We start from the raw sequence: 143,138 nt of genomic DNA, 5'->3' as shown, positions 1-143,138 counted from the left end.
CTCCACTCCCTCACTGAGGGATCTTGGGCAACTCGCCTCACTCTCTGCACCTGTTTTCACCCCTGGACAACAAGACAATAACACCTACTCACAGGGCTGTCATGAGCATTAAATAGGAAAACACACTTCCCAAACTTCAGTCCCTCAATTTCCCAACACCGCTTTTCCCATATGCGCACATCACCTGCCCCAGCTTTCACTTGGTGTTTGTCACTAAATCAACTTGAAATCATCTCACTTGGTTAAAGATACACTTTGCTAGAGAACACGGAGCCCATGCAACAGATTAACGTATGCAGCCTTTTTCCTTTCAACGGATCCATTTTAAAAAATTCCTGTCTCCAAATCTTACTGTTCTTGGTCAGGCCAGACCTCTTTTGAGCTAGCTATATTCTTTGCTAATACTCATTGTCAGAAACGCTTACCTATTAACACACTACATCCTCGGGGGAAGGGACAAGCAGGCTTTAGGAGACCCCAAGGTAACAGATGGGCAGCCCCGAGCTGGCACCCTAGGCAGGTGGCGGTGGCTGGTGGGTCTGGGGAAGCCTCTGCCTGGGGGAGTTGCTGGGCACCTGGAGAGCCAGGACCACAGCCCTCCGGCCCCAGGCAGGGAGACAGAAGTGCACAGGGGACAAGAGCCCTAGGGCCTGGCTGAAGTGAGATGTCAGCTCATCCTGGGAGTCCCACCTTCAGGCCGTTGTTCGAGCGCATGCCTCCTGCCAGCCGGGGCCTGAGGACCAGGTGCCCGGGAGGCTGAGACCAGGCAGGGGATGAGGGAAGATTAAGCCTTCATTAAGCTCAGGTCTCTAAAGCTGGAGGAGGGTGGCAGCCAGGGCCTGACTCCATGAGCTCAGAGTGGCCTGTCACAGCGAGGATGTAAGAGTGTGGGAACTGGAGCTTTACCTCTTCAAAAACAAGTCAATTAAATGGTGCACGGGGCGTGCACATAACAACTCATAATCGTGCTCAGCACCATCAACATAGAAAGCACTTTCGCATGCTCTGCCCGGTACCTCACTCTAGGAGGTAGTCAGGGCAACTCTGGGACGGTTACCCCCATTCATAGGTGGGGAAGCCGGGGGCCGGAGAGGCTGAGATGTGAACTCCCAAGACAGTATGGAGTGGGAGGCGGTGGGGATACTTACTGGGCACCTCTCATGAGCTGGTGTGTTTCCATAGCTTACCGCATTTAATCCTTGGAACAGCCCTGGGAGGTATGGACTATTAGGCAAATAAGCAAAGTTAAGACTTCTCTCCAAGATGTAGCAGATTGGAATTTGTTGATTACAAGCACCTCCCATATTCCAACAAGGTTATATTCCAAGATGTGGTCAAAAGACACTTTCCCACCGAAACAGGGTTGCTGTGGTATGTCGGCACTCGGGCTAGTCCAAGGAGGGCCAGTTAACCCACGATACTCCGGGATTCTTGAACGTGGGCAGTGGACACTAGAAAAACATTATTCTAACACCAGCAGTCAAAACAGAAAAGCAATAGTATTTGGTAAGAAATGACTTTTTATCTTGAATGCTTGCCTGAAAATCTGAGGCCAGACAGACAAACGGACATAATGTCCCTGGCCCTCCTATTTTAGAATTTAAAGAAGCAAAGACCAAGTGGTATAGGGGGTGGAGCACATAGCACCCAGTGGGGAGAAGCTGGAGAAAAAAAGGACCTTGAAAGGAGGAAGCAGGTCCCCAGAAGCCAGTCTGGGGTGAGGGGCCAGCAGGATGGCCAGGACCCCACATTCTCTCCCATTTAAGAGGCTGCTTCCCATAAGAGCAAGAGTTCCAGCCTCCACGGAAAGATGACAGAAGGGCCTGGATCTGCCAGCTGCTGGGAGTCAGAGGGACTCCGAGGCTTGAGAACGAGAAGGGAAAGGCAGCTCTCCCAGGGCATTTTCTAGGGAAATGTGTTTCCAATGGGTAGACCCAGAAGTGGATTTAAACCCCTGCCATCAATACAAAATTCTGGAAGTGGGGGCAGGAGAGGGGTCTGACAGCAGCTAGAAAACCCCTCGGTCCTGGGAAAAGCAGCCTGGGGCTCTGGCTGCTTTCAGCTCGGATGCGAAGACCACCGGTTTGGATCCTGGAGCCGCACTGCCCTGCTTGCGCCCCACGGCAGGTGCGCTGCTTCTCGGAGCCTCCGCTCCTCCTCCCCGAGGCAAGGCGGTAAAGTCCCAGCCAGGGCTGCGGCCGAGAATAACCCCTGCAGAAGAGCTGACACAGAGAGTCCGGCACAGGGCGTGGGGACACGACCTGTAATCAACGCGTGTTACCTGCCGGCCTGGCTGGTTCTCTCACTTCCTTTGAGGCCATTGGGGCAGCTGCCTTGGCCTCCCCACCTTTGATCCAGGTCATACGGCTGCCACTGAAGGGTGGAAGAGACCTTTCACGATTCAAAGCGTTTGTGAAGAGATGAGAGGCGTGATTCTAACTTGAGATCAGAACCTGACAGCTGGTCCGGCTGAGGGAGGCCACTATCTCCCAGGTGAGGAGCACTGCAGGAGAGGGGTCTGCGTGGGGCGGGCACAGCCCCATGGGGCAAAGCAGAGCACCCCAGCCGTGCCAGTTAAAGTATCTATAACCCCCTAGTCCTCAGGCAAAGGGGCTGGAATGAACCACTGATCTTCTGGTTCTACACTCCCCTTGCACAGATGAGGGAAGGGGCTTCCAGACAGGAAGGGCTTTTCCTAGTCACACAGAGGAAGCCCTGGGCCTAGAAATCGGGGGTCTGGACACCCAGAGAGCCAGCCAGAATCCCCCTCATTAGCAAACACTTGTGCATCTACCATGGGCATTTGATGACATTGCTTCCAGCCTTTTAAATACAAAAATGCAACAAATTATATTTAAAATAGTGTGACTTAGGAGTTCCCGTCGTGGCACAGTGGTTAAGGAATCCGACTAGGAACCGTGAGGTTGCAGGTTCAACCCCTGGCCTTGCTCAGTGGGTTAACAATCCGGCGTTGCCGTGAGCTGTGGTGTAGGTCACAGATGTGGCTTGGATCCCACATTGCTGTGGCTGTGGTGTAGGCCAGCAGCTACAGCTCCAATTAGACCCCTAGCCTGGGAACTCCATATGCCACGGGAGTGGCCCTAGGAAAGGTAAAAAGACAAAAAAAAAAAATAGTATGACTTAAATAATACAGCATAATTTTAAATGAAATTATGCATGAACACATTCTCTTTTTTTTTTTGGTCATGCCCATGGCATGCAGAAGTTGCCGGGGCAGGGATAAAACCACACCACAGCTATAACCAGAGTCGCAGCAGTGACATCAGATCCTTAACCTGCTAAGCCACCAGGGAACTCCAACACATTCTTTTTAAAATTAATTTTATTACCTCCTGGATATGTTGTGGTTATTCAGTGTTTCTTGAATGAATGAATGAATGGATGGATGGATTTTTATTCCCACCATCACAGTCCAGGCCTGTCTTTTCATCAGCTTCTCCCTGGATGACAGGAACAAGCCTTTGATTGGTCCCCTCCTCTGGATGCGCCTTCCCTCAGTGTCCTTCCTCTCCACACCCACCCAGTCCTGTCACACTTACAGAAGGGACCTCTCATTTGCAAGGAGGGCAAACGAGGCGGCTCAGAGGATTTCTCCTGCTCCTCTCACGATCAAGGCTGGCCTCGGAACACACAGCTGCCCTCTCCCCTGGGTCCAGACCCCGGCGCCCTGCTCAGTGCTTCCTCATTCTAACAAGTGCTTCTCTCATTCAATGGCTGCCTTTGCCTTTGCTTTTTCTCTCCTTTCCCCCTGCTGCTGGGTCTTGGAAAGGTCTCGAGTCTCTGATGGGAGGTCAAGGGAATCATTCAGTTAGAAAATTGAGGCCATTTCGATGGGGGAATCTTTTCACAGCATCTACATACAGCAAATCATCATGCTCTATATCTTAAAGATCTTACAATTTTATTTGTCAGTTATGCCCTAATAAAGCTGAAGAAAGGAATATTAAGGCCAAAGGCTAAGACACCAGCAGGGTCTGAGGGCCAGAAGATAGACTGGAGGACGCTGAGTGAGTTCCCCAAGAGGGGCATATCCCAAGGATGGGGCTTGGGGGATTTTGCAGCAGGAGGTGAGAGAAAGACAGACGTCTGTCTGATCCTTGAGCTTGAGGTAGAGAGAGAGTTCAACAAAGAGGGTGAGGCCAGCAGCAGGAATGCCGCTGAGGATGGAGGAACCACGAGTCGCCTTCCGTGGCTGAGGTGGACGTGCTCCACGGCCCCTGGGAGCAGGGCTTGGGGCCTGGCTGTGACCAGAGGCCCTTAGGCTGGATCTGGTGCTGCGGAACCTCCTGGTGAGGCTGGACGGTGAACCTGGAAGGGTGTGGACCCTCCATCAAACCCCAGGGACAAGTGCCCGAGACCCCACTGAGCAGAAACAGGGTGGGACGGAAACCAAACAAAATGCTCCTTTAAAGCCACCTGAAATCCATGTTTCAGGAATGTTTGATTTGGGGCTTCTCTTTCCTGCCGCCGGATATGTAAAGAAAACAAATCTTTAAAGCTTCAACTCCAAAGAAAGAGCCCTCTGTGTGCCTAGTTATGGCCCCTGCTTCAGGAACAAGCCTCTTTTCCTCTTTGGCCGGGACTGTATCCAAGGCAGATAATGCCCCTGGGTGCAGCCCCAGTGTCTGCCAAGAGTTCAGAGGAGAGCTGGCACAACCAGACCTCGAGGCCTTCCAGAGGCTTCCGCACCAGGGGCCTGAGGTGGCTGACAGATGGGGATACCTCTGGGGAGTTGAGAGGGCCACACCCCTGCCCCAACCCAGGTCTGGCTGCTCTTCCCCTAGAGACAGATACTTGGTGGGGGAAAGAGGGAGCTGAGACATCACCCCCTCCTCATCCCTGGCCACTTCCACATGATCTAAATCAGAGCCTGCAAAAAGGGCAGGGGAATGGAGCCAGAGGGACAGGGACTTGCTCATGCCAGGCTTCCCAAGCCCGAGTCCGGCCCTCCCACTGCGCCCTTTACAGCAGCCCCGCACCCACGGGGCTGCGGCCGGTGTGAAGAAGTGAGAGTCTGGAGCGCCTTCCCTTCGTGCACTGTGTCATCACACAAGCACCCAAGTTTCCCTTCTGCAGATGTGGCTCGGAGAGACTAGGGACTTTTCTGGAGCCACAGCCCCAGGAAGCAACCACGGCTGCTTTGCAAACCGGGCCTCCTAATGCCCAGTCTTGGCATCCCACTGCCTGGCCAGGAAAAGGGCAGGCAGGAGAGTGTCTTTCCATGTCGTGTTTGTCAGGGCTGAGGAACAGATATCTGGGAACTCCTGGGCAGGGTCTTTCCCAGCCCAGGCGGCCAAGGGTCCTGCCCAGGGGTCGGTACTCTTGTTTGATGACCTAATGTCCCCTCTGCTACTACAGGACAGACGAGGTTCAGGCAAAGGACGCTAATGATTCATCAAATAAGCCCTGCCTGGGGCCCGGTCTACCTCAGGGCTTGCGTCCAGACCAGGGACCCTCCCCTTTCGCCACTAAGAAATGGACTCCCAGGAGGGCAGGGCAGGAATAGCCCTGAGGACCCTCTGGAAAACTTGGTCGTTGCAGAGAGGGAGATGAAGGCTGGAGGGCTGTCTAAGGGCACGTCCACAAAAGTAAGAGCAGCACCTTCCCCGCAAACCATTTTGAAGATTAAATGAGATAAGACAAGGGATTTCCTGTTGTGGCAAAATGGAATCGGCAGCGTTTCTGGAGCACCGGGACGCAGGTTCGATCCCTGGCCCGGCACAGTGGGTTAAGAATCCGGCATTGCTGCAGCTGCAGCATAGGTCGCAACCGTGTATCAGATCTGATCCCTGTCCAGGAACTCCGTATGCCAAGGGCGCAGCCCCCCACCCTCAAATAAGTATAAATGAGATAATAAAAGCCCAGCACTTAGCCCACAGTTAGCATTCAAACCAGTCCTGGTATTGTCATCACTTTTGTGATTTTGCCCACGGAAGCCAAGTTCCCAGGCCTCCAGGAGAAGAAAGAGTGCACTCCCTGCTCCAGCCCAGGCCTCCGATCCACCTGGCGCCTCACCGTGGGGTGGAAAGGGCCGAGAAGCAGGAGGCTGAGGACCCAGCCTGCCTGGCCTCTCCTTGGCTACCTGACCCTGGAGACAAGCCCAGCCGAACCTCTCCCCCAGCATCTGTGCCTTGATGCTCTTCTCACTGAGAAATAAGCTAGATATTCAGTGTGGGAATTTCCAATTTCAGCAGCAAAACTGTCCCGACCCGAAGCAGCTGGGGAAAAGCGTGTGCCTGGCGCAGAGGGGGAAGCCCCGGTCAGAGACAGACAAAGGCAGCCTGTGCCAGCCCTGCCTCTGTCCTGGCCCAGAGTTCTAGAAGGTTCCATGCCCAGGCCCAAGGGCTTCCAAGAATCACAGTTGAAAGTTATTACTTGAAAGCTGTCAGACAGTCTACTTGGTGTTCCTGGAAGCTGTGGTCCGGGGAAGGTGATGAGGGATGGGCCGAGAGGGCCGGGGCGAGTGAGCAAAGCAGAGCATGGAAGACGCTGCAATGAGGAAGAAGAGGCGGAGGAACAAGCGAGAGGGGAGACCGAGAGGAAAGGGGGGAGCAGGTGAGGCAGAGACAGCCGCAGACAGACGGGGACACACAGGGAGGCCACAGAGAGAGGATGGCTCCAAGCAAGGCCAGTTCACAGGGCTCAGATGATCACAGCTTTGGCTACTTTTAGCCTGGGACACTGCCAGGCCTAGAAACAGACGCGACAAGGTGCTTTCTTAACAGGAAACTCCCTCACCCGCGTGGGAGGGCAGAGCCGTTGGGTGGTTATCTTGCTGCTCCCTTGAACAGGCTCAGCCCTCACCCCCAGGCCCCCTCGCCTGGGGGACACAGACTTGCTTGCGTCTCTGTGAAACTCCACTGCTCAGGGCCCCTCCGAAGACGCACCCTGCCCCTTGGCTGCCCAGCCACCAGGAAACCCCAAAACGCAGGAGTGGGACTGCTGTGGCCACAGTGACTGGCACCCCGAAGGCCCCAGCAGGTCCCAGAGTTCGGGCCCTGGCATCCCCGGGATCCTCTTATGGGGACAAATGCAACCCTTGGTTAAGCACCTGCCACGTGCCAGCACTGGGCCAAGCTCTCCACGTGCGCTGCATAACAAATCCTCAGAAGGGCACAAGGAGAAGTGACGATTTGTCTCACTGGACAGCAGGAACCCAGGCAGGCAGGCTGGCTGCAGAGCCCACCACCACCCTCAGCTGAAATCGTCTGTAAATGCCTAAGAAGCCCAGTGTCATGACAACGGTTAAAGTTTTGGCTCTGTCGCCTAGAAGCAGGGTGACCTCGGGCAAGCGGCTTGTTTTCTCAGTTCTGGTTTCCTCATCTCTAAGACGAGAATAACAACTTCAGTGGGGGGGGGGGGTTATTGTGAGGATTAAAGGAGATTGTGTGACCCATAGAGCCCAGGCCCCACTGGGTGGGGCTCAGTAAAGGTTCATTACCCGGGATGGGCCTGCAAACCTTCAGCCTGGCCCCTTCCCTCCACCGCGCTCTGGGTGCAGGAACTAGCGGCAGATGTGGGCATCGCTGGAGCATCACTTGGGTGCTGGGTGCTGTGCCCACATGCCCAGGAGAGTCAGCCAAGGTGGGGCCTGTGCTCTGGGAGGTGTTAGCATTCTGGCCCCTGGTCCCATGCTGCAGCTACCTCCTCTGCCCTATCTGCCCCTGCCTTGCCCCATCCTCGAGCCACTGGCAGGGCCCCCTTGGGTGGGGCGGGCAGGGCAGGGCAGGGCTGAGCACAAGGCAGCAGGGCGGCATTATCGCTCCCAGCAGAGCTGGAGTCAGAGTTAAGCCTGTCTTTTTATCATGTCCCCAGGCCTGTGCTGACATGCATGGCCTGGCTCTGTGGGGGTGGGTGGGGGGCCCTATGGTGGTTGCCCAAGGCCTTCCTCCTCTGAAATGGTTCCCAGAGCAGGAATGGGAGAGGAAAGCTGGCTTGGACACCGTGTCATCCTAGGCAATCCCTTCCCTCTCTTGAGAAAAATCTATAAATTGAGGGTGGAGGGGCAGCTGAATAAGGTGGCCTCTAAGGCGCTTCCAGCTCTAAAGAGTTAGGATGCTGTGGCCACCTGTAAGCTAGCCATGTGGCCACCTGTGAGCTAGCCATGATGGTCAACCTGTTTACAGACGAGGGACCTGCGGCCAAGCAAAGGGAAGAGACTCGAGCCCACAGCACACTAGCTCATAGCAGAGCTGAGTGACACCCAGGCCACCTGACTCCCAGCCCAATGCTCTTCCCACCCTACACATCCCGACCTTCTAGAAGGAAAGGTCTGGAGAGGATGGGGTGGGGGTGGGGCTGCCTCCTCCAGGCTCCCTCTCCTTCCATCAGGTTCCAGGAATGGGCTGCGGCTGAGGTCCAGACATGTGGGCACCTGGGAGCCCTGGAGGGTTTGGGGTCACTCCTTGGCTCCTGTCCAAGGGACAGCAGGGCTTCCAGAGTGTGTGGAGAGCTGGCCCCATTTTCAGGCCTTGATAACAGCCCTTCCCATATCAGGGGACCAAGGACTGGGAGGGGTGTGCCTGGGAATCAAGGGCAGGTTGGGCCGAAATGAGGAGGCAGAAAGGGAAGTAGGGGAGTGCCCATTGTGGTGCAGCAGAAATGAATCCAACTAGGATCCCTGAAGATGTGGTTCTGATCCCTGACCTCACTCAGTGGGTTGGGGGTCCCGCATTGCTGTGGCTGTAGTGTAGGCTGGCAGCTGCAGCTCTGATTCAACACCTCGCCTGGGAACTTGCATATGCTGCAAGTGCAGCCCTAAAAAGCAAAAAAAAAAAAAAAAAAAAGGGAAGGTGGTGGGAGGCCTCCAGCCTGGCAGGAAAGAGTCTCTGAGGGGTGCCCAAGGCTTTGGTGAGAGAGTGTTGAGGGGAATCAAAGCAAGAGCCAGGTCCCACCTACCCCTTGAAGAGCAGAGCAGCCTGAACCAAGAGGCTTTCCTAAAGAAACTCTAGAAATCTCAGGCTGGGAAGAACCTGAGAGACCCAGAACCTACATGCCAGAGCAGGGGCTGGGGAGGGGTGGGGTTGGATCGGGGGAGAGCATCGCCATTTCTGAGAAGCCAGGGAAAGGCAAGGCTGCTTCCACTTGGCTTGTAAACTTGGGCCCTACGGATTTTAAATGTGGCCATGGAATCGATCTACGACCAAGCCAGAACTGGGCTGCCTGTAGTATGCCTGCCCCCCTCCCAGAACCCAGGGTGAATCCTGAGAAAGCTGAGAAAAGGCTTGAACCCCAAGGGGGCTTGTTATGGGGGAAGATGCTGGGACTCAGAAAGAATTGGAGCCCCTGTGTTGAACGAGGCTGGCCAGGAGCCCAAGAGCCAGAGCCAGAGCCAGAGAGGTGGGTGAGGCTGGGCCTGAGGCTGCCACAGACAGGGTGAGAGGAAGAGGGAAGGATGGCCTCAAAGGGGACTCAACGTAGAAAGGACCGGAGCCATGTCCCCGGCTGGGCTGACACCTCGGGCAGATGAGCTCCTGTGCCCCCCCACCACTCTGCACACCAGCAGGGGATGTCCTTCCCTCTCCCCTTCACCACGCCCACTTCATCTGGATACAAGGGGGGTGGGAAGCAGTGGGGTCAGTGCCAGCCCTCACTTCCTAAGGCAGCAGTTCTGGAACTTCGGGGTGGCAGGACCCCAGGGGGCACTTAATAGTTCAGATGCAGATTCCTGCCCTCCCCTCAGCCCGAGATTCTGGGCCGCAGTCTGGGGCCCAAGTGATTCTAAGGTGGTCCTTGGAGGGATGCTGGGTTGAGGTGGGGAAAATAATCACAGTCATAGTGGCTGCATCCACTGTGTCCCTGGTGTTTTATATGAACCACCTCATTTCATCCTCAGGCAGCTTCCTGGGAGGTGCCATTATTTCCATTCCCAGGGTCACACGCTGGTCACTAGAGGAGTCACAGTTTCACTTGGTTCCTTCCCAATACCTGCACCCCAACACACACACACACAAACACACACACGCACGGTCCTGCAGAGTCACACCAGCTGGGACACACACACACGGTCCTGCAGAGTCTCTCTCTCACACACACACACACAGAGTCCTGCAGGGTCACACCGGCTGGGACCCACCCCAGGGACAGGACCAGAAGGAGCATCTGACTCCCCCACGGGGGTGGGCGGTGGGCGTGCCCAGGGTGAGACCACTTGCAGGGAAGATGCAGAGTTAAGACTGTAAGAGAAAGATGTGCAGTAATTAAACATTTCGTTTAAAGTTAAAAAAAATGGCTGTGATGGAGAACACTCTCGCCACCTCCACCTCCCAGGATGAAGCTGGGGAGGGCCCAGAACCAGGCTGAGGGCCACGCCCAACCGACCCAGGGGCTCCAGCGCCCACAGCAGGACGAGGCTAGGCTTGGTGAATTCCCAGGCAGCGGGCGCCCCCTGCAGCCAGACACGGGTGCGGCGAGGTGGAGGCCGGGACTTTCTGGCGGCTGACAACCTGCAGCCGCTCAGAGCCCGCCTCGTCCACACTCCCTGGCACCCAGGACAGACAGCACAGCAGGGCAGTTTAGGGGGGCAGGCAAAGACTATTTAATGGGCTTCGGGAAGTGTGGAGGGCGAGGTCTCAGCACTCCCGCCAGGGGAGTGGCAAGGGCAGGCCATAGAGGTCTCTACGAAGGGCTCAGGAGGGGAGGTTCGGGTTCAGGGGCTCCTGGCATCACCCCGTGCGAAAGGGCGAGAGGTGGACGGAGCCTCGTCTGGAGGCCTCCCTCAGCAGGGGCAGCACCGGGCCTGCGTGGAACTAAACAGAGTGGGGGCGTGGGGGCTCTCCCCAAACACCGCCCAGCAGCCCACCCACTGGGGAGCAAGAAACTGTCCAAGCGGTCACCCCCCAACAGGCAGAGCAGAAGGAATGGGCTGGCCTCCTGGGAGGTCCATGCAGGGGCCCTGGGGTGGGGGTGGAGGGCTGTGGGTTACCCACCCCCATTTCATTCCTAATGCTCCGCCTCCATATGGTTCCTAGACAGCTTCAGAGCAAAAGTTGCCTTTAAATAAAGGAATCCACGAGTTCCCGTCGTGGCGCAGTGGTTAACGAATCTGACTAGGAACCATGAGGTTGCAGGTTCGATCCCTGCCCTTGCTCAGCGGGTTAACGATCCGGTGTTGCTGTGAGCTGTGGTGTAGGCTGCAGGCGGCTAGGATCCTGCGTTGCTATGGCTCTGGCATAGGCCAGTGGCTACAGCTCCGATTCGACCCCTAGCCTGGGAACCTCCATATGCCGAGGGAGCGGCCCAAAGAAATGGCAAAAAGACAAAAAAATTTAAAAAATAAAGGAATCCAACCTGTCGACCCTCCCCACCCCCTGCAATTATAAATCCCGGACTAGACTCAGTCCTCATAAACAGCAGAGGAAACTGAGGCCCAGAAAGGGTGAGTGACTGGCCCAAGGCCACCCAGTGAGTGAGTGGTTTGGCCTTTGTCCTTTGGGTCTCCAGGGACTCCTGGTCTTTTCTGGAGGCCTGGGACTCTACTGCCAGCGCTCCTTCCACCTACAATCCCCCTCCCTCCGGCTCGGAGTCCTCCAGCTTCAGGGCCAGCCCAGTGTTCATTGGAGGTCTTCCCCCAATGCCTGTACAATCCGAAGGCACGGTCTCCAAACACACACAAGCACACTTGCACACGCACACACACACACACACACCTCACCTCCTGCAGGGCTGCGGCCTCACCACTCCCGGGGGCACCCTTCCCTGGTTTGTAGAGACCCAGAGATTGGGGCTGGGGGCTAGACTCAGGCCCAGGGAGGGCTGGGAGACTGAGCGCCGAGGGGGACGTCGGGAAGTGCGGGTTCTGGGTGGGCACCTGGTCAGGCCCCACCACTCTCTGCAGCCAGACGGCTTCGGCCATGTACCTGGGGAGCAACAAGCAGGATGCCAGGGGTCATGGCCCTCCTGACCTGGCCCCCTCAGCCTAGAGAGCACACGGCCCAGGGGCTGGCCCGGCTGCGAGCTGAGCCCAGTTTTCGCAGTGCCCGTCCATGGAGACAAGGGGTCTATTTCTCAGGGCAAGAACCCACAGAGACAAGGAAGGAGAAGCTCCACAAAGCCCTGAAGAAAACCCCCAAAGAACCCAAGGAGCTGGGAGTTGTGCTAAGGGGCCAGGGAGATGACCCAACTCCACTCCACCCCACCAGCCCCAGGGGCCAGCACTCAGGCCTCTGGTCTGCCAACTCACTTGGGTCCCAGCGGTGCACAGATTGTTAAATACCAGTTGCTGGCACAGCCGTAGTCGAAGGGGTTGTATCCCTGCAGGTATCGGCACTGGAGGGGGGGTGAGGACCAGAAGAGGAGCTCAGATCCAGCAGAGGGCTGTGCAGGCCACCCCCACAGGCCCTCCCTGAGCTGGCCAGCTCAGTCTAGGGCTGCACCTAGCGTCCAAGGACAGAGAAGCCAAGGCCTCCCCCAGCCCACTTCTGAGGTCCCTCCCCCATCAGCCAGTAGCCCCTCCCCTAGTCTCCTCCCTCTCTTACTCCACCGGAGGCCACAGCCTCCTGCTGCCTCCTTCCAAATATACTTTCAGATCTTCCAACCTAAGTTGCTCCAAAGACAGTTCCACCCCTGCTCCCTCAACTTCTCTACTTTCCCACATCTCACTTTTTCTAGAATTGTACCTTCACTGAATTTTAATATCTAGAAAGGCAGTTGCATGGGGCCCAATCATACTTCCATGACCAAAATCCCTTGGCCCTGGAAATCTGGCCCGAGTTTCCTGAGCCGCTAATTCTTCACCAATGTCAAGGTCAAGTCCTTCCCTGGACACTCTTGCTCATGTTCTCCTCCCCGCTTCCTTCTACTCATCAGCCATGCCCCCCACCTCCTCCCTGGCACAGGCTGAGTCTCACTGCACCTTCCAGAGCCTTAGCTCCAAAATGTCTGTCATGGCCTAAAGTGGCCCAGGTGCCCCTCTGCCCACCACTAGCTCCCCTGTGTCCCTTTCCCCTGTCACAGAGATCATGATCTTTGCCACTCTTCTCCACCTAAAGGAACCAGGACTCCATGCAGGGCAGCTGACCTCTGGGGGAGCAAAAGTCCAGATTCTGGGAGGTCCCCTCCTTGCCCAAAAGCAACACGAATCATTGTGATAGGTTGAGTTGTGCCTACTCCTAGGTGTTAAAGCATTCCAGAGAAACTGGTAGTCTAGGCTCAATTTTAATTAAATGGTTAGAAGAGTTTGATTAAATTTATGACCAGAATTTGAAATCTAGAGAAATTAATTTTGACTTATTAGAGGTACGTGAGGTATAGAAAAGGTTGATTGCTCATTGCTTAAAGGAATAATGAGTTATTACATTCATAAGAACAGATAATAAAGTAGAGCACCTTCCTCTCCCTGCACTGGACCTGCAGACATGAATGAGTCCAACAGCTCAGAAGCTCCCAGACTATCCTCTCTCACTGGCTCCAGGTCTCCTGCTCCAAGTCTGTGTCTCAGATGATCTCACACCCACAGGACCCAAACCAAGGTGGGCATCTACTGGTCCCAGTCCCCTGCTGCCTCTGCTCACTGGTCTTCTTCCCCGGGGATCAGGGCGACGGCTTCTCTCTCTCTTTCTCTCTTTCCTTCTCTCCCAAAGCACTATGGATTCTTTTGTTTGTAGGTTCTCTCCTTTGTTCATAAATATTGGGGGACCTCAACCCTGTTCCAGGCATTGCACCAGGGAATGAGGACACATCACAGACAACGAAGCCAGCCTTAACTTTCAGGGCAGGTGGGGGCGGCTGGGGAGGAGTCAGGGCAGCATGGATTGGGGATTGGGGAGAAGAGCAGGCAGCTCAGGCCAAGACTCCAAGGTGCAGACAGGGGAGCAGCAGCCCAGGACAGCAGGGACAGCTGCGCCCCGAGAGGCTGGAGAAGGGCCACCACAGGTACGTTCTGTTTCAGACGCTGCTGTGCACAGCCTGGATGACTAATCTAGAGGGGGGTATAGCTGGTAGAGTGAAGGCCTGCGACATCAAGGGATGTTTGCTTTGTATTTAAGATGCAAGAGACATGAACATGTGTGATGATGATGGGAAGGAATGGTAATAATGATAGTGTAGAGGTACTTACTTGTACCAGCCACTGTTCTATGTATCTTACACACACTAACCCATACTGTCCCCTTGTACAGATGGAGAAACTGAGGCACCACATGGCTAAGTAACACAGCCAAGATCTCCTTGCTGGTATGTGGCGGAACTGTGATTTGGCTCCAGAGCCCTTATGATCTGAGCAAGTGGCCCCAGCAGAAGTCATGGCCAGGGGATGGAGGTAGGAAGGGAATGCAGTTGAAGTGTGTGAAGAATGCCTGACATGGGTTCTGGTAATGGGAAAGAGCCTGCCTGTGAATCACAGAGGGCAGACCACATTTAGGTTTCTTTCTTTTTTTGTCTTTTTAGGACCGCACCTGCGGCATATGGAGGGTCCCAGGCTAGGGGTCGAATCAGAGCTGTAGCCGCCGGCCTATGCCAGAGCCACAGCAATGCTAGATCCAAACCGTGTCTGCAACCCACACGACAGCTCTCGGCAACGCCAGATCCTTAACCCACTGAGAGAGGCCAGGGATCGAACTTGCAACCTCATAGTTCCCAGTCGGATTCGTTTCCACTGCGCCACAACAGGAGCTCCGCATTTAGGTTTCTTAAGGCTGGAGATTCTGGATTGGGACAGCCCCACGAGGTAAGGCCTGACCTGGGCTGGAGGAACCACAGGAGGTGGGAAAGGAGAATGCTGCCCAGGAGAGGCCGAAATGAGGGACTGAGGCTGGAGACCAAAGACATGCAGACCACAGGGGGCGGATGAGGAGTAAGGGCTGAGCAGAGGAGTCACAGATGGGCTGAGAACCAGGTCAAGGTGGGGTGGAGGGATTAATGGTGACTGGAAAGACGGGAAATGGTGGGCAAAGAGGGCTCCTCTGTCCTTTCAACTATTTCAAGGTCTCCAGCCCCTCCCTCATCGACGCAGCCCACTACAGTCTTCCGAAAACAGCCTTTCGTAAAGTCATTGCCAAGTAGAAGGAATTCCATGACAAGGAAGTTCAATTTTATCACTCAACACAGTACTGGTGTCAAAGAAAATACAGTTAAAAAAAGAAAAATAAATAAAGCCACACAGGTTGGAAAGAAGTGAAACTGTATCTTTTACAGATGACATGATTTTCTATGCAGAATCAACAAAAAAGCTATTAGAATAAGCGAATCTTAAAAAATTGCAAGATTCAAGACTAATAGACAAAAATCCATTGTGTTTTCTTATAATAAACAGAAATGAAATTTTTAAAAATAATAATAGCACAAAAAGTAAAATGCTTGGAAAAAAATTCTAACATGATGTAGGCAAGATCTACATGTAGAAAATTGTAAGGCACAAATGAAAGAAATCAAAGAAGACCTAAATTAATAGAGAGGTATACTATATTCATAGACTCAAAACCTCAATATTGTTAAAATGTTAATTTTCAAAATTGATCTATAGGTTCAACACAATCTAATGAAATTCTCAGCAAACTTTTTTTACAGAAATTGGCAAGCTGATTCTAAAATTTATACAGAGGAGTTCCCGCTGTGGCTCAGTGGAAATGAATCTGACTAGTATCCATGAAGATGCAGGTTTGATCCCTGGCCTCTCTCAGTGGGTTAAGGATCCGGCATTGCTGTGAGCTGTGGTGTAGGTTGCAGATGTGGCTCGGATCCAACGTTGCTGTGGCTCTGGCTGTGGCATAGGCCAGGGGCTACAGCTCCGATTGGACCCCTAGACTGGGAACCTCCATATGCCGTGGGTGCAGCCCTAAAAAAAAAAAGACAAACAAAATAAAATTCATACAGAAAGGCAATGTAATCAGGATAGTCAAAAGAACTCTGAAAAAGAACAAAGTTGGAGACTTCATATTGCATGATTTCAAGACTTAATATAAAGCTACTACTCAAGATAGTATGATACTGACAAAGGAATAGTCTAGAAATATACCCACACCCATTTAGTCAACTGATTTTTGACAAATGTGTAAAGGCAACTCAATGGAAGGATAGTTTTCAAAAAAATGGTGCTAGAGGAATTCCCCCATGGTGCAGTGTGTTGAGTCTGACTGCAGGAGTTCCTGTTGTGGTGCAGTGGAAACCAATCTGACTAGTATCCACAAGGATGTGGGCTCAATCCCTGGCCTCACTCAGTGGGTTAAGGATCTGGCATTGCCATGAGCTATGGGGTAGGTCACAGACAAGGCTCGGATCTGGTTTTGCTATGGCTGTGGTGAAGGCTGGCAGTTACAGCTCTGATGAACATCCATATGCCTGTAGTGAGGCCCTAAAAAGCAAAAAAAAGAAAAAAAAGTCTGACTTGAAGCAGTTCAGTTTGCTGCAGAGACATGGGTTTGATCCCCAGCCTAGTGCAGTAGGTTAAAGGATCCAGCATCGCTGCAACTGCAGCAGAGTTCACAGCTATGGCTCAGATTCAGTCCCTGACCAAGGAAATTCCATGTGCCATGGATGTGGCCACTAAAAAAAAAAAAAAAAAAAAAAAAAAAAAAAAAATGGTGCTTGGACAACTATATGAGAAAAAAAAAAAAAAAAAGCTTGACCTATACTTTGCATCATATACAAAATTTAACTCCCAATGAATCATGCTCCTAAATATAAAACCTGAAGTTATAAAACTTCTTGAAGAAAACATATGAGAAAATCTTTGTGACCTTGGGTTAGGCACAGATTGCTTAGTTACACATCAAAAGCACAATCCATAAAAGAAAAAACTGATAACACACTTCATCAAAATTTAAAACTTCTGAGCTTTGAAAGACACTGTTGAGAAAATGAGATGACAAGCCACAGACTCAGAAAAAATAGTTGCAAAACACATATCTGAATCCTAAATATTTAAAGAACTCTTAAAACTCAATATTAAAAACACAACCCAATTTTTTTAATGAGCAAAAGATTAGAACATTTAATCAAAGATACATGCTGTCAAATAAGACCATGAAAAGAATTCAAAATCATTAGTCACTAGGAAAATGCAAAGTAAAACCACAAAGAGATATCACTACACATTTATTAGACTGGCTAAAAAAACAAAACAAAACAAAACAAAACCCTGAAAATGCCAAATGTTAATTATGAAGAGCAACTGAAATTCTCATGAGAATGCAAAACGGAACAGCCATTTTGGAAGACAATCTGGCAGTTTCTTACAAGTAAGCATACAGTTACCATATGACTCAGCAATGCCACCCTTAAGTATATACCCCTCCTAAGATGAAATGTATTCACATGCCTGTACACCGTTTATAGCGGCTTTATTAATAATCACCAAAAGCTGCAAACAACCCAAATATCCTTCAACTGGCAAATGAGTAAACAAGCCGTAGCACATTCATATGATGGCATACCACGCAGCAATAAAAAGGAGGAAACTACTGACGTGGGCACAGATGAATCTCAAAAGCATTATACTATGCGAAAGAAACCAGACTCAAAGCCTATGGTTACATTTATATGAGATTCTGGGAAAGGAAAAATTACCGGGGTCAAAAATAGACAGAGGTTGCCAGAGGCTACAGTTAGGGAGAGAAACTGACTGCAAAAGGCCATGGGGGAATTTGAGGGGGTGATGGAAAGGTATTTTTGTTTGTGTTTTAGGGCCTCACCCGCGGCATACGGAGGTTCCCAGGCTAGGGGTCAAATTGCAGCTGCCGACCACAGCCGCAGCCACAGCCACAGCAACGCAGTATCCGGGCCGCGGCTGTGACCTATACCACATCTCACCGCAATGCCGGATCCTTAACCCACTGAGAGAGGCCAGGGATCGAACCCACAACTTCATGGTTCCTATTCGGATTCGTTTCTGCTATGCCACGAGAGAAACTCCCTGTCCTAAATCTTAAATATGGCAGTGGTTATAGGACCGCATGTGTTTGTCAAAACTCATACAACTGTGCACTAGATAAGGTTGAATTTTATTGTATGTAAAGAAATAAATCTATCAAGGTTCCCAGGTTTCTGCTGCTCCAAAGTTAAATTGGATCATTTAATACACCTGACTTTTTTGCCTTTTAAATCTACCACTTGATTGCCTGCCCGTGCCACCACCTGATCCAATTAGAACGGTTTCCTCATCATCCTATCAACATTCCACAGACTTTCAGCCTTCCTCGCTTGTTTGCAAGCTTTGCCCCTCAGTGCAATGCCCTCCCCTCGACTTCTGCCGTCCAAAACCACTAGTGGCCCTTCCTACCCTGCACTGCGGCCCTCAGTAAACTCTCAATACCTCGAGTCTGCACTACGTAGTTAGCACAGGCCCCTCTCTCTGGCTTCGCGAGTATTCTGGCGGGGGTTACCCTGATTTCAGGTTCCTTGTCAACCAACACAAGCGGAGGATGCAAGCTTACGCACCTCAACGCCCATCGCTCAAAATAATGCGCACATAGCCTAGCACAAAGCAGGTCCTCCACACAGTACACTTAGGAAGGAGAATGCCCACCGAGCTCCAGCAGGAGGTGAGATGTGAACTGAATCTGGTCTGGAATAGCTAACGAGGCACCTTCAAGAGGTCAGGGCATCAAGGACCAAGGCGATGGAGAAAGCGGAAAGTGCGGAAGTCTCGGAGGGGGAAGGTGACCACCCACAGCCGGATATCTTGGTGCCCTGCTGGTCCCCACATACCTTGCCCTCGTAGGAGCGCTCAGCCGCGCTCACGGACATGGCCTGGATCAGCAGCAGCAGGAAGAGTGGCACCATGAAGCCGGCGGCGGGTACAGCCACCACAATGCTGCGCACCAGCTAAGGAGCAGCGGCCCTGAGACCATCCTCCTTGCCCCGGCCCCTCGCAGGCCCCTCCTCCAAATAACCCCGCCCACAACCAGCCCGGCCCATCTTCTCCCAGCGCTCTTCCCCAGTGTAAGCCTCACCCTGCTCTCCAGACCCCCGTGCCCCCTCTACCACTCCCCATCCTTGACCCTGCTGGATGCTCAACCCTTCGCGGTTCCTCCAATCCCCACCCACCTCCCTGACCCTTCCCACCCTCACCGGGCGCCAAACTTATCCTCCCGAGAGGCTTCACGGTCTAACCCCGCCCTTCTTTAGCTCTGTCCCTGTGACCCCGCCCCTCCACCATCCCGGCCCCTCTGCTGACCCCGCCCCTCCGCTGTCCCCGCCCTCCCCACTGCTACCCTGTGCGTCCCACAGCCCCGCGGATACGCGATAGCCTTGTCCATGGAGAAAGGCAGATGGGTCGTGCGCACCAGGAAGATCAGGCAGGTGACCAGTATGGCGCCCGAGTAGAGGCACAGGGACAGGACGAGCAGCATGAAGAAGCGGAAGTTGCGGTGACCGATGCAGTTATTGACCCACTTGCAGTGGTGGTCAAAGTCCTGGGCGAGAGGGAGAGGGGGCAGGCCCCGAGGACCCAACCTCTGACCCAAGCTCCCATGCCCCCAAATCTGAGGTTTTACTTACCCCACCCTTTAAGCCACCTGCCCTTGGCCCCACTCTCTGGCTTCCATTCCTAGGGAGAAACTGAGCCACTAAGTCCTAAGGCTGCTGGTATTTCCAAGCTTAGAGCTCTGTAGGGCACCCTGGCTCACATAGTCGCATGTCAGTAGGCCTTTAGAGACAGGGCCTGCCTAGTCTTCCATGGGACACACATTCTAGTATAACTTTGGGCAGGAAATAGACTATCTCGGGGCCTCTGTTTTCTTACCCACTGGATGAGCATAACAACAACACCCTTGCCCAGTCAGCCTCCCAGGGTTGTAAGGACCAGTTAGGACAGCACTTTGGTAAATTCATGCAGGCTGTGTTCTCATAACCCAGAAGACCAGGAGACCATCTGCCCGGACATCTAGAAGAGGACAGGCAAATTCCCCTGGCCAGGCCTGCAGCCTGCCCGAGGGTCTTGAGCATCTAGTGTCAGTGAGCCCTGGGTAAGAGGGGGGTATTTCCTCCCCTGGGCTGACCAGACCCAGCATAGATGCAGATGCACCCCTGCATGTCAGCACCAGTGCAGGAAAGGGCCAGCCTCCCAAGGCAGGTGCAGGCACAGAGGCACTGACCTGTGTGAGTGACCAAGAATGGCTGGGAATTACTGCCACTCTTGATCTTTAGCAGTCCTGGAAGTGGTCTCATTCCCACCGCTGGTCCCTGTGTGAATGGGCCTCCTGGTCCCAGGCAGGAGGAGGGAAGGTAGATGGGCAGGTGAGAGGGGCACTCACCTCCACACAAATGTTGCACGAAGGGCAGTGGTGGGTCCGGGGTGGGCAGTGGAAGCAGCACTTCTGGCACCACTGCAGGCGGAAGGCCCTGTGGTTCACCCATACCACATGTACCACCATGGGGCCCTGTTCGTTGGAGCCTGGCACAGGAAAAGTATTGAGCAGCAGCAAAAGGCCCTTCTATCAATCTGCTGTGGCAGAAGGGCATAGGCAAGCAGCCCCACAGCCTCACTGGACTCCAGGGAGGGTGGGAACCAGGTGAGCAGGGAATCCTTAGTCCCCACTGAGCAAACTGACCAAGTTTAGAGAGGCTGACGGTCAAAGGAAAGACGGGTTCCCAGCCCCAGGATTTATTTGAGAACTCAGGTCTTTGGCCCTGTGATTGTGCTTGAAGGAGTTTGTGCAGTAGGAAGGAAGAAAAGAAAATGGAATGGTTAGGAATTCCCTTTGTGGCTCAGCAGTTAACAAACCCAACTAGGATCAGCAAGGATGCAGGCTCAATCCCTGGCCCTGCTCAGTGGGTTGGTTAAGGATCCGGCATTGCTGTGAGCTGTGGTGTAGGTCGCAGACATGGCTCGGATCCTGCTTTGCTGTGGCTGTGGTATAGGCCAGCAGCTGTAGCTCCAATTGGACCCCTAGCCTGGGAACCTCCATATGCCCAGGGTATGGCCCTAATGAGGAAAAAGAAAAAAGAAAAAAAGGAAAGAAAGAAAGAAAAAAGAAAAGTGGTTTTGAAGAATTGGCTTCTCTCCTCTGCTGGCCCTCCCCTCCAAGGCAACTGGAAGACCTCCAAAATTCTGCTTTTCCACCTCTCCATGGCTCAAGAAAATGAAGTGCCAGATGCAGGTCCTAAGGGAATGAGGACATGGGGTGAAGGGATCCTGAGGCCCCAGGTGGGGAGACGGGAGGAGCACTTTAGGAATTATCCTTGCTGGCAGGATCCCTTGAGGCGCTACCTCCTTCTTTCAGGGGGCCAGTGTCTCACCTCGATGCAAGATGCCAGGGTCTGAGAAGTTGAGTGAAATGAGACTGAAGAAGGTGAGGACAAAGAGGAGGCCTGTGACGATGGGAAAGGCCCATTCCCCCTTCTGGGCCAGCCACCTGCACCTGAGACCAGAGGAGGATTCAGCCATGATCTGGGGTGACCTAAAGCTCCCCCCAGGACCCAGTTAGCCTGGTCAGAACCCTCAGACCTTAAATCCTGCTCTAAATATCCAGGCTAGTGACAAATGCATAGAGATTCCACCAAAGATCACCCAGTGTTACCAGCCACCTGCAGCTCCCAAGGCACTCTACACCTCTGTGCTTTGCACATTCGGTTCCCTCTGCCTTGAATATCCTCCCTTCCCTGACCCCTCTTCAGCGCTCCCCCTGCGTCCATACTGCCATGATCTGTTTTCCTTTCTGTTGCTCTGTAAGGATCCTCGCTGCCAGTTTGTATGGGAGACTCACGGGAATGCGAAGAAGAGGCCACTGAAAGTGATCAGCAGCACCACGTTGAAAGCGGCAAACAAGCTTGGGAGCAGCCAGGGGAGGGGGGCCTGAGGTGGGGAGTGGGGCTCCTTCACAAGGGGCATGGCATCCTTCACGAGCGGCATGGCTGGACCTCCCGTGCACCCAGGGGAGATCAGAGACAGTAGGCTCCTTCCCCTCTGCCGGTTCCAGGAGCTCCATGCCACAGCAGCCTCGGAAGCACAGCCCAGGGTGGAAAGAAAGAAGCCCCAGTGTGACATCACAGAGGCCGAGGAGAATGGGGGCGAGGGGCTCTCCAGTAGAACCGTCTGCAGCCTGTGACTGTCACTTCCAACAGCAACCCCCACACATACTGGTACTAGGGCCTGAGAGGTCCTGTCGCTGGGAGGTCAGTTTGGAGAACACATGACATTAGAGAAACACATGGTGGGGAGAGAGTAGCTGATTCTACTCGCCGTTTAGGTTTGGTGCTAATTGAAGAAAACGGTGTTCGTTATTCTAGCTTCATTTTTTCCATTTCGTCATTACAAAATCGCACTTTGCAGGAGGAGGCAGCTAAATTGTCCCTCGTTTCCAGGGTTGGCTTCATGATACAATTCTGGTCAATGAGACATAAGTGGATGTTTCTAGAAAGGCTTTTGCTTTCCTGATAAAAGGGAAAAGGACACAGTTGGTACAGCTCTGTCCCTTTCTTCCTGTTTTGAACCTAAACATGCTGGCGGGGTCCACCTTGACCCATTAGGCAATAAGTCGACATGGGGCACAGACAGAATGACACTGATGATACTGAGTCACTGCCCCAGCCTTGAACTCTCTCCCTCTGAGTTGCTTATTATGTGAGAAAATAACTGGGGTTTCTGTTACATATAGCTGATGTTTGTCATTTGTTTTAGCTAGTGAGCGTCAGAACCACTCTGTATTTGGAGGATTCCCACACTATAAGCTTTTTGTTTGTCTGTCTGTCTGTTTTGGCTGTACCCACGGCATATGGAAGTTCCCGGGCCAGGGATCAAATCTGAGCTGCAGCTGTGACCTATGCCACAGCTGTGGAGACACGGGATTCTTAACCCACTGCATCACAAGGGAAATTCCTTGTTTGTTTTTGTTTTGTTTATTTATTTGGGGTTTTGAAGGGTTTTGTATAGAATAGCATTTAAATGGCCCCAAAATCATCAACCAACAAGCAGTAGTCTAGAACAGCTTAAAACTGAAGGGGAAATCAATAAGTTTGACAAAATGGTAGACTCTTCAAAAAATAATGGCCTAAGAGTTCCCACTGTGGTACAGTGGGTTAATGACCTGGCTTGACTCTGTGGAGGTACTGGTATGATGCCCAGCCTGGTGCAGTGGGTGAAGAATCCAGTGTTGCTGCAGCTGTGGCATTGGTCACAGCTCTGGCTTGGATTTGATCCCTGGCCTGGGAACTTCCATATGCTGTGGTTGTCGCTGAAAAAGGAAAAAAAAAAAAAAAGAATGGCCTAGCCAAATGATATTTTAAAATATAATATAGTGCCAAAAAATTAACGACTTCATTTTACTTCAAGGACTTATAGCACATACTTCATCAACTATTTCCCTGATGATTTATCACAGTTGGCTCTTCCTATGGCTAAAAACTACCTTTTAGACTGGAACATATCCTTCATGATGCAAAGATATTATTTGACTCTGATTATTTTATCTTTCTGTGATATTCTAGAGATTAGTCTGATGGACTATTGAGACATATGTGGACTATATCGATGGAACTTGTGTGTGGGAAAAAAAATGTTAAATCAAAAATTTAAAAGCTGGACCCAAAAGAAAATCTGCACATTGATTACAACTATGTAAAAGTATTATATACATTAGCAAAGAATAAAAATAAATTTGGAAGGTAATTATCTAGTGTTCATTAGGAGTGTGTGTGTGTGTGTGTGTGTGTGTGTAAAGTTTGATTTATAATACTTAAAAATAAAAAGTATCCTAGAAGGAAAAGTGCCCAGACCAAAAAAAAAAAAAAGAATGGCCTATGCCTTCACTGGTAAATTATACTCAAAGTTAACCAGGGAACGCCAGCCCTTCTCAAAAAAGAAGAAAGAGCACTTCCTAACTCATTATATGAAGTTAATATTACCATATCAAATCCAGATGAAGACATTAAACACACAAACACACACACAAAACAGACCAATATCCTTCATGAATATAGATACAAAAATCCTCAGCAAAATACTAGCAAGCTGAATCCTGCATCACATTAAAAGAATTACATGCCATGACCAACTGAGATTTAGTCCAAGAATGCAAGATTGCCTCAACATACAAAAATCAATGTCTGCTTCATATTAATAGAATGAAGGGAAAAAAACAACAACACAATCATCTCAATGCAGAAAATACATCTGGCAGAACCCTTTTATGATTCCTCAGCAGACTAGGAATAGAAGAGAACTTCCTCAACTTGATGAAGGGAATTAATGAAAAACCCACAGCTAGCATACTTAATAGTGAAAGACTAAAAACTTTCCCTGTTAGATGAGAAAGAAAATAAGTACACTTGCTTCTGCCACGTCTATTTAACATTGTTCTAGAAGTTCTAGCTAGAAAAATTAGGCAAGAAAAAGAATAAGAGCATCCACATTGGAAAGAAAGAAGTAAAACTATCTCCATTTGCAGATGACATGACCTTGTATATAGAAAACCCTAAAGAATACACACACACTCACACACACACATGCACACACACACACTCAGAGTTAATAAATGAGTTCAGCAAAATGGCAGCCAAAAAATGGAAACAACTCAAATGTCCATTAGCTGATAAATAAATGAGTTAGCTGATAAAACAAAAATTGTATGTCCATACAATGGAATATTACTCATCCATAAAAGGAGGTAGTGAGACATGCTACAATATGGATAAACCTTGAAAACATTACGCTAGATGAAAGAAGTCCAATATAAAAGGCCACACACTGTATGATTTTATATAGATGAAATGTCCAGAACAGACAAATCCTTAGAGATAGAAAGTAGATTAATGGTTGCCAGGGGATGGGAGGAAAGAGGAATTGGGAAGTATGAGTTTTCTTTGGGGGTATGAAAATATTGTGCAATTAGATTAATGGTTTGCAGCACTATTTACAATAGCCAAAACATGGAAACAACCTAAATGTCCATCGACAGAGGAGTGGATCCAGAAGATGTGGTACATATACACAATGGAATATTACTCAGCCATCAAAAAGAACGAAATACCAGCATTTTTAGCAACATGGATGGACCTAGAAACGATCATGCTAAGTCAGCCATACAATGAGACACCAACATCAAATGCTTTCACTGACATGTGGAATCTGAAAAAAGGACAGATGAAACTTCTTTGCAGAACAGATGCTGACTCACAGACATTGAAAAATTTATGGTCTCCGGAGGAGACAGTTTGGGGGGTGGGGGGATGTGCTTGGGCTGTGGAGTGGAAATCCTGTGAAATCAGATTGTTATGATCATTATACAACTACAGATGTGATAAATTCTTTTGAGTAATAAAAAAAAAGAAAAAAATTAGATTAATGGTGATGGTTGCACAACATTATGAATGTACTAAAAACCATTGAATTATACACTTATGTGTTATGTGAATGTTACATTACATGAATTTTATCTCAATAAGAAATTTTATAAAAGAGAGAGGACCTTTAAATATCAAATGATGGAGGACCCCTGAGGAAAGCTGATGAAATTCATGGTTTGTTTATTTTTTCTTTCAAAAATGACCCTTAGGAGTTCCCGTTGTGACTCAGTGGTGACAAACCCGAATAGTATCTATAAGAATGCAGGTTCCATCCCTAGCCCTGCTCAGTGGGTTAAGGATCCGGCATTGCTGTGAGCTGTGGTATGGGTCACAGATGTGGCTCAGATCTGGCTTGCTACGCTGTGGTGTAGGCCGGCAGCTACAGCTCAGATTGGACCCCTAGCCTGGGAATTTCCATATGCTGCAAGTGTGGCCCTAAAAAGACAAAAAGAAAAAAAAAATGATCCTTACACTGAGAAAGTCAAAACTGAAGGAATAGATGTCTTATGTTATCAAATGAATTTGGGGGGAAATTTAAACCAAAAAGATGAAATGAAGTATTTGTTCCTCTTGAGTCTAAAAATCAGCGTTTGACAGGTAGCAGTCCAAAATTAGCAAGAGAAGCATCTGATTGGCTGGTCCAGCTCATCCCCTTGCCATGCCTGAGCTATGGATAGCCTGGCCTTAACTCATCCATGGGTCACGCTTTACAGGAAGTGGCCACTTAGGGACTTCAGTGAGGCAGAAGTACCACATCGGAGCTAAAGCCCACTCTTCTCACCAACACCCTGCCATTTTTTCCCTCCATCACCATCCATCCTGAGGATTAGCCGGCTCTCCCCTGGGCCTCCCAGCCACTACCGCCCAGCTGCAGGAACATGAGCATCAGCTAGCAGCCTTCCCTTTCCGACTCCCTCTAGCCCATCGGCCCTCCTCCCCTGCCTCCCCGACCCCCACTTCTGGCCAGAAGTTTTGGAGAACACCCTCAGCTCCCTGTGTTCTGCTCTAGGGAAGTCTAAAGTTCAAGGCTCTGGGCGATTAAACGCAAGGCCTCTCACCAGGCCAGAGATGAATGACCTGGGGAGTGTTCCTGTGGAAATGGTTTGAGGAAGCTGAGTCAGCCTATGTCTTCGCTAGGGCAGGACCCAGGCGACTGACCCCCTGGAGGTTAGTGCCCTTGTCTTACTCGTTGCACCCTCACCTCCACCTTAGGAGGTCATTGACCCCCTGAGATTCCTGGGTCACTCTCCTGGGTCTCTCCTTCCCAGAGAACTGTACTTTAGGAGGGGGGAGATAGTTTGAGGTGCTTTGGGACAGGAGTATGGAGTCCCCTTGGTACCAGTAACTCCGTAACTGCTCCCTCTGACTGTATTTACTCACCAACCCAGAACCGGGCAAACTCCTCTGCCTTCCCAGAACTTCTCCCTTGACTCTCTCATGGGCCCTTTTTAAATTTTTTTTCCATTTTTTCATGGGCCCTTAAAAAAAAAAAAACAAACAAACCCAAACTATTAGAAACTTCATCTGAACCTCCACAGATCTCCTAACCCAGGTCCCTTCTGCTTCTGTTCACACCTCCATGGCTTTCTATTCAACCTGGTGTCATAACTTCTCTGAGCCTCAGTTTCCTTATCTGTAACATGGAAATAAAGATAGCATCTACCTTCTAAGAGTAGTTGTAAGGTTTAAATGAGATAAGAGGCAGACGGCATTTCCTACAGCACCTGGGGCACCATAAACTCAATAGATATTAGCTGCTGTGGCTGTGAGTTTATTATTGTATCAGTCATGCAACCAATTCTAAGAAGCATTTAGTATGTGTGAGGTCCTGTGCTGGGAACCTAGGGGTACCATGCTTGGCCTCAAATAGGTTTAAATCTATTTGGAGAGAGAAGAGAAAGCATCAGTCAATACAATCGTTCGTAAGCATACAGTGTGTCTTTTTCAGAATCTATCAAAATGCCCAGCAATCTCACTCAGCAACTCTGCCTCTTAAATACAATACGTCTCCCCCCACCCCCGGACCCCTACCCCATTTGCTGCATCTTTGGGGGCTGTTGGGCTGGATAAGCCTGTCATCAGGACGTTGTGAGCCGGGGTTTGGGAAACCTCCATGGACCTCGTCTGGATTATCCAGCTGGACCTCCCTTCCACACATCAAGCCAACAGCACCAGTACAGTCAAGGCTTCGGCCTCGACTCATCCATCTCCTGGGGGACAGAGCCTGAGTTCCAGCCAGGTTCTGAGGGGAGGGGGTTGCTAACCAAGTGGGGACTGCGGGAAGGATCAAGGATTTTGCCTCTACCACCGCCCTAGAAGGTTCCTCGTGGGGGGATGAAGAATGAGGGTGGGCTGGGGGCAAGGGGCGGCCAAAGGCATGCGTAGGAGGGAGGAGGCGGAGCCACACCTAAGGACAGGGAGGAGTCAGGAGCCAGGGAACCTAGCCAGCTGAGGGGATCAAATTCCTCTAGGGTGAACTCTGAGATAGGAACTTGTGGGCACGGGAGGCCAGAGGTGGGACGGAGCCAGAAGGAAAGACCCAGCCACTCCACCTTCCCACAGCCCAGTCCCGCCGGCAGCAGGGCCGGCAGAGCTGCCTCCCTCAGGGGCCCGACCTGCCCGCCCCTCCTTCACTCTTGGTGCCTGCCTGGAAAGCCAGAGAGGGAACGAAGACAATGGATCCAGACAGGACTCAGATAAAGCTTGACCCCAGGTGAGTGAGGGTGGCAGGCTCTGAGCCAGGAGCCTGTTGCTAAGCAGCGGGGGCCCCTATCCCTCTGGCCTGGCCCTCCCCGCCTCCCAGGGCCCTTTGGCTGCCAGCACACAGAATGAGACAGGACTGATAATGGTCTAGCTGTCCCGGAAGGCCAGTGTGTGACCCCTCAGAACCTTGGCTTTGTCCCCCAACCAGGGAGAAAAAGATCTCAGAGGTGGGGGTGATGGGGGGGCATGCCCAGAGCCCTGACCATCTGGGGACCCATTCCTGGTAGTATTTCTGAGCACTAGTTCTCTGGGACCCTGCTCTTTCTCCTTAGCAAATCCTTGGGCTGCTACCCCAGTGGCAGTGGAGAAAATGGTCTGTGGGCTTTCTGAGGACTGCAGCCAGGCCTGTTCTTGGCCCAGGCGGCAGCCTGCCTTATACATCATCCTGGGCTGATTCTCCATTCCCTCCAAGAATCAGGGACTTGAGGGGAAATGGACAAGTTCCCTGAACCCAGGAGTGTTTGAGGGACTGTCATTTTGTGTCTCCTCCGCTACCTTCCCCTCTCCCCCAGTCCCCACATTCTGAACACAGGCTGGTGTCTCTCCAGGTACACGGCGGATCTTCTGAAGATATTGGAAGTCAATTACAGCATCCCCTCCGTCTGCTTCACTTACCCTCCCACTGCATATCAGCTTCTGAGAGGTGAGTCAGGGACCCTCCCCAGAGGGAACTGAAAGGAGGAAAAACGGAGCATCCCAGTGGAGAGTCAGGATAGCTGAGAAGACCTGAGGAGAGCTGGTCCTGAGCGGGCCAGCCGGGAGGGCCTGGGAGGATGGCTGGCCCAGTGTCTGTCTATCATGATAAAAACCTGGGAGAAGAACAACTCCTCAAGGAGCAAAAGGCCAAAAGAGGGCCGTGACATCCTGGCCTGGAGACAAACCTGCACGTGGAGCATCCCCAGTTCAAATTGGAGACACTGGCCTGTAATATTTTTCAGACCTCAGGGGCACCCAGGGACTTGAGTTGACGCCCAAATGATCCAAGCCTCATAGAATCCTCTTGGAGCCCACACAACAGCCACCTTAGGAAAGGATCTATGTCATTTTATAGGGGTTATTATGGGCACTGTCCTGAAAACGAAGGTGAACCCGTAACATGATTGACCGTGTTGGCCACTAGATCTTGTTACTGTTGAAAGTGAAAGGCAGAGGAAGGCACTCTGCTTATTCCCTGGACACCTAAAACTTGACAATCCAATGAGCCTGGCTTCTTGATAGCAAATGTAGCTCGTGTTCACAGTTCGTATTGTTTTCCTACTGCATGACTACCTACCTCCTAGACGTTGATGATAAGAGTCAGTCTCTGTGGTACCCTTAACGCTCTACCCAGCCTCCTTCCTGATGTGATCACCTCTTCCTGGACAGCAGGATGTGGTCAGTGTGCACTAGGAGGGAGACATGGCTATGTCCTTGGCTAGTATTCAGCCTCATTTCAGACGCTCTGAACCAGAGGGTGTCCAGAGAGGCTTTATAACGGCTCGGTGGTTCATGCCAGTAGGCAGATGCTAGATCCAGCAGGGACCTCTAGCTCAGAGAGTGCAGCTGGTGGTACAAGTCTTCCCTCACACCAGTGTTGCCAGCCAGAGGGAGTTTTGTCCCAAGGAGACTTTTGGCAATGCCTGGAAGCCGTTTCACTTGGCACCACTAGAGGGTGCCACTGGTATATAGTGGGTAGAAGTCAGGACCGTTGCCTTGGAAACAGAAGAAAGTCCCCACAACAGAGAATTATTTGGGCCAAAGTGTCAATAGTGCTGAGATTGAGAAACCTTGCCTTAAACAGTAGAAATGAATCTCACATTTATTTGCTACAAAATATGCAAATAGAAGCACCAAGGATGTTCAAAGCAAGGAGACCCTTCTGGGTCTGGCGGTCTGGGGAGCTGCCTTGTTGCCTAGTGGAGGGTAGTAGTTAGCGTGGGGAACAGGTGGTGGGCGCTCCTGGGGTTGGGGTGGAGATAGAATGAGTAGGATAGTTCAACAGACACTGAGGAGGTGGATCTGGCAGGATTCAAGATTATTGATGGGGAGGCAGGGGACAATTGAGAGGGCTGGGCAGGTAAGGTGGGGCCTGATGTGTGTTGGGCAGAGCAGCTGTACTTTATCCTGCAGGCAGAAGGAGCCTCTGAGGGTTCTGAGATTGGGAGGGGCTGGATAGTCCCTCAGGACCATTAATCAGTAATCCAGATGGACTTTGGGGGAAGAAGAGCCTTGAAAGGCAGGGGTATAAATTGGAGGTTATTGCCCCAGCCTAGCATGAGGCACAAGCGTCTGAGCCAGAGCAGTGTCAGGGAAAGGAAGGGAAGAATAGAAAATACAGGCAATCTTAAGAAAGAGCAGGCAATCTGGTAAATATTTAAACAAGGTAAGTGAAGGAAAAGAAGACTGATGTTGACTCTGAGAATCTGGACAGTGGTGATGACGCTGACGGGAACTGGGAGAGTCAGGGAGAGGCGCCCATGGGAGGATGTGGCAAAACTTCTTCCTTCAATCATAAACTCGGTTGTTCCTGAAGTTAAATGCCATTGAAGAAAGATTTATTCTGGAAGAACTATTGAACCTTTCAGTAATATTTGTTTTTTGAAATGCCCGTGATATGATTGCAAAGGTAAGCCCTACAGGAATTTTTTTTTAATGGACTCATCCAAACATGTACATGGAGGAGTAAAGGGCTAAGAAAGGCCAAGGCAATTTTGAAAAATAGTAAGGAGAGTATGTGCCCTCCCAGATATTAAGACTTAGATATAGTAAGACTAGAGTAATTAAAGCAATTAATGAACTGCAAGGGACCCGACATCAGAAAAATGAAATAGAATAAAGCGTCCAGAAATAGACGCATGCCCACTTAGGGACTTGCTGTACACATCAGTAGTGCAGGATGGATTTTTCAAGAAATGACGCTTGACCATTGCCTGTCCTCATGGCAAATAAATAAGCATGAAAATAGCTCCAACATAGCCTAACCCAGATAGATTAAGTACCTAAATGTAAAATGCAAACATTTTTACAAAATAAAGTATGGAAAGATATCTTTATGTTTAGAAGCAAAGAATAAGTTCTTAAAACACAAGAAAGCACAAATGATCATGAAGACTGATTACATGCAAACTTCCATGCAAGTGAAAACACAAACTTCTGTGCAAGTGAAAACACTGGAAACATGTTCAAAGCCAAACCAAATCTGGGAGAAAATATGTTCAAGCCTTAAAACCAACATAGGATGATTGATCAGTATAAGAAAAATTACCTGATAAAAATTGGAAAAAAATAGATGATCAGACAATTCATACTAGAAGAGGAAACTCACATGGCCATGAAATGTACAAAAAGGTCATCTGTTTTGTAGGAAATTGGGGAACCTCAAATTAAACAATGAAATATCATTTCACTACTTTCTCAAAGGCAAAAAATTAGAAGTCCCACGTGCTGGTGAGTTTGAGGCAAAATGAACTCTCAGCAACTGCTGGTGGGATTATAAATTGGTACAACCACTTTGAGGAGTGATTAGATACCTTTAACACTGAAGAGTCTACCTCCTACAACCGAGCAATTCCAAGTGTTTGAATAGAGAACTCTTCCACACGTGCCAAGGTGACACATCTAAGAATGCCTATGGTGGCATTTGTTTGTCACAATGAAAATAATAACCATGAAAACAATGTTGAGTGGAAAAGCATTTCACAGCGTAATGCCATTGATACAGATTTTTTTAAAAAAATGCAAAGCAGGAGTTCCCACATGGCTCAGTGGGTTAAGGATCCAGCAACTGCAGTGGCACCACTTCAATCTCTGGAACTTCTGCATGCTGTGAGTGTGACCGAAAAAAAAAAAAAAAACCAAAACAATATAATATATTGAGTATGTACATATGCTATAAAAAATTAGACCATACAGGAAAAGGTACACACTAACTTCAGATGGTAGTTCGCCATGGCACATGAGGAAGCAAAGGGAAAAGGATCCAGGATGTAAATACAGGGGCCATCAAATACATCTGTAATGTTTTATTTTTCCAAGAATATGCTTTTAAGCAAAATTGGCAATATAGTAACACTCTCTAAAATGGATTATGGGTGTATTAATATTTGTTCTATTATTCTCTTTATTTTTGAAAACTTTATAATTTTAAAAATAATTATAAAAATTATTTTTGATGGGCTGTGAGAAAATGTTAGATAATAAAAACAGAATACAACATTTTTACAGCATGATTCCAGTAATACAATATGAGTACACTTTAACCAGAATGTTTTTATTTATCTTTTTTAAATTATTTATTTATTTAGCTTTTTAGGGCTGCACTGGCTGCATATGGAGTTTCCCAGGCTAGGGGTCAAATTGGAGCTGTAGCCGTCGGCTGACGCCACAGCCACAGCAACACCAGATCTGAGCCACATCTGGGACCTACACCACAACTCACGGCAACACCAGATCCTTAACCCACTGAGCAAGGCCAGGAATTGAACCCGAATTCTCATGGATCCTAGTCGGGATCATTAACCTCTGAGCCACGAAGGGAACTCCAACCAGGAGGTTTTTAAAAGCTACTTTTTATTGAGCGAATATTGCATACCATGCTAAGAAGTTTACTTGGAGGATAAATAACCTGTACAAGATTAGAGGGCAAGCAATAAATGGAGTTTTACTTTGCACTCAGAGCCTATGCTCTTAACCTCCATGGAAATAAATATGCAAGAATGAAAATAACTTTTGGTTAGGAACAAGCTAGGATTATGGGTGATATCCTTTTTGCAAAGTTTTAATGTTCTTATATTGTTTTCATTATTTAAAGAAGTAATCTTCACTATTACAGATAGAGTGAGAAATTTGCCTTGTTGCCAAAGGTATAATTGTATTCCAACAGGTCAGTTAGATAAGCATTTCCCGAAGTGTGTTCCTTGGAATACTAATCCCAAGGAGTGCTCCATGAAAAGAGCCTGTAGAAAAAATAAGTCTGGGGAGTTCCCGTAGTGGCTCAGTGGAAACGAATCTGACTAGTATTCATGAGCACTCAGGTTCAATCCCTGGCCTCGCTCAGCGGGTTAAGGGTCTGGCATTGCCGTGAACTGTGGTGTAGGTCCCAGACGTGGCTCAGATCTGGTGTTGATGTGGCTGTGGTGTAGGCCAGTGGCTACAGCTCCAATTCATCCCCTAGCCTGGGAACCTCTGTATGCCAAGTGCATGGCCCTAAAAAGACAAAAAGGAAGGAAGGAGGGAAGGAAGGAAGAAAAAGAAGTTTTGTAAAAGCTATATTCTATAACCTCCTTTTGGAAAGTAACAATATAAATCAGATTTAAAACTTGGTATACTTTGCAGGAAAGACACGTGTTTCACTTTGCTTAAAGTATTTCTGAATACCCTTGAGCCATAGAATACTTTTGTTCCATTAAGATGCAGGAAAAAAAGAAGACATGAGTTTGGTGTAGAGTAGATGTGTCAGGCTACGGATGTGAAGGGATTTCTCTTTCTCAGCTTCTGCGCTGTGGAAGTGCATACAAGAGCCTGTAGAAACTGCAAGAATGAGAAAGAGTAGAGCCCCAAAGTCAGCAGATACAAGAAACTGCAAAGACATTTCTGTATTGAATGGTCGGAATATGTCTCACTCCCTCTTTCTCATAAACTTAAGCAACAATTTAGGGTTGCATTTGATTGTTTATATCATTCCACATTTCCTCCCCTATCTCTGTGAACACACACCAAGAGTCAGCAAGGGTTAGGAATGCCTGGGTTTAAATCCCATCTCTGGGCTCTGTGACTGTGGGGCAAGGTACTTGGCTCTCTAAGCCTTGTTTCTTGAAAAAGCCTAAAAATGGAGATGACAGTGAGAATTCTCATTTCTTTCATTTAATAAATAATTACAGTTACGTTCCATGCACTTGAAATAGAAAAGAAAACAATCCTGACAAAGTCCCAATCGCTCCCATGGGGACAGACAATAAACAAGTAAATAAGTATGTAAATAACCTCACTGTGGGGCAGTTGGGGCTGGGTAGGGGGCATAACACCACACTGGGCACCCAGGGCAGGCTGGCCGAGGTGGGCATTTGAGCGGAGAGCTCAGTGATGAGAAGGAGCCAGGCACAGGGAGCTCAGGGAGAAAAGCTGAACAAGCAGAAGCCAAGTGCAATAAAGTCCTGGAGGTGGAAGTGGCTCGGGTGGTTGTTGGGAGGCTGAGGAGTGGTAGGGAAATCCCAAACCTCAATAACAGAGAAAGGGCGAGGTGACGTGATTGAGTTTGGAGGTCACAGGGTGTGGGAGAGGATAAGGAATCAGTAGAGGAGACCAAGGGCCAGAGGCCAGGAGGAGAACTAGGAGGACTCTGGTTCTGGGAATCATGGGGAGGGAGGTTTTCAAGGAGGAAAGAAGAGTCAAGGACAGGGATGACTGGGAAAGGCTTTGACTAGACGGCTTTGTGAAGTGCTGTTTCCCCTCTCAGCTCACGGTAAGCTGGTGAGGACAAGCGTCATGCAGGGCCTGGGGGAATCTCACAAGGAGAGGCCGCCAGCGGTACTCCCCTTCCCAACGATGGACAGTGGTTTTTAGAAATTCCCACTGTGGTACAGTGGGTTAATGACCTGACTTGACTTGGTGGATGGACCGGTCTGACCCAGGCCTGGCACAGTGAGTTAAGGATCCACTGTGGCTGGGTATAGGTCGAAGTTCTACCTGATTCAATCCCTGGCCCAGGAGCTTCCATATGCCATGGGTACAGCCAATAAAAGGAAAAAAAAGAGAGAGAGAGAGAGAGGGAAGGAGAGAGAAAGAAAGAAAGAAAGAAAGAAAGAAAGAAAGAAAGAAAGAAAGAAAGAAAGAAAGAAAGAAAGAAAGAAAGAAAGAAAGAAAGAAAGAAAGAAAGAAAAGAGAAGGAAGGAAGGGAGAAAGAAGGAAGGAAATTACTGACTTAATTTTGGTTTCTGCCTATCTGGACTTTATTGTGTGTGTGTGTGTGTGTGTTTTCTGCTGCCCCACAGCATATGGGATTCCTGGGCCAGGGATCAGATCTGAGACAAAACTGCAGCAATGCCAGGGGTCCTTAATCTACTGTGCAGCTCCGGGACTGAACCTGCATCCCAGAATAGTTGGTTATCTTTATGGCTGTATATATATCTATGTATAATTTCTTTCTTATTCTGCCAACTATGGACAGTACTTCTCCACCTTCCATTTTGTAAGGTAAAGGTAGTAGTGTCTCAGTCCTTCCTTCAACTCCTTTCTACCTTTCTCTCCGGTCAAATCCTTTAAACGTGGTTATAATTTTATTGTGTTAATCTTGCATTCTGCTTTGTTCACATAAAGGTTTGTTTGTTTCAGGTATAAATTATACATAGTAAAGGGCAATGATTTTAAGTATATAATTTGATAGATTTTTACCTAAATATACATCTGTGAAACCACCACCCAGATCAAGAAATAGAACATTTCCAGCACCCAGTAGAGCCTCTCTTACTCCCTCTAGTTAATATTTGTCCAAAGACCATTCTTTTTTTTTTTTTTTTTTTTTTTTTTGTCATTTCTTGGGCCGCTGCAGCGGCATATGGAGGTTCCCAGGCTAGGGGTCTAATCAGAGCTGTAGCTACGCCAGAGCCATAGCAACGCAGGATCCGAGCCGCATCTGCAACCTACGCCACAGCTCACCGCAACGCCAGATCGTTAACCCACTGAGCAAGGGCAGGGACCGAACCCGCAACCTCATGGTTCCTAGTCGGATTCGTTAACCACTGAGCCACGACGGGAACCCCACCTTTTTATAATTCTTAACATTTGGATTGCCTTCTTTTAAAAATGTACTGTTTAGGTTTTCTTTTTTCATTTAAAAAAATTGTGTTCTTTTTGATAGGAATTCTTTATATATTATGGCTATGAGTCTTTTGTTGCATATTTGTATTGCAGATATCTTCTCTCAGTCTGAGCTTGCCTTTTCATTCTCTTAATGGTTTCCTTTGACAAATGGAAATTCTTAATTTTAAGGAAATGTAGTTTATCAATTTTTTCTTTATAATTAGTGCTTTTGTGTCCTTTTTTTTTTTTCTTTTTAGGGCCACACCTGTGGCATATGAAAGTTCCCAGTGGTCTAACTGTAGCTGCAGCTACAGTCCTACACCACAGCCACAGCAACACCAGATCCAAGCAGCATCTGTAACCTATGCGACACTTTATGGCAACACCGAATCCCTAACCCACCGAGCACTGCCAGGAATCACACCCGCATCCTCATGACATTAGTTGGGATCTTAACCTGCTGAGACACAACAGGAACTCCTTGTGTCCTAAGATCTTTGCCTATCTCAAAGTCATTAAAGTATATTTCTCTGCTGTCTTCCAAAATCTTTATTGTTTTAACTTTCACATTTAGGTGCTTTTGTATGATGTGAGGGAGGAATCAATGTTCTTTTTTATCCCTCAAATGATATGCAGTTAACCTAGTACTTTCTTGATGAATTCTTGTTTTGTTTTTTTTGCTTCTTAGGGCTGCACCCGAGGCATATGGAGGCTCCCAGGCTAGGGGTTAAATGGGAACTACAGCTGCTGTCCTATGTCACAGTTCGAGGTGACACCAGATTCAAACCGCATCTGCAAACTACACCACAGCTCACAGCAACACCGGATCCCTAACCCACTGGGCAAGGCCAGGAATCGAACCCTCAACCTCATGGTTCCTAGTTGGATTCGTTTCTGCTATGCCATGACGAGAACTCCTAACCTAGTACTTTCTTGAAAAAAATCTTTTCCCCCTATAACCTATAAGGGAGAAAAACTGAAAAGAATATAGATATAAAACTGAATCACTTTGCTATGCATCTGAAATTAATACATTGTAAATCAACTATACTTCAATAAAACAAATCAAACAAAAAACAACCAAAAAATCCTTTCCTTCTGAATTGTAGTGAAGCCTTTGTTATAAATCAAATCACCATATGTATGTGGATCTGTTAATAAGTTTTTCCTTTTTTTTTAAAGTGAGTGTTAATAAGTTTAAATATTATAGTGTTTGCAAAGATTTTTTTATGATGGGCACACAAGTAGTTTACATAATTTTAATATTGTTAGACATTTAAGTTCTTTTCAATTTAGGGCTATTAAACATGATCTTTTAATAGAACAAAAATAACATATTAGTGTTATTTTGTTCTTTGACTACTAGGCAGGTTGAATATTTTCCCATATGTCCTAAACTGTGTTAATATCTTTTTCCCATTTGTGAGAGCCTTCTGTTTTGTTTTGTTTTTTTTCCCCTTGGGCGGCACCCGTGGCATATGGAGGTTCCCAGGCTAGGGGTAAAATTGGAGCTACAGCTGCTGGCCTACGCCACAGCCACAGCAACTCAGGATCTGAGCTGAGTCTGTGACCTGCACCATCTATACTCATGGCAGAGCCAGACCCCTGTCCCACTGAGCAAGGCCAGGGATCAAACCTGAGTCCTCCTGGATACCAGTCAGTTCATTTTTGCTATGCCACAACAGGAACTCCTGTTTTGTTTTGTTTTTTAATGTAATAAAGTTCTTAAACTTTACGCATTTATTAAAAATGCTTTCCCCTAGTCCATTTGCTTTTTTTTTTTTTTTTAACATTCAGGAGTTTAAACTTTTTATCAGATTTGACCGTATTTGTGATTTCTTAGATTACATCTAAGCTGAGGAAGGTCGTCCCTCTCCAGAGCTTTAATGAAAATACAGTTCTCTCTCTTTTTTCTTCTCTCAGTTTTCCCTGTTTGACTTTTAAAGCCTTTTCATTTTAATCTATTTGGAGTTATTTTGATATACAGCAGGCTTTATATGTATCTCGTGATAAAACAATCATGATTTTTTAAAATCCACATATTTCTTGTGTAAGGGTAAAACTGTGTTTAAAAAAATCCTCTGTGATGCTTATATTTTCAAAGTTTCAAGGAAAAAAAAGTAAATTTTTTTTTTTTTTTTTTTTTTTTTTGCTTTTTAGGGTCACACCACAGCATATGGAAGCACTCAGGCTAGGGGATGAATCAGAGCTGCAGCTGCCGGCTTACACCACAACCATAGCAACTCTGGATCTGAGCTACATCTACGACCTACACCACAGTTCATGACAATGCCGGATCCTTAATGCACTGAGCAGGGCCAGGGATGGAACCTGCATCCTCATGGATACTATTCGGGTTCATTTCCACTGAGCCACGACAGGAGCTCTGGTAAAGCATCTTTTTAATAAAGGACTGCAGCCTCATTTTTTTAATGTTTAAACCTGCAGGGCCTCCTTGAACAACATCTGTGGAGGTAATTGAGAAAGAGGCAACACAGCTCAACAGCAATAGCCATGCCAAGCCAGGAATTTAGTCACCCAGAGGGCTGTATCCTAACTAAGTGGGAGGGGGTAGAGAAAGGGATGGAGAGGAAGGAAGAAAAATCGAACTGTCCTATCTTTTGTGGCTTGTGATAGAAAGGAAAAGCTTACCACTGACTCAAAAGTGCAGCTTGGGAGCCGGAATTCAAGGCGCAGGTCCTCTGGATGGACCACAAACCTAACTGCAGTCAGGGGTAAAGGGCCTCTTGGAAAAAGTAAATTGAAACAGAGAGAAGAACATGTGCCCTGAGATAAGAACCACCAGAATCAACATATTTTTTTGGGCAAATTCTCCTTTGTCCTGGTTGCTCCCTGTGGTGCCACCGGGTACGACTGACCCAGAGGCCACCTCAGGTCTTTACTGTGGTATGGTCTCCTTCCTCCCTGTTCTGGTGTCAGCTGTGATCTGGCTGAGCTGCCCTCAGTCACCAAAACACTGGGCAGACCAGTCAATACCGTCTTCACACTTTACTCCCAAGGCAATAGGACCCTGGACTGGACTCTGAGCATCTTCCTCCACTTCTCTGTCATCCAGCCAGTTAGGAGATGGAAACAAGAGTCTGCCATCTAGGGAGGAGATAAATGAGGGTCTGGGCTTAGTCACTGAGGACACAGAAACTTTTGTTTGTTACATTGGTGAATCAATGTTCAGCAACACATATTGTGATTGTATTAATGTTTTCCTATTAGCAATGGTGAAGCCCGAGGAGCTTCACTGGTGTTTGTTAAAATGTTTGATATTCTCTGACCAGTATGGGGTGAGCTTGTTTTAAATGTAGCTTACCAGATCTATCCCAGATCTATCGAAACAGCACCTCTGAGGATAGGACCTGGGCAGCTACTTTTTAACAGCTCCTCAAATGATCTCAAGAAACACTAAAGAGAGCTCCTGGAACACATTTAATGTTAGGTTACGTGTGAGCCCAACATGGGTCAGATGTCCTTGGAGTCTCTACTTGTATCCATTTCTTTCACTAAAGTCCCTTTCTAATGTCCCAGTTTGGTGACATAATTTTTGAAGTCAAATTTAAACAGCTCTAAAGTACAGCATGAATTACATTCTGCCTCAATTATAATGTTAATTGGTCCCTGTCTGCCAGCTTGGCACCTGACATTGAGGTAGAAAATACCTAGAATTATCTAGGTCTAGTCTCCCATTCATGCAGAAGAGTGACAATTTCTAAGTCAGGTGTTGGATACTCTAGGTCAAAGAAAAATCCCATCTTCTGCCTAGAGGGGAGCCTAAACCAGGTCCTTCTCCATGTGGTAAAGCAATTTAGATCAAGTGAGGAAGCCCACAGGTTCTGCGCCTCCGTCCTGTTCTTCAGCTCACTGGAGTCTGCCTCTCTTTCCACTCTAGCATTGGGCCCCATGGAAATTTCCCTCACGGGCATCATGACCTTGCTTACCCTGGGCTCGGTCACCATCTTCCTGGAGTCTGCTGTCTACCTGTACAAGAACACTCGCTGCCCCATCAAGAGGAAGACTCTGCTCTGGAGCAGCTCTGCCCCCACGGTGAGGGCCCTGTAGCTGCTCTTTGGAAGGGACTGGAGAGGAGGCAGTGTCCATCCTAAGGATTCCTTTAAGCTCAACCATTCAAGCTGCCTTCCTCTACAGCCTTAGGTGGTGGGGCTTTTGGTTTGATCTCTGTTTACAGTCAGGACCCCATGCCTAGAAGGTCAACGGCAGTGGGGTGGAGTATTTGAAATCTTAGAGCCACAGAGACAGCTGGAGAATTTGCTCAGCCCACCAGCAGCCCCACTCACTCCTCCTCGGCTATAGTATTGCTGTAAAAAGCAAGCCTCCTTCCTGTACAGAAAAGCAGTGATTCTTTAGAAGGAAAGAAGGAGTTCCCATTGTGGCTTAGTGGCTGTAGAACCTGACTAGTGTCTGTGAGGATGTAGGTTCCATCCCTGGCCTTGTTCACTGGGTTAAGGATCTGGCATTGCCTCAAGCTTTGGTGTAGATTGCACATGTGACTTGGATCTGGCGTTGCTGTGGTTATGGCATAGGCCACAGCTCTGATTCCGCCTCTAGCCTGTGAATTTCCACATGCCATATGTGTGGCCCTAAAAAGAAAAGAAAGAAAGAGGAAAAAAAAGGAAGGAAGGAGGAAAAGAATTTTTCTTTCTGGGGTCATGCTCACTGTACCCTTACATTGCAGGTCTTTTTTAACTCACTCCCACCACCACTGGATAGGCCTTTGGCTTGCTCCCAGGCCGTAAGATGGGACTTCTCTTTACTCGTGCCGACCTCTGAGTCTGTTTAGGGTGAAGAACAAAGCCCTTGAGGTCCTTTCCTGCCAGATGGCACCTGCCTGTGCCATCTCAAGTCATCAGAGATGCTTTAATAACATGGGATGTTGAAAAGGAAGGGTTGGATCTTGATCCATTTACCCTTAAAGATGAAATGACCTACTCCTACCCAGGGATATAGGTTGAGATAGCCCCTGACTCAAGGCGACCTGCTGTCTCCAACCCTAGATAAGGAATGAACTGACCGCTAAATTAAAAAGAAGTTTTTTGGAGTTCCCGTCGTGGCTCAGTGGTTAACGAATCTGACTAGGAACCATGAGGTTGCAGGTTCAATCCCTGGCCTTGCTCAGTGGGTGAAGGATCCGGCGTTGCTGTAAGCTGTGGTGTAGGTTGCAGATGCGTCTTGGGTCCCGCGTTGCTGTGGCTGTGGCTGTGGTGTAGGCCAGTGGCTACAGGTCCGATTCGACCCTCAGCCTGGGAACCTCCATATGCCATGGGAGCAGCCCTAGAAAAGGCAAAAAGACAAAAAAATAAAAAAAATTTTTTAAATTAGTTGATTTAACTAGTTATCTTCCTAGCTGGTCACTTTTAAGTAAGGGTGCCTCAAATGTTTAGGTTTTGCTTCCTTGAGCCCTTGCTGCAAAAGGTGGGCTTGAAGTCTCCCCCCTTTCTTTCCCTAACCAGCTCCTTGCTTCTCTCCAAGCAGATAGTGTGTGTGTTCTGCTGCTTTGGTCTCTGGATTCCTCGTGCCCTGATGCTCGTGGAAATGGCCGTAGCCTCGTGAGTGTCCTGCCCCGCCCCCAGCTGGACTGGATATCATTCTGTAGTCCCCCTTCTGTTCCCTCAATCCCAGGAGTCCAGAGTCCATGTCCTCTTTTATCTCCTCCCTCTTCCAGAAATCACTGCAAACCAACTGATCATGAATCTAGCTCTTTCCTACTTGTGCTAATCCGGGTCTCTGGAACTTCTAGTTCATCCTCAGGCATCACTTCATCCCCATAGCTTGAAAGTGCCCTCTTCCCACCCTGTCCTCTCTCTCACTCCTCTTGGGTCACACATCAGAACACCTAGTCCATACCGTGATCCCCTCAGGGAGCCCCACCTCTCCCTGCACCCTTTGTGGTCTGATTTTCTTTGGCAGCAAAGGGGCATCCCCTTGGCTGCTGCCGCCTCCCCTTCTGTGTTGAGAGTACACAGGCCCACCTCTCCCCTGACTGCAGGTTTTTCGCGATGTGCATTTACCTGCTGATGAAGGTCATGGTGCAAGGCTTTGGTGGGCAGGAGGCAGTGCTGAGGACACTGAAGGACACCCCGATGAGAGTCCACACAGGCCCCTGCTGCTGCTGCTGCCCCTGCTGCCCAAAACTCATACTCACCAGGTAAGGCAGGAGGGAGAGGGGGAGAGGCCGCCTGGAGGAGCAGGTTAGCCTCTGCCAGTTCTCTCCCAAGAGCCTCTGCTGGTGCTCTCAGCCCTGCTTCAAGCCTCTTGGAATTAGGCTTATAGGGAACACATCCAGTGATGAAAGGGTGGGCATCCCTCAGCCGGGCCCCCACACTGGGCACCCACTGAGGGGGCGGGGAAGCGAGGAAGGAAAACACCAACATTCCCACACTTAAGCTCGCTGCCCCCTGCAGATTTTACCACGCAGAGCAAACTGGCCTTTGGGCTACTGGCTTTCCCCTTCTGTCCATTTTGGTTAATGAGGTTGGGGTCAACACTCAGTTCTTGCTCAAAAGGCTGTATTCTGGTTTGAGGGTGAGTGGGAGGCAAGAAGGGTTTTCAATGCTCTCAACATTCTAGCTTCTTAAGTCCTCATCCATTTAACTGTCTTGATGTCTATGATGGTGGCCAAGCCTCAGCCCAGAAGCCTAGAGAAGGTCTTGAACAGGAAGGTCTTCTTGGGGTGGGGAGTTTGTGGGTTCATGCTCCTAACCCTTCCCCGCTCAGGAAGAAGCTTCAGCTGCTGATGTTGGGCCCCTTCCAGTATGCCTTCTTGAAGATAGCACTGACCCTGGTGGGCCTGTTTCTCATCCCTGACGGCATCTATATCCCAGCAGACGTAAGTCAGGAGTAAGGGGCGGCAGCATTCATTTAATACCTTTGAGCTCTGGAAGGAATAGCTGGAGCCAATATGCCTTGATTAGGGCTCCAGGGATGGGGTAGCCCCGGGGACAGGGTGGCTGTAGAAAAGTAGCTGCTCAGGGACTTCGATGGGGAGAGAGGAGATGGGAAGAGACCAAGGCTTTGGAGCTTTTTTACCTTCCCCACCATGGGAAAGTGGAAATAAAAGGAGGAGAAAAGGGCTTGCCTCCCTCACTGACTACTTTCTGGTCTGCCGCCAGATTTCTGAGGAGAGCGCTGCTCTATGGATCAACACTTTCCTCGCTGTGTCCACCCTCTTGGCTCTGTGGGCCCTGGGCATCATTTTCCGTCAAGCCAAGCTGCACCTGGGTGAGCAGAACATAGGAGCCAAGTTTGCTCTATTCCAGGTAACTATACCCTGAGAGAGAAAAGATGGTTAATCATGAGCCGCAAATAATAGGGATTAGGAGCTGATACTAATAAAAGCTAAAAGCGAGTCTGGGAGTCTTCTGAAGCCTTAGGTTTCCTGTGAGTTGGTAAATAATCCCTGCCCTTTGCCAGTTTTTGCTTTTCTGTACTGTAATAGATTCCTAGGGCTGCTGTAGTGAAATACTGCAAACTGGGTGGCTTAAAACAACAGAAATTTATTGTCCCACAATTCTGGAGGCTAGATGTCCAAAATCAAGCTGTCACCTGGCCCATACTCCCTCTGAAACCTGTTGGGGAGAATCCTTCCTTGACTATTTCTAGTTCCTGGCATCTCGCAGCAATCCTTGGCATCCTTGGCTCATGGCTGTGTCACTCCAGTTTCTTTTTCTATCGTCATGTGGCATTCTCCTCTCATGTGTCTGCATCTTATGTCTCTTTTCTTCTTCTTGTAAGGGCATCAGTCTTATTGGAATAAAGACCCACCCTATTCCAGTATGAGTTCATCTCAACTAATTACATCTAATTAGTTAACCAAAACAGCGATGCTGTTTTCAAATAATGTCACTTTCAGAGCTACTGAGGGTTAAGACTACAGCATATTTAGGGGGACACAATGTAACTCATGACATATTATCAAATTTTAAATTCTTAAACCTTTGCTTTTTTTTTTCTTTTCTAGCCATGACTTCTAAAAACCCCATAATTCCTCACCACCAGAAACATCAGTATTATCACAGCTACAAGTATAAATTACCTATACCATGTACTAGGCACTTTTCATACATTAATTACATTTAAGTTCTCACTATAATCTTAAGAGCTACTGTTATTTCTATTTTACAAATGAGGAAACTGAGCTATTATTGGGGCTTGCTCAAAGGCACATAAGGGATGGGGCTAGAATTTAAGCCTAGATCTGCCTACTCCCAAGCCCACTTCCCTTCTTTTCATCGCATTGTCTTTTCATCTTCACACTTTTTCTGAAAATTCTCTAAGCCACATTTGTTCATATTTTACACTTCTCATTCTCTAAGCCCAGAGATAACCTTTCCACCAAATGCAATGACTTCCAGCAATATTTTTTTCTTTCTCTCTCCATTCTTTCTGTCTCCTTGCTGGGCTTTTCTCCTACTCCCAGGGCATAATGACTCCTTTATAGTTAACAAAGCGATTTCACATAAATTCTCATTTCATCTAAGAAGCAGGTGCCACTGAAATGTGAATTTACAGGCACAATAGTGGGCAGAACTGGAGGGTCTGTAGGAAGAGAGAGGACAGAGAGGAAGTGAGGAACTTAAGGAACCTAGAAAAGAATGTGGGCCCCAGAAGCACTTAGGTTCAGGCCCCAGGAAGAAAGCCCTGTGATAGCCAAGCCTGCCCAGGATGATGATGGAGAAGCCTGGACAAGCCAAGTCTTCCCTGAAGAGGCTGTGCCTCAGGAAAGTGTACTTAGAGGGGGCAAGGACTACGACGCATTTCAGATACAGCGGTGGGCCAGCCAGCCTCAGTGTCCTAGCTGCTGGCCCCCTGCCCTCACTTCTCCCTTCTTTCTCCAGGTGCTCCTTATTCTGACTGCCCTGCAGCCAGCCATCTTCTCAGTTTTGGCCAATGGCGGGCAGATTGCTTGTTCGCCTCCCTTTTCCTCTAAAATCAGATCTCAAGGTGAGCACACAGGGGCTCCTTATCCAGTTCCAGGATGGGCAAGAGGGGGAGGTCAGAGAGGAGAGGACCTTAGAACAGAAGTTGGGCCAGCCAACCTCAGAACACTCAGAATATTCTGCTCAGAGTACTCAGAAAGGAAATCTAGCAGAAGCTCTACTAAGGAGGATATGATCTCTCTGATCACACAAGAAAAAGCTCCATTTCCACAGCTTTCGGTCAGCCCTGATGGCCAACCCAGGAAGCCGTGGGCTCAACCCTCAGCTCCTAGTAGAGAATGGGTGAGGTTAGGAAGCAGAAGGTCATGCTGATACAACATAAGAAAGAAATGGGGTTTAATGCTAAACTCAAATGGCAGGAGGTAGAGAGCCAAGTTCTAGTTCAGGCTCTATTACCTGCTATGCTACTTGTGACAACTTATTGTCTCTCCGTCCTGGCTTAAGGATAAAATGGAGAAAATATTGTTCAACTCATATGCCAGGCCAGCTGGTGAGCTAACACCTCTATAAGTTAGCATAACCTACATTATATTTTGCCCCCCTCGCTGCAGTGATGAACTGCCACCTCCTCATCCTGGAGACTTTTCTGTTAACCGTGCTGACACGAATGTACTACCGAAAGAAAGATGACAAGGTTGGATATGAAACTTTCTCTTCTCCAGACCTGGATATGAACCTCAAAGCCTGAGGTGGATGGCTTGGGCAGTGAAAGACACATAGTACTCATTAGACGGGTACAAGATTTCCTTATAGTCCTTCAATCTTGACCAACTGGGGATGGATTCCATTGTCAGCATGAGCTGGCAGATTATGGATACTGGATCATAGAGATGAAGGTGAACTATGCAATAGGATGAAATTGTTTAGGATCTTGTCTGGGGAATGTACATTAAGTTTTATAATAAACATACAGGATGGAGTTTGATATTCTATACTGAGCACATTCTTCTTTGGGTACCACTACTAGCCCTTAAAAGTTTGTATATTCAAAGGTCACCCTCAGCTTTCCCAAAGCAAATGAAGGGGGAAGAATATATGGCAGTTTTCCTGGTATAATAACAAGAACAGAACGCAGACAGGCAAAATAGAGACCAAAGCCTCAAAGAAATCAGGCTTCTGAAGAACAGCTGAAAGATGTTCTTGGCCTTACAGATGTGTCATTTGGGCACTGATGACATTAGATGTGGAAGATCTGGATGAGCTTTTTTGATGCAGATCCAGTAGCTTTTTGAGTCTTCTGTACCTAGCTGCAAAAGAGATCCCCTGATAATACAGTCATGGAGAGATTTGAGGAGACAAATTAGGATGCAAAAGCAAAGTGGATGGTACAGGTGAAAGCTCTGAACAGATAAAACATATGCATTTGGTTTTTTTGGTTTGGTTTTTTTTGTTTGTTTGTTTGTTTTTTTGGTTTTTGTCTTTTTAGGGCCGCTCTCACGGCATATGGAAGTTCCCAGGCTAGGGACTGAATCAGAGCTACAGCTGCCGGCCTACACCAGAGCCACAGCAATGCCAGATCCAAGCCTCATCTGCGACCTTCACCACAGCTCCAGGCAACGCTGGATCCTTAACCCACTGAGCGAAGTCACGGATGGAACCCGCATCCTCATGGATCCTAGTTGGGTTGGTTAACCGCTAAGCCACTATGGGAACTCCAACATATGCATTTGAATACAAGGTCAAAAACACAGAAAATGGAACATTAGGTAAAACCACTTTGCCTTTATTTGGCTAATGACAAAAGCCAAAATAACTGAGCAATTTAATAACACTCAGACAGGAAAACAATACATTGAACACCAACTGAGGAAAATGTCCTTACAGACGCTGGCACTGGTGATGGGGCCCACATTCATGCCAAGGCCAGCATTTCTTTCCAACCCTCTTTTCAAGATCCTCAACACAAAACAATCCAACCAATCAAGACTTTGTGTTCAAAACAGTCAGTGCCTCCCTAAAGAAGGGCGGGAAAACCCACTTAAAATCTAAAAAACACAACCGGGGTCATTCTAATGTTAAACCAAGTACTTATGTTTTCTACCCCAATCCGAGAACTAACATTATTAAACTTTGGCAGACAAGGTATCTTTCTTCTTTCTTAAAGAAAATTAACTTTTAATAAAGTATTATCCTAAGAACATGTTCTACTTGTTTGGAAAAATAAAAGCTAGGGACCACTCTTTATCCCGTGACAATCTATATTCTATGAGAGAAAACAAGAGCAATCATTGTATGACCTTGAAAAATAGAACTTTAAAAATACTTATATTGGTAAGCTTAAAAAAAATACCATTAGTTAAAAACATTGTTAAGGGAGCTTTTTTTCCTACCTGTATTGGTTCAACTTCTGGCTTTAGTTTGTGCAGACAGAAAGTGTGAAAGCTATGGCTTTTAGGGAATTAAACAAAAGCAGCAAAATACAGTTGATCTGGAAAGCTTTTAGATATGAGGTCTGGAACAGGATTTAAAAGGCAATGAGCTCCAGAAAAAAACAACAGCTACCCCCAAATCAAGAAAGAGAATAAAAAGCACTGTGAAGAACCATTGAAGAGGGACTATTCAAAGACTGCCTGTGTGGTCAAAGTAAGAAAAATGTAACTCAGGGGCTGCCTAGAAAGTTATCGGTGATCAGAAAAGGTCAAAAGTTCTCTTGACCTCCCTCAACTTTTTTCTCTCATTCAGAATTTTCAGCCTCCTCACATCCCCAACCTTCTTACCTGAGCCTCAGCAACAGTTTTCTTTGGCTCTAGCTATCAGAAGCAGCTGCAACGGTACAAATGATCCACTTCTAATCATCTAAAATTTCAACCTGTATCCTTCGGTGCTAGTGAGTCTGGTGTATGAGAAGAGTAAAATTTCTGCCCAGCCCATCTCAAAGTAACTGCTGATATGCCACCTCCTCAGCACCAGCTACAGGGCTTCTGTCCCCACTCTCCCTCTATCTTACAGACAGAGGCTCTGAGGCCAACCAACGTTTAAGATTCTCCATTTCTGCCACATTTGGCCTATTCAGCCTGACTGCTTTGTGTGTGAGATTTAGGGAAATAGCTAATTCACATTAAAATTACTGTTAGAATTTAATATTAACAATAATATTTAAAGATTTACAGATCACACGCATGGTTGTGGAATGTGAACCTCTAACCTCATTTAATTAGGCACAAATGATTGAAGAATGTGTCATGCCAACAGTTTCCTCCAACCACCTGCCCTTGTCCAGCACATAGGATCACATTTGTGCCAAAGTATCTGGCATGCCACGCCATACAATTTTTTGCTTTCAGTCCAAATTATCTGAAGATACGCCAGTGTTGCCAGACTGAGGCCAAACAGATTCACCAGAAGGGGTAAGCACATGTGCACAGGCAGGCACGAGCACTCTCACAGAGCCTGTCAGCCTAGAGGTCATATTCCAGGGGTAGGACATGCCAAAAGCAGCCCACTGACAGCCAGAGGAAGAGGGCCAAATGTCTGGCAATACACGTGAGAGGATTGAGTGCAGGGAGGAAAACCACGTTCTGGGCACCTCCCTTTCCAAATACACTTGATAATAACACATGTACTTGAGGGAACAAGTAGGGGGGCTTCAGTGGTGATTTCCCCACTTTTCTATCGATAGAAATGGCCAAAATTTCTAAAAAAGGACAATGGAAGCCAAAAAGTTAAGATATGTGATCATATGAAGCTGGGTAATGCAGGAAAACATTAATTTCAACGGTTCCAAAAAAAGGATTCCAAGCCAAAGCTTGCGTAAACCAGATTTGACAGTAAAAATAGCACTTCATGAGAAGAGTTAGAAATGTAGTTTTCATAGGCCATCAGGACAATAAGAGGTCCTCTTTGTCCCTTCTCTCTGCCATGCCCTCCCACTCTGGGTGATCTGAGTTTTAAGAGCCTGGGTAGTTCTGCTGTGCAGGCAGGCAGTGATTCCAACCACTGACCCTCAGGCAGAAGAGTAGGTTTTAACCAGAAAGTGTTCAGGGAGGGGACTGTGAGATGCTCACAGCCCTAGCAGAGGAGCAAGAAAAGATACAATGTGGTTTTCTTAGCTGAAAACACTAAAACTCCACCCCCACAAGGGGTATTTATGAGTGATGGAGGGGGGCGCCTGGACATAAGCAATTTTTCCCTGAACCCAGCTACAGGATCACTGGTGATGATCTGCTAGGTCTCGGACTGCAGGATGCTAGGGGTCTAAAAAGTGCCGGTGCTCAACAGCAAGTGTCAAGCTTCAGCAGTCTCTGATGTGAGATTTAGGCGGTGAATCCCCTGGGCAACCTAACAGGTGAGGTGGAACCAGGCAGAAGGGGAGGGAGGGAAGCCACCACACCCCGGTAATGTGCCCCTGCTTAGTGGCCCGGCCAGCTGCAACTTCCAGAGGAAAGGAAACACCTGGGGAAGCACAGGTTTCCGTCAAGGACACTCTTAAGAGGGGAAGAGGTCAGGATAAGGCTTTAAAAAGGGGAAATGTTTCCTTATGCTTTTGTGCCACACATTTTGAGCAAATCTCTCTGAATATGACTATGGGCAACATGGAGTAACAGCTCATGTTCAAACTGCAGATGTTAACAAAGTATTCTTTGTAAAACTCTCGATAATAAGATTGAAATAGGAGTCGCAGGGCCAGGGACTTACTCTCAGGAGGAAAATTAATCTAAACTGACTCTGTATAGCATTGAATATTGTCCCACTCTCCTTCTCAATCAGACTAAACCTGAAGTGATCTTCCCTTTACAGACAGATTGCAGGAAAGAGATTGACAAGAGCTCCCAAATAACTAGGCAACAGAGCTTTCTGAGAAGATGAACACAGCAGGAAAAATTGCAGCTGATGCCATGTAGTCTGGTTCCTTCCCCATCAGTTCTTCATGGACCCCATTGGGTCCAACAAGAAACTCCTTAGGGAGTAAGAAAAGTTAGGCTCAGATCTCCTTCTTCCCACAGCCACAGTGACATGTGTGCCAGCAGTACACTTAGGGGATTTGTGACTCTTACTCAGCTTTGAGGTTTTTTTTAAAGGAAACAAAAATTATGATATTCCCCCCACCAAATCACCCATCAGCATGGCTCATTGCTTGAAGGACTTGGCAAGACAGTCTGCCTCAGAACAGAAGGCAAACAGTATAGTGTCTCAGGAAGAAAGGCCTCTGGGTATCACAACACTTCCTTCTGCCCACTCCTCGGAGGCAAAAAATTAGTTCTACTTACTACATTTGAAAGACTAATTTTTAAAAAATTAATAAAAATGACAATTTCCCTGTCAAGATCACATGAAACATAAACAGTAAAGCAAAGTCCATGGGGAGGGTACATGGATGCAGAACAGGCTTCTAAGCTGTAGTCAGCCTCCTTCTTAGTGTGAGTGGGTGACGTCTCTTGGAGTATAGGCTGTCTGGTCCCCCCATCCTAGGTCCTCTTGCCCCACTTGTCTTTCCTTTGTAGCTGTCCTTAGGTTTAGTGTTGGGATCACCATTTGGAATTCAACACAGAACTTCTGAAGGTGATGGGACAGAGGGAGGGGAGAGGAAAGGAGAGATGAAAAATTAGTCTTCTTCATCCTCACTGATATCATAGGCTGCAGCCTTGTGCCTGGAGAGATTTGTTGGGGAGGAAGGCGGGGAGGTCTTTCCAGAGAAGGGCCACCGGAAAGAGGGAGAGGGGGAGCGTTCACGAGTGGGGCTGCTGCTGGGACTCTGCTTTGGACTGATGGCCTGCAGCATCCGGCCTTTCCCCTCTTTCAGCATATGTTTCTGGGGAGACCAAAAGGAAGAGTTAGAAGAAATCTATGGATCTTACTAATCACCACTGGAGGATCTGAGACTTCAAATGATCATGCATGCCCTCTGTAATGTCAAAAGTGATCAAGTAAGCCGGAGGGAGAAACACAGCTCCAATCCTGAGCAATTTCCTCCCCAAAGAGGTCTATGCTATACTGTGTATCTGAGAGTTCCCACCTGCTATTCTACAGTCACCCAATCCTTGACCTCTATGTCAAAGGAATTCTTAAAAAGCTACTTGGTCTACAGTCTAGGCTCTAGACAAAAACAAAGGCATTACCTCAGACAAAGGGTACCTCTCCTAGTTTTAGAGTTCTCTGAAAAGGAAATTCCATATTCTGCGAATATTCTCTTCTGGCATCCAAACACCCTCACAGTCAGATGGTTCCTGATATCCTAGGGCTCACTTGCTAAGAATTAAGCATAGCTATTTGGCCCGAAAAGACCTCGATTCTCCTCAAGGACAGACTTCCCACCTTACCTGGCAATCCTGCAGCAACTATTTGTAGTGAAGGCAGCTTTCTTTTTACCATTCTTTGCTTGCCTTCTATCTAAAACTACAATGTAGAAACAAGCTGGGCAAGGCTACTCACTTGTCACCAGATTTAGAGGTTGATAGAGAGCTGATAAAATTATTTAAAAGAATGTATAACCTCCTTCTGTAAAGATTTAAAAAAACTTTCTGGGGAGAGTCGAAATATAATTCTGCCCAATAAGGGGAACAGATTAGCTAACTTCTTAATGTCGATGTCCCTTTCTGCTCAAGGATTCTAGAATTCATTTCACAGTGTTAGAATTCCCTGGATTTCCCTGAAATTCCCTAAACTGTCTGGCAGGAAAGAACATACCAGTGCTCCTTCTGGACCAAACATTTCCAGGAAACTTCCAATGAATTCTCGGGATTTCTCTTCCCACTTCTGAATGAGGTCAATGCTTTTTTCTTCTACCTTCTGAACAAATTCTTTTGACTTTTCCTCCACATCTTTCACTTTCTTCTTTACTTTGTCAACTCGCTCCTGCAAGTGGTATTTCTTCTCCTAGATAGAGAAATAACTGTTTTGAGAAACAATACTCCCTCTGACCTTCCATTCCAAGGGGAAGGCAAAGACTTGGTTTGCATTCTACTGACACTCCTTTCAGTCTTGAGAATTTCACTTTGCTTTAATCTATCCCACACTTATCTAGCACAATAACAGATAAGATATACTCTGGATGGTCATCTTATACAAAAGTGTAACAATTCTAAGATTGCAGAGCCCAGGACTAAACTAAATATATAGGGTAAGCCCAGTAACAGACAGGCATAAACCAACAAAGTCAGATTTATTTTTAAGACAAAACATAAATTTGGAAGATAAACATGCCCAACAAAACCCAAACTTTATTCCAGACATAGATGTATAGGGAGGGAGCAATAAGATCACTGCCCCATATTGTCAAGAATAGCCAACTGCATCAGGTTGAAAGTGGAAATAGTGGATTTTTACTTAAGTACTTAATTTATTGTACTGAATTTCCCCCCTCCATCACTGGTTTATTTAATGATTACAGAGGAGGCTTTTGTTTTCTGTTTTTTGTTTTTTTTTTTTTTAATATTTGGAGGTCTGCCTGCTCATTCACAAAATGAGGATAATACTCTTTGCTCCTATCAGCTTCCCTAGAGATAAGGGAAAATGGTATGAACCCTCCTAAGAGGAGGAGAAGAGAGGAGTCTTTGGCCAAAGAAAAGTATTCTCGTAATTTCCAGATCATAACATAAAGAGGGAAGGGGCTATGTTCAAGATTTTTTTTTCTTCTTAGGGCTGTACATGCAGCGTATGGAAGTTCCCAGACTAGGGGTCAAACTGGAGCTGCAGCTGCCAGCCTACGCCACAGCCACAGCCACACGGGATCCAAGCTGCATCTTGGACCTACACCGCAGCTCACTGCAATGCTGGATCCTTAAACCACTGAGCGAAGCCAGGGATCAAACCCACATTATAACCCGCTGAGCTACAACTCCTGTTTAGGATTTTTAAACACCTGGAAATAGATTCTATGGTATATAATTAACAACAACTAGGGTTTATGTGCATAGGTAAATCATATTTAGATGAAGCCATTTCATCCACACATAATTCACAGAGCTGGGAGCAGGTGAGGGAGCATGGCAAACTATTTACATAGAAGATAGAGTTAGTAGCTTTCTTTTTTTTTTTTTTTTTTTTTTTTTTTAATCTTTTCTAGGCCGCTCCCATGGCATATGGAGGTTCCCAGGCTAGGGGTCTAATTGGAGCTGTAGCCACCGGCCTACGCCACAGCCACAGCAACAAAGGATCTGAGCCATGTCTGCGACCTACACCACAGCTCACGGCAATGCCAGATCCTTAACCACTCAGCAAGGGCAGGGATCGAACCCGAAACCTCATGTGTCCTAGTCAGATTTGTTAACCACTGAGCCACGACGGGAACTCCAGCAGCTTTCTTCTTTTTAAATCAACTTCACTGAGGTACAATTTATATACAAAATGTATAGTAGTTTTTCAAAGTGCCATATTAAGCTCTTAACTCTGGGATGAGGCTGGAACTCACATTGATAAAGCTGACATTGAGCTCCTTTGCGGTGTAGCCCCTCTGTAGGTTCCGTCTGGCGTATACATCATAGTCGCGGACAATTCGGGTGATGATGTCTGACGTGGAGATACCTTCCGTCCTTTGCGTTGGAGCAAACATGCCTGATCCAAGAACACATACAAACACTGTGACATTCTGGTTAGCTCGGGCAGTAGGACTAGATGGAAAAAGGGAGCAACATTCCCCTCCTTTCCTCAAAAAGCAGAATCTGCTATTACTAAGTAGAATCTGAAGATAGGGACATTCAGGTGGAGGACTGACTCAAAGGCTAGGGGTGAGGAAAGGCCCTAACATTAAGAAAAATATGGGACTGGAGATGGGGTTTCCTGAAATTAAAAGAGATATCAAAAGTAGTTGTTCAGAGTGAGAACGGATGGATATGGTGCTATGCTCACCTTCGCCTCTTACCCAAAGTGTGACCTGAAAGTGGATGCTGAATTTCTCAGTGTATAAACTCCTCTGTCAGGTAGCAATGTGGCTGAATCTCTGTCATTTCCCCTGAGATTCCATAAAGCAAGCAGGCCCATCAACTTACTCACCTGCTTCCTTGATGTGCTTATAAACATCATCACTCCCAGCAGAAGAATACGGGATGTCATCATGGGCTACAAAGTCAATCTGAAAATCAGGAAACACCACGATAACTGCCATTCAGAAAGAACCAGTAACTACTCTCAGGCTTAGAAAAGGGAGTACGAGGAGAGGCCAGGCCTCCAATGGACTTTTTGTCTCTCTTTGCTTTACTCATAAATTCTGCAATTCATTTACAAGCCACCCAACCTGTCTATGGTTCATAAACATGAAGCTAGTCAGTTTCTTTTTTAGCTATTCCTCCCACCCTGCTGGAACAGCGATCCTCATACTGCACACCAGTCACCATGCTGTGGTAAACAGGGCTGGAGGGTTTGCTGTTATGCTAGTTAGTAGGTGGAACCGAGGAAAGAAGAAAGGAAACTCCTTATCATCCTGGGTCTACCAGGATTGGTCAAATAGGGTTTCTAAAAATATGAGAAAGAGGTCACTTCTTTATCAACCAGTTTCTCTCTCAGTCCATGAGATGAGTGGAAATGTAAAAATAGCAACAAGAGCCCTTTAACTAGAATAGATACACTGTACTCCTGTGAGATGAAAAACCTGAGGCCATAAAAGACCTTTAGGTCTCAGATCTATTATTTTCCTACTGTCAATATCTCTTGCACTGGAATCAATAATCTTTCTAAATTTCACTTATTTACTCCCTCCTGAATAGGCCATATGCCCTCTACTAACATAATTGCTAACACCACCACACCCAGCTCCGGAGGTAATGTGCTGTATGCTCATCAGGACTGTGACTCTTTGCTAATATCTCAATTACCCACGAACAACTTGTCAGGGATTCATAGGCAGCAAGGTGAAAATAAGAATGGTGAGCAAGCTAGATTTGTGGCTGAGGATACAATGCTAACAAGGAGAAAAGGGAATCTGGACGTTCCTGTAACCTCTTCTGCCTGGACCTCCCAGGCTATTGGGCAGAGAATAATTCTGCTCATCACCTTTGGTACCATGGGCTGCTAAATGTTGATGGAGCAAAGCTAGAGAAGTATAAAAGGTCTGTCCGAATCCTAAACAAATACCTCTTAGCTTCAGGCCTACCCAAATACTGCCTTTGAAGCATTCTGGTTACTTCTGTTCTTTCCTGCCTCATTGAACAATTCACCTTCAACATTCTACACAGTCCTGTAGAGAAATGACAATACGCTTGCTGGTTCCTCAAGCCTGAGGGCCTCCAACCTGACTAATGAATTCATCTTGGCATTCATACCCACTTTTTTTTATTTTCTTCGATGTGGGAGAATAAAAAGGAAATAGGGATTTTATAATACCAACTCACTAAGTAAAAATGAAAAACCTCCCTGGTTTCTGATTCCACATAATTTCTAGCCCAAAATCAAAGTCTTGAAACTAAATTTAAATTAATACTAGAGAAGTTGGTCAGATGTTAATATATCTTATTTCCGGGAATATGAATTCCTTGAGAGCATGGCTGCGGCGATGTATATTCTAAAGAGACTGGTAGGGAGTTCCCCTTGTGGCTCAGTGGTAATGTATCTGACTAGTATCCATCAGGATGCAGGTTCGATCCCTGGCCTCACTCACTGGGTAAAGGACCCGGCATTGCCACGAGCTGCAGCGTAGGTCACAGACTAGACTCAGATCCCGTGTTGCTATGGCTGTGGTGTAGGCCGGCAGCTACACCTCTGATTCGACCCCTAGCCTGGGAACTTCCATATGCCAAGGGCGTGACCCTAAAAAGACAAAGAAAAAATAAATAAAATAAAGAGACTGGTAGGCCAAGAGGATGGACACATCTGTACTGGGGGGGAGGGTAGAATCACATAACTGAAGAGTTCAATTTCTAACCCTGCTGGAGTGTGACCTGGATCAGGGTATCTGGCCTCTCTGGCCCTGTCCTCATATTTAAAGGGGAAATAATAACTACCCAACAGGATTTTTGTGGGGAACAAATGAAATATAATGGATGTAGAAGTGCTTGTAAACCATCAAACCTGATAGAAATTTCAGGGATGACTCTTATTGGAATAATACACTGTCATCTCTTCTATGTGAAATTTACATAGAGGACAGATGTAAAATAAGGCTAGTGGAAAACCAGTCCAAGTACTAGAGGCCTTGAAAGTTGAGGGAATTCCAGACCAGGGAATGGGGACATGTGCTCAGTTTCTTACCCGGTGTTCTGCGAGAAACTCTGGTGTCAGGGTCCAGGGGGCATTCCTCACCACCTCATCCACATAGCGGCAGTGCTGCACAGCATCGTAGCGCTCATTTTCATTCATCACTGTGAAGCCTTTGAAGTTGTGCGTGAGCTCATCACTGCAAACTGAGTTCACCACATCACAAAGTTATAAGTCAAAATCTCCTCTACTTAACCACTTCTCAGTCATCAACCTCTCCCATTTCCTAGGAAGGTAACCAATCTCCCCACCTGGCTAAGAGTCTTCTAGACGTAGCTCAGTCTGGATAACGATGCTTTTCCTAATCCAAGATACATCTTCAGGAGCAAAACTCACTAAATATGTTCATACTTCGGGAAGGAAAGGATACAACAGAGGACTAAGATATTTGGCCTTGAAATGAACCTGCTGTGCATTTCTGTGTCAACTAAAATTTTTTTCAAACGTTTTCGTATTATCCTTTTATAAGACTGGACAGGACCACATAACATTTGCTTAGCAGACTTTTATACTTCAGTTGACTCAAAATGATGAACTGAAATCTAAAGTAAATGCTATTTTTAAGTAGGCAATATAGGTCAGACTGCAGAAACCCAGCTAAAAACAGTGAGATAAATCCTGGACATTTCATGTCAATGAGCTTAGAGTTTCTCTCTTCAGGTTTATATGCTTTATGTTTTATATACTTCACATACTTCATATACTTCACATTTTAGAAAGGCTGTACTATATCCCTCATTTAAAAACCAAAATAAGGAGTTCCCATCATGGCTCAGCGGTCACGGGTTGGATCCCTGGCCTCACTCAGTGGGTTAAGGATCTGGTGTTGCCGTGAGCTGTGGTGTAGGTCGCAGACGCGGCTCGGATCCCGAGTTGCTGTGGCTGTTGTGTAGGCCGGCAGCTACAGCTCCGATTAGACCCCTAGCCTGGGAACCTCCATATGCGGGTGTGGCCCTAGAAAAGACAAAAAGACAAAAAAATTAAAAATAAATAAATAAGAGCCAGTGATATAATTGGGTCACTTGGCTGTATAGCAGAAAATGACATAACTAAACTTTAATAAAATTTTTTTTTAAAAAAAGGAAGAAAAAAGAACCAATGTACTCAGGTTATAAAGACAGGAGAAAAATGGCTCCTATAATTATTTGCTAAACTGCATCTCAAGTCATCAGATGTTTTCTTACCTCCCACAATGAGGTATGTATTAGGGAAAAGGTTCTTTGCTTGCATCAGAGCCCGGGCATGACCAGAATGAAATAAGTCAAATATTCCATCTGCATAAACTCTCACAGGCCGTTCACCTAAATCCAAAGGAAAAGAATTTATCACAGAAATACCCCTTGACTCAATTCCTCATATTTAATAAATGGAAATGGCACTGGGTGGCTGCTCCATCCCTGCAAACCCCTCTTTTAAGGTGTTCTCTGGATATTCACCTTAATTTGGGGTGTCTGGGGATTGTGAGGAACAACATCACAGACTTCCCTGATTACAAAGACTCTCTTGACATCATATCCACTAACACTCTTTGTTAGCCTGGTTGTATCAAACCGCTCAGGTAATTGGATTTCATGATTGCTTTTACCTTAAAGTCATTTTAGAAGTGAAAAGAAAGAGTTACACAAGAGATACTTCTTAAATTTCAGAATCTTCACCTTAGTTTTACATTTAAAGTTATGTTTAAACAGAGTATAATTAGGGAGTTCCCACTGTGATGAAGTAGAGATGAATCTGACTAGTGTCCATGAGGATGCAGGTTTGATCCCTGGCCTTGCTCAGTGGGTTAAAGGTCTGGCGTCGCTGAATGAGCTGTGGCGCAGGTCACAGACTAGGCTTGGATCCCATGTTGCTGTGGCTGTGGCGTAGGCCAGCAGCTGTAGCTCTGATTCGACCCCTAGGGACCTCTGGGAACTTCCATATGCCTCAGGTGAGGCCCTAAAACAAAACAAAACAAAACAAACAACAGAGTATAATTAAACTATACTCTGACTGCCTGCTCTTCATATTCAAGCTGCCTTGATTACTAATTACTAATGCTTTGCTTTGAAAATAAAATTCTTTGCTTTGAAAGAAAAGAGTGATCCTAAGGAGTGAGAATGAAAAAGAGGCCAGGTAAGTACCAGTTATCAATTTATTGCTTCTCAGTTCCAGATTCACCCTGAATACTTGCTCTGTGATAACATGGAATTCCTTAAGGCACTTCTTCTTGATAGTGACCATGATGGTATACTTTATCAACAGAGGGTGATATATCAAGTATGTGAAAATCCATTATAAATATTTTAGGGCTTCATATTAGTTTTTCCTTTTCTCTCCATTAGTGGGAATAATAGAAAACTGATTGCCAATTTATTTGTAGTGGAATGGACTAAGAAAGAAAAGGCAAGAAATGATCTCTTCGGGTATAAGACTAAATCCAAAGCCAAAAAAATACATGGAAAATGAAATTGATTTCATTTCAATTTCATGAAGCATGGTTTATCATGCTTCAAATGACAAATCTAATGAGTTCTAATAACATATTTCCACTGTGTGATTAAAGGAAAGGCTCTGGGAGTTCCTGTCATGGCGCAGTGGTTAACGAATCCGACCAGGAACCATGAGGTTGTGGATTTGATCCCTGCCCTTGCTCAGTGGGTTAAGGATCTGGCGTTGCCGTGAGCTGTGGTGTAGGTTGTAGACGGGGCTCGGATCCCAAGTTGCTGTGGCTCTGGCGGCTCTGGCGTAGGCCCGCGGCTACAGCTCCGATTGGACCCCTAGCCTGGGAACCTCCTTATGCCGCGGGGGTGCGGCCCAAGAAATGGCAAAAAGAGAAAAAATAAATAAATAAATAAATAAATAAATAAAAATAAAATAAAAAATAAAGGAAAGGCTCTTTCACTGTAGCAGCATAAGATAACAGTAGAGCATGTACATTATTCTGGGTGAGAAGGGCCAGGGGCTCATCAGATACACCATACTGAAGGTGGGAATAAGATATATCTCCCCCCTGCCTTGAGGGGAGTGAATCAAGCAGGAGGAAACTGGTGGTTGGGAAGTTTATGGACTTTTCTTTCTAGATAGCTTTATCCACAAACAATTAGTTTTAAACTGAGAAATCATACATTGCTGATTGAAGTAGAAACTGGTTCAACTTTCAAGAAAGGCAACTAAGCAATATTTATCGAAAGACAAATGACAAATGTTTACACCCTTTAGCCCAGCTACTCCAATTCTAGGAATTTACCTCATAGATATATTTGTAAATATGTATGTTATTCACTGCAGCAATGTTTGCAATAGCAAAAGTTTGGAAACAACCTAAATTTCAGTGGAAGACTGACTATGACATGATCTACCCTTTAGAAAGCTAGGAAGACTCATACATTATTTGCTTATATATCCCACAAGAAACTGGTAATACTGGTTGCCTGTAAAAGGGATAGTAGGTGGCTGTGAGTCAGTGGTGAGAGGAAGACACTTCACTCTGAATTCTCTTTGTACTTTACAAGTGTTAGGCCATGGGAATATACTGATTTTATAATATAGGAAACACAATTTTTAAATAAAATAAATATACCAATACAATGAAAATCTAAGAAATAATATGATAGATTTAAGAGTCAGAAAAGTTAGAGTTTCTGTCGCGGCTCAGCAGGTTAAGAACCTGACTTGTATCCATGAGGATGTGGGTTTGATCACTGGCCTTTCTAAGTGGGTTAAGCATCTGGCATTGCCACAAGCTGCAGTGTAGACTGCAGATGTGGCTCGGATCTGGTGTTGCTGTGCCTGTGGCATAGGCTGGCAGCTGCAGCTCCGATTTGACCCCCACCCTGGGAACTTCCATATGCCACAGGTATGGCCCTAAAAAAAACAAAAACCAGAAGTTATAGCTCAAGCTTGCCAACTGGCCTCATTCCTCTGTAATCTCAATCTAAACCTCAGTTTTCTCATCTATAAAACAAAGCAAAACAAAACAAAATCTGAGTAGAATAATCTCTTTTCTATATCCTAAAAATCATAACCATGAAGTAACTAACATACTTCTATCTTTCCTAAACAAGTTCAGAGTGGCTATGACTTCACTTTACTTGATCCTAAAAGACAAAGGATAGAATACAAAAATTGGGAATATCATGTTGCTGTTTCTTTGACATTAGTATATAATAAGGGCAAAGTGAGATGATGGGGATTTAACTCAGTAAATACATTTTCTGGATAGTGGCAATAGCATAGAACACTGTTGACTGAGAAGCTACTAGCCAGCAGTTAATCATCCCCCACTAAGCTGAGTCACCTTTGAACACTTTCTCACCCCAAGCCCAGATGTGCCTTTTCCCCACCTCCCAGTCTCCCAACCTCTCAATCCCCTATGACTGACCCCAAGTTGTTGGCAAACCCAGACTGGTATATTAAGCAAAGGACCAGAAGGAGGCATTGTTGAACTGAAAATCTAGGGAGAAAGCATTCTTTTACCAAGTAGCTATTGGCCAGGATGACCATGCCCTCTGATTTCTATCTGTGGTCTGAGCATACTATCAAGAGCAACTCTCTTCACTCTCAAAATAGCCTTGATTTGGATTATAAGGTACAGTCCTTGCACTACTGCTAGACTAAGTAACGAGATGTTCTCCTTTAAGCAAGAGATCTGGGCTTCACTTTATCTCTTTTGATATATTCTTTCAAAAGCTACCACTGAAACATTCTGTCTTAGATTTCCAGTCCCTTCAGACTGCCTTTTCTTCCTTTCTCCAAGAGAACATACTGCTGGGTATTTTTTTTTTTCCATCTTCCTAAAGAGATGATCTTCTTATCTCTCAAGCTGTATTTCTTTTATCTCTAAGTAGTGAGCTTAATCTAAGACTACACAAAATTTCCTCCTTAAGTGAAAACCTGGGGGCAGGGAGAGGGATGCACCTTGTACCAGTTAGTGGTTTAAAATGCATTAATAATGGCTGTGTAGAGTCCTTATTGGTTTATTCCTTGTCCATCACTGGCATGAAGACAGTTACTTGGTTGTTTAACATAAAACTGAATGGACAGAGTAAGATGAAGGGAAAACCAGGGGTCAAATTTGACTGGCAAACTTTATAGCCCAATTTGTGACTAATTATTCTACCCAAAATACAATCAGTTTGCTGATGGCCTATTACTTATAACTGCTGTCTACAAGGAGTCACATCACTCCAGGATGAAAAGAACACAAAGATGGAAAAACTTAGGTTTTAGCTTCAGTTTTATCACTTGTTATTTGTTTTACTGTGGGGGAAACTTCACTTCTTTGTTTCTATGGACCTTAATTTAATTTATTCATGTATATAATAAAAGTAGATAATTTCAAAAATGACTTACTTGTAAAATTCTACTACTCTAAAATTTTTAAAAATTAGATTTAGGAGTTTTCCTTGTGACTCAGTGGTAACAAACCTGACTGGTATCCATGAGGACACAGGCTCGATCCTTGGCCTCGCTCAGTGGGTTAGAGATCAGAAATAGACTCACAGACATAGAGAACAGACTTGTGGTTGCTAAGGTAGAGGGGGAGGGGGTGGGATGGACTGGAAGTTTGAGCTTAATAGATACAAACTATTAAATTTAGAATGGATAAGCAATGAGGTCCTGCTGTACAGCACAGGGAACTATATCCAGTCTCTTGGGATAGACCATGATGGAAGATACTATAAGAAAGAGAATGTATATATACATATGACTGGGTCACTTTGCGGAAATTGGCACAACATTGTATATAAACTATACTTTAAAAAAAATTAACTAGGAAGATCCCGTCGTGGCGCAGTGGTTGACGAATCCGACTAGGAACCATGAAGTTGCGGGTTCGATCCCTGCCCTTGCTCAGTGGGTTGACGATCCGGCGTTGCCGTGAGCTGTGGTGTGGGTTGCAGACGCGGTCGGATCCTGCATTGCTGTGGCTCTGGAGCAGGCTGGCAGCTACAGCTCTGATTCGACCCCTGGCCTGGGAACCTCCATGTGCCGTAGGAGTGGCCCAAGAAATGGCAGGAAGACAAAAAAAAAAAAAAATTAACTAAAAAATGTGACAGTCCGACATATTATTTGGTCCTTTGTAAAAATAGCTAAGATTATAAACCAGCTCAGGCTAATATCTATTCTTTTTCCTTTTCAGGGTCACACTTGCAAAATATGGAAGTTCCCAGGCTAAGGGTTGAATCAGAGCTGCAGTTGCTGGCCTACGCCACAGCAACAGCAACGCAGGGATTGAACCCACATCCTCATGGACACCAGTTGGGTTCTTAACCTGCTGAGCCACAACGGAACTCCTTCAGACTAATATCTTAATTCCACTGCTCTGCTATACCTCACAACTGTGACAACAGCCCAGAAAAAAAAGTGCTTTTATTTTCTGTCACTCTATTTCTTAGCTGTGACAAAATCCTGGAAAATAAGTATACAATAAGAAGAAAAATGAGGAGTTCCTGTCGTGGCGCAGCGTAAACAAATCTGACTAGGAACCACGAGGTTGTGGGTTTGAATTCTGGCCTCACTCAGTGGGTTAAGGATCCAGCGTTGCCATGAGCTGTGGTATAGGTCAAAGATGCGGCTCAGATCCCACATTGCTGTGGCTCTGGCATAGGCCACAGCAACAGCTCCGATTGGATTCCTAGCCTGGGAACCTCCATATGCTGCGGGTGCAGCCCTCAAAAGACAAAAGACAAAAAAAAAAAAAAAAAAAAGAAGAAAAATGAAATTTTACAGAGTACAGTTATCCTCCCAAACAGTACAAGGGAGATGGTAGGAACACCTCCCCCAACCAGCTTTTTCAGGTAAGCTAAGGAAACACAGAGAAAGTAAATGTATATTCGAAGAATACAACTGAATGCTAAAAAAACAGTAAAACAACAAAGCAATTAGGCATTTACTTACAAGTTCCTCTGCTGGCTTCTTCCATAGTGACCCTGACATAGGGCTTACTAAAGTCTACCTCAATTTCATCAGAAAAAGGCGCTGGCTCCCGTAAGCCCTTAAGAAGAGGAAAGTGAAGGAAAAGGAAGTTAAATTCAACTGTATAAACTGAAATATTCAACAGAGGCCGCTTTAAAGAACAATTATTCAATGTGCTGTGATTAAAATGTTTTCTAAAACTTCATAACATAAAAAAGAAAAAAAAAAGAAAAGCATTCCAAAATGACAAGTGAAAGTTGCAACTACTACCAAATGGGCAAATCATGACGTGAAATATAAACATTTTGCTGAGAAGTTATATGAACTGCATTCAACTACTCAGAGGAGAAACTGAAAATAGAATGCAGGTACGCTCTTTCCTCTATGGAGGAAAGGCTTACTTAAAGAGTTTTTGTTAAATTTATTCCTAAGCATTTTATTCTATTTGATGCTATTGTATCAGTTTTCTTAATTTTACTTTTGGATTGTTCCTTGCTAGTATATAGAAATGCAATGGATTTGTATGAGTGTATGGGTATTAAGTTTTTATAATTTCAGTTGATTCTTATCTCTTGTGGCTTTGCTAAACTCAATTATCAGTTCTAGCAGTTTGTTTGGTAGATTCCTCAGATTGTCTACCTATGAAATCATGCTGTCTGTGAAAACAGACGGTTTTACTTATTCCTTTCCAGTCTAGATAACTTTAATTTCCTTTTATTATCCCTATTGCACAAGTTGAATCCTCTCATATAGTGGTGAACGGAAGTGGAAGGGACAAATATCCTTGTCTTGTTCCCAGTTCTAGGGGAAAAACATGTAATCTTGCACCATTAAGTATTATGTTAGGAGTTCCTGTGGTTATTGAACCCGACTAGTATCCATGAGGACACAGGTTCGATCCCTGGCCTTGCTCAGTGTGTTAAGGATCCAGCATTGCCATGAACTGTGGTGTAGGCTGCAGATGCAGCTTGGATCTGGTGTTGCTGTGGCTGTGGTGTACGCTGGCAGCTATAGCTCAGATTCGACCCCTAGCATGGGAACCTCCATATGCCACAGGTGTAGCCCTAAAGCCGCAGGTGTGGCCCTAAAAAGACAAAAAAAAAAAAGTATTACATTAGCTATAGGTTTTTTAGATGCCCTTTATCGGTTGAGGAATTGCTTTTCTTTTTGTAGTCTGTTGAGAATTTTTAAATGAACAGGGGCCAGATTTTGTCACATTTTTTTTTGCATTATTAAAACACGTTTTGGTTTTGCCTTTTACTTTATTAATTATATTGTATTAGATTTATTGATTTTAGAATGCTAAGCTAATCTTGCATTCTTGGGTGAAAATCCTCCCGGTCATGTTGTATATGTTCCTGGATTCAATCCATTAATATATTGTTAAGTATTTGTGCATCTAAGTTTGTGAAGGATTTTGAACTATAGTTTTCTTTCTTATGCTGCTTTTGCTTGGCTTTGATATCCAGCCTCATAAAATGGGTTAGGAAATGTTCTCTTCCATATTTTCTGAAAGTGTGTACAACTGGTATTATTTCTTCCTCAAATGTTTCATAGAGTTCACCAATTAAGTCTGGGTCTAGCTTTGTCTTCGCAGGAAGATTTTTTTTTAAACACTAATTCAGTATTTTTTTTCCCTAGGTGGATACTCCCATCACCTCACAGATTTTATTTTTAACTATTTATTTTTAAATTTTTTCTTTTTTCTATTTTATGGCCACACCTATGGCATATGGAACTTCCTGGACTAGGGGTCAAATCGGAGCTGCACCTGCCAGTCCACACCACAAGCACAGCAATATCAGATCTGAGCCGCATCTGAAACCTACACTGCACCTTGTGGCAATGCCAGATCCCTAACCCACTGAGCAAAGATAGGGATCAAATCCAAATCCTCAGAGACACTATGTTGGGTTCTTAACCCACTGAGCCACAACAGGAATTCCTAATTCGACATTTTTTGCTTGGGATAGGTTTATTCAGATTTTCTATTTTATTTCTGGGTCAGTTTTGGTAATGTGTCTCTTTCTAGGAATATGTTTATTTTATATAAATTGTCACATCTTTTGGCATGAAATTATTCATAATATTCCCTTATAATTCTTTTAATTTCTGCTGAGTTGTAGTGATGTTTACTCAGAATTTTATTTAAAGTTTATTTATTTACTTTTATGGCTACCCTGCAGCATGTGGATGCTTGAATCAGAGCCACAGCTGCAAACTACAGTGCAGCTGCAGCAACACCAGATCCTTTAACCCACTGTGCAGGGCCAGGGAACAAATCTGCCCCTCTGCAGCAACTAAAGCCACCGCAGTCAGATTAACCCACTGCACCACAGTGGGAACTCCTAGAATTTTATTTTATTCTATTCTATTTTATTTTTTGTCTTTTTAGGGCCACACCCATGGCACAGAGGTTCCCAGTCTAGGGATCAAATCGGAGCTGTAGCCACTGGCCCACAACACAGCCACAGCAACACCAGATCTAAGCCGCATCTGCAACCTACACCACAGCTCATGGCAACGCCAGATCCTTAACCAAGGCCAGGGATCAAACCCACATCCTAATGGATACTAGTTGAGTTTGTTAACCACTGAGCCAAGATGGGAAATCTTAGAATTTTAAATTAAACACCAATCATATCACGACTGGGCTATATTCAGAAACTGAGAAGACACTGCTGTGTTTTGGTTTCAGATAAGGACAGAAGTTTTTTTTGTTTGTTTGTTTTTGTCTTTTTGCCATTTCTTGGGCCGCTCCTGCGGCATATGGAGGTTCCCAGGCTAGGGGTCTAATCGGAGCTATAGCTGCCAGCCTACATACACCACAGCTCACGGCAACGCCGGGTCCTTAACCCACTGAGCAAGGGCAGGGATCGAACCCTCGACCTCATGGTTCCTAGTCGGATTCGTTAACCACTGCGCCATGACTGGAACTCCAAGGATAGATGTTTTAAATTAGGTTTTAAAATTGAAACATTTCTTTCAAAGATCACTTATCTAAGCTCAGTTTAAAATATGCATGGGAGTTCCCACTGTGGCACAGAGTGCTAAGGATCTGGCGATGTCTCTGCAGCAGTGTGGGTTCAATCTCAGGCCGAGCACAGTGGGTTAAGGATCCAGCGTTGCCGTAGCTGTGGTGTAGGTCGCAGCTGGGGCTCGGACTCCACTCCTGGCCTGGGAACTTCCATAGGCTGAGTGTGTGGCCAAAAAAAAAAAAAAAAAAAAAAAAAAGCTGTAAAATAAGCAAAAACATTCATTTTTATGACACGTGTTATCCTTTTTTAGAACATTTTTTAAAAGAGTTAAGAATAGATCAAGGAGCCGAATGTATGATTTTCTGAAGTTAACAGAGATTCACCTATGGATTAGAGAAAACAATTTATCTTCTAGACATTAATATCCAAAGAGTTGCCCAATAGTAATCTGTATTTCTAAAATCATATGCTATTCACAAAATAATGCAGAGTCTATGAGTCCATCTACATCAAGGTCAAAAATAGGCAAAGCTAACTTATGATGACTAGAAGCCAGAGGACAAAGAAGTTTGGGGAAAGAGGATACTGACTAGCAGGGACACAAGGGCGCATTCTGGGAGTACCGGTGATTACATGAGGTGCACCTATATAAACATCTACTGAGCCTCTACACTTAAGGTTTGTGCACTCTACTGTGTGTAAGTTACACCTCAAGAAACAAATGACATTCAGTCATAAAAAGGAAAGCAACAATAATGCTTGCTACGACATGAATGAACCTTGAAAATATTATGCTAAGTAAAAGAAGCCAGTCACAAAAGACCACTTGTACAATTCCATTTATATGTAGTGTTCAGAATAGGAAAATTCATAGACAGAAAGTAGATTAGTGGTTACATTGGGCTGGAAGGGTTGGAGAAAAATGGTGAGTGACTGCTAACTGGTACATGGTTTCTCTTGGGGTGGTGAAAATGTTCCAAAATAGATCACGGTGATGGTTGCACAACTCTGTGAATATTCTAAAAACAATTGAATTGCACACTCTGAATGTGCATGTGAAATATAATAGTGTATGAGCTATAGCTTGATAAAGTTGTTTATATCAAAATATATATCATATAAAAATATATGGTGAATAAACAAGGTCCTACTATATAGCACAGGGAACTATATTTAATATATTATGATAAACCATAATGGAAAAGAATATTTTAAAAATGTATATATAGGAGTTCCCGTCGTGGTGCAGTGGTTAACGAATCCGACTGGGAACCATGAGGTTGCGGGTTCGGTCTCTGCCCTTGCTCAGTGGGTTGAGGATCCGGCGTTGCCGTGAGCTGTGGTGTAGGTTGCAGACGTGGCTTGGATCCCGCGTTGCTGTGGCTCTGGCGTAGGCCAATGGCTACAGCTCCGATTAGACCCCTAGCTGGGGAACCTCCATATGCCGCGGGAGCGGCCCAAAGAAATAGCAAAAAAAAAAACAAAACAAAAACAACAACAACAAAAAAGTATATATATTCAATTATATATATACATATATAACTGAATCACTTTGCTATACAGCAGAAATGAAACACATTATGTATCAACTGTATTTCAAAAAATTTTAATAAAAATATAAAATAGAAAAAATAGGGTTATTAAAAACAGTACATGTCGTACAGCTATAAATATAATAAAATACTTTGAATTAAAAAAACAGAAAACAAAACTAAACAAAAAAACAATAGCACATGTCAGGGTTCCCTGGTAAAACAGCAAGTTAAGGATCCGACATTGTCACTGCTGTGACTCAGGTTGCAGCTGCAGCATGGGTTCAATCCTTGGCCTAGGAACTTCCACATGCCACAGGCATGGCCTCCCCCCAGAAAAGTACATGTAGCTAAAAGAACAGCCTTACTGTGTTCTCTGAAATTATTATCAATGGTGTGCTGGATTCAGTTGTTAGAAATTCACATATTTTTGAGGGCTAATTATCAAATCACTGGTAGCTTGAAATCAGCCAAATAAACCAGTAAATGCTACATATCAGAGGTTTTTTTCTCCCCCCCAGTGAGTCACTTTACCAGGACACCACTGGTTATTTTGCACACTTAGAAAGAGATTATTTCACAGGTTATTACAGGAAGGGAGAAATGAATTTATGGATTTTTCCACTAATATTGCAGTAGGAGTAGAAGAGTGACAGACAAAAGATTTTTTATGAGAAGAACAGGTAGGACATAGTAAAAAGAAAATATACTGTCACTTGAGAAAGACAGACATTTTATAATAACTGAGCTTTTGAACTGAAGAAAATAAGGCTGTGGTACCATCAGCAGGAATAGAGAATTTTTTTTTTTATTTTTTAACTCAATGAATTTTATTACATTTGTAGTTGTACAATGATCATCACAACCCAATTTTATAGCATTTCCATTCCAAACCCCCAGCACATCTCCCCACCCCCCAACCTGTCTCCTTTGGAAATCGTAAGTTTTTCAAAGTCTGTAAGTCAGTATCTGTTCTGCAAAGAAGTTCTTTGCATCCTTTTTTTAGATTCCACATGTAAGTGATAGCATATGATGCTGGTCTTTCACTAACTTCACTTAGCATGATAATTTCTAGGTCCATCCATGTTGCTGTAAATGCCATTATTTCTTTCGTTTTAATGGCTGAATAATATTCCATTGTGTATATGTACCACATCTTCTTTATCCACTCCTCTGGCAAGGGCATTTAGGTTGTTTTATGCCTTGGTTATTGTAAATAGTGCTGCAATGAACATTGGGGTACATGTATCTTTTCCAGTCATGATTTTCTCCAGACAGATGCCCAGGAGTGGGACTGTTGAATGAAATGGTAATTCTATTTTTAGTTTTCTGTGGACTCTCCATACCTGTTTTCCACAGTAGTTGCACCAATTTACATTCCCACCAGCAGTGTAATAGGGTTCCCTTTTCTCCACACCTTCTCCAGCATTTACTGTTGGTAGACTTTTTTTTTTTTTCTTTTTTTGTCTTTTTAGGGCTGCACCCACAGTATGTGGAGGTTCCCAGGTTAAGGGTCAAACAGTAGCTGTAGCTGCTGGCCTATGCCACAGCCACAGCAACACTAGATCTGAGCCACATCTGAGACCTACACCTCGGCTCACAGCAACACCAGATCCTTAACCCATTGAGCAAGGCCAGGGACTGAACCTTCATTCTCATGGATGCTAGTCAGATTCATTTCTGCTGAGCCACGACGGGAACTCCTGTTTAGAGACTTTTTGATGATGGCCATTCTGGCTGGTGTAAAGTGGTACCTCATAGAAGTTTTGATACGTATTTCTCTAATGATTGGTGATGTTGAACATCTCTTCATGTGTTTTGTTGCCACCTGTATGTCTTCTTTGGAGAGTCATCTGTATAGATATTCTACTCATTTTTTGAAGGGGTTGTTTCTTTTCTTGGTATTGGGCTGTAGGAGGTTTATAAATTTTGGAGATTAATGCCTTGTCAGTTGCTTCATTTGCAAATATTTTCTCCCAGCCTTCGGGCTATCTTCGTTTTGTTTAGGGTTTCCTTTGCTGTGTAGAAACTTTTAAGTTTAATTAGGTCCCATTTGTTTATTTTTGTTTTTATTGTCATTACTCTAGGTGGTGGATCTGAGAAGGTACTGCTGTGGTTTATGTCAGAGAGTGTTTGGCCTACGTTTTCCTCTAAGAGTTTTATAGTATTCAGTCTTATATTTAGGTGTTTAATCCACTTTGAGTTTATTTTTGTGTATGGTGTTAGGGAGTATTCTAATTTCATTCTTTTCCATGTGGCTGTCCAGTTTTCCCAGCACCGCTTATTGAAGGGACTGTCTTTTCTCCATTGTATATTCCTGCCTCCTTTGTCATAGATTAGTTGACTGTAAGTGTATGGGTTTAATTCTGGGCTCTCTATCCTGTTCCACTGATCTATATTTCTGTTTTTGTGCCAGTACCATACAGTGTTGATGACTATAGCTTTGTAGTATAGTCTGAAGTCTAGGAGCCTGATTCCTCCAGCTCCATTTTTCTTTCTCAGGATGGCTTTGGCTATTCTAGGTCTTCTATGCTTCCAAACAAACTTTAAAATATTTTGTTCTAGTTTTGTGAAAAATGTTCTTGGTAATTTGATAGGAATTGCACTGAATCTGTAGATTGCCTTGGGTAGTAGTCATTTTGATAATATTGACTCCTCCAATAATCCAAGAGCATGGTATGTATGTCTTTCCATCTGTTTGTGTCATCTCTGATTTCTTTCATCAGTGTCTTATAGTTTTCAGAGTACAGGTCTGTTGCCTCTTTAGATAGGTTTATTCCTAAGTATTTTATTCTTTTTGATGTGATGGTAAATGGGATTGTTTCCCTAATTTCTCTTTCTGATCTTTTGTTGTTGTATATATAAATGCAGTTGATTTCTGTGTATTAATTTTGTATCCTGTGATCTTGCCAAATTCATTGATGAGCTCTAATGGTTTTCTGGTAGAGTCTTTAGGATTTTCTAGGTATAGTATCAAGTCATCTGCAAACAGTGATAGTCTTACTTCTTCCTTTCCAATTTGGATTCCTTTTATTTCTTTTTCTTCTCTGACTGCTGTGGCTAGAACTTCCAAAACTATGTTGAATAGTAGTGGAGGAATACAGAAAATTTTTGAAAGAAGTTTAGATCAAAGTAAATGAGAACTGACATCTCTGAATTTGGAGATTCAAATGACTACTAGAGGAGTTCCCGTCGTGGCGCGGTGGTTAACGGATCCGACTAGGAACCATGAGGTTGCGGGTTCGATCCCTGGCCTTGCTCAGTGGGTTAACGATCCGGCGTTGCCGTGAGCTGTGGTGTAGGTTGCAGACGTGGCTCGGATCCCGCATTGCTGTGGCTCTGGTGTAGGCTGGCAGCTACAGCTCCAACTCGACCCCTAGACTGGGAACCTCCATATGCCGCGGGAGCGGCCCTAGAAAAGGCAAAGACAAAAAAAAAAAAAAAAAAAAAAAAAGACTACTAGAGAGATCTTCTAGAAAATACTAGCAAAAGCCAGAACACCAGTGTCTTTAAGAAAATTGGTAGACAAGTAAACAAGGGAATGAGAAAAACAGAAAGGTACCTAGAAGGGACAGAAGGATCAAGTAGCAGGGTTTTTTTAAGTTGAAGAGCTCATATATGTCTAAGACAAAGGAAAAGGAGTCGAAGAAATTAAAAATACCAGAGAAGGAAAAACAACAGATAATTAAGGAAGAAAGAGTCTAAAAGAATGACAAGAAATGACCTCAAAGGAGATCAGGGTAGAAGGTATTAGCCCTAGAAATAAGAAGGATCACTCTTTTCTAAAAGAAGAAAGGAGAAAGATGATAAAAGGATAATATTGGATGTAAAAGAGGAACTTGAGGAAGGTACAGAATAGCTGTTGTGGGAAATGTATTTGAGCATCAGCAAATCGTTCCAGATCAAGATAGAAACTTTAATCTTCAGAAGGCCAAGTTAATAGGTCCAGGAAGAGAGAAAGAATTAACAAAAACCAAGAGATCTAAGGTTAGGCCCTGGTGAATGGAAGGGAGACAGAAGACTCAGGTGAAGAGTTAAGGAGAAAGAGGGATCTAGACATTTCTCCCAAGAAGATATACTAATGGCTAAAAAACACATGAAAAGGTGCTCAACAATATTAGTCACTATGAAAATGCACATCAAAACCACAATGAGGAGATCCCATCGTGGCTCAGCAGTTGATGAACCCAAACAGCATCCACGAGGACTTGGTTCAATCCCTGGCCTCATTCAGAGGGTTAAGGATCTGGCATTGCCGTTAGGTGTGGTGTAGGTCACAGACATGGCTCCGTTCCCAAGTTGCTATGGCCCTGGCCTAGGCTGGCGGCTACAGCTCTGATTGGACCCCTAGCCTGGGAACTTCCACGTGTGGCAAGTGCAACCCTAAACAGACAAAAAGACAAAAAAAAAAACAAAAAACAAAAAAAAAAACCCAAACACAATGAGATACTGCTTCACAACCACTAGGATGGCTAAAAGCAAAAGGACAGGCAATAACATTGATGGCAAGGATGTGGAGAAACTGGAACCTTCATACACTGTTGCTATGACTGCAAACTGGTGCATAGCTTTGGAAAACGGTTCTTCAAAATGTTAAACAAAGAATACCACAAGGACCTACTATACGGCACAGGGAAATCCACTCAATATTCTCTAATAACTTATATGGGAAAAAAGAAGAGATATATGTATATGCATAGCTGAATCATTCTGTGATATAAATGAAACTAACACAACACTGTAAGTCAATTATATACCAATAAAGTTTAAAATAAAATACCATTTGAATAAAATACCATACGATCCAGAAATTACACTCCTACGTAAATAAACAAGATAACTGAAAACATATTTTTAAAAAAACTTGTACATGAATAATGTTCATAACAACATTATTCATAATAGCCCCAAAGAGGAAATAATCCAAATGTCCAACAACTGATGAATGAATAAAACAAAACAGTATGCCCATATGGATTCACCCATGGAAAGAAACAAAATAATGTTAAACGCTACCACCTGGATGACCCTGAAAACACTGCACTAAATAAAAGCCAGACAAAAGCCTACATATTGTGTCATCATCTAAAAATGTCCACAACAGGCAAATCCCTAGACAGAGAAAGTATATTAGTGGTTGGTTTCCAGGGCATAGAGGGAGGGAGGGATGAGGGAATGACTGCTAGCGGGTATGGGGTTTCTTTTTTGTGGTGGTAAAAATGTTCTGGAATTAGATAGCAGCAGTGGTTGTACAACATTGTAGATATTCTAAAAATCAATGAATCATACACTTTAAATGATTAAAATGGTGAACTTTATGTTCAATTTTGTCTCAATTTTAAAAGCTACATTAAATATCCTACATTTCATAATACTGAATTTCTTCAATATTCCTTGTACACCATGTACATTCCAAGGCAGAAGGCAAATGCAGCTGTCCGTCCTGGCTAGGATTTATGCTGAATCAATTCCTCCTAAGTATAGAGAATGAAATCTTAGGTTCTTCAGCTACAACAGATCAGCAAAATCTTTTAACTCTCTAGGATTGCCTCTAGTTAGAATAAGCTGTATTTTTAAAAAACACCCTATTATTCTCTTCTCAGAGACCAGTGTCTCTAAAAGCTGAGGTTTATAAAAGTAGGACTAACTATTTCTACCTATGTTCTCTTAAAACAAACCTCCTTCATATTAACCTCAGAGTAATCATATGGAAATTACCTTCACGTCTTTTGTTTCTGGTAGTGAAGTATAACTGAAAGGATAAGAGTTTAAGACACGAAAAAAATTAGATCTAAATACCAGCTCTATTACTTAATCTCTGTGAAATCACATAAAGCTTCTAAAGCTTTTGTTTCATCTTCTATAAGATGGAATATAATAATACCTGCTCTATAAGGCTGCTATGAGGATTAAATAAAACAGCATATGCAAAGTAACTAGCACAATATTTCACATATGGGTAGGAACTCAACAATTCTACATCAACAATATTAGCTCACTTTCTCTTCCATTCAATGGAATACGGGTTTCATTATGCCAACAAAATCAACTAAATTGTATTAATCTAGAGGTTAGTGTCTAAGTGCTATAAAAAGTTTTTAAATCTATGCAAATTACAACTAATACTATTATAACTATAAATTAAAACTTATAATGATCATCGTGCCCCAAATTACAAGTGACCTTCTGAATGCAATATTGCTTCCATAAAAACTTTTTCATGGTTATGTTCACATATATTAACTCACTATTCCACAAAATTCTAGCGAAAGAGAAAAGATTCTGGTGTCCTTACTAATAGGAAAGTGGAGATAACTCAAATAATTTAACACCAGAACTTGATACTGGCTTTCCAGTATGTACTCTATTTCCAAGGATTTGTAAACATTTTTTAGCATAAATTTTCAGAATACCACAGGAAAACACTTCCCATTTACCCCAGCATTCTGCACAAATGGTAACATATCCTGCTGAGTTCCAAATTATTTCATAATGCCAGTGAAAAGGCTATAGAGTCAAAAGGAATACCATGTGAAGTAGGAAAGAAGGGATAAGGAACAGAGCAGAAAGCTTCTAACCGCTGGGGTCCTGTTAAAAAAAGAAAAGGAAAACAATAATTCTCCCTGACTTCTGCTGCCATTTCAAAGGATGTAAACAATGAACTGGTGCAGCTAACTACTATTTGGATGTCTCAGAGACTCTGCAAGTTGAACTTGTACTAAAGTCATTGCCTCCCTTCTAAAACAGCTCTTCCTCCTGTATTTCTTATCTGAGTGAGAAGCACCTCGTCTATACAAACTACCTGAGACTGAAACCTAGGAGTCATTTTTAACACCCCTTATCCTCTGCATCCTGATAATTTATAAGAATTGTCTATTTTACTTTTTTTTTTCCTTTTTAGGGCCATACCTGGGGCATGTGGAAGTTCCCAAGCTAGCGGTCAAAACTAGAGCTGCAACTGCTGGCCTACGCCACAGCCACAGCAACGCTGGATCCAGTTGCATCTGTGACCTATGCTGCAGGTTGCAGCAATGCCCGATCCTTAACTCACTGAGCCAGACCAGGGATCAAACCCTCATCCTCACAGAGACAATGAAATGGCCTTAACCCACTGAGCCACGATGGGAACTCCAAGATTCTTATTCTGAACTTTAAGCTCCAGTAATATTACTTGCAGCTTGCCAAACAAACTATTATTTCACACTTCTGAACTTGTACTCTCATCCATTTCCTGAATTCCTATTTATCCTTCAAAGTTCAACTCAGAAATAATCTCCTCAATGAAGCTTTTCCAAAACCACTGTCCCCACCCCTCAGTCAAGTTAACCTGTTGCTCCTCTAGAGGAATACTGTAACTTCCTTCTATTTGGCCCTTTTCATACATATCTTAATAATTTGTCTCTTTCCCCTATTTGTCTGTGAGTTTCTTAAGGGCAAGGCCATCTTTTCATCTTTGCATCCCAGTGCACAGCAAATGACAAACAGAGATTCTCAATAGATATGGTCTGAAATGAGATTGTAAGATCTATCTCCATGAGCAGAACTTTGGCCAATTTTCCCCAGAGTTTAGATACTTTGTGATTTATTTGTACATATGATGTACATTAGGACAGGTTGTCTTATTCTTTGTAAATATTTTTGATTCTTTTGATTTTTATCTTTAAAAATGTATTTCAGAAAATTCTTTATAGTTATAGACAAACTGGCCATAAAGTTATCCTTTAATTTTTTTCTCCTCAATTCTTTTCTCTCCCTCACACCCATTCTATACTGACCTATGAACTCAGCTACCAAATACTTGGTGATCCTTTCTATTCCTTTCCCTGCTTGCAGGGAAAGCACTTTTCTGAAGCTAGTGAGACCCGAGCTATAGAGTTCTACATTATGCTCACAACTCTGTTGTTTATCTTTATACTCTTAGTATCGACTGCCATGCTGGCACATTATAAGTATGTGACAAAATCTTTTTTGTTGTTAGTTTTGCCTTTTTAGGGCCACACCCGCGTATGGAAGTTCCCAAGCTAGAGATCAAATTGGAGCTGCAGCTGACAGCCTACACCACAGCCACAGCAATGCCCATCTGAGCCGTATCTGTGAACTACACCACAGCTCATGGCAATGGTGGATTCTTAACCCACTGAGTGGACCAGGGATTGAACCCATGTCCTCATGGATACCAGTTGGGTTCATTACTGCTGAGCCACAATGGGAACTCCAAGTATGTGATAAAATCTTGCTCTCTCAACCCAAATATCAAATAATGAATGGATAAATACAATGTGGTGTGTGGTATATGATGGAATGTTATTTGTCCATAGAAAGAAATGAAGTACTGAACATGATATGTTAATGAATCTTGAAAACATGCTCAGTTAAAGAAGCCAGCCAAAAAGATCATCTATTGTACACTGCCATTTGTACACAATGTCCAGAACAGCAAATCTATAGAGACAAAAGTAGATTAGTAATTTCTAAAGGTTGGGGAGTTGGGAGGAAATGGGGAGTGATTGCTAATGGGTGTGGTGCTTCTTCTGGGGGTGGTAAAAATATTCTAAAATTGGTTGTGGTTATGGTAGCACAACTTTGTGAATATATTAAAAACCATTGAATTGTACAGTTTAAACAAGTAGATTTATGATCTCAATAAAGCTATTACTGGAGTTCCGTCGTGGCTCAGTGGTTAACGAACCTGACTAGTATCCATGAGGATGGGATGCAGGTTTGATCCCTGGACTCGCTCAGTGGGTTAAGGATCCAGCGTTGCCATGAACTGTGATATAGGTCGCAGACATGACTCAGATCCTGTGTTGCTGTGGCTGTGGTGTAGGCTGGCAGCTACAGCTCCGATTAGACCCCTAGCCTGAGAACCTCCATATGCCGTTGGTGTGGCCCTAAAATGACAAAAGACAAAAAATAAAATAAAAGAAAATAAAGCTATTATTAAAAAAAAAAAAAAAAAAAGAAAGAAAAACAAAGGGAGTTCCTGTTGTGGCTCAGTGGTGACAGGCCTATATCCATCAGGATGTAGGTTCAATCCCTGCCCCTGCTCAGTGGGTTGGGGATCTGGCATTGCTGTGGGGCTGTGGTATAGGTCGCAGTTGAGGCTCAGATCCCGTGTTGCTGTGGCTGTGATGTAGGCTGGCAGCTGTAGCTCTGATTAGATCCCTGGCCTGGGAACTTCCATATGCTGAGGGTGTGGTCCTAAAAAGCAGGAAAAAAAAAAAAAAAAAGACAAAGAAAAAATCTTATTTGTTTTGCTACACAGTTGAAAGGGATTCTGAAATAGAAACCACATGTGTGCAATGGAGATGACAGACAAGTTTACTTAGCAGACACTCCTCATCAGAATCAGTCCGGCCTGCTGGGTGAGTGAACCATTAGCCCATGCTAAACAGCCAGTGTGTATGAGTGAAGAACGTGAAATGGGCAGTAAGTCACTTATCTGATTTGTGACATGAATATATGAAACAGAGTAATTTAAAGCACTGAGAGTCCTCAGATTCTAAGCATCAAGAAATTAAGTCATCTCAGAGTCCATTCCACTGAAACTGGCCTTCTTTGGGCTATTCCTGGCTGCTGTGATTGGCTGAGAGTATTACCTACTTGGTTATACTTGTTCCTGTTCCGAGAGAGATTACCGAATTGGTGCCCACCACCATCTCCTTAACCTGAATTCTCTAAGAAACATTCAGAAATTAACAATGTTTTGTTGACTGTGGAGTCATTTTCTGAGTTTACTTGCTGCAGTATAAAGAATGGTCCCTAAAACGTCTACATCTTATTCTCTAGAACCTGCAACTATGTTACCTTACATTGCAAAGGGGCTTTGCACATGTGATTAAAGGATTTTGAAATAGATTATCCTGGATTAGCCAAGGATGTCCAGTGTAATCACAAAGGTCTTTATAAGTGAACAAAGGAGGCAGGAGATTCAGAATCAGGAGATGTGATTGATGACAGAAGCAGCGGTCAGAGTGTTGTGACTGCTGGCTGGCCCATGAGCAAAGCAATATGGACAAATTCTAGAAGCTGAAAAACACAAGGAAACAATTTCTCCTCCAGCCATGCCAACGCTTTGATTTTAGCCTTCTGAGACCCATTTCAGACTTCTGACCTCCAGAACTGTAAGATAATGTATCTGTATTATTTTAGGTCACTAAATTTATAGTAGTTTGCTACAGCAGCAATAAGAAATGAATATACTTGTTCACCATCATCATCAATACCAGGCCTGAAGCATATGCCTCCTATTTGTGGAGTCGAGTTGCTTTTATAAAGTACTGGTTTGGAGCAACTGTTAATTGTGTCAGAAGAGAAATGTTTTTCCTTTTGGGCTATGACGCTTTAGAACTAACCAGTGGAAACTGCATTTTGATCAATGGTTAGTGGTTAATATAGGTACAGAAAATATAGAAACATAATTCTGTCATTGGTATTTTGAAACATGGATTTCATAACAATAGTGTATATCAATAATAACTCCAATTGTGCATAAATATTCTTTTTTTCTTTTTTGGCCACCCCACAGCACATGGAGTTCCCAGGCCAGCGATCAGATCTGAGTTGCAGGTGCAATCTAAGCCACAACTGTGGCAACACTGGATCCTTAACCCACTGTGCTAGGCCAGGGATTAAACCTGCGTCCCAGCATTCCCAAGATGCCACCAATCCTGTTGGGCCACAGCAGGAACCCCGTGTATAAATATTCTTTGACATGTTTTTAGGGGAAGCTTTAGGAAGGGTACCAGCTGAGACCAAATGAGCATTTTGGACTGCAGTCTTTTATCCAAAACTTAGTAGTTAGGAAATACAAAGATTAAAATCCCAGAGATAAAGGGACATAAGGCAAGCAATAACAGAAAAAAGTTTTCAACTAAAATATAACTAGTAATAGAGTAGAGGAGTGATAGGAGAGAAAAGACAGTAAGACACAGAAAACTAAAACACCATGGGATGACACCAAAATCAGATCACTGCCTAAAGCTGCAATTTCTCTATTTCATTAGTTTGGATTTAACCTTTAGCCTAATATATGTATAACCTCCAAATTTCCTTAACATTCTTTTTTCAATCCAATGTAATGCTCTTATAACTGAGCTGTGAATTATAAATCAGTAAGAAAGCGTAAGACTTCCAACGACTATTGGAAACTTATGATTCACGCTTACTATTGATTCTTTCCATTATTTAAAAGACTTGTAATGCTGATATCATCAGTGTTATATCAGTTTCTACCCTCCCTCTGCCAGTTTAAGTGTTCAGCAAAGAATCTCTTCCCAACTTACAACTGCACAGCGTGGTGTTTTTGAAGGAATTCCATCTTCCTCTGCTGCCCCATTGGGTCCAGGTGCCTCTTTCCTCCTCTTCCTTGTGTTGACTTTGGCTGAATTCTGTGCATCCATCTTCTTTTAACTGGTCATAGAAAGTAAAAAAGAATTTTTTTCTCATTGGGGTAGGAAAGTCCTGTTACCGTATTTCAGAGATGTTAATGTGGATGCACTCAGCATCAATTCCATAGCACACATTTCACAAGGATGAACCAATTAGATCTGGCAAAAACAACAAAGCTTCAGAAAACCCAGGCTCTAGCAGAAACACTGAACTGCCACAATTAATCACCTAACCTTGGAAATTATTCCCCAACCAATGCAGCCTGTATTCTAACTGCTAATTCCATACCTGACTGTATGCAAAAGACTGGAAGAACTTGGCTGAGAAAGTTAATTATACACACTTTCTCACTACCCTTACATAAATCCCTAGGACACCTAAAGGTTTGACAGGTACAAGGACATGTGAAAGGTATGTCTTTGATAGAGATGGAGAAAAGAGCCTTTAGAAAAAAAAAAAAAAAAAAGGACCATCAGGAATTCTTGGTTTAACAAAACATGGATTTCTTTTCTTTTCTTTTTCTTTCTTTTTTTTTTTTTTTTTTTTGTCTTTTTGCCTTTTCTAGGGCCGCTCCCGAGGCACATGGAGGTTCTCAGGCTAGGGATCTAATCAGAGCTGTAGCCACTGGCCTATGCCAGAGCCACAGCAATGTGGGATCCAAGCCCCATCTGCGACCCACACCACAGCTCACAGCAACGCTGGATCCTAACCCACTGAGCAAGGCTAAGGATCGAACCCACAACCTCATGGTTCCTATTCGGATTCATCAACCACTGCACCAAGACAGGAACTCCAAAACACGGATTTCTTAACTCTGTATGCTCTGTAGAATTCAGAGACCACTCCTCCATAGTTAGAACCACGAAAATTGCAGAGTAAGTGTACTGTATCTTTTAAATGTCTTTCCTCTTCCTTTTTCAATACTCATTTCCCCTTCCTCTTCCACAGTCTTAGCATCTTAAGCTTGTTCAGAGTCCCCAACTACTAACCACCAGGCTTCTCCTCCCCCACTTAAGGAAAACTTATCATTGTCTCATTTAGCAAAAGCTTCTAGCAACTATCACAGAAAAGTTCTGAATATTTGATGTTTCATGTTTAGATACTGGCTTTTGCTACACCTCCAATCCCCTGAAAAGATATGTGCATTTCCTAGGTAACATATTTTGCACAAATAAATTAATTTCTCAATAATGAGGAAATTTTAGGGATCAGCCAGAAATTGGAGATGACTGCCATCTCTGATCAAGATATGGTACAAAGGTGGAAAAAAAATCCTTAGTTCAGAGGCAGAAAACAAAACAGAATGAGGACTTTCTACTCTATCTCACAGCCTCTAATAAGCTCTCCCAGATAAGACATTCATCTAAATATTGCAACTGTGCCTTATTTTCCTTCCTCCAGCTAAATACCAAGTGGCAATGTTATAAGATCTGTAAGAAACCTGACCCATTTCTTACAGACTGAAGGTGCCACTCCATAAGACATGGCTAAGTATTAGGCTGATATTTTTTTAAAATGTCAGTATAAAGTGAAAGAGGGAGTTCCCATTGTGGCTCAGCAGGTTAAGAACCTGAAGTAGTCTCCATGAGGGTCTGAGGTTGATCCCTGGCCTCACTCAGTGGATTAAGGATCCAGCATTGCCACAAGCTGTGGCATAGGTTGCAGATGTGGCTCAGATCCAGTATTGCTATAGCTGTGGCATAGGCCTGCAGCTGCAGCTCTGATTTGACCCCTAGCCCAGGAACTTCCGCAGCTATAGTCATAAAAAAGAAAAAAAAATTAATACAAACGCACATTAAAAAAAGTAAAGTGAAAGATGAACACCACCCAGAAACTTCCTTTCTTTACACATGCAATTAAAATTTAAATCTCCTTGGAATTTTCCTATGGCACAGCAGGTTAGGGATCCGGTGCTGCCACTGTAGCAGCTTGGGTCACTGCTGTAGCACAGGTTTGATCCCTGGCCTGGGAACTTCTGCATGCCACTGGAGTGGCCAAAAAAATAAATAACAAACCCATAGCCAATAAAATACTCAACAGGGAAAAGCTGAAAGCCTACCTGCTAAAATTTGAAACAAGACAAGGATGCCCACTCTCATCCCTTTCATTAAACACAGTGTTGGAGGTCCTAGCCACAGCAATCAGATAACAAAAATAAATAAAAGGTAACCAAATTGGAAGAGAAGTGGTAAACCTGCTATATAATACATATAGTATCATGTCATATGCAGGTGTTATAATACTATACATAGAAAACCCTAAGGATTCCACACAAAAACTACTGGAAGTGGAGTTCCCGTTGTGGCACAACAGAAACAAACCCAACTAGGAGTCATGAGGCTGTGGGTTCAATCCCTGGCCTCACTCAGTGGGTTAAAAGATCTGGCGTTACTGTGAGCTGTAGTGTAGGTCGCAGACATGGCTCAGGTCCTGTGTTGCTACAGCTGTGATGTAGGCCGGTAGCTGTAGATCCGATTCGACCCCTAGACTAGGAACCTCCATATGCCGCAGGTGTGGCCCTAAAACTACTGAAAGTGATCAACAGGAGTTCCCGTCGTGGCGCAGTGGTTAACGAATCCAACTAGGAACCATGAGGTTGCGGGTTCGGTCCCTGCCCTTGCTCAGTGGGTTAATGATCCGGCGTTGCCCTGAGCTGTGGTGTAGGTTGCAGACGTGGCTCGGATCCTGAGTTGCTGTGGCTCTGGCATAGGCTAGTGGCTACAGCTCCAATTCGACCCCTAGCCTGGGAACCTCCATATGCCGCGGGAGCGGCCCAAGAAATAGCAACAACAACAACAAAAGACAAAAAAAAAAAAAAAAAAAGAAAGTGATCAACAAATTCTGCAAAGGAGCAAGATAGAAGATTAACGTTCAGGGAGTTCCCACTGTGGCAAAGTGGGTTAAGAATCTAACGCAGTGTCTAACATAGTGTCCTTGCTCACTAGGTTAAGGGTCCCGCGTCGCTAGAAGCTGCTGCATAGGTCGCAGATGAGGCTCAGATCTGGTGTTGCTGTGGCTGTGGTCTAGGCTGGCAGCTGCAGCTCCAATTTGACCCCTAGCCCAGGAACTTCCATATGCTGCAGGAGCGGCCATAAAAAAAAGAAAGAAAACTAAAAAAAAAAAAAGATTAACATTCAGAAATCGGTTGCATTTCTGTATACTAATGATGAAATACTGGAAAAGGAATATAAAAATACCTTTTAAAAATCACACCCCCCAAAACTAAACACCTAGGAATAAACCTGACCAAGGAGGTGAAAGACTTATATGCTGAAAACTATAAAACATTAATCAAGGAAATTAAAGAAGATTCAAAGAAATGGAAAGATATCCCATGCTGCTGGATTGGAAGAATTATTATTGCTAAAATGGCTGTACTACCCAAAAAAATCTACAGATTTAATTTGATCCTTATCAAATGCATCCATGATACTTTTTACAGAACTAGAACAGGTAATCCAAAATTTATATAGAAACATAAAAGATCCAGAATTGCCAAAGCAATCCTGAGGAACAAAAACCAAGCAGAAGGCATAAGTCCCAGACTTCAGACAATATTATAAAGCTACAGTAATCAAGACAGTGTGGCACCAGTACAAAAAAAACAGACATACAGATCAACGGAATAGAACAGAGAACCCAGAAATAAACCTAGACACCTATGGTCAATTAATCTTTGACATAGGAAGCAAGACCATAAAAAGAAACAGAATATGAAGGGAAAAGATAGTCTCTTCAGCAAGTGATGCTGGGAAAACCTGGTCAGTTGCATATAAATCAATGAAACTAGAATATACCCCAAAATAAAATGAAAATGGCTTAAAGGCTTAAACATAAGACATGACACCATAAAACTCCTAGAAGAGAACATAAATAAAACATTCTCTGACATCAACTGTACAAATGTTTTCTTAGGTCAGTCTCCCAAGGAAATAGAAATAAAAACAAAAACAAACAAATGGGACCTAACCAAACTTACAAGCTTTTTGCAGAGCTATGGAAAAAATAAAAAAATGAAAAGACAACCTACAGAAAGGGAAAAAAAAGTTGCAAATGATACAACTGGCAAGGGCTTAATCTCTAAAATATACAAACAACTCAATAAGAAAAAAGCAACCCAATTGAAAAATGGGCAGAAGACCTAATTAAACATTTCTCCAAAGAAGATATATGGATGGCCAGGAGGCACATCACTGATTATTAGAGAAATGCAAATCAAAAATACGAGGTACCACCTCTCATGAGTCAAAACCTCCATCATTAATAAGCCTACAAATAATAAATGCTGGAGAGGGTGTGGAGAAAAGGGAACCCTCCTACACTGTTGGTGGGAAGGTGAATTGGTACAACAACTATGGAAAACAGTATGGAGTTTTCTCAGAGAAGTAAATATAAAAATGCCATATGATCCAGCAATTCCACTCCTAGGCATATATCCAGACAAAACTATAATGCAAAAAGATACATGCACCTATATGTTCATAGCAGCACTATTCACAATAGCCAAGACATGGAAACAACCTAAATGTCCATCCACAGATGAATAGATTAAGAAGATGTAGTACATAAGTACAAATGGAATTCTACTCAGCCATAAAAAGAATGAAATAATGCCATCTGCAGCAACATGGATGCAGTTAAGACATTCTCATACTAAGTGAAGTCAGAGAGAAAAACACAAATACCATATGATATCACTTATATGTGGAATCTAAAATATGGCACAAATGAACCTATCTACGAAACAGAAACAGACTCACAGACATAGAGAACAGACTTGTAGTTGCCAAGGAAGAGAGAGGAAGGAATGGGATAGACTGAGAGTTTGGGACTAGCAGTCGCAAACTATTGTATTTAAAATGGATAAGCAATGAGGTCCCGCTCTATAGCACAGAGAACTATATCTAGTCTTGTGGGTTAGACCATGATGGAAGACAACACAAGAAAGGGAATGTATATATAGGTGTGACTGGGTCACTTTGCTGTATAGCAGAAATTGGCACAACATTGTGAATCAACTATTCTTTAATAAAAATATTAAAATCAAAAAATTAAAATGTCCTTTCATTGCAAATTAAAATAAAATGGAAGGAGGGACTATATAGTAAGTTTTCTGAGTGATGCTAAGAGCTTTACTTTGCTATTGTTATTAACTATTCTTTCAGGAGTTCCCCTCGTAGCTCAGCAGAAATGAATGTGACTAGTATCCATGAGGATGCAGGTTCAATCCCTGGCCTTGCTCAGTGGGTTGAGGATCCGGTGCTGCAGTGAGCTATAGTGTGGGTCACAGACACAGCTCAGATCCCGCATTGCAGAGGCTGTGGCGAAGGCCAGCAGCTGTAGCTCCTATTGGACCCCTAGCCAGGGAACCTCCATATGCCTCGAGGGCTGCCCTAAAAAGACAAAAAAAATTATTATTTCAAAATATCCATGTCAAATTTACTACTCCCATCTAACTGATCAGAGAGGTCTGCTAAAAATGCCCAATCAGTTCATTCAGTGGCTGTTTCTGATTTGCATACAAAAGGACTTTGCTGCAAGTATCTGTTAAATTTATTACAAAGAATATATATACATATATATATATATATATACTTTTTTTTTTTTTTTTTGCCTTTTTAGGGCTGCACCCGTGGCATATGGAGGTTCTGAGGCTAGGGGTCGAATCAGAGCTGTAGCTGCTGGTCTATGCCACAGCAACAGTGACGCCGGAGCCTTAACCCACTGAGCAATGCCAGGGACCGAACCCACAACCTCATGGTTCCTAGTTGGATTTGTTTCCACTGCACCACATGGGAACTCATATTACAAGAAATACAATCAGCAATCTGGTGTCAGGTAGCCCAAGGTCAGGTAGTCAATAATATTGAGTACTTATTACATACAAGATATTATAATTTCTAAAATAAAAAGCTAATTTCTCAGGAAATCCTGAGAAATTTCCTTCAATCAAGGTGAGGAAACAACATGTTTACGATATAAAATGTTCCTTAGGGAGTTCCCGTCATGGCACAGTGGTTAATGAATCCCACTAGAAACCATGAGGTTGCGGGTTCGCTCCCTGCCCTTGCTCAGTGGGTTAATGATCCGGCATTGCCGTGAGCTGTGGTGTAGGTTGCAGACGCGGCTCAGATCCCGCGTTGCTATGGCTCTGGCGTCGGCCGGTAGTGGCTACAGCTCCGATTGGACCCCTAGCCTGGGAACCTCCATATGCCTCGGGAACAGCCCTAGAAAAGGCAAAAAGACAAAAAAATAAAATAAAATAAAATGTTCCTTAGGATCCTAAAACTACTGGGGGAAAGTTCATTTAGGAACAGGATATTTACACAATTTTAAAGTATCTCTCCACCTATGACTTATTAATTACAAGTGAAAAAAACTCTTAGCTAAGTGATAAAGTTAATTAACATCATCCAATAATGTCTCCTGATGTGAGCACTGAGGACCCAGTATCTGCCTGCATGGCACAATGCAAAACCTGTATGGATGTATGAGGAACAATGAGACAAACCTCAACTACAGGACGTTCTACAAAACAAGAGGCCTATATTCTTCAAAAAAAATGCCAATCATGAAAAACAATGAAAGGCTGAGGGACTGTTCCAGGTATAAAGAAACCAAAGAAATGACAACTAAATGTAATGCATAATTCTAGACTGGGAGAGAAATTGTTGTAAGGGAGAAATTGTTATAAAGGATAGTTATTAGGACAATTGGTAAAATTCAAATATGGATGTGTATCAGATAATATCAGATAAATATGCATCAATGTTAAAATAAACTTCCTGAAGTTGATAATTATACTGCTATGTAAAAGACTATCCTTGCTTTTATTTATTTATTTATTTATTTATTTTTGTCTTTTGTCCTTTTAGGGCCGCACCCAAGGCACGTGGAGGTTCCCAGGATAGGGGTCTAATCAGAGCTACAGCTGCCAGCCTACACCACAGCCACACAGCAACGCCAGATCTGAGCCACATCTGCAACCCACACCACGGCTCATGGCAACGCTGGATCCTTAACCCACTGAGCAAGGCCAGGGATCGAACCTGAAACCTCATGGTTCCTGGTCAGATTTGTTTCTACTGCATCACGATGGAAACTCCCTGTCCTTGTTTTTAAGAGAAAAATGTTGAAGTATCTAAGGATAAAGGCTTATGATCTCTGAAACTTACCCTCAGGGAAAAAAAATGTGTATATTATATTACATATACAAATTCCTGCTGTGGCACAATGGGATCTGTGGCCATCTCTGCAGCGGCAAGACACAGGTTCAATCCCAGGCCCACCACAGTAGGTTAAGGGATCTAGCATTGCCCTCCTGTAGCTCTGACCTGATCTCTGGCCCAGGAACTCTATATGCCACAGGGCACCCCCCCAAAAAAAAAGGTAAGCAGGAGTTCCTGTTATGGCACAGTGGAAATGAACCCAACTAGCATCCATGAAGACTCGGGTTCGAACCTTGGCTTTGCTTAGCGGGTCAAGGATTTGGCATTGCCATGAGCTGCGGTATAGGTCACAGATGCAGCTCAGATCTGGTGTTGTTCAGATCTGGCAGGCTGGCAGCTGTAACTCCAATTTGACCCCTAGCCTGGGAACTTCCACATGCCTCAGATGCAGCCCTTGAAAAAGAAAAAAGAAAAAAAAAAAAAAAAAGATAAAGTAAATACAGCAATATGTCATCAACATATGAAGCTACATGAGGGCATAAAGGAGTTCACTGTAATATTCTTGCAACTTTTCTAAAGGCTTTACTTTTTTTTTTCAAAGTTAAAAGTTTAATTTAAAAAATTCTCAGTAACTGTTTTCTACACAGATAGGCCTTCATCTAAGGCTATCTTTTGGGGGCTCAAGAAATAGATTCTCTCTTCTTCCTAACTCTCTGAATCCCTACAGATGATACATATACTCCAAGAAGTATGTTTTAGTGATCTAAATGTCTTGCAAGGAAGTAACATAACAACAACACTCATAATAATGGTTATCATTTTTTTTTCCAGTATTTACCAGTACCAGACACTGTGCTAGGCACTTTATTCAATCATTCTCATTTAACCCACATAACCTGAAGCACGTATTTTCAGTCCCAATTTACAAGTAAGAAAACGAAGGATCAGGGAGGGTAAGCAGCCTTTCAAGAGATCCTGGGAGAGCCAGGAATTAAATCTAGACTTGTCTAATTCCAAAGCTCTTACCACTATATTCTGCTGCCTCCCAGAAATCCACAAACTTTTTAAGGAAGCTGTCTCAATATTAATGCTGCTTCCTTCAGTCAAGAATATTCTTTCGGGAATTTCCGTCATGGCAGAGCAGAAACAAATCTGACCAGTAACCATGAGGGCACAGGTTCAATCCCTGGCCTCTCTCAGTAGGTTAAGGATCGGGCATTGCCATGAGTTGTGGTATAGGTTGAAGATACCGATCGGATCTGGTGTTGCTGTGACTGTGGTGTAGGCCAGTAACTACAGTGCCAATTCAACCCATAGCCTGGGAACCTCCATACGCTGTGGGTGCAGCCCTAAAAAGACCAAAAAAATATATATATATATATTCTTTCTACAGCATGGGTTAAGTTTTTGCAAACTTAAGTGGGACCAGTATAACTGAACAATGGGATATAAGGCCACAATCATTTAAAAGTAAACAATGTCCCAGGACCAATCAAATAGAACTGATGTGGCTACAGGTCTAATGCGGAAGCTGCCTGATTTGTCAGGTGTATAGGTCTTTCCTACTGGATAGTTTTGCTAGGATGTTGTGATAAACTTTCAACTTAAGCAATAAAGAATTCTTTAAATTTCTGCTCCTTCCTCTTCTGACATTTACAAATAGTTGGAGCTTAATGGGACACAGGTATGCTATAATGTTTTCACAGCTTTATTGAATGAAGCATAACTGACATACGATAAATTACATATTTTAAAGTATATAATTTAATGAGTTTTAACATATTTATATACCTGTAAAATAATCAAAATTAATATAATAAACATATCTCTCACTCTCAAGTTTCCTTATATATGCCACTAGGTAATCAATCTTTCCCTCCCTACTCTGACTTTGCTTTGGCTTTTTGTTTTGTTTACATTGTGATAAAATACTTGTAATATAAATTCTGCTTTGCTTTTTAACTGCTTACTTCCTGGAGTACTGAACCATCTTGCATGATTCAATTAACCAGCCAAACACATGGTAAATATCATCATACTAGAAAGAAGCAGGGAGTTCCCGTCATGGCTCAGCAGAAAGGAATCTGACTGGTATCCATGAGAACAAAGGTTCGATCCTTGGCCTTGCTTAGTGGGTTAAGGATCCAGTGTTGCTGTGAGCTGTGGTGTAGGTCACAGACATGGCTCAGATCCCTTGTTGCTGTGGCTATGGTGTAGGCCATTGGTGTAGGCCACCAGCTAGAGCTCCAATTCAACCCCTAGCCTGGGAACTTCCATATGCCACTTGTGCAGTCCTAAAAAAATAAAAAAGAAAGAAGAAAGAAAAGAAAGAAGCAAAGGTATTAAATGCTGCCAATGTGGTGTTAAAGTTATTCTAAAGCCAAACTGATACCTGGAGTCACTGGATATTGTGACATTGGATCTATCCCACTAGATTAAAAAATCATACAAAAATATAAAATATCACAATGAGGACTTGAGGCAAGAGAAAGATGTCCAACTAGCTATTTAAAGCTAAAGTAAAATTCACAAAGAATCCAGTCAACCATTATTATTATTATTATTATTATTATTATTAACCTGTTACAAAGCGCTTTGGTAAACAATAATAATATTAATATATTTTACCTGTATTTCAGTTGAGAACATACATTCTTCAACAAAATCTCTCCATCTGCCTTATATAAACACCTCTGATCAAATGTCTAAGGCACTCTTTCTCAATATTTTTTAATCCATACTCCATTTTGAAAAATGTAAAAATCTTTAACCTCATTCCATTAGCATACTATAGTGATTAAAAAGAAGTCATGCCCTAAAATCATATTACTTAAGTATGAATCCCATTTCTACCACTTACTAGCCATGAAAATTTGGACAAATCTCTTTTAGTTTTAGTCTCATCATCTAAAAAATGAGTTTCAAATGGAATAATCCATGTAAAGCCTTACCTCCATGTTTGGCACACAGTAAGTGCTTGTAAACATTAGCTACTCTTACCATTTCATAGTAGTAGAATTGCCATCATCTGCCTTAAACTCTATCTTCTGTGTATTCTCTATATCCAAAAAGATTTTGTCAAGTTACTATCATAAAAAGGATACTTTTGGAATTCCCATTGTGGCTCGGCAGATTAACAATCTGGATAGTATCCATGAGGATTCAGGTTCGATCCCTAGCCTTGCTCGGTGGGTTAAGGATCTGGCGTTGCCGTGAGCTGTGGTGTAGGTCGCAGACTTGGCTCGGATCCTGCGTAGCTATGGCTGTGGTGTAGGCCGGTGGCTGCAGCTCCAATTCGACCCCTAGCTTGGGAACCTCCATATGCCACAGAAGCGGCCCTAGAAAAGGCAAAAAGACAATAAATAAATAAATAAATAAATAAGAACGTCTCCTACAGAAGCAGTTTTAGAAACTCCCATTCAACCCCCTCTATTCTACTTCTCTACTGCTGGTAGATTTAGTAAGCAACCCAGGATAAAAGTGGAGGTAGACTCTGCTTCCTAAACCATGCAACAACCTAAATAGTGGAAGTTGCAACGACATATACTCTTTTTTTAAGTTTCAAAAATTTAATTCAAATTTGACTGAGTACTACAAGGAAACATCTATAAAGAGGAGACATGAATTTTTCCTTTACATTCTATTCCTGCTTCTCCCATCTCTGGGCCTACAGTAAAGCTCTATGCTCAGTAATTTTCTACTAGCATACCAACGGCTAGTTCCAAAACTGAGTGAGCAAGCACACTTCATATTTGAGATCTTTACATCCTTCTACCATTGTGGAGCTCAATCAAATAGTACTCTAAGAGACAAGCTCTGTGAACTCTTGGGTTAAAGTGCAGCAAATACTCTTGGCATTAATCATGTCATTTGCTGACATTCAGGCCTTTCCATAGGTAACAGTGCAGCCACATCACCCCTAGTGTAAAAATCTTTGAAGCCTGAGGGAAGGTAGGTCTAATTTATAGTGGGGAGGAAGGACTGGATTCAAGGACCAGCAGAACCCCTAGAGCAGGAGTGAGTAAACTACAGCCCACAGGCCCAAATGGCCCACTGCCTGTTTTTATAATTAAAGTTTTACTGGAACACAGCCACGCTCATTCACTGATGTATTGTCTGTGGCAGCTTTTGTGCTACAACTATTGAGTTGAGTAGATGCAACAGACTTGTATGACTTGCAAAGCCTAATATTTACTCTCTGGCCCTTTACCTAAAAAAATTGCCGACTCTATTCTAGATGAAAACAGGATCAGTTTTACCAAATATCTGGTGGTGAATTCTACCTACATTACGCAAGCAGTTCTAAAGTGAAGTGCTAGGAATAGAACGATTTCAAGAAACTGTACAGTAACTCTCTAATACAGGATGACTGCAGCTTATGTCACTAACCTGCATATATCATCATCATACAGAATAAGCCAAAACAATGCCTGATATGGGAAGTTCTAAATGTAAAGGTGACTTCACAACATGACCTGCACTGACAGATTAACTTTAAACCATAGCTCAATGTTACTCCTCAATATTTAAGACCAGTAAATTGCCACATCTAACATTAGCTTTGAACTCGATCTCTTCCTTCTAATTTCTTCAGAGAAACCTTCATTCAATAAACATTGAAAAAATAAATAAACACTGAGTGTATACTGACTCTATGCCAGGCCCTGGTTTATTCCTGGACCAAAATAAAACTTTTACTTGGCCCTGACCACACCATAGAATATTTCAGGAAAAAATTATCCTAAAAAGTACAACTATTACACTTGTAATAGTTACTGCAGTTAAATGCTTTTGCTCTGCCACTATTATCCTAGAAGATTCAGTAGATAAACCTGCGTTTAGATTTTGCACTTCCTAGAGTGGGTTATGGAACTTATATTTCTAAAGCAGGGTCTGTAATAGTTTCAGGGAGTCTGGGATTTGGACAAAAAAAAATATATCTTTAATTTCACTAGCCTCTGGCAAATTCACCATTCCTTCAATTATGAACATAAGCCACAACAGTAATACTAGACTTAGTAGTATAGACTTTGTCCCCAAAAGAAATTGTAGATATTTTCATATATTATATTTGATACAAATATCTTAAAATATTGCTTAAACACATGATCTTTTTTTTTTTTTTTTTTTTTTGTCTTTTTGCTATTTCTTTGGGCCGCTCCCACGGCATATGGAGGTTCCCAGGCTAGGGGTCGAATCGGAGCTGTAGCCACCGGCCTACGCCAGAGCCACAGCAACTCGGGATCCGAGCCGCGTCTGCAACCTACACCACAGCTCACGGCAACGCCGGATCCTTAACCCACTGAGCAAGGGCAGGGATCGAACCCGCAACCTCATGGTTCCTAGTCGGATTCGTTAACCACTGTGCCACGACGGGAACTCCACATGATCATTTTTAAATCATCATAGTTACAAGACCCAAGGCCCACTGATAGACTGTAAACATTATTATGTTAATAAAAACCACATGTGTTATACCAAGCATTTTAAAAATATTCTGATAACTACATTTCAACATAATTTGTTTCCTTTATAATTCTATATATATTTTTTTGCATATAAAAACATTATTCCAGGAGTTCCCATTGTGGCTCACTGGTTAAGGAATCCGACTAGGAACCATGAGGTTGCATGTTCGATCCCTGGCCTTGCTCAGTGGGTTAAGGATCTGGCATTGCCGTGAGCTGTGGTGTAGGTCACAGATGCGGCTCGAATCCCAAGTTGCTGTGGCTGTGATGTAGGCCGGCGGCTACAGCTCCGATTGGACCCCTAGTCTAGGAACCTCCATATGCCGAGGGAGTGGCCCTAGAAAAGGCAAAAAGACAAAATAAAAATAAAAATAAATAAAAACATTATTCTAAAAGAGGAGTCCACAAGGTTTCACTGTACTGACAAAGGGGTAAGACTTCTGCTCTAGGGCCAAAAATTAAGCATACAAACATAATCACATCTGAGGTAAATCTCTGTAGATTTGAAAAAACACTGTTTTTCTCTTAAGTGCCATTCAGTCATTTTGTTCTCTAACACAGAGCCAAAACCATAAGTCACTATTTTTAGCAGCCCTCACTTCAAACTGGTTTGCAAATAGTTGTGAATGTGATGTAACAACCTAGCAGATCCATGGGTTCCCCTGGCTTATTGGCAGTCATTCTAGTTCAAACATGGAAATCTTCAAACTAACATTACTGTCAACAAGAGAGTTACTCAAAGAAAGGGAGAAAAAAAGACAAAAAAAAAAAAAAAAACCAACCATGAAACCCTGCTACTAATCTGGTTTGCAAACAGTAAAATACAGGCGATTCAGTTATTTATATTAATAAGATAATGTATGTAAACAAACTTAACACACTACCAAATATAAACTACAGACTCATGCTTTTATTTTTTTTCTTATATATTAATAAGACAATGTATGTAAACAAACTTAACACGCTACCAAAAATATACTACAGACTCATGCTTTTATTTTTTTTTTTTCTTCTTCTGGAAATGTGCCCTGGCATACATTGCAAAACAGAGTATGAAAGAATGTATATCCCCTGAATTTACCGACTGAATTATAGAGGAAGGGAGTTAACATTTAAAGTATTGTTAATTTAAATCATTCATAAACAATTAACAATCATTCATAACAATTATGAATAAACAATTAACAAAATAAGTCATTCATAAACAATTAACAAAACAAATCACACTTCAAACATGTGTTCAGGTACTTATCTGAAATATTGCGAAAGGAGTTTAGGACTGGAAATAGAAAAGTTTAAGCTGAGGAAAGAGAAAGGGCTAGAAGTTACCCTTTGGGCACAGAAGCAGGAGGTTTGAGCCTAAAGCCCTGAACTCACCCTCTCCTTCCTAAGCATCGTTTTCTAATGTGACTTACGTAGTGATAACATAAATAAAAGCTGTAGAAGCAGCCACAATCTTGAGCAAAAAGCCACTCTCATAGCCCAGTGAAGATTGGGAAGAACTCTGACTTCAGGGCTTCTCTAACTGAAAAAATTCCTCAAAACTCATGACTTTTAGAAAAATGTATTCTTTCCAATCTATTTTAGGGTTACACAAACATTAGTTTAAGAAAGACTTATTTCTGGAGTTCCCGTCGTGGCGCAGTGGTTAACGAATCCGACTAGGAACCATGAGGTTGCGGGTTCGATCCCTGCCCTTGCTCAGTGGGTTAAGGATCCGGCGTTGCCATGAGCTGTGGTGTAGGTTGCAGACGTGGCTCGGATCCCGAGTTGCTGTGGCTCTGGCGTAGGCCGGTGGCTACAGCTCCGATTCGACCCCTAGCCTGGGAACCTCCATATGCCGCGGGAGCAGCCCAAGAAATAGCAACAATAACAACAACAACAACAAAAAAGACAAAAAGACAAAAAAAAAAAAAAAAAAAAAAAAAAAAGACTTATTTCTGGAGTTCGCTGATAGCTCAGTGGGTTAAGGATCTCTCGTTGTCCCTACTGTGGCTCATGTGTGATCCCTGGCCTGGAAACTTCTGCATGTCGCAGGTGCGGACAAAAGGAAATAAAAGAGAGACCTATTTCTGTTTGATTCAGTAGGGGGAATTATCTCTATTAGAAAAGCCAGAAGAGCTGGTTTCAGATCAGATTTATGCAAATACTTAGAAAGAAAAGCATAAGAAATTACAATTGTTACTAGATATCCTGTCCTTATCTAGCATTAATAACAATGGCAAATTATTATGTTTGCTCTTTCTATGAATATTTCATAAATTAATCCTCATCAGAGTTTATAACATGAAGAGGCTATTCAGCTCCCAAGGGGAAACATGTCTAACCTGGAGGTTAGTCAGCTCTGTAGGAAAAATCATGAATGAGGTCAGGTGGTTTATAAAATTCATGAGACAATACGCTAAATTTGGTGAGTATAAGGGCTATTTAACCAGATGAACAGTTATCTCTGCCATAGTTAGAAGATCTAAAGCAAGAGAAAGCAATCATTCTCCCCATAGTCACAGAGTGAGTCAGTGTTAACATCAGATAAAGTAACTTGGGACTTCTGAATCCAAGGCTCTTTCTGACTAGATCATTCTCCTTAAGGGATCAGATATCTAAAGAGGAGGTCCCCATAAAATAAAACCTCACTTGTTTATGGGAGGAGAAATCATAGGCTAAGGAAAGAATAAAGTTCATTCTTTTCAATCAGGCCATTATGCTGGTTTTCAAAGGGAATTTACAAAGGAGGGTATGTCAAAAAGAATCATTTCATTCAGCAAACACAAATGACCCCAGAGGCAGTGCTGCAGTCCCCAAGGCTAAATGTCTTTCCTTTCTGTGGTGAGTTACCTCGGAGCATTATATTCTGTCCTAGAAACAGATTCTTGAGTAGTTCCTTCTAGTTATGTAGAATGTGAGCCAAGTGAACATCTAATGTTCTAGAAAAAGGTGAAACTAGCCATTTTCAGCTACACAAAGGATATCCCTCACCATTCTCAACTCAACATTTGAGAATCTTTTTGAATTCTCTTCTCCTCTCACAAAGTGTACATGTGTGTAGAGGGTGGGGATAACTATTAGTTTATAAAGTGTCTGATAAGTTAATATTGCCTCAAGTGTCTTCTAGTACATATATATTTTAAAATATTAGGTGACAACAATCAGTAAGTAGCACCTTCTGCAAAGGGCTATAAGAGGAGGAAGTAGTGAAATTCACTTTCATTGATTTCATCTGCATCACTATCAGTCCTCATGAAAGGGAATCAGTAGGAAATAAAACCAGCAACAAAAATATCACTTGAATTATCTATAGCATGGTATCATTCCCAGTACTTCAGTTTTGGCCTCCAGGGCACAAATCATTGAGCCAGATATCTAAATACATTAAAAACTCTCTGTGGCATTCTAGTCACCACTGTTGACCTTCCCAGGTCATCCTTTCCTCCCCGTGAAGATCATCTGTTAACCACTAATTACGGCACCCTATTCCATTCTCAACTAATATCTTTTTACTAGCAATTCTCTGTACTTGCAGAATCACTAAATATCAAAACTGAAAATGACCCTGAAGGTCATATCTCCTTACTTACTCCCACTTGATTCTGGGCAGAATCTTTTCTGTCTCTATCTTCCGTTCCTTCTCTAAGCCTTATTCCTACACTCCTCAAATCTTCCCCCTTCCTCAATGTCTATTCCTAGCAGTTTTTCCTGTCACAAATCCTATATTATCACTGCCTTTATAAATATCACTGTTGCTATTTCAATATGTATGTTAGTTCTCCCAACTGAGAACCTGAGTTTCAGCCCTCAACCATAACTAGTCCCCTCAATTTTATTGGGAAGCCTTATCCAGTTAAGTCAATCTGATAGAGCCTGTTCCCAATTGCATCTTTGTACTTCCAAACAATCCTCTAATCATAGAATCGTGGCATTTTTTTTGGCCACGCCCAGCAGCACTCCAAAGTTCTGAGACCAGAGATCAAACCCAGTCACAGATGCCACAACAGTGATAACACCGGATCCTTAATCCACTGAGGCACCAGGAAACTCCAGAATCAAGGCATTTTATTTTATTATTATTTTTCCTTTTTAGGGCTGTACCCACGGCATATGGAAATTCCCAGGCTAGGGGTCGAATCGGAGCTGCAGATGCTGGCATGCGCCACAGCCACAGCAACACCAGATCCCATTGGCATTTTCGACCTATACCACAGCTCAGGGCAACACCAGATCCTTAATCCACCGAGCTACGCCAGGGATGGAACTCGCATCCTCATGGACACTAGTCAGGTTCATTACTGCGAAGCCACAACAGGAACTCCCCAGAATTATCGCATTTTACACCAGAGAGAAAACTCAGGAATAATCTGGTCCCATGGTTTTCTACTTTTTTTTTAACCACATTTTTAAGATACCTGAAATCCATTTTACATCATACTCTCATACACATATAACTAGAACAAGTTTCATGAAACAACATTTACCCTATGTGAACACACTAAAAATTTCTAGTCTATTCCATTTTTTTAAATTTTAAGTGCCATCCACTAAATGGATTTCACAACCCAATAATAGGATGGAACCCAGAGTTTAAGAAACAATCTAGTCCAAATTTCTCATTCACAAAAGAAACTAGCTCAGTGGTGAGGTAAGCTTCCCAGGCACCAGAAGTTTGTCCATAAAATTAAACTCTGATCTGTCTAGTGAACCCTAGACCAGTGTTCTTCCCACTAAAGACCTTCTCCACCCAGTAGCCACACCCGATACCCAAACACAACCCTACAGTACCCTGTCCAGTCACTGATCCCACACTCTTTTTCTCCAAGTCAGCCCCTCAAAGTTACCGTTTGTTGGTCAGAGTACCCCCGCAGCCGCTGCTTCATGTTCCCTTAGGTCAGAGTTCCCTCATAGTTACTGTCCATCGATCGGTCTCCTCTGAGTCGTTGGTCCTTGGTTACAGTCCCCTGCAGTCACTGCTTCATACTTCCTCGGTCATAGTCCCCTCACAGCCGCTGCCTCGTGTTCTCCGAGGTCAGAGTCCCTTCGCACTCACGCTCCTGGTCTGCAGACCCGTCGCAAGCAGCTACGTCTCGGTCACAGTCCCCTCGTTGTCACTGCCCCCTGGGTCACAGTAGCCCCTCAGCCCCTGCCTCACACTCCCCTCGCTATCAGACCTACTCTTATTTCAGTCATTCTCCCGGCGGCCCCAGCGCTAGTTTCTCCTCTCAAGCCGAGGCGCAAGGATATGCACACACAGGGTCCTTACCTGCAGCTCACGCACCCCCGGCCCGGGTCCCGTCGGATTTCTCCAGGGCGCCGCGTCACGGACAAGGGAAGTGGAGGAGGGTGCAGGGAGACGCCCGGGAAAGGCAGCTGACGGAAGCTCGGGCCGGAAGTCCCGCCTACTGCCCTCCCACTTGTCACTCCGACCACGACTTCTCCCCGAAACCACGACCCTTGGCACAGTAGTTCCGCCTCCATAGAGGCCCCCGGGGCTGCGTGACCGAGCCGAATCACCACCAGCGACAGAAAATAAAATGGCAAAGGGTCAGTATCCTGTAATGAGATAATGCATGTGACTTGTCACGCGTGCTCCCTAGCAGTCGGTCAAGGAGCGTTAACTCAATGTCTCCCCTTTTGCCCAACTCCGGCTTCGGACCCTCCCAGGAGGTTCTGTCCGTCTTGATTCTTCCCGCTCTATGACAGCGCCTGGCGCGGTGCCATGCACTCGTATCAGCACATTCATATTGCCGATGGCTTGACGCCTTCTACCCAAGTCACCCTCTTCTCCATGTTCTGGTGATTGCTGCACACAGCGCCAACTTTTCCCTACGTGGTAAAGAGAATTCAGGTCTGCCAACAAAGTCCTGTGGAAACCTGTAGCTGGCTCAAATCCCTCTTTCCTCCTGTTATTTCTAACCCGGTTGGCTCACCAGAAAAGGATCCCTAGGAGTCAACTGGGGGCCAGTAAAGCAGGAACGAATTCAAGGTAGGCCACTGGTAGGAAATCACATGGCAGGGTGTCTGGTGAAGAGAAACGTTTTCCTTTGCTAGAATGAACCTTTAGATGGGTCCCTGTTGATTCTAGGCAAGTAAATACCCAATGTTACGGAAGAGGTATGTAAAAGAACTTTTTAATGTATTTACTTCTTATTCTTGTCTACATGCTTGATTTTAAAGCGGCTAAGAAGGAATTTCCACTGGGGCTCAGTGGGTTACCCAATTTGTCTCTGTGAGGATGTGGGTTTGATCCCAGGCCTCCCTCAGTGGGTTACAGATCCTACATCGCTGCAAGCTTCGGAGTAGGTTGCAGATGCTCCTGGGATCCCATGTTGCTATCCCGGGCCTCAGCTGCAGCTCCTATCTGATCCCTGACTGGGAATTTACAAATGCCACAGGTGCAGCAGTGAAAAAGAAAAAAAGAAAAAAAAAAAAGTAACTGAGAAGAAAGAGGGTGGGTACCTTAAGCATCCGCTGAGGAGTCTCCAGGGAGAAAAGGATTTAAATTGTGACCCTTCAAATAGTTATTTGAACACAGCCGATAGATTAAGGTGTTCCAAACAAGGACAGCTAGCTGAAGAGGACACCAGGGACTCTCAGGGGAACATTACTACAAAGATATTGAAAGTTGGGATAGTAACCAACATAATCTCGAAGCATCTTAGGGAAAGCTAATTTAATACACAGCTTATAGTTTCAGACCCTGACAGTGGACAAACCCTGGAGAAAATGAATACATATTTAAACAAACGAGCTGTGGAAAGTGTCGGTGGCCAAGAGCTAAGCAAAAACACTGGGTGAAAGATAAAGACAATTCAAAATGTAGGGAAAAAACTTTATGCACAAATAAATTGATCTCAGTGTTATTTATAATAATGAAAAATCAGAAATAATCAATCCCTCAATAAAGACATGGCAAAAAATAACCAATGGTTTATAACCTAATGGAATAAATGCAACTATTAAAGTATGCTAATGAAAATTATAATCAAATAAAATGACATAAAAAATGCACCTGACACTGAGAAGTGAAAAATCAGGTTACAAAATTATATATGTGATTTTTTTAACACTGCAAATAAAAAAAAAAAACAGGTAGAAAATATAACAAAATATTTACAGTTGGTTATATCTGAACAATTGAATTATGGATTTTCCCTATTTTTTTCTCTACCTTCCAAATGTAATAACATACTATAATGAAATCAGAACATTAAAATACAGGCCCTAAAACTCGACAGACTCAGTTGCCAAACTGCCAACTTTATTTTGTCAAGATATTTAACAATATAAAAAAGTTCATATTTCTTCATGGTCATATCTTTTCCAGCTTTCAAAGATTCAATAGTAGAAACAGCCAAATGCTGCTACAACACAGAATAAACTGTCCTAAAAAACAAACGAAACAGAAAACAAACACACAAATCCAGAGTGTTAGTACTAATGAAAGACTAAGGGCAGCACAGACCTGAAATTAACATTATCTCAGATCTTTGCCAATTTTCAATCATGAAGACTTTTCCCCTTCTTCATGAAACATATTTTCTAGAATATAACTATAAAGTTGCCTCCCTCAAGACAGCTACAAAATTGCTTGCCAAAAGGGTAGTAGGATGGGTAAAGAATCAGATTTTCTGAATAAAGAAATGAAATGCAAACTAATGCACCTTATGTAATATTTATTCATAAAATAAATAGGCTGGAGTTCCCATCGTGGCGCAGCAGAAACATATCCAACTAGGAACATGAGGTTGGGGGTTCAATCCCTGGCCTTGCTCATTGGGTTAAGGATCCAGCGTTGCCATGAGCCATGGTGCAGTTGATGCAGCTCGGATCCTCCATTGCTTCGGCTGTGGCATAGGCTGGCAGCTGTAGCTCTAATTTGAACCCTAGCCTGGGAACCTCCATATACTGTGGGTGCAGCCCTAAAAAGTAAAAAAAAATAAAAATAAAAACAATAAAAAATAAATATGCCCATTTTTCCTGATTTATCAAAGAAAAAATGTAATGTATAAAATGCTTTGAGTTTCTTGGAGTAAGTACATTACCCAATCCAAGGATATTATAGCATCACAGATAATAAAAATACATCACGTTGTCACAAACTCTGGACAAGGACAAATGGTCTCTGGCTGGTTGGTTGGTTTTTTTTTTTTTTTTTTTTTTTTTTTTTTTTTTTAGGGCAGCACCCGTGGCATATGGAATTTCCCAGGCTAGGGGTCCAATTGGAGCTACAGCAGCCGGCCTACACCACAGCCACCACCACAGCAATGCAGGATCTGAGCTGCATCTGCAACCTACACCACAGCTCATGGCGATACCAGATCCTCAACCTACTGAGTGAGGCCAGGGATCCAACCCACAACCTCATGGTTACTAGTCAGATTTTTTTGCCCTGTGCCACAACGGGAACTCCTCTGGTTGGCTGTTCTTAATTGATAAAATTCATTTGTCCATCTTTTAACTTGGACTCTCAAAATGTTCTCCAGATCCTAGTTAAACTTGTTAAAATACTTTTTGAGGTACTTATTACAGGAGTTCCACCTGCCTCAGCAACTCCTAACCCGCTAACCTCACCTCCAGCCTGGCAATGATGGGAGAAAATATGAGTTCAAGTACCTGATTATTAACCAAAAGCAAATTCTTTGGTTAGCCCAGTTCCCTGGTTCCTTTCGTAGGATAACTGTAACTGTTCTAAAACAATGCTGCCTGTGCTGAGGGATCTATTTTTTGTTTGTTTCTTTGTTTTAATTTCCAACACCTTATGAATTGATACTTTCATAAAATAAAAAAGTAATAGCTAAGAAAATGAAATAAAAAGAGAAACATACAAATATAACCTAAACTTACTAGATTCAATGACTATAAAATTACCTTGTCAAATTCCCATGAGTTTCTAAACCATTTACATACAATTCATGAATACTTGGTTAGGACCTGGAACAGTCTGCAGAATGGCACAGGTCTGTAGACCCCACTGTTCTTACAGTGCCACCAAGAGTTCTCCATTGGGATTGAGCCCTGGTTATCCACAGCAGTTATCAGCTTAATAGCATATGCTTTTTTTCTCCCCTCTCTTATTTCCTCATCTTCCACCTGTCCTTCCTGGGATCTTCTCCCAAATAAAAAAGTACTTTAAACTCTGAAAATGAAACCTAAATAAATAATCAACAAACTGAATTAATGGCATGGTAGTCTAAGTCAGCAAACTAGACCTGGCTCTCAAAAATTATCTTTAGTTCCCATCATGGCGCAGTGGTTAACGAATCCGACTAGGAACCATGAGGTTGCGGGTTCGGTCCCTGCCCCTGCTCAGTGGGTTAATGATCCGGCGTTGCCGTGAGCTGTGGTGTAGGTTGCAGACGCGGCTCGGATTCCACGTTGCTGTGGCTCTGGCGTAGGCCGGTGGCTAGAGCTCCGATTCGACCCCTAGCCTGGGAACCTCCATATGCCGCGGAAGCGGCCCAAGAAATAGCAAAAAAAAAAAAAAAATTATCTTTAGACATCTCCCCACTAATCCTATGTTCTAAAATCTGATCCTGATAATCTTTATTAAGTAATAATTGATAACCAAAATTTTAAATTGCATATTTGTTGATATGAATATTGTCTAGCCCCCATGGTTTATAAGCTCTCAACAAGCAGAAACCACGACTGCATGACTGTCTTATTCACCATTTTATTACTAGAAATAAAGGAATTTAATTATGGGTTACCCCCTACTATCTTCTCTACTTTCTTTTTTTATTTTTTTATTTTTTTTTTGCTTTTTAGGGCCACACCTGTGGCATATGGAAGTTCCTAGCTTAGGGGTCAAATTGGACCTGAAGCTGCTGGCCCACACCACAGTTACAGCAACACGGGAACCGAGCTGCGTCCGTGATCTATTCTATGACTCACAGCAACACCAGATCCTTAACCCACTGAGCGAGGCCAGGGATAGAACCCACTTCCTTGTGGATATTAGTCGGATTCGTTACCACTGAGCCACAATGGGAACCTCCTCCTGTCTACTTTCTAAATGTAATAACAGATTATAACAAAATCAAAACATTAAAATATAAGGCCAGTACAGAAGCTGGCACATAATAGGATCTCAGAATTATTTATTGAATGAATGAATTGTATTATATAAAGACTCAGGGAAATAATGCAGTTTTAACTCCAAAAAGCAGGAAAAACCACAACCTTATTTTGATTCTTCCCCAAAAGAGCTGGTAAGTGAAGATTTACCATAGTACTTCCCACTATTTAGCATTTGATCCCTAGGGTAGCTGAATATAAAACTTTAGTAGGATCATAGAATTTTAGAGCTAAAAGGTGCCTTAAGATCATCTATATGAGTAGCCTCCCTATCTGGCAGTTAAGTGTAATCATGCAGGAAAGATTTTTAAAAATTGATTCACTGAACCAACCCCTGGCTTATTTGATCAGAATCTATTGAAGAGGGGCTCGGCATCTGTATTTTAAAGAAGTTTCTCAAATTTTTCTTAAGCAGGCACAGCCAGTCTTTGGGAAAATGTAGCACAACTTCCTAATGTAAGGGATACAATCAGAGAAAAGTTCAATGACTTACCTAAAGTCATTCAATTAGAAAGTTACAGAACTAGAAATGGAACCTCTCTCCCAATTCGCTCAATCTAGTTCTTTTCTATTCTATCATCCTTTAATTCTGACTCTACTAATTCACAACCTGGGAGCATTTGTATAGAAGATAGGATCATTTCTGGAAACAAGTATAAAATAATTGCATATGATTGACCAAATATTCATGTCAAAACTTCCGAATGTTTAAATGAAACCTCTTTTTAAAAAGTCCTCTGGAGTTCCCGTCGTGGCGCAGTGGTTAACGAATCCGACTAGGAACCATGAGGTTGCGGGTTCGGTCCCTGCCCCTGCTCAGTGGGTTAAGGATCCGGCGTTGCCCTGAGCTGTGGTGTAGGTTGCAGACGCGGCTCGGATCCCGCGTTGCTGTGGCTCTGGCGTAGGCTGGTGGCTACAGCTCCGATTCAACCCCTAGCCTGGGAACCTCCATATGCCGCGGGAGCGGCCCAAGAAATAGCAACAACAACAACAAAAGACAAAAGACAAAAAAAAAAAAAAAAGCCCTCTTTTTTTTTTTTTTTTTCCAGTCTTCTTAGGGCCACACTTGCAGCAGATGGAAGTTCCCAGGTTAGGGGCTGAATCAGAGTTGTAGCCACCAGCCTACACCACAGCCACAGCAACACTGGATCCTTAACCCACTGACCAAGGCCGGGGATGGAACCCAAGTCCTCAAGGATACTAGTCAGATTCGTTACTGCTAAGCCACAATGGGAACTCCAAAAAGTCCTCTTAATTTTTGCTTAGTTTTGAGAAATAGCTTTAAAATAAAGTAAGTAATTTAATTACTGAAAGTAAAATCACTTTGCTCATAGAATCCCTGCCACCCAAATTCCTTTGCAGCTTAGCAAAGTGCTATATGACTCTTAGCACTAAATAAACCATGTTATTCCCATATTCAAATTTGTGAAGAGTTACATCTGTACACATGAAAGTGTCCTTGCCTATCAGATGCACACTAGGTTCTGCCTTAATAACACAAAGGAACAGTAAAAGCATCTTATCCAGAAGGAGTCTCAGACAAATGTCTAAAACTAAAATGTCCTTCTCTTGGATATTTTTAAAATGTTAATAAGTAAATAAAACTGAAGTGTCCTCATATCTTAACAAATATTAAGTGATTTAATTTGGAATGACCACATGCCCTTAAAAAAGTTCCCAAGTAGACTTACATTCATGAAAACATCATGCGTGCAGTTGTCAGTGTCGGCATCCCAGAAACAGCGAGCAGCCATACTAAAAAGTCAAAGAGAGAGTTATCAACAATATAACAAGGATCTAAACTGCATAATATCTGCCATAAACAAGTTTTCCTTGATACGTTCTTATACATCAGTGCTTCCAAACCTTTTCACAGGATGACACACAGAAAGTCATATTTGTACAGCAGAGTATACCAGAAGGGCCTGGAATCATAGATAAGGCTGCTTGCAGCTGGAGGTGACCAGCCCAGACTCTGACTGGCTGTTTGGCAGCTGAAGAAGTCAGTATCTTGAAGTCTTTGGTAGTCTGGGTGGGAAGATCTATTACAAATTATTTCAGGTAAGATATCTGTGTGTAACTTTCAGAGAAAATAATACCTAAGACTTATGACTGAAATGGGCTCTATTCCTGCACAGTAAGATGAGAAGGTAGGTCTGGAAAGGACTCAACGAATTATCTAGTCCAACCTGATCATTTTATAGAGTCCTAGAAAAGAAAGGGGTAAACGCTGAACTAGAATTCAGTCTTCTATTTCTGAATCCGATATTACCTCTACAGGATACACCTCTAAATTCTAAAATTAGCCATTCTTCTCTCCTCAATTCTTAGGTAAGAAAAAATGTCAGTCAAAATAAAAGTCTATTTAAAAATGGAAGGTCATTTGACATCATTCTTGGAATTGTGAAGTCTTCTTAGATCTGATTCTGATTTCCTCTCCATCAAAGAACTTATGATAATTATAATTAAATAATGCCACTGTACAATTAAATAATACAGTCCTACAATTGTATTATTAATAACCATTTCTCTCCATGGTACAATGTAAAGTCTATAATGTCTTGTTTATCACATCACCTAGAATGGTGTAATGCCTTTATTGAAGAATCAATGAGATGGAACAAATTGTGAGGACATATTTATATAGTTACACTGTTTTTTAACCAACTTATGCATTTTATATTTTACTTATTTTCAGAGGGTGTATTATTTTTGTTATGCTTACCAGTTAAGTTATTCTTTTTACTATGCTATATAAAATATTTAATGGTATATAAGGCTTTCTTCTTTATAGATTTTAGTTGCATAATATAAAAATTTAATGTAATGCCAATTTTTAAAGAAAAATTGAAATGTAATAGATAAAACTAAGTAGTAAAGATGAAAGCCATAAAATTGGGATAAAGTATAGAATAAATTTCCTGTTTGTCTCAGCATATTTTCCATTCCACTTCTCCAGTGGGAATCACTTAATCTCTTTCTTAAGACCCATGTTATAATAATCTGTGTAAATGTAATTGTGTGTAAATGTATGTATTTTATTCTGTAAAAATAAAAATAAATAAAAAAATAAAAATGGAAACACTTGGAAGTTCCCATTGTGGCTCACTGGGACTAGTATCCCGACTAGTATCCATGAGGATGAGGATTCGATCCCTGCCTCACTCAGTGGATTAAGGATCCGGCATTGCTGTGAGTGTGGTGTAGGTTACAGATGAGACTAGGATGCAATGTTGCTGTGGCTGTGGTGTAGGCTGGCAGCTGCAGCTCCAATTCAACCCCTAGCGTGGGAACTTCCATATGTCGCGGGTGCAGCCCTAAAAAGCAAAAACAAAAATATAAATAAATACATAAATATATAAATAAAAAAATAAAAATGGAAACACTTAAATACCCAGGAATATTGGATTCATAAATGAAATTATGGTATTTCTTAGCAATAAAATGCAGCCATTAAAGTTTTTTTTACAAAAATGCTTTAAGAACATGAAAAGATGTTTACCATATAATGTTAAGTTTAAAAAGTAATTTTAAATGCTTTATAGTTTTATTAAACATATGTCTATGATTCCTCATGAACATTTATGGCACTTACTTTGTGTTCCCCACTGGCCTAAATGCTTCACATGTATCAACTCACTTAATTCTCTGAAGTATGGTACTATTATTACACCCATTTAATAAACATGGAAATTGAGAGTCAGAGAAATTAAGCAAACATGTCCAAGGTCATTCATAAAGTAAGTGACAAAGCCTGGCTATGAACCTAAGCAGCTCAGCTTCAAGTCTGTGGAAAAAGATATACATATAACATACTATATTGGTTCAGTTTTAAAAGACTTTTTAAAGTTTACACAGAAGAGCTCCCCCAGCATAATATTTCACACATACTTTTTTCTTTTTCTCTTTTTTTCACACATTCTTAAATTTAAAAAGTTCCACCTATTTCTAAACTATAACAGTATGAAATAAAATTATTCTACTTAATTGATCAATCAATAAATATTTATTTAGCAACTACCATATGTCCAGAAAGGGTAAAATATGGCTTTGTCCTCAAACAATTCTCAACTTTATTTAGTGAAAAAAATTGGCACACATCAAAAAAATACAATAATGTATAGTGGTGCTAATTTATAGGTTATTAAGATTAAAAGGGATTATAATGTCTATCTAGTCCAAGCCTCCAAGTCCAAGTTGCGTAACAGTTGAATATGTCTTCAGAAGTGCTAAAGAATTTTAGAGAATTTAGGAGCAAAAGCCAAAGAAGACTTCATGCAGGAAGTACTGCTTAAGCTGAGTAGAACCAAGTGAAAGCATGAATACAAAAATATATTTACAATTCAGTAATGAAAAACAAATAATCCAATCAAAAATGGGCAGAAGAGCTATACTGATATTTCTCCAAAGACACACAGATGGCCAACAGGCACATGAAAAGATCATCACTAATTATTAGAGAAATACAAATCAAAACTACAATGAGGTGTTATCTCACACTGATCAGAACAACCATCATAAAAAAGTCTACAGGGAGTGCCCGTCATGGTTCAGCAGATTAAGGACCCAAACTTGCCTCTGTAAGGATGTGGTTTTGATCTCTAGCCTTGTTCAGTAGGTTAAGGATCTGGTGTTGCTATAAGCTGCAGCGTAGGTTGCAGATGTGGCTTGGACTCAGTGTTGCCATGGCTGTGGTGTAGGCCTCAGCTGCAGCTCTGTTTCAACCCCTAGCCTGGGAACTTCTATATGCTGCCAGTATGGCCATTAAAAAAAAAAAAAAAAAAAGTCTACAAATAGCAAATGCTAGAAAGGGTGTGGAGAAAAGGGAACCCTCTTACATTGTTGGTGGGAATGTAAATTGGTATAGCCACTATGGAAAATGGTATGGATGTTCCTCAAAAAACTAAAAACAGGAAGTTCCTGAGGCAGGGGTTCAATTCCTGGCCTGGGAGCTTCCATATGTTGTATATGCAGGCAAAAAAAGAAAAGAAAAAAGAAAAACTTAAAAAATTAGAGTTGTGGGAGTTCTCTTCATGGGTCAGCAGAAACAAATCTGACTAGCATCCATGAGGACGCAGGTTTGATCCCTGGCCTTGATCAGTGAGTTAAGGATCTAGTGCTGCCACGAGCTGTAGTGTAGGTTGCAGACATGGCTTGGATCCTGCATTGCTGCAGCTGTGATGTAGGCCAGTAGCTACAGCTCCAATTAGATCCCTAGCCTGGGAACTTCCATATGCTGCCAGTGCGGCCCTAAAAAGACAAAAAAAAAAAAAAATAGAGTTTCCATATGAGCCAACAATTCCATTTCTGGGTATACAATCAGACAAAGCTATAATTTGAAAAGATATATGCACCCCTGTGTTTACAGCAGCACTATTTACAATAGCCAAGACATGGAAACAACCTAAATATCCATCAATAGATGAATGGATAAAGAAGATGTGATACACACACACACACACACACACACACACACACACACACACACACAAAATGGAATATTACTCAGTCATTTAAAAGAATGAAATAATGCCATCTGCAGCAATATGATGGACCTACAGATTATCACAGTAAGTGAAGTAAGTCAAAACAAGAAAGACAAATACCATATGATATGGCTTATATGTGGAATCTAAAATACAACACAAATCAACTTATCTAGGAAACAAAAAAAGATTCACGGATCTAGAGAACAGATTTGTGATTGCCAAGTGGGAACGGTGGAGGAGAGAGAAGGATTGGGAGTTTGAGATTGGCTATACAGGATGGATAAACAGGTTCCTACTGTATAGCACAGGGAACTATATTCAATATTCTGTGATAAACCATAATGGGAAAAGAATATGAAAAAAACTATATAACTGAGTCACTTTGTTGTAGAGAAGAAATTAATACAACATTGTAAATCAATATACTTCAACAAAATTTTAGAAATGTATTTAACAAATATTTGTTCAGTATCTATCACATATGAGCAAAGTGCTAGATGCAAATAATACAAAGATGTCCTTGCCTTCAAATTGTCCTTGCCTTCAAATTGTGGTCTCTTTATACAATTTCCCAATAAAAGAAACTAGGGCTCCTTGGAAAAATTCTAGGGCTATGGCTAGAAATGTACAAGATAAACCTGGGACATCTGGGTCATATCAAAACCCTGGGCTATACCAAAAAGAATATTGTGTTTAAGTATATAATGTATGTGTATATATATTTATACACATATTATATCTATTTATATTTATATAAAGTTGTTTCAAAAGACTTACAAGAAATATAATGGAACAGTCTGTGGCAGGCCAATGCTTCTACCACAGTCAATGAGAAAAACTGGATTAAATGCATCTGAAAGCTGCTGAAGCAAACAGGACTGGGAGAGCCAAAATTCTGAGAAAGGTGACCACAGAAGGTAAGCTGATATTCTGCAGCAAAGTTATCCCTGGGACATTTTCCAACTCTGGGCACAGTGCTAGAGGCTGAGAGCTTGAGCTTTGCCCAGGTGGAAGACCAAGTACTAAGGCGGAAAGACACCAGCAGGATGGCTGGCAGCCTTACAGGGCTGGGGAGATAAAATTGGAGGCAAGAGGGGCAAAGATCCCTGTAAGAAAGGAGAGAGGAGAACTGCCACATGGTAGGTTTCTCCTCAAGATGTGTGCTGAATTCTGAAACTGTGTAAGCAGAAACCTAAAAAGCTAAGTGTGGTAAGCAAAATAATGCCCCCCCCATATGTCTATGTCCTAAACACCAGCACCTGTATGTTATATTACATGGCAAAAAGGTTTTATAGATGCTTAATTAAGGATCTTTAAACGGGGAGATTATCCAGGTGGGCTCAATGTCATCACAAAGGTCCTTAAAAAAGAAAGACCGAAGCAGGAGGGTCAGAGTCAGAGAGATATTGGAAGACGGAATGCCATTAGCTTTGAAAATGAAGGGTTTATGAGCTGAGGAATGTGGGTGGCCTCTAGGAGATGTAACAGGCAAGGGAATGAAGTCTCCCCTATAGCCTCCAGAAGGAATGCAGCCCTGCCAGCACCTTCGTCTTCACTCAACAAAACCCATTCTGAATTTACGATCTCCAGAACTATAAAATAAAATATTTGTGCCTTTTTGAGGAAGTGAATTCATTAAAGAAAAAGCCTCTGAAATGAAGAGTAGTTTAATGCTGAGGAGACAGGGACTAAAACTCAGTACCTGCTGAGGGTGGGATCCAATGAACACTTCAAGATTCTTGGTTGACCATGTAGAGGGCTGCATTCAAGAAAGAATAGTGAGGAGTTCCAATTGTGGCTCCGTGGGTTAAGAACCTGACTAGCATCCATGAGGATGCAGGTTCGATCCCTGGCCACCCTCAGTGGTTTGAGGATCCAGCGTTGCCATGAGCTGTGATGTAGGTTGCAAATGCGGCTCAGATCCCACGTTGCTGTGGCTGTGGTGTAGGTTGGCAGCTGCAGCTCTGATTTGACCCCTAGCCCGGGAACTTCCATATGCCTTGGGTGTGGCCGTAAAAGAGAAGAAAGAAAGGAAGGAAGGAAGAAAGGAAGAAAGGAAGGAAAAGACAGAGAGAGCCTTATTCAACTCAGCTCAGTACCTGACTGGATTAAGGTAAGGGGTCCATATTCAACCTTAATAAACAAAAGAAAGGGTAAACCTTCTCTGGAGGAAAATAATATCTGGAAGTTTTACAATTTTTAACACAATGTCCAGGACTCAAACTTAAACTAGGCATACCAAAAGACAGAGCTATATGAAAGATTAACAAAACAGGAGTTCCCGTTGTGGCGCAGTGGTTAACGAATCCGACTAGGAACCATGAGGTTGCGGGTTCGGTCCCTGCCCTTGCTCAGCGGGTTAACGATCCGGCGTTGCCTTGAGCTGTGGTGTAGGTTGCAGACGCGGCTCGGATCCCGCGTTGCTGTGGCTCTGGCGTAGGCCGGTGGCTACAGCTCCGATTCAACCCCTAGCCTGGGAAACTCCATATGCCACGGGAGCGGCCCAAGAAATAGCAACAACAACAAAAGACAAAAAAAAAAAAAAAAAAAAAAAAAGATTAACAAGACAAAAAAAAAAATCAATGGAAATAGACACACATGTGATCCAGACACTAGACTAAGCAGACATAGCTGCTAAGACCAAAATGTAAAAAGAGAGGAGAGAGGGATGAAGGTGAATATAGATTTTTTAAAAAAGTCACTAGACAATTAGAATCTACAAAAAAAGAATTAAATGGAAATGCTAGACCTGAAAAATATAATAATAAATTAGGAATTCAGTGGGTTTAATAGCAGATTAACAGTTCCTGTCATGGTGCAGCAGAAACAAATTCGACTAGGAACCATGAAGTTTCAGGTTCGATCCCTGGCCTCACTCAGTGGGTTAAGGATCTGGCATTGCCGTGAGCTGTGGTGTAGGTCGCAGACATGGCTCAGATCTGGTGTTGCTGTGGCTGTGGGGTAGGCTGGCGGCTACAGCTCTGATTAGACCCCTAGCCTGGGAATCTCCATATGCCAAGGGTGTGGCCCTAAAAAGACAAAAAAAAAAAAAAAAAACAGATTAGACACAACAGAAAAAAGGAATAGTGAACTGAGACAAGTCAACAGAAAAATATCCAAACTGAAGCACAGAGAGAAAAAACAAAAATTCAGAAAACAGCCTCATAAAAGACATGTGGATTAGAGTAAAAAGATCTAAATACATGTAGAGTCCATAAAGAAGAGCAGAGAGCAAAAGAAGCAGAGGCAATATTTAAAAAGATAATAGCCACATATAGCACCCAGATCTTAATTCCTTTTTTTTTTTCTTTTTTTTTTTTTTCTTTTTTAGGGCTGAACTCACAGCATATGGAAGTTCCCAGCCTAGGGATTGAATTGGAGCTGCACCTGCTGACCTATGCCACAGCCATAGCAATGTTGGAACCAAGCAGCATCTGTGACCTACACAGCAGCTTGCTTCAATGCTGGATCCTTAATCCACTAAATGAGGCCAGGGATCGAACCCACATCCTCATGGATCCTAGTCCGTTCTTAACTCACTGAATCACAATGGGAACTCCCAGATCTTAGTTTCTTTTCTTTCTTTCTTTCTTTTTTCTTTTTTTTTTTTTTTTTTTTTTTTTTTTTTTTTTTTTTTTTTTTTTTTTTGTCTTTTCTATGGCCACTCCTGAAGCATATGGAGATTCCCAGGCCAGGGGTCTAATTGGAGTTGTAGCCACTGGCCTATGCCTGAGCCACAGCAACGAGGGATCCAAGCCACATCTGCAACCTACACCACAGCTCACAGCAATGCCAGATCCTTAACCCACTGAGCGGGGCCAGGGATTGAACCCTCAACCTCATCGTTCCTAGTCGGATTCGCTAACCACTTAACCACAATGGGAACTCCAGATCTTAGTTTCTAATGACATTCTCCAATAACACAAACCAGGGCTCCTTAGAGAAATGGCTGATTTTAGGGCTGGGGAAGAAAGTGGATGAGGCAGATCATCTTATAGTGCTAGTAAACAAGGAAGTGCTCAAAAAACTCACAATCGTTAAGGCATGTCAAAAGGACCAGGGGTCAAATGAAAGAACTGCCAATGGCCAAAGCTGGAACAATTTGGGCAACAAGTAAATAAAGTAGTATTGGATTATAATCCAAAGTATAAAAATCCATAGTCTATAGTGAAATAAATGACTGAATAAAAAAGTAAATGGGAGAGAATAGACAAATCTTCTATGCTGAAAAATTCCAAATAATTTACTCTGCCCTCAGGGAGGTAGAGCATAACTCCTTGCTCCTTAATTCTGGGCTGCACATAGTGATTTCTTTGTAAAGAGTTCAGTATGGAAAGGGGAAGGCCTAGTAACTTCACAGTGAAAAGCTGACAAACACCACTTAGGCTGGGGTCAAGGTTAACATCAACAGTAATATATACTGTTGATAATATGGACTCAGATATGATATGAAAACAGCACTTTTGGAGTTCCCGTTATGGCTCAGTACTACATGTATTTACATTCCTTATGGGAAAGAGATAGAAGGAAAGCATATATGGAACCCGCAACCTCATGGTTCCTAGTCGGATTCATTTACCACTAAGCCACAGCGGGAACGCCCAAGGATTTTCAGTTTTTAGATGTGATATCTTATTATGTTTAAAAAGGTCCTGGAGTTCCTGTTGTGGTGCAGTGGTTAACGAATCCGACTAGGAGCCATGAGGTTGCGGGTTCAATCCCTGGCCTTGCTCAGTGGGTTAACTATCCAGCGTTGCCATGAGCTGTGGTGTAGGTTGCAGACGCGGCTCAGATCCCGCATTGCTGTGGCTCTGGTGTAGGCCAGTGGCTACAGCTCTGATTAGACCCCTAGCCCGGGAATTCCATATGCCTTGGGAGCGGCCCTAGAAAAGACAAAAAAAAAATAAAAAGGTCCCGTAAAGGGTATTGTCCTTCATTGTTGGTGGGAATGTAAACTGGTACAACCACTATGGAAAACAGTATGGAGGTGCCTCAGAAAACTAAATATAGAACTACCATGGGACCCAGAAATCCCATTCCTGGGCATATAGCTGGACAAAACTTTCATTGAAAGAGATACATGCACCCCTATGTTCACAGGAGCACTATTCACAATAGCCAAGACATGGAAACAACCTAAATGTTCATCAACAGATGAATGAATTAAGATGTGGTATATACACACAATGGAATACTCTCTATCTACAGAAAAGAAACAAACTCATGGACTTGGAGAACAGACTTGTGGTTGCCAGGGGGCCGGGAGGCGGGGGGGGAGTCTGGGGTTAGTAGATGCAAACTACTGCATTTGGAGTGGATAAGCAATGAGATCCTGCTGTATAGTACGGGTAACTATATCTAGTCACTTGTGATGGAACATGATGGAGGATAGTGTGATAAAAAGAATATATATATATGTGTATGTATATGTATATTAAATATATATATAAGAATATAATATATATAGTTGGATCACTTTGTTGTACAGCAGAAATTGACAGAACATTGTAAATCAACTATAGTAAAAAATTTTAAGTTAAAAAATAACTAAAGCTATAGAGAGACATAACAAATGTCCCTTATATTTTATTTATTCATTTATTTTGGCTGTACCCTTGACATGTGGAAGTTCCCAGGCCAGGGATCAAACCCATGCCACAGCAATGACCCAAGCAGCTGCAGTGACAACGCCAGGTCCTTAACCCACTGTGCCACAAGAGAACTCCTCAGTCCCTTATATTTTAGAGATTATATCCTGTTGTATTTACAGATGAAACGATATGAGGACTGGGATTTGCTCCAAAATAATCTGGTGAGGGTAGGGAGAGTAGATGGAAATATAAATGAAACAACATGGGTATGGCTTGATAACCTTGAAGCTAAGTAACAGACACATGGGAGTCACTTAGTCCCCACACTTTTGCATATGCTTGAAATTTTAGATGATAAGAATTGTAAAAGGAGGTGGAAAAAGCCTTCTATGTTTGATTCTGGTCACATCTAACAAAGTCAATCAGGACAAGCTTGAGGAGTTTATACCTTACTGGATTTGAAATAAACTCTATAGAGTTTAAGAAAAGAAAGTGAGATGCACTTCTGGGAGGTGGGTCTGGTATGTGAATTATAGAGGACAGAGATCAGAGTTTGGAAGTGCTGACAGGGGCTGCTAAGAAACCCTGGCATCCAGGTTACAGCACAAGCAGTGAGAGAGTAATGGCTACGTAAGATAAAAGAGGATGCCACACTTTTACACCTGAATCAATGGAACCTTGGTTAATACTGCAGGCGATAGAGAAATGAGAGCGACAGGCTGATTTAAGGAGAGGAAGGGAAAAGAAATTTGGAACTCTATTTCTATTTGATCACGTTAAACATTTGAACAGGGTAGTAAAGTATTTCTTAGTTTCTCTGAGGTGAGGAAATCTCCTGAAGCCTTTTGACCACATGGTAGAAGGCACTGTGGTGAAGAACACTGTACTGGGAGTCAGAAGCCTGGCCTCTTGGAGTTCCCATCGTGATGCAGCGGAAACAAATCCAACTAGGAACCATGAAGTTTCGGGTGCGATCCCTGACCTTGCATAGTGGGTTAAGGATCTGGCATTGCTGTGAGCTACGTGTAGGTTGCAGACTCGGCTCCAATATGATGATGCTGTGGCCGTGGCGTAGGCCAGCAGCTGTAGCTCCAATTAGACCCCTAGCTGGGAACCTCCATGTACTGTGTGGGTGCGGCCCTAAAAAGCTAAAAAAAAAAAAAAAGGTAAGAAGCAGCAGCCTGGGCTCTATTCATGACTCTGACATCAACAAGTTCTATAATTTTGAGCAAATTGTGCTGACCCTCATAAGTGTCATCACAAAGATCACAAAGTAAGGAGACTGGACACTAGAAAAACCGTAGTCTCTTCCCAATCTAACACTCTATAGTGAAAAATTCTCAGTGACGGTATCTACAAGATTTTTTTAATTCATTCAGCAAATATTTTTGTACTTTCTTACAAAATATAAGACTAGGCACTGTTTATAAAGCCACAAGAAATGACAGGAAATACAGATTTTTTTATTTTTTTTTTAAATTTTTTATTTTTTTGTCTTTTTGCCATTTCCAGGGCCACTCCCACGGCATATGAAGGTTCCCAGGCTAGGGGTCCAATCAGAGCCGTAGCCGCCAGCCTATACCACAGTCACAGCAACTCGGGATCCAAGCCGCGTCTGCGACCTACACCACAGCTCACGGCAACGCTGGATCGTTAACCCACTGAGCAAGGCCAGGGATTGAACCCACAACTTATGGTTCCTAGTCGGATTCGTTAACCACTGAGCCACGACGGGAACTCCAGGAAATACAGATTTTGAATTTGCCAATACAAGAATGATGGTTTGAGGTCATGAGAATGAATGAGTTCGTTGAAGAAGCACAGAGAAGAGCAGAAGAATAAGAAATGAGCCATGAAGAAAGCTCAGAGCTAGAGAAGTAGGGAAAAGGAGGAACAAGTAAAGGAGAGAATTATCAGTTAGAAAAACAGAAGAGAAACAAGTTAGATAAGTGACCAAAAATAAATAAATAAATTTTAAGAAACAGAAGCCCAGGTCAATAACAAGAGCTATTAAAAACTATCTCAGTATACATCTAAGGATAACCTGACCCCCTTGCTGTACAGTGGGAAAATAAAAAAAAAAAAAAAAAAAACTATCTCAGAAAATTTTCAAGAAATTAATTTAGGAGAATGGTAAGACCAAAAACCAGGCAACAAGGAATATGGGAGGAAACACATAACACATAAACACATATACATAATATCTCTCTGGATGTATATATACATAAATCCTAAAAGACTTAATAGCCTATAAATGCTATGAACAGTGAGTTACCCCATGGAGCCCACCCAGACTGTCCACCTCACTGCTCAGTACCAGAATCTCTTCAGTTCACAGCTTCATTTTATTACCCACCAAGAAACATATAAAAATAAAAACAAGAGGAAGTTCCCATTGTGGCACAGCCGAAGGGAATCCGACTAGTATCCATGAGGATGCAGGTTCAATCCCTGGCCTTGCCCAGTAGGTCGGGGATCCTGTGTTGGTGTGGCTATGGTGTAGGCTGGCAGCTGTAGCTGCTCCAATTTGACCACTAGCCTGGGAATTTCCATATGCCACGGCTGTGGCCCTAAAAAGCAAAAAATAAAATAAAATAAAAAATAAAAACAAGAAAGAAAAACCAACTACTCACAATACTCCTTCCCCTCTTTGTTCTCCAATCACTACTTGCACCACCATTTTATATCGGTCAAATCCCATTCCTGGAAAGAAAAAAAATAAGAAAGTTTTCTATGAGCAAATAAGGGTAAAATTACTTAACGAAGGCAAATTTGCCTAGAATGAACATTAGCATTCAATCTACAAGCCCTTACTGAGTATGATTATAAGCATGAGAGTCAGAGAGACTTGGAGACAAATTAGGAAGTGTATAGGTTATTTAACTTTTCAGTTTAAGTCTTCCTCGATTGTTCAGTGGGAATATCACCACCTTCCTCCTGGGGATGTTGTGAGGTTAAATGAGAGAAGCTTCCTCCTGTCTCTACCCATTTCTCTTCCATAATAGTCTCAATAGGTCTTAGCTTCCTTCCTTTCTCCCCTACTCTAGTCAGGTATAAGCTAGGCCCTCAAGATACAGAGATAAATAAGATACTCTTCTTCCCTTAAAGAACTCATGGTAGGAGTTCCCACTGTGGTGCAGTGGGTTGAGGATCCAGCATCACTGCAGCTGTGGGATAGATTGCAGCTGCGGCTCAGATTTGATCCCTGGCCTGGAACCTTCCATATGCTATAGGTGCAGCCAAAAAAAACCCCCCCAAAAACCAAAAATCTCAAACAAACAAACAAACAACAACAAAAGAACTCACAGTAGTTGAGAAGGCAAATGTGGAAAATAAAATGAAATGCAATATAGTAATAATTCAAAGAGTGGCATGTTTAAGGTACATTAGAAGCACAGAGCTGGGAGACTCATCTCTTTGGACAGTGGAGAAGGGATGACCAGAAAAAATTTCTTGGAGGATGAGATACATGAGCTGAGTCCTGAAAGATGTGTGGGAATTTACCAACTGGACAATGGAGAGGGATAGCATATGCAAAGATATAAAGCATGGGATCTTTAGAAAATTGCAAGCTGTTCAGTAAGATAGAACATAAACCATAAGTGGAGTTCCCTTGTGGTGCAGTGGGTTAAGGATCTAGTGTTGTCATTGCAGCAGCTCGGGTTGCTGCTGTGGCATGGGTTTGATCCCTGGCCCAGGAATTTCCACATGCCGTGGGTGTGGCCAGGGGGTGGGGGGGCCCTAACACAACCCAGCTGCTTCGCCAGAAACTATACTGCTAAAAGAGCAAAATCCTGATAATTCTTACCAACATAAAATTTAAGGGACAGAAAACTGAATGGGTACTTTTAACTTCTCTCTTTTCTGATCAAGGAATAGTGGAAACAGTTTTTAAAAAATTGTGAAATAGGCAAAGTTAAGACAGAGCCAATTCTCTCTGATGAACATAAAAGCTCCAGGATTATACAGTAAGTTAGCAAATAATCTGAACACTTACAGGAATCCTCCCATGTAGGACATGAACCCTAATTCAAGATACTTAACAAAATCTCAGAAGGAAACAGAGCCCAAATTTTTTTTTTTTTTTTTTTTTTTTTTTTTTTGTCTTTTTGCTATTTCTTGGGCCGCTCCTGCGGCATATGGAGGTTCCCAGGCTAGGGGTCCAATCGGAGCTGTAGCCACTGGCCTACACCAGAGCCACAGCAACACGGGATCCGAGCCGCGTCTGCAACCTACACCACAGCTCAAGGCAACGCCGGATCGTTAACCCACTGAGCAAGGGCAGGGACCGAACCCGCAACCTCATGGTTCCTAGTCGGATTCGTTAACCACTGCGCCACGACGGGAACTCCCCAAATTATTTTTAAAAGTCATTGCACATAGGGAATTCCTGTTGTGGCACAGGGGAAATGAATCTGACTAGGAACCATGAGGTTGCGGGTTCTATCCCTGGCCTTGCTTAATGGGTTAAGGATCCAGTATTGCTGTGAGTGGTGGTGTAGGTCGCAGACACGGCTCGGATATGGCATTGCTGTAGCTCTGGCATAGGCTGGCAGCTGTACCTCCAATTCAACCCCTAGCCAGAGAATCTCCATATACCACTGGTGCGGCCCTAAAAAGCGGGAAAAAAAAAAAAAAAAATCACTGCACATAGTTGAACCGAGCTTCCTCATTCTCTAGCTATTTCTCTTCCTCTTTTTCTCATACCCATGCTTTAGAAATGTGGCTAGAATATCAAGTACTCAGCCCTTAGAACACAATTCTGAGGGGAAAATAAAATAGTCTTAGATACAGTGAGAAGAGAGTTTTAAAAAAACTAAAATAAAATCACCCACATCACATCAAAGCAAAATGAAAAGAAGCTGAGTAGCAACATGCAAAGGTACAACAGCAAAAACAAACCAAATAGCAAGAAAAGAAAGATACTGTTTAAAAAACAAAATAACTCTGGAATTCCCATCGTGGCGCAGCAGAAACGAATCTGACCAGGAACCATGAGGTGGAGGATTCGATCCCTGGCCTAGGTCAGTGGGTTAAGGAACTGGCATAGCTGTGAGCTGTGGTATAGTTGAAGATGCGGCTTGGATCTGGCGTTGCTGTGGCTGTGGCGTAGGCCAGCGGCTACATTAGACCCCTAGCCTGGGAACCTCCATATGCCAGGGATGTGGCCCTAAAAAAGACCAAAAAAAAAAAAAAAAAACCTGAATTATTGACTTACGGTAATCATATGTCAAAGAAAATGGAAGAAATTATGGCAGAGAAAAGTTATTGAGCATCGGGGTTAAAGATAGCATTTTTTTTTTTTTTTTTTTTTTTTTTTTTTGCTTTTTAGGGATGTACCCTTGGCATATGGAGGTTCCCCAGCTAGGGATCTAGTCAGAGTCATTAACCACTAAGCCACTGTGGGAACTCCAAGGATAGCAGTCTTTAAGCAGAGAACATCAGATTGCCCTCAGATTTTTCCACAGTAATATTCAATGAAAGACAGTGAAGCATCATCTATAAGATTTTCAAAAAATAATTACCTCAAAATATTATATTCATCCAAAATATATTCTGATTATAGGCTTTCTCAAACATGAAAGAATCCAGGGTATAGAGCATTTCTGAGCTCTTCCTGAAAAAACTTAAAACAAAATCTCATCAGGTAAGAACTGAACCAGAAAAAATCACTAATGGAAACAGTATGATGAAAGGACTAAATAGTAAGCAATCATTTCATTTAAATACAGAATTAATGTTATAACACTACAGGAAATAATCTATAGCATACCATTGTTTTTAAAGTATTTATCTGTATATACACATGGAAAAGAGCTCTGATGCAATGTCCACCTAATACTGATGTTTTTTTATGACTGGAGGCATTGGGAGTGACTTTTTCTTGATTTTATTTATTTTTCTACAGTTTGTTTTTTTATAACGAGCATGTTTTGTTTTGGGCTATAGCGTGCAGCAGCTTGATGTGGGATCTCAGTTCCCAGATGAGGGGCTGAACCCAGGCCACAGCAGTGAAAACACTGAATCCTAACCACCAGACCACCAGGGAACTCCCCATGAGGGTATATTTTTTTAAAAATAATTTTAATAGTGAATTTTCATTAACTATCTGTAAACAAAAATGTTAATATACTAACAGTTCATTTGGGTGATGGAAATAGAATCACTCTTTTTCTTTTTTGTATTTTTCTATTTCTAAAAATTAAAACATTAATAAAAATAAGAAGATACACCAAAGTCTTTTTTTTTTTTTTTTTTTTTTTGTCGTTTTGCCATTTCTTGGGCCGCTCCTGCGGCACATGGAGGTTCCAAGGCTAGGGGTTGAATTGGAGCTGTAGCCACCGGCCTACACCAGAGCCACAGCAACACGGGATCTGAGCCGCATCTGCGACCTACACCACAGCTCACAGCAACACCGGATCCTTAACCCACTGAGCAAAGGCAGGTATGGAACTTGCAACCTCATGGTTCCTAGTCGGATTTGTTAACCACTGAGCCACAACAGGAACTCCCCACTAAAGTCTTAAATAGTATTAACTACCATGAGTAATGGAATTTTACATAACTTTTAAAAACCAATTTGTGTGTACTGTCCAGGTTTATTACAATGAAAATGTATTACTGTTACAAAGACATTTCTTCCTTCCAAAAAAAATCTTTAAAGAAGGGTAGACAGAAAGAAAGGATTTTTCAGATGGTATAATATTAACAAAAGGGAGTGAGAGAGACAGAAAGACAAAGAACGGGGAGGAAAAGCAGGAGCTCTGCTCTGCAGATGGAGAGAGTGCAGGAGCAGAGCGCCAGTACGGTAAGTAGTTAAGGACTCAGTGGGAGAGATGGACTCAGGTCAGACTATGAGGCTGAGGACTTGACTTATTGGCAGGTAAACCATCAAAAAGTATGCGGCAAAGGAGCCCCTGTACTCTCTGGTCTTTCCGAATATAAGGATTTCTTGAATAGCAATTTGGTACAATGGCTTTTACTCGTTCCCACCATCTACGAAAACAGACAGGAGTAAAAGTTACCAAATAATTGAACAGACTAGACACTGAAGAAAAATTCGTGTTTAACAGAATCCACAGTTTATGTCCCTTGTTCGAAAATAAAGGAGACAAAGGGGTAAAATTGGATGTTTAATGGAAGCAAGTCATTTCCAATTATCACCACTATTACCTTTTAGTTTATCTTTAATATTTTCTGATAAACGTTTTGTGAGCTGAGGCATTTCTTCTGGAGAGTATTCAGCATTTGCCAGTTCCTCCTTGAGCACAGCATGAATACAGTCTTTAACCACAGAGGGTCTGAACCTAAAGAAAAGAGTTGGCAACATCTCATTGGTGACTCCAAAACCCTAACACCCTCACAGCTCAACTTCCCCAAGTTTTTTTTTTTTTTTTTTGTCATTACAATCATTTAATCCTCTTTTTCATATTTTTATTATAAAATAAAAACAAGAAAACAAATCATATTCGACACTTGTCTCTCCAGTCTGGACCGCTCCCCTGAACTTCAGAGCTCACATTCCCACCCATATTCCCATCTAGATGTCTAGTAGGCAGCTCAGATTTAATACATCCAGTGCTGAGCTTCTGATCATCTCCTCTCTAGGTCCTCATTTCAATCAGCGGTAACGCCATTCTTGCAGTTCAAGCCAAAAACCTTGGTGTCAGCTTGGTTGCCTTTCTCTCTCACACAGCTCACATCCCATTGATAAGCAAATCTTAGCAGTTCCACCCTCAAAGTAATCTAAAATTCAACCATTCTCACCACCCCACTACCTCCACCTTCCTCCAAGTCACCTTTACTTCCTGCCTGGATTACGATGGCCTCCTAACAAGTCTCTGTGTCTGCCTTTGCTCCTAGATCCTATTTTCAGTACAGCAACTAGACTGGTGCTATCAAAATATGTGTCAGATCATAACACTCCTCTGTTCAAAATACCCCAAATATTTCCCACCTCACTCAAGTAAAAGCAACATTCCGTGATTTGCAAAGTCCCATGTGATCTATCCTACCAAACCCTCTGACCTTGTTTTCTACTACTTTGCCCCTCTTTCTCCCCACTTAGGCTACACTGGCCTTCCCTATGTTCTTTGTTCTGCACTTGCTGTTAACCTCTGCTTGAAGTTCAATCCTGCTCTTTATATGCATAGCTAGTTCCGTCATTTCTTTAAAGTCTTTATTCAAAAGTCACTTTCCCAGGAGTTCCCTTGTGGCTCAGCAAGTTGAGGATCCAGCATTGCCACCACTATGGCTCTGGTTGCAGCTGTGGCGTGGGTTTGATCCCAGGCCCAGGAACTTCCACATGTGAGGGACCCAGCCAAAAAAAAGAAAAAGTTGGGGGGGAGCACTTTCCCTAGCCACTCTCTCTAAAACTTCCACCCTCCTACCACATCACTTTATATCTCCCTTTCTGGAAGTTATTACTATACTATACAGTTCACTTACGTATTCTTGTTCATTGTCCTACCCAGCTAGAACACAAGCTAGCTCAAGGCAAGGCTTTTTATCTGTCTGGTTTACTGTTATATCCCCATTCCTAGAATAGCACCCAGCACACAGTGGACAATAATTTTTTTGAAGAAATGAACTACTGAATACACGAATTCAGAGAAAAAAAAAAGTCTCCCCTAATTTTACCACCCTAACAATAGTATTAGCATTTCAGTTGTATTTATTACATATTACAACACCATGTATCTTTTCTGGGTTATTTTATATCCTATCAGTTGATTTGCCTATCATTACCAGAATTTTTTTTTTTTTTTTTTTTTTTTTTTTTGTCGTTTTGCCATTTCTTGGGCCGCTCCTGTGGCATATGGAGTTTCCCAGGCTAGGGGTCGAATTGGAGCTGTACCCGCCGGCCTATGCCAGAGGCACAGCAACACGGGATCCAAGCCGCATCTGCAACCTACACCACAGCTTACGGCAATGCCGGATCCTTAACCCACTGAGCGAGGCCAGGGATTGAACCCGCAACCTTATGGTTCCTAGTCGGATTCGTTAACCACTGAGCCACAATGGGAACTCCAACCAAAATGTTTTAAATGTTGAGCTTATAATGTGGTTTAGTATTTGGTAGTACTAGTGGCCCCTTATTACTTTCTAACAGTATTCTCTTCAGTCTCTTGCCAGCTCATTCTTACAGGTGAACTTTAGAATCATGGACAAATTTCTAGGTTTGATCTGTTCAAAATATGATCTTCCTATTAACAAACATCCTATATCTGGCTCTTCCCTTAAGCCTTTTCCACTCTCAGTAAAATGTTAAAAGTTTTCTTCAAACAAGTCACACATAATCTTACAGGACTATTCCTACATAATACATATTTGTTGTTAATCTCGTTCTGTTTTACAACAGAAACACAGGTGAATGGCATTCTATGCATTTAGACTCTTTTACCAAGATAATTGAACATTTTTTTAAATGTCCCTTCTGCTCTCCAGAAAACTGCTATTACATTTACCACATTGTAACCAAAGTTCTTGGCTTGCAGTATTTGCCAGGCATTTGACTCAGGAAGTAGTTTCAAATAACAGAGGAGGGGCTTGGGAAAATCTTTTTTTTTTATTAATTTACATTTTTATCTGTGGAAATGAAGTTAGTGACGGATCCTAGAGCCCTAACTAACTGTCCTCTGCACAAGACTTTGTGCCTTAATTCTGGGAAGGTATTGGGGTAGCAGGCCAAAGGCCTCTAGATACTATCTAAGACAGGTCCCCTGCCCTGCAAAGAAGTTAGCGCATTCTGGCATATGTGTGCACACAGCAACCCTCAAAACATGGCCGAATGTTGTTTTCTGCCCCTCTCTTTATTCCATCCATCTCGATTCCTTTGTGCCCACTTTCTGAATCTCCCAGAGTCAACACCCACCGCACTAGTCTAAGGCGGTCCCGGCGCTCTAACACTGCACCTGCAGGTCTGATCCTCTGCTGCCCCCTGTAGCTAGAAGCTCAAGGAGAACAGCGCCCCTCTCTCCCTGTCCCCAAGCTCCGTCTCTAGCCCCGCCCCCCTCCAGTCCCGCCCCGCCCCCGCCCCACCCCCTTCCCAAGGCCCAGGCTACCAGGCGAGCTCTGCCTGTTGGAGGCAGACGTCTCAGGGGTCGCCCCCGCAACATCCCGTTCGCTACCCGCCTTTGCTGGAAAATGGGCCGCAGAATGTAGGTGTTCTCCGACTCCCCGGCGGTCTTTTCAGTCTCAGGCAGCCCATCGACCGCAGAGAAGGACGCGCCCACAGAAAAGGACTGGGAGACCGACATGGCTTAATCTTCTTCGCCTCCGTCTTTCTCGCGAAGAGGGCTTAGCGGGTGGCCGTACGGAGCTGGGAAACCGTCGCCAGGGCACCGTCGCCAGGGCGACAAGGCCGCCTTTGGCCCTGACGTGACGCGGCCCCGCGCTCGGCGCTGTGTGGCCCGCCCTTCTCAGCGGGCTCTCGCCAGCCTCCGCCCCGCGCCTGCGCACCAGGTGCTGGACCGGAACTGATCATGTTGAGTGACCTTAACTTCGGAAAAGAGTGGTTTGTCTCTCTCGGTTTTACAAAGCACTTCAGCAGACGGCAGCTCTTACTAACCGCGCTGCAATCTTAGGAAGTGACAGAGAATCTGAGGCCCTAGGAGGTTCGAGATTACACAACTAGTAAGCGGCAGGTGAAGTAAGCTGGACCCTGTGAGGGGTTCCAGTGACAGATCCTCTGTTTCGCATTTCTTGTGAAAAAACTTTAGTCTCCTGTGTCTCACTGAGTCCCAAAGAAATGATCCCAACAGTTAATGATTAGAAAAATGGAAAAGCAGGCATGGAGAAAAAGCAGTCAAGCAAGAAATTATAAAGAGATACAGGATTCCTATTTTCTCCTTGAGGGATTCGGATGCACTTTCTAAAGTTGTTTCTACAGACACGCAAGACCCCGCTAGATGACAATTTATGACCGCAAACGCATAGACCACGGACTAGTTGGAGCCCGAGATTCTCGACGATTGAGGTTCCTGAAACTTCCTTCTGTTGTCACATCACTAACTAATCAGAAGAATGTCGACGACCTGTTCATGAGCCCTGTGACCCTCACCCTTAATGTCGTCTTAAAAGCCGTTGGAAAATTTGCGTCTTTTAAGCACTAAAATAACACTGTGCGTTTCTACTCCACAACCCAGCATCACTAGATTAGCTTTGCTGAGCTTTGAGCAAGGGGACCCAAGTTTCTTTAGGTAACATAGAGACCTGACCCTCATCAAAAGTCTTCAAACTCCGGCCCACAGGCCAAATCCAGCCTTCACCCTGTTTTGTGCAACTTGTGAACAGGTTTTATATGTTTAAATGGTTGGGAAAAAATCAAAAGAATAATATTTCATGATAAGTGAAAATTACAGGAAACTTCAATTTCAGTCTCCATAAAGTCTTATTGTAACACAACCGTGCTCACTTATATATTGTGGAGTTTTTGTGCTATACTGGCAGAATCAAGCAGTTGTAAAAAGAGACCATGTGGCCTTCAAAGTCTAAAACATCATCTGTCCCTTTACAGAAAAAGTTCGCAGTGTCCTGCTCTAATCCATAACTGCCAACCTGTAGTTCTCCCAGCCTCATGTACACTCCTGATACAGGGCAAAAGTCAGAAAGGAGCAGACTTAAGATGCATTTCCTGCTTGTGAGCACCAGTCCCTGGTTCTGTTTTAGAAAGCTGTGTGGGGAAAAAAAAAAAAAAGAAAAAGAAAGCTGTGTGATCCTGCTAGCCTCAAAAACTAAGAAAAGAAATTCTCCCAATATCCCTCTTGACCAAAGCTCCCTAAGTGGGAGAGAAGGAGGTCCTCTGCGTTCTCAGTTCCACATCTAAGGAGCTGTGGCATCACAGTACTCCTCCACCCACACCATCCTGTGTCTTCCCTCCATGCTCTTTTTCTTTTTTTCATTACTCAATGAATTTATTACATTTATAGTTGTATAATGTCCCCTCCATGTTTTTGAGTATTCTTTTCCCTCAGCCTTTCCTTCCTTCTCTGCTAGGCTAACCATTTCAAGAATCAGTTCAGATACATCTGAAGCCTTCCTTCATCTCTCACAGATCCTCTCCTTAGTGGTGCCTTGTCCCTCCAAGCACTCCTTATACCCTTATCATATGACAATCAAATTATTGGTAGATGTTTTTCCCTAAATGGCCATGAGATCTTCAAGGACAGGGCAGGGTCCAAGGGCAAGCACCATGTCTCAGTCATTTTTGAATTCACAGCATGCATGGCAGTGCCAAGTACACAGTGGGTATTCAGCATATACTGCCTATTGAACTGCACTGCACACTGGTGGATTAGTCAGCTTGGGCTGCCATAACAAAGTACCACAGACTGGGTGGTTTAAACAACAGAAATTTATTTACTGGAGGCTGGAAATTCAAGATCAAGGTGTCAACAACTTTGGTTTCTACTGAGGCCTCTCTCATTGGTCTGCAGATGGCTACCTTCTGGCTGTGACCTCACATGGCCTTTTCCTCTGTGCTCCCATGGAGAGAGAGATCTGGTATTTCATCCATTTCTTTTTTTTCCTCACATCTCTTAGCATATTCTGAATTCTCACAAATATTTAGTTCTATCTCTGGGCTCCCTAGGCTGACCCATAAATTTGTCTGTCCATTTAATGTACCACAATGTTTTAATTATTATAGTTTTATGTTCATATTTAATATCTAGTAGAGTTAGTCCCACCTCATTGCCACCTTCTTCAGAAATTTCTTGGCTGTCCTATTTTGTTCATTTTTCAAGTGAACTTTAGAACCAGCTTATCTAATTCCATATCCTCTTCCACCAAATCTGAATGGTGATTTTATTCAGCATGTTAAATTTATAGATTAGCTTGAGAGCATTCACATTTTATGACATTGTCTTCCTATCAAAGTTAATGGTATGCCTTTATATTTGTTCAAGTTTATTTTTTGTCTTTCAGTAATATTTTAAATGTTTCTTCAATAAGTATTTTATGATTTTTTTATGTTTGTAACTAGGTTATTTTGATTTTTGGTTTCTAATGTAAATGAGACTTTCCCATCTCCTTATCTGTTAACTGCTTCTTGTTTATTTATATGAAGATTTTGATTCCAAATTTTTATTTTGTACCCAGACATTATATGGAACTCTCTTATTGTTTGTAATATAATTTATTTCAGTTCTCTAGATGTGAAATCTCATTGTCCAAATATAATGATAACTTTGCCTTCTTTCTTATTTTATATCTGTAATTTCCTTTTGATTACTTGCTTGGGATATTATCTCAAGAACAATAATAAGTGATAATGATGATGGTGAGTGTTGTCACCTTATTTGTGAGTTTAATGAGATTACTGCCAGTATTCCTCCATTAAACATGATGCATGGAGTTCCCATTGTGTCTCAATGGATTAGGAACCCAACTCGTATCCATGAGGATGTGGGTTTGATCCCTGGCCTCACTTGGTGGGATAAAGATCCAGCATTGCCATGACCTCTGGTGTAGATGGCAGACAGGGCTCAGATCTCAGGTTGCTGTGGCTGTGGCGTAGGCCAGCAGTTGCGGCTCCAGTTTGACCCCAGACTGGGAAACTCCATATGCCACTGAATATGCAGCACCCCCCCACCAAAAAAAGCATAATGCTGACTTTTGAGATATATTGTATTATGATAAGGAAGGACCCATATTTTTTCATTTTCTTAGTTTTATTAAGAATGCATGTTGGATTTTATCAAATCCTTTTCAGCATTTATGAAGAAAATCATTAGGATTTTTCCGCCTTAAATCTATTAATACAGGTGAATAAATTTCATGAAAAATTTAATCATGCTTTTATTCTGGAAATACACCCTAAATTGTCATTTTTAAATATAATTGAGGAGTTCCCATCGTGGCTCAGCAGTTAACGAATCTCACTAGCATCTGTGGGGACACAGATTCGATCCCTAACCTTGCCCAGTGGGTTAAGGCTCCTGCATTGCTGTGGCTGTGGCATAGGCTGGCAGCTACAGCTCCAATTCGACCCCTAGCCTGGGAACCCCCATATGCTGTGGATGTGGCTCTAAAAAGCAATAAATAAATAAATAAATAAATAAAATTAACAGAAGTTCCCCTCGTGGCTCAGCGGATTACGAACCTGACTAGTACCAATGAGGGTGTAGGTTCAATTTCTGGCCCTGCTCAGTGGGTTAAGGATCCAGCATTCTCGAAAGCTGCATGGTAGGTCACAGATCCGGCTGTGGCGTAGGCCGGCAGCTGCAGCTCCGATTTGACCCCCTAGCCTGGCAACTTCCATACACCGCAGGTGCAGCCGTAAACAGCATAAATAAGTAAATAAATAAAATTGACATATAACATCATATTTATTTCAGATGTATAAATATAATGGTTTGATATTTGTCTGTATTACAAAATGATCACCACAATAAGTCTATGTAACCTCCAGCACCAAAGATTAGTTACAAAAAAATTTTTTTTCATGTGATAAGGACTTTAAAGATTTACTCTCTTAGCAACTTTAAATATGCAGTACGGTATTATTATTAACTATAGTCACCATGTTGTACATCTCATCCCCAGGACTTAAATATTTTATAACTTATTTATCTTGTACCTTTTGACTTCCTTCACCCATTTCTCTCACCCACCCCCAGCTCTGGCAACTACTAGTCTGTTCACTGCACTATGAGCTTGGTTTTGTTGCTATTATTGTTGTTTTAAATTCCACAAGCGAGACCATATGATATTTGGCTTTCTCTGTCTGACTTGTTTCACCTAGCGTAATATGCTCTAAGTCCATCCATGTTGTCACAAATGGCAAGATTTCATTTTTTTATGGCTGAAAAGTATTCTATTGTGTGTGTATGTGATATATTTTTTGTCCATTCATTCACCCATTGATGGACACTTATGTTGTTTCTGTGTCTTGGCTATTGAAAATAATGCAACAAACATAAGGATGCAGATATCTTTTTTACGTTTTATATATTTATTTTTAATGTTTTATTATAGTTTATTTACAATGTTTTGCAATTTCTGCTGTACAGCAAAGTGACCCAGTTACATATATATGTATACATATAAATACATTCTTTTTCTCATATTAACTTTCATCATGTTCCATCACAAGTGATTGGATATAATTCCCTGTGCTATATAGCAGGACCTCATTGCTTATCCAGTCCAAATACAATAGTTTGCATCTACTAATCGCAGACTCCCAGTGTGTCCCACTCTCTCCCTCTCCCCCTTGGCAACCACAAGTCTATTCTCCAAGTCCATGAGTTTGTTTCTGTTCTGTAGATAGGTTCATTTGTGCCATATTTTAGATTCCACATATAAGTGATAGCATATGGTATTTGTCCTTCTCTTTCTGACTTACTTCACTTACTATGAGAATCTCTAATTCCATCCATATTGCTGCAAATGGCATTATTTTGGTCTTTTTATGGCCAAGTAGTATTCCATTGTGTATATACACCACCTCTTCTTAATCCATTCATCTGTCGATGGACATTTAAGTTGTTTCCATGTCTTGGCGATTGCGAATAGTGCTGCAATGAATATAGGGGTGCATATATCTTTTTGAATAAAAGTTTAGTTCGGATATATGCCTGGAAGTGAGATTGCTGGATCACATGGGTTGTTCTATATTTAGTTTTCTGAGGTACCTCCATACTGTTTTCCATAGTGGTTGCACCAATTTAATAGTCCCACCAACAGTGTAGGAGGGTCCCTTTTCTCCACAACCTCTCCAGAATTTATTTGTCAGATATCTTTTTGAATTAGTGTTTTTGTTTGCTTCAGACAAATACCCTGAAATAGAATAGAAATAGAATCGCTGGATCATGTGGCAGTCCTTTAAAAAAAATTTTTTTTTGGCTGCACCCACAGCATATGGAAATTCCCAGGCCAGGAATCCAACCTGTGCCACAACAGAGACCCAAACCACTGCAGTGACAACACCAGATCCTTAACCCACTGGGCCACACGAGAACTCCAAGTTCTTTTTTAACATTTTGAGGAAACTCCATACTGTTTGCTGTAGTGATTGCATCAGTTTACATTCCCACCCGAACAGGGTGTAAGAATTCCTTTTTCTCCAAATCCTCACCATTTGTTACTTCTTGCCTTTTTGCTACTGGCCATTCTGACGAGATGATGACATCTTATTATGGTTTGGATTGGCATTTCCCCAATGATTAGTGATGTTAAACATCTTTTCATGTTTATTGTCTCATCCTCTTCTTATAAGGATACCATTCTTCCTGGATTAGAGTCCCACCCTCATGACCCATTTAACCTTAATTAGCTTCTTAAAGGTCCTATCTCCAAAGTCACATTGAGGACTAGGATTCAACCTATGAATTTGGGGGGACACAATTCAGTCCATTAATCTAGTGAAATCTCATTTAAAAGGTAGGTGCTCAAGTACTGACTTTACCTAAACCTAGCTAAGTACTGTTGGGCAGTACATCCATTTTCCTCTAGGAGCCTCGACTTCATCTGTAATATGTGGCCAGTTTTATGGGGCTGTTCAGAGGCTGAAATGAGATCATGGCTGGAGGATATTTTATGGACTATAAATTTCTACCCAATAATAATGATTTAATTATTTCTTCTTAATATAGCACATTGCAGTTTACAATGTAATTTAAAATGCATTATATATGGAGTTCCCGTTGTGGCACAGTGGAAACAAACCCGACCAGGAAGCATGAGGTTGTGGGTTCAATTCCTGGACTCACTCAGTTGGTTAACGATCTGGCGTTGCCGTGAGCTGTGGTGTAGGTTGCAGACGCAGCTCAGATCTGGTGCGGCTGTGGCTGCGGTGTAGGCCAGTGGCTATAGCTCCCATTCGACCCCTAGCCTGCGACTCTCCATATGCCATGGGTACGGCCCTAAAAAGCAAAAAAAAAAAAAAAAAAAAAATGCAATGCGTCATTTAACATATGTGCAAGGAATTATTATTGCTATTATTACATGACTACCTAAAAGGGAAATTTGTTTATAATCCATACCCACTCTTGCAGAAATGATTCAAGGCATCTTATGATGAAAACATTCATGTTATGAGAGAGGATTACCTGTCACTTCTCACAGAGGCTGCAGAAAAAGCCCAGGAAGCTGTTGATGAAATGAATGGCCACCAGGAGGATCTGGAGGAGGCTGATACACAGAAGGACGGAGAAGAAGCCCACATGCCAAATGACAGCTTTAGAAGGCTCCAGGCAGACAGAGTTCCAGAGGGAATGGTCATACAAATAATTCCTATCCCCAAAAATAAGGAGACCAGAGGTTGAGGAATAAGTAAGATAAGCCCCAGCAGCCTCAATAGAAACCTGTGTTCTCTCTTAGCTCAGGACGTAGGACTAGAGTTTTGAGGGCGACTACCATTGCATTTCCAATTTTCTGGGCAACAGAGAAGTGAGATGCTAAAATGCATGATCAAAAAGAATTCGTAGTCCATCTGTGTGTCTTTTTCTCTCTGAAGATACTACAAATCCTTCCATTTACCTGTTATGCAGGTCTTTGAATGGGTAACCATATTTCCAAGTCTGGGTCTGATTGAAGGATGAGACGTGGAACATGCAAAAAGGACCATCTTTCAGGGCTACTCCAGAAGTGATAAAGCAAATCAAGGCTCCAAACAAAGCCAGGCCACTTGACAACAGAGCAGTAAGCATCTGCAGAAGGAGAGAAGAATCAGCAAGCCTGAGATGGGGCTGTGACCAGGTGACCTGTGGGGCACTCTTAACAAGTCTAACGTCTCTGGTGCTCAGGCTTTCCCCACACATGGATAATCCTACTCACAGCACCTCCTTTAAAGCATACCCAAGGTAGGGTTGGCTGATGAGTGGTCCCTGGGTGGAGCCAGGAAGGGGTGGGAGAGAAGGAATGGAGAAAAGGAAACACTGGCACCTGGATCTGGCAGCGGGTTCAGCCTGATTCAGCAGGCTCTTAGTCTGGCATCAAAAACTTTTACACTCAGGAGTTCCCATCGTGACTCGGTGGTTATTGAATCCAACTAGGAACCATGAGGTTGAGGGTTTGATCCCTGGCCTTGCTCAGTGGGTTAAGGATTCAGTGTTGCTGTGGCTGTGGTGTACATAGGCGGCTACAGTTCCAATTGGACCCCTAGCCTGGGAGCCTCCATATGCCGTGGTACAGCCCTAGAAAAGACAAAAAATAAAATAAAATAATGAAAACTTTTACACTCAGACTGCAGTCATTCAGCCTCCTGCTTCAAGGGTCAGATTGGTTATTCTAAGCCCCTTCTGACCGTTTTAAGGGAAAGCTGTATTTTTTTTCAAAAGGAAGGAAGGAAGGAAGGAAGGAAGGAAAGAAAGAACAGTCAACTCTGAAATGACTACAGTTCTGTCATACTTTTTTCTAGTCTATGTACCACTCATTTCCCTCCCAAAAAACAGTGATATATTCATTTCCTTGGCAGGGTTCTAACTTCCAAATTGGTTTCTTTCTCAGGATACTAGATTTTCTTTTCCTCCTTCCCAAAGCACACATTATTTTATCTATGTATTTTTTTTCTGGCCCTGCCCGTGGCATGTGGAAATTCCTGGGTCAGGGGTTGAACTAGAGCCATAGTAGTGACAGTGCTGAATCTTTAACCAGTAGGCCGACACAGAGTCATTTTCCCACTGATGTCAAGCTGGTTTAGAACCTGGGAGGGGCCACAGAAAGGTGAGAAATAAGGTTTCTGTTTTTTGGCTGTACCCACGGCATATGAAAATTCCTGGGCCAGGGTTTGAACCCACACTACATCAGTGATTCAAGCTGCTGCAGTGACGACAACACCGGATCCTTAACCCCCTGTGCCACAAGAGTTTGGGCTCTAAGTTAAAAGACTCAAGATAAATGAATCTGATGTAAACCTAGGATAATGGTTCTCAAAATGTGGTCCCTGCCTCAGCAACATCACATCTCCTGGAAACTTGTTAGAGATGCAAATTTCCCTCCCTCCCCATCCTGTTCCAGCCCAGACCTATGAATCAGAAATTCTGCAGGGTGGAACCCAGCACTCTGTGTTTTAACAAACCCTGCAGGGATTCTGTGAACACATTTATGTCTGAAAACCACTTGCCTAGGGGAAAACCAGCTGTGACTGAGAAAAGTGAGTAAAGTGTGTGGGTGTTTATATCTGAATTCTTTAACATATAATTCTGAATCACTGGGGTTCCCAGCATGTGGACTGCAGATATATAAGCAGGCTTCAGAGTTTCTGTAAGAAGCCCACAAATTCATGTGTCTGAGACAGAATGAGCAATATAGCTTATACATTTATGTTCTGATGTTTTTCAAATATATATAGATGCTACTGTAATTAATAGAGTACGAACTTATTCTGGGCCTCAGTTTCAATATCTGTAAAATGAAAAAACTAGACTAGAATCTAGTCATGAGATGATCTCTGGAGAACTTTCCAGCTCTAAGAAAAATAAGCAAAATAGCCAGGACATTTTTCTATCAATGACACATGACTACAATGTACATAACTCATGTCCATATTGTTCAATAGGCTAAAACTAATAAGAATCGTTCCTCACATGTGTGTAGACATTTATGGTTCACTAAACACTTATTCCCTGGACTTGATCCTGTTAACTCCTATTTTACACAAAGACCTGAGAACCTGCCCAAGAGTTTAGGGTTATTGAAGGGTACCGTCAGGACCTGACCTCAAATCCTAAGACTAAAATTGCCTCTTTATCACTCCACCTCCAAAGTAATAGAACGTGGGGGAGATTTTAGATATTAGAAGAGTGGAATCAGAACTACCCGGGTAGGGAGTTCCCCTTGTGGCTCAGCGGAAACAAATCTGACTAGGAACCATGAGACTGTGGGTTCCATCCCTGGCCTCGCTTAGTGGGTTAAGGATCCGGTGTTGCGGTGGTGTAGGTCACAGTCGAGGTTTGGATCTGACGTTGCTGTAGCTGCGGTGTAAGCCAGCAGCTGTAGCTCCAATTTGACCCCTAACCTGGGAACTTCCATATGCCTCAGGTGCAGCCCTTAAAAAAAAAAAAAAAGAACAAACAGTGGCTTAGCGGGTTAAGGATCCTGCTGTGGCTTGGGTTGCTCCTGTGATGTAGGTTCGATTCCTGGGCCAGGAATCTCCATATGCTATGGGTGCAGACGAAAGAAAGAGGGAGGGGGAAGAAAAGGGCAGAATAGAATCAGGTGCTTGGTGCTTACGCTTTGGCAAGGCCCACTCTTACTGAAGCAGCCACGTCTCCAGCCCATCAAGGAGATGAGGATAGCTGCAGTGAGTACCTGGGAGAAGAAGGAAGAGTGTTTAAGAGTGTTTAGAAGGAGTTCCCGTCATGGCGCAGTGGTGAATGAATCCGACTAGGAACCATGAGGTTGCGGGTTCTATCCCTGGCCTTGCTCAGTGGGTTAAGGATCTGGCGTTGCCGTGAGCTGCGGTGTAGGTTGCAGACGTGGCTCGGATCCTGAGTTGCTGTGGCTCTGGCGTAGGCTGGTGGCTACAGCTCCAGTTCGACCCCTAGCCTGGGAACCTCCATGTGCCGTGGGAGCAGCCCAAGAAATAGCAAAAAGACAAAAAAAAAAAAAAAAAAAAAAAAAAGAGTGTTTAGAAGAGACTGACTGGCTGCCACCTATGGCTGTTAAAATAGTGTGGACATCTCACATGGACTTAATTATGCTATCTTTCCCAGAGGATTTGGCTTCGTCAGGACCCAATTCTGCATGACTAGCCTGATGTGACAGATAGCAACATTCATACCCAGCCTGCCTACTCCAAAATTCAGAAATCTTTGACCAGTCTTCCTAGAGTATTCTATTCCTTGGAGTTGCTATAGACCCACCATCAGTTTGTTAGTTCAAACTTTGTTCAAGGAATCAAAACACTCTTCCCTCTCATCTCACTGTTCTACCCCTAGCAGGGTGCATGTCGGGAGTTCCAACCCAGGGACACTTACCATGAGGCCACCTCCCCAGAGTCCAGAGCCCAGCATGGCTTGCCTCCCAATGAGGCCCCTTAGCAGGTAGGTCACATCCCAGTTAGGAAAGAGGAGCGCTGTGTTGGTTGCAGCAGCAAACAGGGCTGTAGCCCCCAGGCTCAGCCCCAGGATGCGGGAGCAGGTCCGTGAGCATGCCATCGCACAGGGAGAGGATGGCATCCTGAAACCAATGGAAGGAGGGTCATGGTAGCTCTGCTACTGGGGGATGTGGAGGGCTAGGAGGACTCCTAGGGGATAAGGTGGGGTGGGGGAAATAAACCACAGACACATCACCTCCCAGGGTCAGATGGAGAAAAGCCAAGGAACTTGATTTAAAACTCATAAATATTTCCCAGTGGATAGAATTTAATTGTTCCATTTACTGCCAACCCATTCTCTCTCCCCTTCTCTCTCTCCTTCTCACCCCGCTCCCTTACACTCCTTATCCCATTATAATTTGCTTGTACCTATATGACAGCCAGTGATTACCTCTATTTTGTACAGAAAAACAAACTTTTTTTTAGGGCCACACTCACTGCATATGGAGGTTCCCAGGCTAGGGTTAAATCGGAGCTACAGCTGCCAGCCTATACCACAGCCACAGCAATGCCAGATCCGAGCCGCGTCTGTGACCTACATACACCACAGCTCACGGCAATGCTGGATCCTTAACCCACTGGATGAGGCCAGGGATTGAACCAGCAACCTCATGGTTCCTAGTCGGATTCATTTCTGCTGCACCATGACAGGAACTCCAGAAAAACAATCTTCTAAAGGTGTCATCTACTTGCTTTAAAAAATGTCATTTTAGGAGTTCCCGTCGTGGCGCAGTGGTTAACGAATCCGACTAGGAACCATGAGGTTGCGGGTTCGGTCCCTGCCCTTGCTCAGTGGGTTAATGATCCGGCGTTGCCGTGAGCTGTGGTGTAGGTTGCAGAAGCGGCTGGGATCCCGCGTTGCTGTGGCTCTGGCGTAGGCCGGTGGCTACAGCTCCGATTCAACCCCTAGCCTGGGAACCTCCATATGCTGTGGGAGCGGCCCAAGAAATAGCAACAACAACAACAACAACAACAACAACAAAAAGACAAAAAAAAAAAAAAATGTCATTTTACATAGAGAACAACTTGTGGTTGCCAAGGGGGAGGGGGTTTAGGGAGTGAGATGGACTAGGAGTTTGGGGTTAGTAGATGCAAACTATTGTATTTAGAATGTAAAAAATAAGGTCCTACTGTATAGCAGAGAGAACTATATCCAATCCACTGGGATAAACCATGATGGAAAAGAAAATTTTAAAAAGAATATGTGTATATTTTAGTACAGAATATATGTGTATATATATAAATACACACACACATATATATATATAACTGAGTCACTTGGCTGTACAGCAGAAATTGGCACAACATTGTAAATCAACTATATTTTCATAAAAAATAAAATTGGGGAAATCTCTAAAAATAAGTAAAAACAAGTAAAAGATGTCGTTTTAAAGATGTCCACTGTCACCACTTCCATTCAACATTGTTCAGGAGGTCCTATCCAGGGCAATAAGAAAATAAAAAGCAGTAAAAGCCAGAGATAAGAAAGAAAGAAATAGGAAAGTCATTATTCACAGGTACCATGATTTTCTGTAAAGACAATTGTAAGGAATCTATTAAAAATTTTGTGGAACTAGTAGCTGAGTTCCCTACAAGGTTACTGAATAACAAATTAAATACGCAAAAATTCTATTGTATTTTTATATACAAGCAATGATAAATTATAAAATCCATGAACCTGACCAGTGGTGTTCCCATTGTGGCACAGCTGAAACGAATCCAACTAGGAACGATGAGGTTGCGGGTTCAATCCCAGGTCTCATTCCTTGGGTTAAGGATTTAGCTTTGCCATGAGCTGTGGTGTAGGCCACAGACGAGGCTCAGATCCTGGGTTGCTGTGGCTGTGGCGTAGGCTCGGCAGCTGTAGCTCAGATTCAACCCCTAGCCTGGGAACCTTCATATGCCGCTGGTGCAGCTCTAAAAAATAGTATCCACGAGGATGCAGATTTAATCCCTGGACTCGCTCAGTGGGTTAAGGATCCAGCCTTGCTGCAAGCTGTGGTGTAGGTTGTGGATGTGGCTTGGACCTGGCATTGCTGTGGTTGTGACATAGGCTGGTGGCTGCAGCTCTGATTGGACCCCTAGCCAGGGAACTTCGGTCCGCCACGGGTTCGGCCCTAAAATGAAAAAAAAAAAAAAAAAAAAGGGAAATACTTATGGATAAATGTAACAAAATCTGTGCAAGAGCCATACACTAAAAATTACGAAACATCGCTAAGAAAAATTAAAGAGCTCAATAAATGGAGAAATATATCGGGTTCATGGATCAAAAAACAGTATTATTAACATGTCAATTATCTCTAAATTGTCGATTCTCTCTAAATTGCACGGATTCAATGCAACCTCAGTCAAACTCCTAGTAGGGTTTTGTTGCAAAAATTGACAAACTGAATCTAAATGTATATGGAAACGCGAAGAAGCTTGATTGGCCAAAACAGTTTGAAAAAGAAGAACAAAACTGGAGCACTTACATCATGTGATTTTTTAAGACATTATAAAGTTACAGTAATCAAGACAGTGAAGTAATGGTGTATACAGACACACAGATCACAGGAACAGACTGGAGAATTTAAAAATAGAGCTACACATATATGACCAAATGATTTTTGAAAAATATGGTATTATAGTGGGAAAAGGAGAGCGTCTTCAACAAACAATGCTGGAACAATTCATATCCCAAACAAAAATATACTTTTGGGAATTCTCTGTTGACTCAGTGGGTTAAGGATCTGGCATTGTCACTGCTGTGGCTCAGGCCACTGTTGTGGCACAAGTTCAATCCCTGACCCAGGGAACTTACACATGCCGCTGTTGCAGGAAAAAAAAAAAAATTGCCTATCACTGAAAGCCCTCTTCAATGATGAACTGGAAATGGAACATAGATCTAAACTTTAAAATTTTAGAAGAAAACAAAGGAGAAAATCACTGGGATCTTAGGCTAGATAAAATTTATTAGAAAAATATGAACATGCAGAGGGAAAACTAAGAAGTTGAGTACAGCCTTCGGGATGAAGGAATTCACAGACTCCTGGCCGCCCCACTATCTTCTACTAAAAGCACTTGTTGTGCTGCTGCCTCTAGGAGGGCTGTGACTCAACTTGAATTTCACTTCCTCTCCCTGACTCTGTTCCCCTAGAAATCACCACATTCTGAGAAGTGCTTCCACACATGTGAGCCAGGAGATTAGCAGAGTTGGGCTGATTTGATATCTGAAGAGACAAGCAGGGATCATAAGATAAAACCTTATAACCAGGCTTTAAGGGAGGTCCTGTTCCAACCTGAGATCCCAGCTGGGTGAACAAATCACGAACCACAAGTCTGGGCAACAGTTTTGGTTTTGGTTTTGGTTTTTTGTCTTTTTAGGGCCACACCCACGGCATATGGAGTTCCCCAGGCTAGGGGTTGAATTGGAGCTGTAGCCACCAGCGTACACCACAGACACAGCCATGAGGAATCCGAGCCGTGTCTGTGACCTATACCTCAGCTCATGGCAACACCGGTTCCTTGACCCACTGAGCAAGGCCAGGGATCAAACCCGAGTCCCCATGCATACTAGTCGGGGTTTGCTTCCATTGCACCACAATGGGAACTCCCAGGCAACAGTTTAAGTGATCAGCTAAGTCATATGGAGGAAGAGACTGCAAATTCTGTATGTCTCTCCACCTCATCACCAAGCCAGCATTTTATCATTCTTTCATCAGTCAAATAAATATTAAGGGACCACTATCTGCCAGGCACTATTCACTCTGGTGAATCAGGGACAATCTCTTGCCTTGAGGAACTTAAAATCTGGAGGGGACACTAACCACGCCCCTAGCAAGTGCCCAGAAGAACTGTATCCAACTGAAGGTGTGATGGAAGCACCCAGAGAGTTGCCTAGTCTTGTCGGCAGAAGCAAGGCAGAGCCTCTTGGAAGAAGGGCTGTCTGAGCTAAAACTTGACGACAAGACAATAGACGGGCAAAGAGAGGAAGAGAAAAGTATTCTAAGCATGCGTTAAGGCCGAACGTTGACAGTCTGAGGCAAAGAGACATTGCATGAATTGCCTGAAGTCACACAGCTGCTCAGTGGCTGAGCCAGGTCACCTTTGAGTGGGACGTTTGTGCTCTTAACTGCTAGGCTCCACTATTCCCTGGCCATCCCCTCACTGGGCAGTTCCATTTTTGCTTACCTGCATCCAGCAGCAAGAAGCAGGATGGGAGAGAAAGAACCTGGGAGGAGTGGGCCTGCACACCTGTGGCCCCAGCTGGGGTTCCTGCAGAGCTGGACTGGAGGCTGCTCTTTCAGGACTCCTAGGGAGGGCCAGGGAGACGCTGTATATATGTGGAGGTCACCCAGGCGGGTGTGTGTGGGCATGCTTGCCCAACACCACTCACTGCCCACAGGCCTCCATCAAAGGAGCTTTCTTCTTCCTGGAGAGCCCTCTCCTGATGACCCACTCTCTGCTCATTTTCATGTGATCTTCTAAGGAAGGAACCAGGAGGCATGGTCTCGTGAACTAAGATGCCTTAATGAATCAGAGGATGCACCCATGAGAAATACTTTATCCTCCCTTCTTTCCCAAGCCACAACATTTTTTTCCCACATACCAGCTGCCCGTATCTGTTTCACTCACGGTAGAATCTGGGCTCTTTGGAAAAACAGCACTGGGCAGAGCAGCCATCATTTTTTTCCTTATTATCTTCCTTACTTTGCTCTTAGCTGTGGTTCCCTTACTAGTCTTCTAACCTTTTTATTCAAGCTCCAGGCCACCACCATCTCATACCACAGCCACACCAGATTGTTGAGCATTTTTGGGTGCTCCGCATGGGTGATCTGTGACCCCCCACTTTTGACAAGCTCCTATTGAATATCCGGTTCAGGAGTTCCTGTTGTGGCTCAGTGGTTAACAAATCCGACTAGGAACCGTGAGGTTGCGGGTTCGATCCCTGGCCTTGCTCAGTGGGTTAAGGATCTGGTGTTGCCGTGAGCTGTGGTGTAGGTTGTAGACGCGGCTCGGATCCCGCGTTGCTGTGGCTCTGGCATAGGCCTGCAGCTACAGCTCCGATTAGACCCCTAGCCTGGGAACCTCCATAAGCCTAGGGAGCATCCCTAGAAAAGGCAAAAGAGTCAAAAAAAAAAAAGAAAGAAAGAAAGAAAGAAAGAAAGAAAGAAAGCAATACTGAGAAAACCTTTGATGAATATATATAATTAGTTATTATATTCTTTTAAATTGCATATGAGCTGCTTTCTCTGTATGAAGTTTCCATGTTTGCAGAGGTATATGTGCCTGACACAAAATCTGGTAAACAACTTTTGAAAAGTTCATTAAATAGGATCCAGTTTTCATTTTCATGGTAAAAAGAAATCATTTAGAACCCAAACAAATTCTTGTGTCTCCCCAGAGAACTGAATTTTTGTAGAAGATACTAGGCTGAGGATTCACAAAGCTATATAATAAGAAGAAACATTTATTAACCTTATAAATCACATTTACAAGTTATCTCCTTAGATCTTTAAAACATAATTACAGGAGTTCCCGTCGTGGCGCAGTGGTTAATGAATCCGACTAGGAACCATGAGGTTGCGGGTTCGATCCCTGCCCTTGCTCAGTGGGTTAACGATCCGGCGTTGCCGTGAGCTGTGGTGTAGGTTGCAGACGAGGCTCGGATCCTGCGTTGCTGTGGCTCTGGCGTAGGCCGGTGGCTACAGCTCCGATTAGACCCCTAGCCTGGGAACCTCCATATGCCGCGGGAGCGGCCCAAGAAATAGCAACAACAACAACAAAAAAGACAAAAGACAAAAAAAAAAAAAACATAATTACAGCAAATAAAATAAATATTAGGTTAGCTTCAACCTAAATGTTCATCAACAGATGAATGGATAAAGAAAGATATGGTACATATTATGTGACATATATTATACCATTATGTGGTACAGTGGAGTATTACTCAGCCATGAAAAAGAATGAAATAATACCATTTGCAGCAACATGGATGGACCTAGAGATTATCATACTAAGTAAGCCACACAGAGAAAGACAAGTATCATGAGATCACTAATATATGGAATCTTAAAAAAATGATACAAATGAACTTATTTACAAAACAGACTCTCAGATTTAGGGAACAGATTTATGGTTACCAAAGGGGAAAGAGGAGGGGAGGGATGGATTGGGTATCTGGGGTTGGCACGTGCACACTTTTGTATATGGAATGAAGAATCTGATGTATAGCACAGAGAACTCTACTCAATATTCTGTGATAACCTATATGGGAAAATACTCTGAAAAAGAATGGCTATGTGTGTATGTATAGCTGAATCACTTCGTGGTAATTAACACAACAGAAATGAGCACAACATTGTAAATCAACTATACTGCAATGAAATTTTTAAAAATAAAAAATCAAATGATAAAGCATTCATGATTTTAAATGTTAGGAAAGAAAAAAGTTCTAAATTTTAAAAATATTTTAGATTAGCTTCATTATCCAGTTAGAGATTATAGCCCAGGGGAATTTGACCTGCCCAGAGTCAACAGTGAGTGAGGTTGGAGAATGATCCTATGTCATCTGACTCTACCCTCTACACAGCTCCACACACTGATGCTTAAGATTTTTTCCCCCAGCCCAGATTCCAACTATTTTAAAGTATTTCTTCTTAGAGGCAGTACTTTGGTTCTTTGGCATCAAAGAGACCTGGGTCTCAATTTCTGTTACAAATGCATGTTAGCTATGTGAATTTGGGTAGTTCACTGAGCCTCAGTAATAACCTGGGCCTCATTTATAATAAAATGATGCCTACCTCACAAGTTTATTTTGAGAATTAAATAAGATGCAAGATGCCTCTCCTTAGGTTGGTCCTCTCCTTTTCTTGGAACTCAGCGTAGCAAAAAAGGATTTTATTTTATTTTTTCGGGACTGCACCTGCGGCATATGGAGAGTCCCAGGCTAGGGATCTTATCGGAGCTGTAGCCGCCAGCCTACACCATAGCAATGCCATATCTGAGCCTCATCTGCAAACTACATCACAGCTCATGGCAATGCAGGATCCTTAACCCACTGAGCAAGGCCAGGGGTCAAACTTGCAACCTCATGGTCCCTAGTTGCAATCGTTTTCGCTGAGCCATGATGGGAACTCCCCAAAAAAGGATTTTATGTGTAATATCTGTTAGAATATCTCATTGTTAGGCAATTAGAATGATTTGATGGCAGACTGACAAGTATCAGATTTTTAGAAGGTATTTCTGTTCCTGACTCAATGGCTTGTTGAACAGCAGACACTCTCCTATGAATATCATTAAAATAGTGCTTGTGGAGCAAAGGCAAATGCTGGAATTTTGCTTTAACCCCTTAAAATGCCAAATGTAGCTGTGGCTGGTGAGGGCAGCTCTAAGTCTTTGCTCCTTAGGGTAACTTTGTGACAATTAGTCAATGATTAATTTTATGACCAAGACCCTTCTTTTAGAAACTATACATTTGCAATAAACAGTTTTTGTAAGGCCAGCTTAGGTCACATTCTTCATTCCCCAGTGGTAGGCCCTCTGTGGTCCCAGAGGCCTCGTCACTGCTATGAAAGAACTAAAAGCATTACCTTTTTACAGATGTGTCAATAATATTAGAATTTGGCTTTATTGGAAACACAGCTACTGATGATCACTTGGTGATATTTCCAGGAGAAAGCAAATGAGAGTCTAGGGAGGGCACAAATTAAGAATGGAGCCTGGGTGGGAAAACAATATGCCTAATGCCACCAAAGGCTTCCCACGCCTGAAGGCTTGCGAAAACAGGTTAGATAGATGTTCTTTTCTGGGGGTTTGGAGGTGGGATTTGAGCAAGCAATAGAGGAAGTTGAGAAAATGGAATTCACTGGTAGAAGGGAAAGGGAAAAGATGACAATCTGGCCAGTCTTTCCTGGATAAGAGTGACAGACAAAACAGCTTCCTTGTGGGTGGGCTTTAACCTCAACTAAACAAGAGAGCATATTTTCCTTAATTGGAGAGACAAAAAAAGGAAGATAGATGTTGAAAGAGTTACCATTTATACCAATCCACCCAAGAGGAAGTTCAGGATTTTCTTATTTCTTCATTAGTGTAAAAATACTACAAACTTGAACCCACTCAAGTTAGGCTTCCGTCTCCAGCGTGATACTGAAACTGTTCTTGGTCCCCAATGATTTTTTTCTTTCTTTCTTTCCTTTTTTTTTTTTTTTTTTTTTTTGGTTTTGTTTTGTTTTGTTTTTTAGGGCCACACCTGCAGCATATAGAAGTTCCTAGGTTTGGGGTCAAATTGGAGCTGTCTACAGCTGCCAGCCTACGCCTCAGCCATAGCAATGCAGGATCTGGGCTGCATCTGCCACCTACACCACAGCTCGAGGTAATGCCAGATCCCCAACCTGCTTAGTGAGGCCAGGGATTGAACCTGTGTCCTCATGGATACTAGTCTGATTGTCTCCGCTGCACTACAACAGAACTCCCCCCAGCGATTTCTTGTGTTTAAGGAACAGTTGACCCCTAGGCAGAATTAGAGACAGCTGACCACTAGTTCCTTTTTGAACATTCTCACTCTTGACTTCTTTGACAACCCACTCCGGTGTTTCTCCTCCCTCACTGGCTGCACCTCCTAGACTGAGCCTCTTGCTGCTGATCTCCAGGCCTGGGTTCTGAGCCTTTTAACTTCCTGTGTGCCATACTTAACACATCCAAAATGATTCCTCCCCACCAAATCTGCATCATCCACCAGTTTTCCTGCCTCAGGAATGATACCACTACCTCCCCATTGTCTGAAACACGAGTCATTCTTGATTTTTTTCTTTCCTTCATTGTCCTGCCCACATCTTCTAACAGTTCAGTCTTTAAATTTCTACCTTAAAATGTATCTCTGGAGTTCCCATCGTGGCGCAGTGGTTACCAAATCCGATAGGAACCATGAGGTTGAGGGTTCGATCCCTGGCCTTGATCAGTGGGTTAACGATCTGGCGTTGCCGTGAGCTGTGGTGTAGGTTGCAGATGCGGCTCGGATCTCGCGTTGCTGTGGTTCTGGCGTAGGCTAGCGGCTACAGCTCCGATTAGACCCCTAGCCTGGGAACCTCCCATGTGCCGCGGGAGAGGCCCAAGAAATGGGAAAAAGACAAAAAAAATAAAAATAAAAATAAATAAAATGTATCTCTAATCTATACACTACATATCCCAGTTCCATTGCCATTACTCCGGTCCGGGCAGACCAGAGTAATGGTCTTCAGTTTTGTACCTTGATCATTGAGAGGTCTCAACTCTTGCTCTTTTCCAATCCACCCTCCATTCAATAATGGCTTCTCATTATACTCTATAAATTACTGGGCCTAAGAGTGTTGTATGATCAGGATCTTACACATTTTATGCCACTCCCTTTGCTCACTACATGCCAGACACATTGGCCTTCTCTCAATTTCTCAGATACATCTAAATATATCCTGCTCCACAGCCTTCACATTTGTTGGAAGTTTCCCTTCTATACTTAGCATGGGCCATCTTTTCATCGGTTAGGTGTCAGCCTAAATGTTAATTCACCATCGTATTTAAAGCAGAATTCTCTACAGACTCCTTTTCCAATTTTATTCATAGTATTTGAATCAAATCTGTATGTTTTCATTTGTTCACTGTCTATACTCTTAACTAAAATTCTTTGA

The 143,138-nt window shown here is 43.3% G+C and overlaps 5 protein-coding genes and 1 long non-coding RNA gene across 14 annotated transcripts; 2 read left to right on the top strand and 4 right to left on the bottom strand.

The window, feature by feature from the left end:
* Positions 1-2,365: 2,365 nt before the first annotated feature.
* LOC146397686 (uncharacterized) lies at positions 2,366-14,274 on the top strand. The gene is made up of 3 exons (XR_014824628.1): positions 2,366-2,493; positions 13,375-13,490; positions 14,139-14,274. It is a non-coding gene; the product is annotated as an uncharacterized LOC146397686 (long non-coding RNA).
* Positions 11,246-22,067, bottom strand: ZDHHC19 (zinc finger DHHC-type palmitoyltransferase 19). The gene is made up of 7 exons (XM_021070166.2): positions 21,663-22,067; positions 21,196-21,317; positions 20,211-20,350; positions 19,198-19,370; positions 18,664-18,769; positions 12,203-12,288; positions 11,246-11,879 (listed from the first exon to the last, which is right to left on the bottom strand). The coding sequence occupies exons 1-7, from the start codon at positions 21,941-21,943 to the stop codon at positions 11,357-11,359; spliced, it is 1,431 nt and encodes a 476-aa protein (XP_020925825.2). The 5' UTR covers positions 21,944-22,067; the 3' UTR covers positions 11,246-11,356.
* A 5,631-nt stretch (positions 22,068-27,698) lies between these two features.
* Positions 27,699-45,676, top strand: SLC51A (solute carrier family 51 member A). Of its 2 annotated transcripts, NM_001244266.1 has the most exons (9): positions 27,699-27,952; positions 28,551-28,645; positions 39,680-39,834; positions 41,281-41,354; positions 41,795-41,953; positions 42,523-42,634; positions 42,918-43,064; positions 44,643-44,748; positions 45,296-45,676. In NM_001244266.1, the coding sequence occupies exons 1-9, from the start codon at positions 27,915-27,917 to the stop codon at positions 45,430-45,432; spliced, it is 1,023 nt and encodes a 340-aa protein (NP_001231195.1). In that variant the 5' UTR covers positions 27,699-27,914; the 3' UTR covers positions 45,433-45,676. The 2 variants fall into 2 exon arrangements, with proteins under 2 accessions (NP_001231195.1, XP_084842896.1); XM_084986770.1 differs by lacking the exon at positions 45,296-45,676 and having other exon boundaries at positions 27,709-27,952; positions 44,643-45,171.
* A 770-nt stretch (positions 45,677-46,446) lies between these two features.
* PCYT1A (phosphate cytidylyltransferase 1A, choline) lies at positions 46,447-122,872 on the bottom strand. 7 transcript variants are annotated; one of them, XM_013982345.3, is made up of 12 exons: positions 122,586-122,872; positions 119,625-119,758; positions 115,085-115,154; positions 103,063-103,126; positions 78,561-78,687; positions 62,748-62,844; positions 57,053-57,169; positions 55,863-56,014; positions 53,673-53,751; positions 53,092-53,234; positions 51,369-51,557; positions 46,447-50,493 (listed from the first exon to the last, which is right to left on the bottom strand). In XM_013982345.3, exons 5-12 carry the CDS (start codon positions 78,675-78,677, stop codon positions 50,287-50,289), a joined length of 1,101 nt encoding a protein of 366 aa, XP_013837799.1. In that variant the 5' UTR covers positions 78,678-78,687; positions 103,063-103,126; positions 115,085-115,154; positions 119,625-119,758; positions 122,586-122,872; the 3' UTR covers positions 46,447-50,286. The 7 variants fall into 7 exon arrangements, with proteins under 7 accessions (XP_013837799.1, XP_005670177.1, XP_084847018.1 ...); XM_005670120.4 differs by lacking the exons at positions 103,063-103,126; positions 115,085-115,154; positions 119,625-119,758; positions 122,586-122,872 and adding an exon at positions 96,133-96,666; XM_084990892.1 differs by lacking the exons at positions 103,063-103,126; positions 115,085-115,154; positions 119,625-119,758; positions 122,586-122,872 and adding an exon at positions 96,133-96,666 and having other exon boundaries at positions 46,447-50,237.
* On the bottom strand, positions 98,532-122,872 carry DYNLT2B (dynein light chain Tctex-type 2B). The gene is made up of 5 exons (XM_021070165.2): positions 122,586-122,872; positions 119,625-119,758; positions 115,085-115,154; positions 103,063-103,126; positions 98,532-98,677 (listed from the first exon to the last, which is right to left on the bottom strand). The coding sequence occupies exons 1-5, from the start codon at positions 122,708-122,710 to the stop codon at positions 98,630-98,632; spliced, it is 441 nt and encodes a 146-aa protein (XP_020925824.1). The 5' UTR covers positions 122,711-122,872; the 3' UTR covers positions 98,532-98,629.
* Positions 122,873-127,388: 4,516 nt separating this feature from the next.
* TM4SF19 (transmembrane 4 L six family member 19) lies at positions 127,389-137,787 on the bottom strand. Of its 2 annotated transcripts, none has more exons than XM_013991129.3 (6): positions 137,665-137,787; positions 133,376-133,577; positions 132,630-132,707; positions 129,936-130,105; positions 129,506-129,689; positions 127,389-128,234 (listed from the first exon to the last, which is right to left on the bottom strand). In XM_013991129.3, the coding sequence occupies exons 2-5, from the start codon at positions 133,574-133,576 to the stop codon at positions 129,509-129,511; spliced, it is 630 nt and encodes a 209-aa protein (XP_013846583.2). In that variant the 5' UTR covers position 133,577; positions 137,665-137,787; the 3' UTR covers positions 127,389-128,234; positions 129,506-129,508. The 2 variants fall into 2 exon arrangements, with proteins under 2 accessions (XP_013846583.2, XP_020925821.2); XM_021070162.2 differs by having other exon boundaries at positions 127,846-127,972.
* Positions 137,788-143,138: the final 5,351 nt, after the last annotated feature.

The sequence above is a fragment of the Sus scrofa genome, chromosome 13, assembly GCF_054392235.1.
Source record: "Sus scrofa isolate SSC_HxYL_T2T_F1_AM1 chromosome 13, Sscrofa_HxYL_maternal_Yorkshire_Landrace_v2.0, whole genome shotgun sequence".
Taxonomy (NCBI): Eukaryota; Metazoa; Chordata; class Mammalia; order Artiodactyla; family Suidae; genus Sus; species Sus scrofa.
This window is presented reverse-complemented; position numbering and strand designations above follow the sequence as displayed.

Excerpts from the sequence above, each read along its gene's own strand:
- ZDHHC19 (XM_021070166.2), bottom strand. The coding sequence starts at position 21,943 with ATGTCACACTGGGGCTTCTTTCTTTCCACCCTGGGCTGTGCTTCCGAG. Across the intron at positions 18,770-19,197 it reads TCCATGGACAAGGCTATCGC|CATTGTGGTGGCTGTACCCG; the intron begins GTATCCGCGGGG and ends GCTGGTGCGCAG. Across the intron at positions 11,880-12,202 it reads TGTGCACCGCTGGGACCCAA|GTACATGGCCGAAGCCGTCT; the intron begins GTGAGTTGGCAG and ends GTTGCTCCCCAG.
- SLC51A (XM_084986770.1), top strand. The coding sequence starts at position 27,915 with ATGGATCCAGACAGGACTCAGATAAAGCTTGACCCCAG. Across the intron at positions 27,953-28,550 it reads CAGATAAAGCTTGACCCCAG|GTACACGGCGGATCTTCTGA; the intron begins GTGAGTGAGGGT and ends GTGTCTCTCCAG. Across the intron at positions 43,065-44,642 it reads CCAAGTTTGCTCTATTCCAG|GTGCTCCTTATTCTGACTGC; the intron begins GTAACTATACCC and ends TTCTTTCTCCAG.
- PCYT1A (XM_013982345.3), bottom strand. The coding sequence starts at position 78,677 with ATGGATGCACAGAATTCAGCCAAAGTCAACACAAGGAAGAGGAGGAAA. Across the intron at positions 62,845-78,560 it reads AAACACCACGCTGTGCAGTT|GGCTTACGGGAGCCAGCGCC; the intron begins GTAAGTTGGGAA and ends CCTCTTCTTAAG. Across the intron at positions 53,235-53,672 it reads TAAGCACATCAAGGAAGCAG|GCATGTTTGCTCCAACGCAA; the intron begins GTGAGTAAGTTG and ends TTCTTGGATCAG.
- DYNLT2B (XM_021070165.2), bottom strand. The coding sequence starts at position 122,710 with ATGTCGGTCTCCCAGTCCTTTTCTGTGGGCGCGTCCTTCTCTGCGGTC. Across the intron at positions 115,155-119,624 it reads TATTAAAGATAAACTAAAAG|GAATGGGATTTGACCGATAT; the intron begins GTAATAGTGGTG and ends TTTTCTTTCCAG. Across the intron at positions 98,678-103,062 it reads CGCATGATGTTTTCATGAAT|GACAGTTTATTCTGTGTTGT; the intron begins GTAAGTCTACTT and ends TTTGTTTTTTAG.
- TM4SF19 (XM_013991129.3), bottom strand. The coding sequence starts at position 133,576 with ATGCCATCCTCTCCCTGTGCGATGGCATGCTCACGGACCTGCTCCCGC. Across the intron at positions 132,708-133,375 it reads TCTGGGGAGGTGGCCTCATG|GTACTCACTGCAGCTATCCT; the intron begins GTAAGTGTCCCT and ends TTCTTCTCCCAG. Across the intron at positions 130,106-132,629 it reads AGAGTGGGCCTTGCCAAAGC|ATGCTTACTGCTCTGTTGTC; the intron begins GTAAGCACCAAG and ends CTCCTTCTGCAG.